The 125,592-nt window shown below is 31.1% G+C and overlaps 13 protein-coding genes and 4 non-coding genes across 18 annotated transcripts; 9 read left to right on the forward strand and 8 right to left on the reverse strand.

The window, feature by feature from the left end:
• Positions 1-7,789: 7,789 nt before the first annotated feature.
• On the reverse strand, positions 7,790-17,668 carry LOC130823930 (uncharacterized). The gene is made up of 7 exons (XM_057688760.1): positions 17,537-17,668; positions 13,741-13,904; positions 12,226-12,365; positions 11,106-11,208; positions 9,954-10,469; positions 9,301-9,638; positions 7,790-8,555 (listed from the first exon to the last, which is right to left on the reverse strand). Exons 2-7 carry the CDS (start codon positions 13,856-13,858, stop codon positions 8,397-8,399), a joined length of 1,374 nt encoding a protein of 457 aa, XP_057544743.1. The 5' UTR covers positions 13,859-13,904; positions 17,537-17,668; the 3' UTR covers positions 7,790-8,396.
• A 3,254-nt stretch (positions 17,669-20,922) lies between these two features.
• LOC130823874 (U11/U12 small nuclear ribonucleoprotein 65 kDa protein) lies at positions 20,923-31,503 on the reverse strand. The gene is made up of 11 exons (XM_057688689.1): positions 30,876-31,503; positions 29,470-29,541; positions 29,143-29,367; positions 26,917-26,998; positions 26,648-26,821; positions 25,835-25,996; positions 25,580-25,744; positions 23,494-23,581; positions 23,254-23,312; positions 22,385-22,450; positions 20,923-21,336 (listed from the first exon to the last, which is right to left on the reverse strand). The coding sequence occupies exons 1-11, from the start codon at positions 31,055-31,057 to the stop codon at positions 21,253-21,255; spliced, it is 1,359 nt and encodes a 452-aa protein (XP_057544672.1). The 5' UTR covers positions 31,058-31,503; the 3' UTR covers positions 20,923-21,252.
• Positions 31,504-34,692: 3,189 nt separating this feature from the next.
• On the forward strand, positions 34,693-34,781 carry LOC130824662 (small nucleolar RNA U31b). Its single transcript, XR_009046755.1, has one exon. It is a non-coding gene; the product is annotated as a small nucleolar RNA U31b (small nucleolar RNA).
• A 90-nt stretch (positions 34,782-34,871) lies between these two features.
• LOC130824702 (small nucleolar RNA Z195/SNORD33/SNORD32 family) lies at positions 34,872-34,948 on the forward strand. The gene has a single exon (XR_009046793.1). It is a non-coding gene; the product is annotated as a small nucleolar RNA Z195/SNORD33/SNORD32 family (small nucleolar RNA).
• A 49-nt stretch (positions 34,949-34,997) lies between these two features.
• On the forward strand, positions 34,998-35,082 carry LOC130824704 (small nucleolar RNA Z196/R39/R59 family). The gene has a single exon (XR_009046795.1). It is a non-coding gene; the product is annotated as a small nucleolar RNA Z196/R39/R59 family (small nucleolar RNA).
• Positions 35,083-35,139: 57 nt separating this feature from the next.
• Positions 35,140-35,287, forward strand: LOC130824709 (small nucleolar RNA F1/F2/snoR5a). The gene has a single exon (XR_009046801.1). It is a non-coding gene; the product is annotated as a small nucleolar RNA F1/F2/snoR5a (small nucleolar RNA).
• Positions 35,288-38,920: 3,633 nt separating this feature from the next.
• On the forward strand, positions 38,921-43,964 carry LOC130824202 (membrane protein PM19L-like). The gene is made up of 5 exons (XM_057689104.1): positions 38,921-39,022; positions 40,148-40,304; positions 41,607-41,790; positions 43,294-43,339; positions 43,637-43,964. The coding sequence occupies exons 2-5, from the start codon at positions 40,184-40,186 to the stop codon at positions 43,724-43,726; spliced, it is 441 nt and encodes a 146-aa protein (XP_057545087.1). The 5' UTR covers positions 38,921-39,022; positions 40,148-40,183; the 3' UTR covers positions 43,727-43,964.
• A 1,411-nt stretch (positions 43,965-45,375) lies between these two features.
• On the forward strand, positions 45,376-46,530 carry LOC130824078 (membrane protein PM19L-like). Its single transcript, XM_057688961.1, has 3 exons — positions 45,376-45,633; positions 45,732-45,951; positions 46,202-46,530. Exons 1-3 carry the CDS (start codon positions 45,507-45,509, stop codon positions 46,326-46,328), a joined length of 474 nt encoding a protein of 157 aa, XP_057544944.1. The 5' UTR covers positions 45,376-45,506; the 3' UTR covers positions 46,329-46,530.
• A 780-nt stretch (positions 46,531-47,310) lies between these two features.
• On the reverse strand, positions 47,311-50,694 carry LOC130824077 (uncharacterized). The gene is made up of 4 exons (XM_057688960.1): positions 50,356-50,694; positions 49,241-50,007; positions 49,049-49,150; positions 47,311-47,836 (listed from the first exon to the last, which is right to left on the reverse strand). The coding sequence occupies exons 1-3, from the start codon at positions 50,447-50,449 to the stop codon at positions 49,055-49,057; spliced, it is 957 nt and encodes a 318-aa protein (XP_057544943.1). The 5' UTR covers positions 50,450-50,694; the 3' UTR covers positions 47,311-47,836; positions 49,049-49,054.
• Positions 50,695-55,227: 4,533 nt separating this feature from the next.
• Positions 55,228-64,643, forward strand: LOC130823114 (SH3 domain-containing protein 3-like). Its single transcript, XM_057687730.1, has 10 exons — positions 55,228-55,412; positions 56,259-56,381; positions 58,995-59,064; positions 60,216-60,361; positions 62,186-62,287; positions 62,738-62,935; positions 63,037-63,099; positions 63,182-63,271; positions 64,146-64,220; positions 64,310-64,643. The coding sequence occupies exons 1-10, from the start codon at positions 55,353-55,355 to the stop codon at positions 64,427-64,429; spliced, it is 1,047 nt and encodes a 348-aa protein (XP_057543713.1). The 5' UTR covers positions 55,228-55,352; the 3' UTR covers positions 64,430-64,643.
• A 483-nt stretch (positions 64,644-65,126) lies between these two features.
• On the reverse strand, positions 65,127-70,058 carry LOC130823112 (protein SRG1-like). The gene is made up of 4 exons (XM_057687727.1): positions 69,708-70,058; positions 67,996-68,243; positions 66,878-67,205; positions 65,127-65,698 (listed from the first exon to the last, which is right to left on the reverse strand). Exons 1-4 carry the CDS (start codon positions 69,984-69,986, stop codon positions 65,438-65,440), a joined length of 1,116 nt encoding a protein of 371 aa, XP_057543710.1. The 5' UTR covers positions 69,987-70,058; the 3' UTR covers positions 65,127-65,437.
• Positions 70,059-71,500: 1,442 nt separating this feature from the next.
• LOC130823113 (protein SRG1-like) lies at positions 71,501-76,931 on the reverse strand. Of its 2 annotated transcripts, none has more exons than XM_057687729.1 (4): positions 76,583-76,931; positions 74,780-75,027; positions 73,291-73,615; positions 71,501-71,662 (listed from the first exon to the last, which is right to left on the reverse strand). In XM_057687729.1, exons 1-4 carry the CDS (start codon positions 76,832-76,834, stop codon positions 71,516-71,518), a joined length of 972 nt encoding a protein of 323 aa, XP_057543712.1. In that variant the 5' UTR covers positions 76,835-76,931; the 3' UTR covers positions 71,501-71,515. The 2 variants fall into 2 exon arrangements, with proteins under 2 accessions (XP_057543712.1, XP_057543711.1); XM_057687728.1 differs by lacking the exon at positions 71,501-71,662 and adding an exon at positions 71,748-72,357.
• A 9,593-nt stretch (positions 76,932-86,524) lies between these two features.
• On the forward strand, positions 86,525-90,166 carry LOC130824123 (eukaryotic translation initiation factor 4E-1-like). Its single transcript, XM_057689012.1, has 5 exons — positions 86,525-86,935; positions 88,759-88,924; positions 89,012-89,137; positions 89,717-89,782; positions 89,880-90,166. Exons 1-5 carry the CDS (start codon positions 86,667-86,669, stop codon positions 89,928-89,930), a joined length of 678 nt encoding a protein of 225 aa, XP_057544995.1. The 5' UTR covers positions 86,525-86,666; the 3' UTR covers positions 89,931-90,166.
• A 1,046-nt stretch (positions 90,167-91,212) lies between these two features.
• On the forward strand, positions 91,213-103,701 carry LOC130824252 (exonuclease 1). The gene is made up of 15 exons (XM_057689179.1): positions 91,213-91,527; positions 94,549-94,668; positions 95,469-95,592; positions 95,730-95,867; positions 97,491-97,700; positions 98,198-98,375; positions 98,457-98,539; positions 99,592-99,715; positions 100,347-100,540; positions 100,645-100,699; positions 100,816-101,291; positions 101,370-101,421; positions 102,558-102,774; positions 102,870-103,060; positions 103,353-103,701. Exons 1-14 carry the CDS (start codon positions 91,367-91,369, stop codon positions 102,967-102,969), a joined length of 2,232 nt encoding a protein of 743 aa, XP_057545162.1. The 5' UTR covers positions 91,213-91,366; the 3' UTR covers positions 102,970-103,060; positions 103,353-103,701.
• Positions 103,702-110,038: 6,337 nt separating this feature from the next.
• Positions 110,039-110,422, reverse strand: LOC130823435 (protein S40-3-like). Its single transcript, XM_057688055.1, has one exon. The coding sequence runs from the start codon at positions 110,420-110,422 to the stop codon at positions 110,039-110,041; it is 384 nt and encodes a 127-aa protein (XP_057544038.1).
• A 3,402-nt stretch (positions 110,423-113,824) lies between these two features.
• LOC130823436 (uncharacterized) lies at positions 113,825-115,678 on the reverse strand. Its single transcript, XM_057688056.1, has 3 exons — positions 115,576-115,678; positions 114,803-115,479; positions 113,825-114,718 (listed from the first exon to the last, which is right to left on the reverse strand). The coding sequence occupies exons 1-3, from the start codon at positions 115,676-115,678 to the stop codon at positions 113,825-113,827; spliced, it is 1,674 nt and encodes a 557-aa protein (XP_057544039.1).
• A 4,660-nt stretch (positions 115,679-120,338) lies between these two features.
• On the reverse strand, positions 120,339-120,746 carry LOC130823437 (protein S40-1-like). Its single transcript, XM_057688057.1, has one exon. The coding sequence runs from the start codon at positions 120,744-120,746 to the stop codon at positions 120,339-120,341; it is 408 nt and encodes a 135-aa protein (XP_057544040.1).
• Between the last annotated feature and the right edge of the window lie 4,846 nt (positions 120,747-125,592).

A 125,592-nucleotide genomic window follows, 5' to 3' on the forward strand; every position in this document is an offset into this window, starting at 1 on the left:
TCACAGTTAGTAACTGCGAATATCATGCTCCACAAAAGCAGGTCAAAATAGCTGTTCGCAGTTACTAACTACGAACAACTATTTTGTCTTATTTGACCTGTTCGCAGTTACTAACTGCGAACAGCCCCAAACCTCATATTTTGGATTTTCACGCTTACTTTTGAAATAAATTTGAAAGTTAGATTATTTGGTTCATTTTTTTGATTTTTTGACTTATAGATTTCAAATCTTCTATTTATGACGCTACTTTATTTTATCTCCTTCTCTTTGTCCTATTTTCATTTTTAAGTTCTTAACTAAGTTTTCTCTCAAAAATCATCATCATTTTTCCAGCTCTAAGCCTCTAACCTGACTTGAATGGGTCTACATCAAGACATAAACCGAAAGATTAAATAAAATAAGCTTTATTTCCATATCTCAAAATATGAATATCAGGGTTTGTTCCGGCAATGCCACCTCCTAGAAGTAGAGTTGTTTCACATGTGTGGTCGTATTTTACAAAAGAACCAACCGACAATCCAGATGTTTTCTTATGCACTTGTCAAATTTGTGAAAGTCAATGAGTAAATTCCTTAGTTTCATACAATTTCACCAGAGGTAAATACTTTTTAAGTTTTTATACATACATGATATTCATATTTTATAAATCAAGAATGTATTAAAAATTCATTTATTGTGTTTTGTGAATACGTGTTAGGTGGTGGTATGGGATCTTTTAACAAACATTTGGCAAAGTAGCATGGAATCACAAAAGAAACTCATGCAGCGAGACCACAAGTGGAAGCTGACAGTGGGACATTCCCAGCAAAGGTATGCCTTTTAAATATAATCGTAATGATATGATTGATGAATTTTCTAAATATGTAATTTGTGATGAATTTCCATTTAACCATGGTGAAAGTAGGACATACGAGTATTACACTATAAAAACTTTGCAACCACAATATAGAGCAATCCCTAGGACACTCTTAAACGACGCACAATTAAATTATATGAATCGATGCGCTATGAATTAGTATAAATGTTTAAATCTTTTAATGGTAGGGTTAGCATAACAACTGATATTTGGTCTGTTCCCCCACATTTAGAAGCTTATATGTGTGTAACAGTACATTGGATTGATCAAAATTGGATTTTTCAAAAAAGAATAATTACTTTTGAGGTAATGCTCGAAAGACATACGGGTGAAAACATAAAATACAGATTCATAGAGATATGTAAAGAATGAAACTTGTTAGATAAGATATTTTGTTGTTTTACCGATAATGCAACCTCCAACATTAAATGCATCGAACTTTTGTATAACGAACCTACTTTTAGTATTATCCTTAGGGGTAAATTATTACACGTACGTTGTTGTACTCATATAGTAAACTTATCTTGCCAAGCAGGTATTATACAATTAAGTGATTTATTAGATCCCATTAGAGACATAGTGAATTGGCTTAGAGTTGGACAGGTAAAGAGAAGATATAAGCAATTATATGACCATTATCAACTAAAAAAGTGTATTGGTCATTAGATACTCCTACACGTTGGGGCTCAACCCACGATTTATTAAAAAAAGTGATTGCTTATCGTCCAGTTATAACACAACTTTATAGTGAGTGTACAAATAACTATATAAGTGATGACACATGGGAACTAGCTATAGGTGTACAGAAAATATTAGAAGCGTATGACCACGCATTTAAGATTTTTTCATATGTTTACGAACCAAACGTCCACTTAGTAATAAGTGAATGTATTACTATTTTTTATCATCTTCTTAAACATTCGCATGATGATACTAACACATATTTAAAGCCGATTCTTGCAGATATGATGGACGAGTGGAAGACATATTTTACTGATTTTCCTTTTATTTATGGAATTGCGACAATTTTAGACCCATGTTTTAAGACAGAAGTCCTTACTAAAGTAATTAGATTTTACTACCAATCATTAGATCGCCCGCCTAGTGATGTACATAATTATGTTAGAACTTGTACAAAACTTTTAGCAGAACTTTATGATTACTATACTAATGTATATAACCCAAGTCGCGATACGTCTAGGTGTGCTAGCGTCTCGGCACGTCCCACTTATTATAATTCCGTAATAGCTAACATAATAGGCCAAGATGATAGTTTTGTAGGATCATCTTCTTCTTCACCCTCCACCTCATATTTAGAATTAGATAATTCTCTTAAATATCACTTTGAAATTGACCAAGGTAACTATAATATTTTAGAATGGTGGAAAGAAAAATCTATAAAATTTCCCATATTATCGAGAATTGCAAAGGATATCCTTGTAATTCCTGCTTTTATGATTGTGTCGGAGTCTGCTTTTAGTGCAGGTAGAAGAGTTTTAGACGAAAAGAGATCTCGTCTTGCTCCACATAGTATTCAAATATGTGTTTGCAAGAAAGATTGGGATCAAGCGGAGCTTCGAACACAAGGACTAAAGAATGATGATGATCAAGGCGATGATGATCCATGGATGATGATGGATACATCTGCATCATCGTCAGGAGGAGAGTCAGCGGAAGCATCTAACCAACCAGATGATGATGACGAAGACGAATAGGATCAATCGGACAACGATCAATCAACATTCAACAACTACAAATAAAAGGTATAACAAAAAACTACGTGGGCTTTGATTCCTTGTAGGCAGCTTAGTATTCCTTCGGGTACTAGGTTCAAGTCCATTTTCTCCCTCCTTTTTTATTAATCATCTTTATCGTTTCTTATTAATTTATTTTTTTCATTCTTTTTAGTAAATATTTTAATAACGATGACAAGCAATGAATTTCGCTAATAATCAAGTAATAATCAAAGGTACGTCCGCATTATTATAGTATTTTTATATTATATTTAAAGGAAAAATAAAAATGGAACCGATGGTTCGACCCGCGAGCCGGAACCGCCTCATGAACCGCCAAGGAACCGTTTGGAACCGCCCGGAACCGGAACGTTCGAATCAGGTTCCAAATGGAACCGGAATGGAACGGGCCCAACCCGGACCGTGGCCATCACTAGTTATTACTAGCAGCGAATAAAAGAAAAAAAATTACTTTGTTCGCTGTTAGTAATAACGAATTAACAAAGAGGGACAATGTGTAACGTTTGAAGGGACAAAAAAATGAATAACATTCTTGTTCGCTAACAGGGAACAAACTATTTTTTTATGTCCCTTTAAACATTATGACATTGTCCCTCTTTGTTCCCAGTTAGAATAAATTTTTTTCTTTTGTTCGCAGTTAGTAACAGCGAACAAACCCTGACCGTAGGCTCGGACACAAAGACCCTTATTTTAAAAAAAATTTCAAAGCTTATTTTGAAGATTTTTTTGTTTAAAAAGCTTATTTTATAGTTTGTTTCGACATCAACCTACATTCGAGAAAAGAAAACCCATTGTGGCCAGTGAGTTGGCTTAAGAAAGCCTACTTTAGGCTTTCGGCCCGAGAATTATTAAAATAGATAAGATAAATTATTAAAAAAAAGTACGGAATAAGACGAAAATCAACTTATTTTTGAAAATAAGCGTCTAATTTCCAAACCTGAGGCTTGGTTCTATTCGCAGTTAGTAATTGCAAACAGGTGCTTAATTTTTTAAAAAGGGAAAGAAGTTGTTCGCAGTTAATAACAACAAACAGGGTTGTTGACTTTTTTGACCCTGTTTGCAGTTACTAACTGGCAACTGCGAACACCATCGAGTATAATGTGCCTGTTAGTGACTGCGAACAGGGTCATAAAAGTCAACATAGAACAACTTCTTTGCCTTTTTAAAAAATTAAGCACTAACTGCGAACAGAATAGGGCTGCACACGGTCCGGTCTGGTCTGGTTTGACAGAAAAATCAGACCAGACCAGAAATTCCGGTCTGGAAATTTTTCAGACCAGACCAGACCAGTCAAGAGACCAGACCGGACCAGACCAGACCGTTCTAGAACGGTCTGGTCTGGTCTGGTCTACGGTTTTTTTTTTTTTTTTTTTTTTTTTTTTTTTTTTTTTTAATTGAGTGAGAATTTAAGATAAACGATAATCTCTAAACAAAAATACAAAGGATATTCTATTGAAAGATGTCTTGTATACCATGCTTTAAGTATACTCTGATTTCAATTAACAAACTAATCAAAGACATATATTGTGAAGTTGTCTTCACTACTGATAAGTATGTTCTGCAGGGCAATTTGAAGAAGATTCCTTTGCTTCTTGGTAATCATCAAAACGATATCCAGTAAACAAAAGAATAGAAGATATCCAGTAATTCATAAACCACTTCAAAGCAATGCAAACTTTATCAGTTGTGGTCATCAAAAAATTACACTTACCCAATATATAAAGACTCAAGATTCAACCAGATAATCATCAAAATTATAATTAACAATAAAAAATTAGTTATGTCGAAGAAGAAATGGAGGATGAAACAAAAACCCTAAAAATCAAAAACTGATAAAAAAACCCTAAAAATCAAAAAAATCAACCAATATACTTACATTACGAGATTCTACACTTGATTCCGTGGTGAATGGTGAGATTGGAGAATGAAGATTGGAGGAGGAGCGTCGAAGCCTCGAACTAGAACCACAGAAGCAGAGGCGTCTTTAAAGGAGGTCGTTTGTCGATGGTTTGAAGCTTGAAGAGTTGAAGGAAGCGCGGCGAGGCGACAGGAAGGAAATGTTTGCCCTAATCAATGGCGTCTCAGACCTGGGCTGCTGGGGCCTGGGCAGGATGCGAGGAAGAAGAGAGGAGAATGGGAGAAGGAAGCAGCTTTGCCTTTTGCGTTTTCTAATTTACGGCAGTAGGAAGGAAATGTTTGCCCTAAATCCTAATCCCTAATATTAGAGTTTATTACGGTTTATTGGTCTGGTTTGGTCTACAAATTTAAAAACCGGGACCGGACCGTAAACCGTTTAAAAGAAAAAAAAAAAAACCGGACCAGACCATTCAGACCGTAGACCAGACCAAATACTTAAATTACGATTTGGTCCGGTTTGGTTTACGGTTTAGACCAAACCCTGTTCAGCCCTAGAACAGAACCAAACCTCAGGTTTGGAAATTAGACGCTTATTTTTAGAAATAAGTTGATTTTCTTCTTATTTCGTGCTTTTTTTAATAATTTATCTTATCTATTTCATTTTTTCTCGGCTGAACTTGTAAGCAGGAATGAAAAATCATATGAATCAAACCTCTCTTAACTCGATCAGGAGGAAGGTCGATGTTAGAATTTATGAATCATAATCATAATCATAACATATACTAAAAAAAATGTAAAATGTCAAATATTTTCATTCTAAGATACTTGCCAATTGGATTTTTTTGATTGGATATTAATGTTTGATATCGGCTTACGTGACAAATAAAGTTGATTTACATGTCATTTTTAGCTTTTAAAAATTAATTAAACTAAGTAACTTACCATTTTTAGAAAGTGAATAAACATAATAATTATGGCTTAAGTTATGCTATATTAGATAAATTATTAATTTAAATTTATTATATATTGTAAATTTACTTTCTTTAAACTAAATAATTATTTATAATAAATTTATCATCTTTATAAACTAAATAATTTGAGTACATTTTTATAAAAATAATGAGCTAGAAATTTTTGTTGCGAAAAAATAAAATAGATAAATAAAATTGAAAGATAACATGGGTTACACTTATATTAAAATTTAGCTAACATAAAAAAATAAGTGGTTTAGTTAATTTGAATATTAAAATTGGACTTTTTAAGGGTTCTTTTTGGAAAGATTGAAACAATTAAACAATTTTAACAAAAAAAAAATGAGCTTCGGTAAATTTAATTTCAAAAATAAGCATTTTTGTGTGCGAGCCTAAGGTTAGGTATGTTCGCATTTATTAAATGCGAACAAAAAAATTGGTCAAAAAAGTCAAAATTATTCGTTCGCAGTTAGTAACTGCGAACAAAATGGAGACAATGTCATAACGTTAGAAGAGAAGGGAAAAGTGGAACTCATGTTTGTTCGCAATTAGTAACTGCGAACAACAATGTTTTTGTTTTTTACCATCCCTTCTAACGTTATGACATTGTCTCCCCTTTATTCGCAGTTATTAGGTGCGAACAAACAATTTTAACTTTTTTGGCCAAATTTTTTTATTCGGGGTTAATAACTGCGAACATACCTAACCTTAAGCTCAGACATAAAAACGCTTATTTTTGAAATTAAGTTTAATAGAACCTTTTTAATTTTTTTTTTGTTAAAATTGCTTAATTGTTTCAATTTTTATTTTTTTTGGAGTAAAATTTTTAAATGACCCATTAATTAAAGAGCATTTAAAATCTCCTTGCTTAAGGGAAAGTAGATGAATTTGTGAGTAAGCAATTGTCAACTTTTCAAATGACATAATTGATATTTCTAAACAGGAATTGTAGCCTTTTATTGGAACTTTATAGTAGTAATAATAAAAAAATAAAAGTATAAAAGAAAAAAATGAGAAGTTAACAAAGATAACCCTTTTAGAATAATTACTTAGTTAAATGACAAAATTGACAAAAATATTTTTTCAAAAATATTGGCTTTATTTTTATTTATTTTTATATCTTATAATATATATTCCCTCTATTCTTTGAAGGAGAATCCATTTTCCATTTTGGGTGTTTCATTTATTGTTTTTCATAAAAAAAAAATTATTTATATCACAAATCTTTGGACAAAAATAATCTTATTCATCCTTATTTTAATGTTATACTTTCCACAAACTTCATTTTAATATTTTTATATTTCTTGTGGTCCTCACATGTTTTCCACTAACTTTATAAAAATATTCTTTTATTAATGGTCCCCATATTTTTTCTACTAAATTTCTTTTAATATTTTTTAATGTTTATGGTTCTTTCTTTTCCTCTATCAAATAAATTATTCAATAGAATAATATATCTACTATTTAAAAGATTTTATTTCTCTTAATTTTCATGAACATTACTTGTGGAAACTTCATTAAGAAATAGATAGTATTTAATTATAAATTAGAAAAATATTAGCCATAATTATTTTCATTAGCATTATCATCATTGTCACATAGTTGCAATTTTTTCCAAAATACTTAACTATAAGTATCTTGATTATTAATATTATTTTTGAAGATTAATTAATTTATACAATTAACAAAATTATTGGTTTCATTGTTTTAGTTTTATATATAATATCAAATAATTTTGAAAGGTTTATTTTTGTCATTGTTTAGATCAAATCTATATTAATAGTAATATCAAAAGTAAATTTGAATGCGTGATTAAAATTCACCTAAGTGTCGCAGAAAAAGACCATTTAAATAAAAGAACACTTATCAACTTAGGCCAAATATGATTAATGGTTAAACTATAAGTGTTAAATTAGTTTTGTAGAGTAAGATTTAAGTTTAGCACCATTGTTTAAGTATTTTTTGCATTTTATGAAGAATACAATTATACTGTAGAGCTAAATTAGAAAATGACAAAAGAGAACAAGATTAATCCAAAAAGATTTTATATGTAATCGACGAATCAATAGATCAATTATATTTACTTATTACATGACAATTTCATCATTCATGTTTAAGGTTATCTACAAATTATTTAAGTTTATTACACAAATAAACAATATTGTATCAACATATCTTAACATTTATTACTTTATCTTTAGTATATGCTATATAGTATGTTTATTATTATTATAAATCGTGAAAATTATATTTTTATATTTATCTTCATACTAAAAACTCCGTGCAATTACACAGGGTTTTATACTAATAATGTCTTAAAGTTTTAACTTTGATTTTGAATGGGAGAGTGTTGAGTAACCAATACTGAAAAACTTTTGTTTATGTTTTGATTTTTGAGTAATTATTAATCCGAACATAAGTGAAATCAAAGATACAACATTGCGTTAAGTTCTAAAATTGCCAATTTTATATCCAACGAAGGCTGGTAGTCTTCATTGTTTGTTGCAATTCTTGTTTGTATATACTTTAGTGTAGGCATGACAATTCAGATTGAATTAAACCCTAATTCGACTTGATTTAAGAAAAATAATCCGATTGAAGAAAAATATAACAGCAACACATCAGTATAACTATGCCTGAAATAATTATATTCAAGCATGAGAATAAGGAGAATAGCCGAATCATTTACAGTTTCAAGCAAAATAAGTATCTTATAACTGTACAAAGATAATCCTGGAACGATACGAATCACAATATACCCAGGAAAAGAAAATATTCCAGACAGTAAACCTACCTTAAGCAGAAAAGCTAATTTATTTTACGAAAATTATAAAAAAAATCAAATAAAAAATAGAAGGATAAATGAGAATGGGGCATTTGAATGGTTTCTTGCTTTTGCAAAAATGGGGTGATGAATGGGCTAATGAGAGGTTTAACTCTAGATGAAACAAGGGACTCTTATTCCTTGTTACCGAATCTTCTAGCAATATGAGGGCGTACATCATCGACATCAGTCAAGGTCTCCAAGAATGGGATCAAAGACATTAGCTCATTGTCTGAAGGGTCATTATACCAGCTCTTTATTGGAATTCCGTTATTGATTTGTAATCTGAAAACCTGATAGAAGAACACAAAGGGTGTTAATATACACACATACACTAATTGGCATTAATGAAGGAACTTCTACAAGCTCTCTTGTTTTCTCATATTTATGCAAAGAATAGCCAATTGTGATTTTGTTGCATAGCATCTTTCTATATAGAAATGAGTGATTTTGATGCCTGAGCTTATCAATAGGAGAGAAACTACTTTAAGCTTATGCGTCTGCATGGCAAATGACTATTGGTTGAAACTGTTGGCTGATTTGAAGAACTAAATATATCGATTGATTTGTTAGTTGTTAACGCGTTGTAATAGATGGTAGTTATGGAGATTGGTAGAAGTTAGTTGTTGGTTGTTGGCAGTTTATTAGAAAAAAAATAAGATAAAAAACCAAAAGTCAATAGAAAAACTAATCATAGTAGTTTTTTAGCTTTGGCTTAAAAGTCCGTTGGTTTAAAAGTCATTTGTCAAACACTTTTTGGGCTCCTTAATCAACCAATAAGCCAAGAGACAAAAGTCTAGTCAAAAAGCCATTTGCCAAGCACACGAATATCTGCCTTCTAAAGAAGGATCCCCCACGACTCTTCCAACTAAGTGTTCACCATTTAGATTCCATTAAACTGGTTTATGATTGAGATAACAAATACAGAGAAATATGAAGCAGAACCAAGGAAATAAAATGCACAAAGAAGCGGCAAAACAGCAAGATTGCATCAGTCAACAGAACTGGTGGGCAAGGGTGAGCAAAAAGTAAAAGTACCTGAGGAGTGTTATCTACAATCAGAACTTTGGCAAGATCAAAACCCAAAACTGTCAAGTCTTTAGTACAGGTGCCATCAGCGAAAATGCATGCTTCACGATAAGCTCGGTGAGAGATAAGCTTCCCATCAGGATCTAGTATGTCCAAAAGTTGCTCTGCATAAACGCTTTGACTAGCAGTGAAAATAACAATTTTGAACATTTCTGCTACTTTCTTCAAAAAAGTTCGAAGGTGAGGCCTTTCTTTTACATATACAGTATGTTCTTTCATGTTCAACCAATATGTAAAGCTAAAATTGGCATTTTCACAATGCTTCAAAGAACTGTGGACAAGGGTTTCTGCAGCAAAGAAAGTCATAGTTAACAATGTACAGAAGTCTGATGTCAGATGTAAAAACATTTATTCTGGACCGAAATTGATCTCAAGTAAGAGAGACATGGTAACTGACATGCTTGTCAAGTAAAAACCACCACCCATAATCAATCCCACTGATTGAGGCGGCGTCCAGGGTGATTTATTAGTATATAATCAATCTTACTGTTCATCCCATCAATTAGTCACCATATAACTAATCCAACATTTCAAAATGCAGAAAATTGAAGACATGAAGAGCTATAAAGCAAACCTTTGACAAATTGTTAAGTACAACTTACCATCTAAATCTAGTACCAAAGTTATCGACTTGGATTCTCGTGATTTCTTAGGCAACATAGTCGGCCGGGTACTAGGCACAATTTCTGACAAGTCAGGCAAGTTTATAAAAAAGTACGGATCAAAATATTGTCCCTCATCAGGGTCAAAACTAGCACAATCTGCTTCTTGTTTGCTGAGGAGAAACTCATGAATAGATAAAGGGTACAAAAAGTCTGAATTATTAGAGTCTTCAGATGGTTGTAAGAGCATATCGCTCAAATAATCCACTGAATCATTCAAGAAGGGCAACGCCATGTGTCTATCAGTACTATCAAAGAAGTTATTTGATTCTGCAGTACCATGTCCAGGGAGAACACGTTTCTCAGCAATATCATCAAATTCTGAACCTAAAGGAATCCAGTCCAAACTGATAAGATCTGATAGGTCCGAACCTTGGTTGTCAAATAAACTTCCACTGTTACCATTACTTTCATCAGCCATATTGGAAGTGAATGATTCTGGATGAATATTGACTCCTGTGGAAAACACCAGCAGATTTGAACACTTAGAAATTACATACTGTAGACATTCACAGATCACCTATACATTGTAATGAACTGCCCACTTTCTTAATGACTTAACACATAAACAACATTTCATCCCCCAAGGCCATTAAGTGGCTCCTATCTAGGTACGCAACCTTAACATTGTTATACACTAGTTAGCGATAATAAAAAGGTTTCCAATTGGCCCTTGGTAGTAAATATCATTTGCAACTTCACACAAATAAGAAGTGCACATGATTTGATGAGCCATTTTACTATAGTACATAAATATATTTACAAACATAAATGAGTTTGTATAGACTATAGTCTATAGTATCACTTTCTTAGTCATTAAGCTTGCTATAAGGCTTAGTTTTCTATCCTATATCCAGGTAATTGTTCACAATATCATCTCCACAATACTCAAATGTTCAGAAGAAACTATTCAACTTAACAATACAAACTGAGAAAGATTGTTTCCCTAACAGTAGTTCATGTAACAATTGAAAAAAGAGAAGAATACAAATGACAATTGAAAAAAGAGAAGAATACAAATGACAATTGAAAGCATGTGTTCACATATTGCATCATAATGAAAACAAATGAAAGTAGCAAAGAAACATGTACCTGAATTTTCATTAGTGTTTGGTACATCTCGAACATCAATTTGACATAAAGTGGGCGAGAAAATAGTCCCGAAGTTTGTCGAGCATGAGACCGAGGATGATTCCTGCATAGACAAATTTTCATGAGAACACATAATGACCATACTATTTCAAGAAAATTGCTTTGAAAGATGAAATTCTTTTGACATTAAGTATACAAAAACAATTCATCACAAGTCACAACAGTCTGAATACAAGCAAAGCATATAAAGCAGAAACATAGGTGATCAAACCACAAAGGAAAACAGATCATTGTTCCTTGTTTTTCAAAAGAAAGATTTTGGGGCCAACAAAAACAAAAAAAGGAACATAAGATGGGAAAAAGAGGTGAGCTTTAATATTTACAAGTCCAATATATATCTTGTTTCCACACTGAGGTCAAGTGGTATTGCTTAGACAATTGACATTGATATATGTTCCACTGGACAGTAAGAATGTAAAACACATCGAGAGTGCAGGGTACATAAGAGAAAATAACTAAAAATAACCAAAACACCCTGAACTTTTCTATCTAGCCCTCCTTTAAAAATATGGGTGAAATCCCTTTTTACTCATAATGTAACTCCAGTCTTTTTTCAAGCTACTGTACGTACAAAACCTATATGCAAAAATCAAGCAAATAAACTTCGTGGCTCAATCAAAGTCCAGGTGAACAACTTTAAATTATAGGGAAGGAGCGTAAAGGGCAGTTAGAACTTATAATGTAGGATATATTTTATAACATATGACAATGCTTACACCGTTACACATACACACAGCACAATTTCATTACCCCATGCAATTAAGTGGCTTCCACTTAGGTAGAGTTTGTGGATCAGATATACACGACCTTATCGTGATAACAAATAGGACTGTGGAATTAACCCTTAATGGCAAACATCAACTTCAACTTCACATAAACAAGTACATATGATGTAATGAGCCATTTTAATATAATCTTATTATAATCCAAAACCAAAGAACTATAAATCTTTCGTAGTTGGCACCATTGAGAATGCGCATTTTACACTGTTACACATAATTGCACTAATTTAAGCAGGAATGGTTCAGAATAAAACATGGGTTCCAGGAATACAAATTACCATTCCCTCGATCATAGCAGAACCAATGGAAAACTTGACTAAATGATGCTTGAAGAAGCCTTCATCACTTTGCCCCTCATCAAAGTTGGCGGTTCTTACAATTCCAGTGTTTTGGTTATTTAATCCACAGCTAGAGAACACTGCACAAAATAAAAAGTGAAGAAAAATTAAGATCAATTTGCAAACCAAGCACAAAGAAACATTGGTCACTCTTAGTTGTGAGATTAGGTTTGAGGGTGATTGTGGTTAGATGGCCGAGATGGTGGGGAAGGGAGATGGTTTTTTTCTTTCCATTTGTTCTGTTTTTTAAGATAATTTATTTTTCCATGTTTTCAAGACTTTTTTTTCTTTTTCATATATTTTTTATTTTTCCATTTTTTTAAACAGAATTACTTGTAACCAAAATGGGGTTTATGTTGTGGGCAAACATTTGGCAATGGTTGGACTATTAAATATGATATTATTCACAATGGCTAGGTAAATGTTGTATGCAACTCTACTAGAGACTTGTAATTCAAAAAAACACTACAAGAGACATTTTTCACTTGCTTCTCCCATGTACCTCAAATTTTGTATTAATGTCAACACAACACATTCCTTATCCTTCTGTTCGAAATTCCGTACATATTACAAAACGGAAAACTAATCCCAACTTAATACTAAGGGAGAAACATTTTCTTTGGAAACATCCACATCGGAAGGTATCCGGAAATCCGGAAATCTTGTTTTATTGCAATATGAAAGGTTAACTTCTAAAGACCCAACCAACCCAGCTCGACTTAGCGCGTGTGTTTATGGATTAATTAGTGTTTTCTGCCACCCTCCCAAAAGTGGGTAACTCCATGGGCTGCACCCAAGTATATTGAATTTCATATGCTTAAGTCCACACTTCCATATCCCAACAATGTGGGACACATAATTGCTTTAGTGCAAAAGACTTTCTCTTAAAGAACACTTTTTTAGCTTCTACCTGAAAATTACCAATGTGGGACATTCATCTGATTCCACTGAGAAATCAACTACTGTCTATTGCCTTCAACCAAATTATGAGCTTAACAACAAAACATACCATTCTCTTGCTAACACACAAAGCAGCCAGATCTCTGCCGAAATGGTTTAAAGTTTAAACCTTGCTCCAGATTTGAAAAACTCACTAATGTGATTTTTGTAATAAAAAATAATAATTTGACATGAAATGTACATTTTGCCAAAAGAAAATATACAAGGTACTTTCCTACAAAACTTTTGTCATAAAAGGTACAATATGACTGAACATAAACCGATGCTTGTCTGCCTAAAGCCTAAACAGGTAGTTTAGATCTTTTAACAAAAAAAATGTATGGTTAAAAATTTAAATACCCCAAAAAAGGAAAAAAAATAATGAAACTGCAAATAGTATGAAACTTTGTGAAAAGGTTAACAGTTACAAGTTAGACTCTTGATTGTTTTCCAAAAAAAACTGTTACTTCCCAGGTTGAAAAGTTCCTAAACAATCAGAGACGGTGGGTGGCTTACCTTCCGGGCAGCTCTGACAAGTTTTGACGTTCGAACTTTTAGATATTGTCCTTGATTTGTGACACAAACGCAAACAAGTTTTCTCTTTCACACAATTCTTCATACTTAGTGATGGCATTTGCTCTATGCTTGATATTTTGACAGTAGATTCAATCAACAGAACACTGCAAAGAGACCATTTACGGAAGTATAAGCAACTATGGACAAAAGTCGGCCACATATAGTCCAAGAGGATAGGAGTGAAATGAGGTGAAGAATTAAAATTAATGACAAAGGCGGCTTCATTTTCTTCGGCTCAGTGACAGGTAAAATATTTTCTTCAGACCAATTTCAGATACGAGCTAACGATAACTGAGAACAACCTTTCGATTATCAAAGAGCAACAGCCATCAATTTGGGAGTTGGTCCAATAGAAAAAAACAAGACGACACAGATGAATATCACAGATCATCCACATTAGAGTCTAGGCATGCATAGAGAGTACAATGTGAGAGAAAATGCAATTTATTAAAACATTAATAGATGAGACCACAATTGTCGTATTCATGGAACGATAATAACTTATATATGCATATCAGCAAGCAGTAATCTACATATAAGAAGACACTCATTTTTTCCTGCATTAAAAGGGTTTGTCTCCCTTCCCCATCAGTAGGTAAGCAAATGCTACTAAATTCGTTAAAGAAAAAGATTTTAATCCCAAGAAAGAAATGTTACCAACTTTGAACTACATACAACCATTACATTATCCCAATGGCCAATGCCATAAAAGGGGTTCGATGTATGTAACATAACCTTAGTATAACCAAAGAGATTGTTTTCGATTAACCCTTAATTACAGATAACCAAATGCAACTTTACTTATATAAGTACATGTTATTTAATGTCATTTTACTCCGAGCCATCATAATCCAAGACCAATGAACTATAAATGTTGGTTGGAGCATAAATATGTCATAAACTTTGAACTACATAAAAAAACAAAAAGTTGTTATAAATTGTATATATGAAATATAAATAAGGCATACGAACGCTCATAAGCTCATACACGTCTAACGTCACTACTACGTCAAATATTAAATTAATCATCAAAAACTAAATTTATTCTCAACTGGAAAAGGAAAGATGAACGCAGTCCTGGCTTGAGTTATATAGTAGCCAACAAGAGTAAGAACTGACAACAAAGTACGTAAAGCAAATCGAGAACTAATAAGCATCAATCTCATCCATACAACATTCAGTAGTGAAAGAAACAACATTAGAATTTTATAAATATTAGTATATTAACTTGTCTTTATGTAATTATTTTGCTATTCCATTAGATACTAGACTATAATCATTTCACAAATTCTAATTTGAGTAAATTTCACATAGGTGGCTTGAGGTTTAGCTAAATATCACTTAGGTGGCCTAGAGTTTTCATAATTACAAAGAGGTGGTCTATAACTCTAAACTTAAGTAAAAATTTGTTTTTTGAAAAAAATATTTTAAATTGAATTTTTTTAAAAAATGGGTTTCCTTCTCAAATGTTCTTGTTTAATTTTCCATAAATTCTATTAACCTTTTTTTCTTGTAAAATTAAAACCATTACTTGTTATTTTTTCATTTTATTTTCATTTGAAATATATATTATATTTTTGGCATATTATAATTTGTTTTAATTTTATTTATTTAAAAAAAAAAAAAGAATACATAACAAATTTAATTATTTAATTGTTTTGGAAATATAAACTTTTTTTTGTAAATCTACAATTTTATTTTAAAAAATTATTGTAATTTATTAATGATAATTTTGATATACAATTAAGGTATAATAAAAACCTTATTATTTTATGCATTTTAGTTGATATTGCAAATGATGTTCAATGTACTCTTAGCAATATAAAATAATCAAACCTATTTTAAAAGACTTAGGTCTAGCCAAAATTCATAAAGATTCCCAAATATTTATTGCAAATACTTGTTCATATTTCACTTGTTAACAACATTTAAATATACAACATTTTAAAAAGAAAAAAAATTGACATCCACTTTTCTTAGATTTTTTCTATAAATAAATAAAATTAAAAACAAAGTATTATATGTCAAATATGTAACTAATAAATCAAATTAACATAAAATAAAAAATAACAAGTAATTGATTTTAATTTTACAAGATAAAAGATTTTTAAAAAAAATGAGTATAAAACCCATATTTAACAAAAATAGAAAAACAAAAATATTAATTCTCATATATTTTTTGTTAAAAGAAAATTTTTCACAAAGCTTAAAGTCAGAGTTCACTTCTTTGTAATTATGAAAACCTTAGAACACCTATATGAAATTAAGCTAAAGTTCAGGCCACCTATGTGAAATTTACTCTTCTTATTTAAGACCGTCTTATGGTAAAAAAACTGGGCTAGATAGTCCAATTAAATTAATTAAAACATCCACTTTTATACTTAAAATACTCTCTTTTACTCGTTTACTGTTTAACACGTCATTTTAATGGTAAAATTAACTCTTTAGGGAATGAAACACTTTAGTTGTTTAAAAGAGCTTTAGACATATCTCAACGTGAGATGTCTCACAAAAGAGTTGCCCTAATTATTTTGTTAATGTATCGGCTATTCAGTCCATAGTTTAAACTCTTGATTAGAAGTGTTCAGCGAGGCGGGTTGACCCAACTGGTCAAAGCTCGGGTCACATTTTAACGAAACATTAGTGGCTCGGGTCAATAACGGGGCAGGTCATTAACGGGCCTTGGTGTAAAGGGACGGGCCAGGCCAGGCCGGATAATTATAAGAATTAATTGCAAAAAAAATTATCATTTTTTTATATTTTTAAATGATATTACTATATACATAAGTGGGTCGATCCAACAGGCCATTAAGTATAATAAAAAAAAACTATTTTATGAACTTTTTAAAAATCGGGTCGGATTTAAACGGGCTTTGACCTGCCCCAACCCGTTTAACATTTGACATGACCTGACCCAGCACGGTCTGTTTAATTTTTGACCAGACCCGGCCTGGCCCGGCCCATTGAACACCTCTACTCCTGGTCAAAACTTATTCAAATATAATTACTGGAGTTAAAATTTGGCTATAATTATTCATCCCTAATTATCGGAGTTAAAGATATAATAATTCAGATCAGAACTTAGAAGACAGGATTAGGGCTAAAACAGAAAATCGGCGCAATCCACCACAAACCAAACATCAGAAAAGGAATGATCTTAAGCAAAATCTAACTAAATTTACTTCCATAAAACCTAATAAAATTATAATTTTGATCAATTCAATTAAGCAAAACAAAAGGCAAACAAATTTAATTCCATAACATATAACTAACAATCCAAACCACAATTTACATGATTTAATACATACCGAATTCAATAAACCCTTAACATTAAAAAAAAGGACTAATTTTAAGCAAAGTAAAACTAAATTTACTTTCTTAGACCTAATCAAATTATATTGTTGACTAATTCAAATAAGCAATAACAGATACACAAAATTCCAAACCACAATCTACATGAATTAATACGGAGCAAATTAATCAAGCACGAACATAAAAAAAAAAACCTAGAGAACAGAAAATAATTAAAAAGCTTGAATTTATCAAGGATTGTTCACTAAAACCACCGAAACAATCATTCAAAATCGAAAACAGTAATTGAAGCTTAGTAATCAAGTAGTCAGCAATATAGAATTAATACAAACAAAATTAAACAACAATAAGTGAATAGATGCAAACAGAGTAAATAAATGAAGATATTGATAAAAGTTTAGCAGGAGTGAAGAAGCAAACATACCTCGAGTGCAGCAAGTATGGCGGTTTCTCTCTCTACTTTCTCTTTCTAGTCTCTCTACGGGAGAAAAAAAAGGAGTTTTGGAGAGAGAAGATTGGTTAACTTCCAAAGTTGGAATAGTCAGGTGATGATGAGCTGAGTTTATAGAGAGAGAGAGAATGTGATGGATGGTCAGGATTAAATGCTGATTATTCTCATTTTGTTGCCAATTATAATTTTGTTATTGATTATATTTTTTAGAAATATACAATTTTATTACTTTATATATTTTAGAAATATTTCAATTTTAGAAATATTTGTTATTATTGATTATTTTAAAATAATTTAATTTTTATATGTTATGAGATAAAAATATATAAAGGTTAAATTATAAAGAAATAATTAATAGTAGTGATTATTCACGATAGAATGCAATAAGTGTGACTATTCATGGTATCAAAAACAAAGTTTTTGTTTTAGAATAAGAAATTATATAAATAATAAAATAAACAATAGCAAAGTGATTTGAAAATTTATTTTTGGCGGGTTGAGAAAACTATTTTAAATATTTTTGCTCTATATTTAAACAATGAGAGATATTAGTATTGCATTATGATTGATTTGTTTTGTCTAAGCTATTGATCATTTTAATCTAAATGGGCTTGAACGGAGTATATATCATAAAGGTATACTAAAAATTACCTATTTGTCATATGCACAATAAAAACTATACAATATGTATAAAATGTGGATCAAAAAATGTAAATAAAAGTGATTCACATTAATTTTAAATACTCGCTATGTATAACTAATTAGAATAAGACCGTATTAATTTTAATATCATAGTATTGTTATATTGAAAAAATTAATAAGAATTTAACTTAAGTTTGTCTTGAATATAAGTAAATCTTAAACTCAAACACTTGCTATATCGATAAGGTTAACAAACAACATCTAATTCAAGAATAATTGATCCAATTTCAATTACTTATCTACATTTTATAGATAACTTAGAACGATTTCAGTCCGTTATAGAATTTAAATCATTCCCTCTATCCTAGAAGCAAATCTATTCACTAATCATGACAATAAATATATGAACTTTTAAATAAAACCTTAAACATATTTCTAGGTATTTATAGAAGAAATGAAAAATAAAAGACAACTAATGATAAACTTGATATGAAGAACAACGGTTAAACATGAAATTTGCAATTTAATTGAATTTAATCTAATAACAATATACCGTTAAAAAGCTCTTAAAATTTAGTTTCTAATACCACTAGTCTTGTCATAATACGATATGGTCAAAAGAGTATATATATATATATATATATATATATATATATATATATATATATATATATATATATATATATATAATATTTCAGCTTAAAACTTTTACATTATGAACATTTGTCAACTCTTTTCTTTCTCTTATATGTCAAACTTATTCAACTGAGCCAAAATCACGTTAATAAGCTTAATCATTATTAAAACCATTAGATTATCCTTAAAACAATCAAAATCAACATAAATAGACAAAATAAGTAAAATAGTATAAATCTACCAAAATAACCACGAAATCACTAGCAATAATCATTATAAAAGAGTATAAAATAATATGAATAAGTGCAGATAATTACAATTTTCAAGCCTAAAAAACAGGTATTGAAATCGAAAAAATATCAAAATCAACTTTGAAATAAAAAAAAAATCATTTTCCTTTATGAGAAACTAATATTCTCCTCACCCATACTATTTCATGATCTTCTCATTCAAATTTATTCTTTATTACCGGTGATGTCTTATAAAGGATTAACTTGTTACATTAATATTGAGGAACAAGAGGAATACATTGAAGATGCAAAGAACAAGAAGGCATCATCTGAGGAAATATGCGGTGTGAATCAACTAAAGAAGAAACGCAAGAAGGTTATTTATTCTATTGTGAAGTTTGACACGATTAAAGGTCGATAAATTAACCCAAATTTTTATATTTTTCTTATTAACTTTTTGAGTATTATGTTGTAAAATATGTGATTTTTTGTTGTTTAAAGATGTATGTTGTTGAATGCTGATAATGATAATATTTATGGTTTATACATTGATATGATGTGGGTATTAATTGATCTTTATAAAATTGTAATGATCAATAAAAGGTGATAAATGATCACTTTTAAGTGATCATTGTATGGTTATTGATATTATAATACTATAATAATGTAAGTGGTAACTTACAATTATAAAATTACAAATTTTAATCTTAAAACGTATTTAATCAGTATTATATTATAAATGATCAATTTAAGATTGTAAGTAGTTATTTTTAGTTTGTAAGTGGTTATCTATAAGTTATCACTTATAACCTTAAAGTGATCACTTATATACTTAAGGTGATCAATAGGTTTAATGTGGTCACTTAAACCTCATAGTGAGCACATACATATTTAAGATTGTAAGTGGTCATTTTAAGATCGTAAGTAATCACTTTTTAAGATCGTAATTCGTCATTTTTAAATTGTAAGTTATCACTTTAAGTTTGTAAGTGATCACTTATAACCTTAACGACCCATTTAATAGATAGTAATAAACGGTGGTAATTAAAAATGAAAACTAATGTAATTTTGTTGAAAAATCTCTTGCCTACCTTGATGGTCATGCTTGTCCAATTTCAACTATCTCATTTTCTTCATAAAATTCATTCTAATATATTACTATTGGGAGTGGTGGTATCAGGTGGTAATGAAAATTTGAAAAAAAAAAAACTTTTTTGTGATCAAAGATTCATCACCATAGGAATGATATGAAACTTTGATGCTTAAAGTCATCGTAACAATTTTATTGTGATCACACACAAACTTAATTTGATTACTTATAACCTTATAATGAGGTCACTACCTTGTAAATAATCACTTAAAATTTTAAAGTTATCTTTTACAAGCTTATATTGATCATTTATAATCTTATAATGAGCATATACAGTTTTATAATGAACAATTACAATCATAAAACTATAATTGTTTATTATAAAATTATAAGTGATCACTTTAAATATGTTTAACAAAAGATTAAGTTTTCCTTAATTTAATTGTTTAAGTCATGTTTTTATAGAGATGTTTGGTGGTTTTGATTGACAAATGTTTATTAGAAAAAAAAAATATTAACATTTCAAATACGTACTCACTTTTATTAACTTTATTTATCGTTTAGTTACAAAATTCTTTAATATCCACCTTTCCTTAATTCTTTTGAAATATTCTATATGGGAAAATCATTGCAAAATGAATACAATAAAAAAATATATGTTTGATTTCACTACTTTGTCACCCTTTAAATTTTAGTATTTTGTTGGATTAAATTGCTATAATCATTTAATGACAACGACAAGAACGTAATGGTCTAATGGAGACTCAATTAGAACTACTCTCTTTATTCCTTTGAGTTTGCTCTTACATACTAAAAGCTCGTATTGAAGAGACCAATGAAACATTAAATAATACTCCTATAGAGTTTATTCAAAGTTCATAAGTCAAAATGGGAGTAAAAGATAACATTGGATAAACTCAAAACATTCATTTTCGTGCTTAAAATACTCATTTTTAATTATCAATATTCCACACGTTATTTTGAACGAGCCTCCGATGAAAATGATCGAGTAACATTAAGCGGTCCATAGTCGATGCACAATCAACAACATTCAAATGTGTCAAAAGCTTCCGATTCCAAGGGTATCAAGTTCAACTTGTTTTGCCAGCCGCCGGATTTCTACCAAACTGAATTATCATTGGCTTGCCTTTGAAAACATAGCCATTCACTATATTCTGCATAGAGTATGATCGGAGTTCGTTAGTAGGGTGGCACAATCAACAACTCACAACAATCGGCCCTAGTCGCCTAGTCGGTAACTCAGTATTCAGTATCAAATGAAAATATATCTAAAAATTACAGTTCCAATCAACAGATTGCAAATACAAGGTCGGGATTTCGATCTTATGACTTTTATAACGAATTTTGATCTTACCGTTTCGTTACATAGCGACTATTGCCGCAATAGCAACACATACGCGATTTTTGTCTATGATAGGCATGCATTATTCGAAAGAGATGGAGACGTGGAAATGCATGAAACTCAGGTTTAGATTTTAGAAGAAAAAACTTAGTTATGTAAGACCTCATTGAACAATGAATGATGACGTAAGCATCAGGCTATACATAGAAAATATGGCACATCGACTTTTCAAAATATCTAACAATTTCGGAAGGGGAGGAATATGGATGCATTAACTTCCCCCATTTGTTAATAACCAAATATCTCCAAAAAGGGAAAGTTACGAAGGAAAATGGTATGTTCACCATCCTTTCACTTCCTTCCCCTCCCCTTCCCTTCTGAAAAAAGAAAGGAGACTCCCCATCATTTCCTTTCCCTTTCCTTCCTTGGTTTCCTTTCCGTTCTCTTCATTTTCTTTCCCTCCTAAATCCTTATCCAAACAGTGTAAAGGAAATTTTCATATGAGCATTTTCAAATTGTCAAGCAAAACCAAACTTAAATTTAGCATCTCAATCTAGCTCGTCACCCTTAAAAAAGCCAGTCCCGTGATTGCTTGATGTATTCTACTTTTTTCTCAAGTAAATCAACAACAGCACATCGGTAACAGAGTAATTAAACATACCAGTAGCTTGGCTTCAAATGTTAATGACATGAGATATCTTCATTAGTTTAAAAAACCTTTAACAATGTGAAGGATCACATAAACCATTTCCTTATTGCAACCAGATAAGTAAGGAGTATAAATAAGATGCAGAGGAGCATATTAATCGACTAGTTAAAACAATTAGGCAACATGAAAAACCAAAAAAATGATTACTTACTAGAGCACTGTGTGCTAATTCAATCGATGGAAACGTCACAAATGCTTGGCCTCTCATTCTTCCTTCCTGTACAATCATTATCAGCATTGTACGGATAGGACCGAGCAAACAAATAGGAGTAGCATTTTACATAAAAGGACCAATGAACAAGATATAATGCCAAGCAAGAGAAGTATGCCAATATGCAAATACACGACTAACAATGTACAACAAAAGTGCACCACAAGTTACCTCAACGAAAAACTCATGGAAGGGGGTAAATTCCAAGCCTGACTACAACTGGATCATCTAAAAACAATATGCGCAAAGCTAAAACAAATAAACAACTTGCGATCAAATTTTACCATTGAATTTGAAATTGAAGTCTGCTCATTGGGAGTAATTTAACTAATTAAAGATATTGCGGTGTGGGGAGCTTTCTTCAATTAGAGCAATAAAGAGATCGATAAGTGGATTATTTAAACTGAATGAATAGTCACGGTAAGTGGATTATCTGATTTCTACGGCGTCATATCGATAAGTGGATTATTTCCGGTCAAAATAATTCGGATATCAGAAGCTTTGGATATGTGGATTATCTGATTTCTATGGAGTCATATCACTTAGGAGTTGAGAGATCGATAAGTATCTTCATTAGGTTTGTTTTTATGTATTGCTCTTTAGAGAGATACTTGGCTCTTCTTTTGATACAGTTATGACTTGATTCTTGAAACAGACACAACTACAAAAGCAGAATAACAATCACAAATTCACAACACGTAGACACAAAAAACGTTTTTAAAAAATTAACAAGACAGGGTTCATATTGAATGAGGTGGCGAGAGCGGAGAAGGATACAGGAGCAAGACAACAAATAAGTTAAAACTCACCTGCATTAATTTCACACTGAGACTAGATCTAGCAGCATCAATGCTCCCAAAAAATGACCCTGCATTGATATACATAAAAAAGATCAAAGAAAATTTACTATAACAAATTACAAGAAAGCAATTTTCTTTCGAAGTGTGCTTGTTTCAATGAGAAACAAGAAAGCTCCAGCAAAGGAGAAGAAAATCATATTTGACCAAGGGAAATGCTCCATCTATAGTAACTCTGAAATTCTTACTTACCAAAAATAAAATAAAAATCATCTGGAACCACGTCCTTTGCCAAGTTCTTTATGTACAGCACTGAGGCAGGACTCCCAGCAGTGTAATTCTAGCAAAGCAAAAATAACAGTGCAAATTTTAACAGAATAAAAGGATTAACAGCCACCAAAAATAGAAGTTGATGCTTGAAGACTGAGGTAATATTTATAATTATCATTAAAAAGCTGGATAATTAATATTTCATCTCATCAAACAGGTGGAGTATGTGCATCACTGCCTAATGAAGCTAGAGGCAATGAACATTATAGAGTAGTCAACTAATGCATAAGACCAAAATGTCCATGTATACTCATGTTATCAAACATTTACGGAAACTGCACATCTTAATAGAATAGAGTGCACATTTTCAGTTTTTCAAAGTTCATAAGAGAAGACGAAGCAACTCCGAAATACAATATACCCCTTACATTGGCAACTGGCAAGGGGCTTCACTTGAAGAGTACATCAAATCATCAAACTAATTAAGAGATTAAGGATTTGGCCATGCTTAGCAGTCATTTATGAAGACCACTGAAGCACCAAGCCACCAATCATGTAAATTATTTATAGTTGGCCAATTAAAGTGAGTTCTATGATCAGCTCAGATTGAATCTACTTTGTCATTGTATCATTAGAATCAATCATATTAAAAACCTAGACCTTGTGTCCTCTTTCCTTATGTTTCATATTTGGACTGTATGCTCCAATAGCATCTCTTTGAAGAGTTAAGAGGTTAGCATTTGGATGTTTGGGCAAGCTTCTAAAAGATTACTACTACTCTGTTCCACAAGTATTGTGTATGCATTGCACCGTTATTCGTACTTACTTGAAAACTTAAGGATGTATCGAAAAGGCTACTATGAGTCTAAGATTTCTCAATTTCTTCCCATACCTATTAGAGCTGATAGAGACTAGTGAATACACCTTGAAATTATTTGGAGGTAATATCCGACTCTTTCTTCATCCAAGAAGACATCTCCGGGAGGGCTTGACTAGCTTCAATTTACTAGCCAATGAACTGAACAAAAATCATTCTTGCCCTTTCCGCAAGGACTACTTGACAGTTGACACTCCTACTAAGAACCAAAATATTCTTAATTAAAATAATCAGTTAGCTAGCATGTTGTTTTGTCATCCCATTGTTTAGTAATGCACTAAGTTTATTATGTTTTGAAAATTGGCCATGTCCATACACCAGACACCAGTATAAGTCAAACCAGGCTATGGTTCTTTACATTATCAGTAATAATTCAGCTAAAGAGAGTACAATATTTGAACCAAACCAGGCTACGGTACTTCACTACTCCTATATCAGTAATCTTATGAATTCCTAATGAGGCTACAGGGGCAGAATACGATAAAAGTGGGGTATGGAAACAAGAATGTGGAACGCTACCTATAAAACATCTTATACGAGTGAGACAGGTTTTTATATAAAATACATGAATAATACTAAACAAAATTCCTTGACGTAGTTTCCCTCAAGCCTCAAACTCGGGAAGAAGTTATGGAACATGAATTGCTCCTGGATTCGGGACAAAGCTCCACGAAAACAGGACATACATCCTGGTTCCAAGTTTCTATGGGAAGGGATATGAAATATGAATGCAATATTTTTCAGTCGCTAGTATTAATAAATCATCAATATTGATGAAGTACTATATAACTATATTAGCATCAAATGATCACTTTCTTTCCTAAACCAGTGACCAGAGGGTCATTTATTCTTGAGCTGCCTAAGCAAGAGTAGAGGTCAAGAAAAAAGTGCATGGGTTCATCGAAATTCATCCTTGAAAAAGCTCACATAAAATTGGACCAGGATCATTAAGATATTACTGATTCATGTCAAACTGTTTCATATGCATGTCAAAAGCTGTCAACTAGCCCTATAAAAAAAAGTATATCAGAGAAACGATGCAAAGTTATTACGTGCTATACACACCTCCACAGACAGTACTGTAGGAAACAGGTGCCACAAAACTCGATACTAGAGGAGGCTATGACTGTATCAATAATCTTTGCATTGGAAGTGAATACATGTACGAAGTCTGAACACTAAAGCAATTACCTTGAACATTGGGAGTGATAATATCTCTTCAGGAGGCAACTTTTGGCTTTCTATTTGTTCAATAGTTGCATATGATGCAGCATCTGAAGAATCCAGCTTTTCAGGTTCCTTTACCTGTGTATCATCATTAACCTCGTGCTGAACTTTCTTGGGAGCAATTTTGATCTGCAGTCACAGAAAACATGAAGACACTTGCACAAAACCTGGAATAGGATAATTTATCATCTTGGTGTTCAACGAAGCACTGAAATGGACCTGTAATACAGGATTTTTCTTTTTAATAATTGGAATTTCCTTTGGAACCAAAGTGGCAGGTTTAAGTCCAACAGCCTCATGAGACACATCCTTATCTATGCCAGGGCCGACAATAACTTCACGTTTGATCCGTTTTTTTGGATGTTCAACTCCATCATGCTCCTGCAGAAAATCAAAACGCAGAATGTATGTACTTGTATTTCTTGAATAAGATGTAATTGACATATTGATCGCCATGAGAGAAACTTCACCCAAAAAAAAAATTTACTTTATTGCCTCAAGATCAAATAAGAGCCAATTAGGTTGCGTTACGGGTAACAGTTTGTATGAGGGTACATAAAGGTGAATGTCTCTCACATATTTAATTTATTTCATGGCCAAAAAGTTCTAATAAAGGCCAATAATTATTGATAATTTACAATAAAGACTAAAGTGTCCAGATAACTATAGGTTATTTCATATGAGCCATATAAACGAAAACTATATCAAGATAAATGCAGATAAGTCAAATTTAGGTAAAGACAATGCACCCCAGAGGGCAAAAAGTGTTATTGCTAAGCTAATTCTATATTTTCAAATAAAATATATCTTCACATCGACTTAGTGATGGAATAGGACATGCACAAACCCTCCTTCTAAACCATAAGTCCATAAACCATATGACAGGACAATTGAAGCAACAATGATTTTCTGAGCACAAATTAGACATTCCACAAACAGAGATTAAATTCTTAAATATGAAGCAGCTAGCAATGTGAACCGATATTATCAATGATACAACTAGCATAACATAGTATTAATTCAGCACGTCACCTCATCCGAAGTTTCCATTTCTGACTCATCACTGGACAGATTTCCAGGATGAGGTTTTTCAGTTACCAAGGGCAACGGAGGAAGAGGTGGGGCTGGTGCAGATGGTAAAGGAGGAGTGGGAAGCGCCATCCGAAATGGAGCTGGAATGTTCATTTTGTTCATCAAGTGCAAAGCCTGCAGGAAAGGTATGAAGTTGAAAAACTATTATCGGCAGTTTATTTGAACTTTTAACTTTTGAAAAAGAGACAAAGAAGAACAAGAACCGAAACCTGAGTATAAAATCGAGGAACAGCTATAAGAGCATTAACAATATTTGTAAGTATATTCCCGTCCGGTGGAGGATAAGCATACCTACAACAGAAACCAAGCATACCATCAACAATAAGTATAAAAGTACCTCATACTTCATCATTCTAATAGGGAGAAAAAAGTAAGAGCACAACATATTAGTCAATACAACGTTCAACATAAGTCTCTTCTAAGTTTTCCATAGCATCACAGTCATTTCGGACTTCAAGACCCAATTACACAGCAGTACAGAGAGTAGATCTTTAAAACTAGAAATAACATTTGCTTTCAAGGTGATAGAAACAAAGCTTTCACAGAGAAAAGAAAACATCTTTGTGTTTAAAATTGCCTTCTACAGATAGACCACAAAAGCGCAGAGAATTTAGGAGAGAGAGACAAAGGGAGAAAAGGCTTAGCCACCATCACACCATCTCAAATTACAAAGTAGAAGTCCAAAGATTTTCCAGGACCGTGTTGCATTAAGATTCCAATTTCCATGAATCAAGATGATAACAAAACTACATGTACATATGTGTAGAGTGAGGTTTTATCGCATCACACCACTTTCATCAGCTCTAAATCATACAAACCCCATAACTCCACATTTAAATGAAGAATATTATCAAAAAAAAAAAAAAAGCAACAAACAATTTTGAGGTAAAAGAATACAATATATCAAATAAAAATATGTCCAAGGAAAAAAACATGTAAAGCCAAGTAAAAACAACATACTTTATTTTTCTCAATTAATTGTCTTGTTTACCACAAGAAGCTTAAGATAAAATCAATATCATCGATATTCGTATACTACATGGGCATGCATGCTTCAACTTACAACTAAATCCGTTTTTCAATGTTGAAAGAAGATGTAGCTAGGTTTCTTATTTGTTGGGGGGTCGAGGGCATAGCGCCAAAACAAGGCCACAGTGTATCGTATTGGATGAGTTGTAAAGGTTTTTAAATCTTCTGAATGTGTAAATAAAAAATTGCGTTCTAGATGGGTTCAAGGGATATCTCGTGCCCTCGACCAATATTTGGTAATACAAGAATTGTATCACCCCCATTATCACATCACCATCGCCATTACTACTACGACTCGACCGAAGTCGCACATTGGTTGTGGGGGACCCACAAAAATCAAGAAGATCATGTTGCGTTATGGATGTCCTATTATGTTTTATACACTTTCTAGGAATTAAAAAACGAAACAGGCCCAATAGTACCTACACTTCCAAGGAATGCGTTATGGATGTCCCAAAAGGTTCTTCTCAATTCTGTTTTGATATAAAAAACACTAATTGCATCCCCCCCCCCCCCCCCAAACAATATTGTTGGGCATGGGACTAATGCTTTCAACATTGTTATTGTTGTCTCTCTCCCTAAAAATGTCACATGATCCACAGTCAATTTTCAAATATTTGACTATAGTGCAAAAATATAGCGACTGTATCATAATAAGGTTTTTGAGCTTGGGTGGGTCAACCGCAAAACTATTTGTGCAGACAGCAAAATCCTTTTCGTGATCACTAATGCAATCGTGATCCACTATGATTTGAATTGTCACAATAAGGCAAAATCATAGATTATCCTTTAAGATTTGTCTAAAAAGTAAAAACCTATTGTAAAGAATGAAAATAATGAGGAGGCGTAACTCGAAAAGAGTAGTCCTTACCTAAAGCAACTACATTGGTTTTATAAATGTTTTGTCATAAATTCATGGTTAGAAAAACTCCACTTTATGCAATTAACATCAACTCTAACAAATTGCCAAGTTAACATTGAGACTTTAGACAACTCACTGAGCATCCTCAAACCTCAAACCTCAAAACCTTAAAGTGAATCACTTGAATTTCTACTTTTTCTTCTTTTATATTTTTATACAGTCTCTTGCAGTGAGCTCAAATTCAATCTTTTTTTCTTGTAGTCTATTGATCAAGGATCGAGATTTTTCATTTCCCAAGAATATATTAGGTAATGTTACATTTTATATCCTAGATAATTCCACATGCAAAATTTCAGTCACTCTTGTTTCATTTGCCTAGGTTAGTCATAAAGTTCATGCATATAAAAGTTATTTCGGCTTCTACGAGAATAGATAAAAATAATAAAACAAAAGGATTTAGAGGTAAGGGAAGACGAGCAAAACACATAAAGAAAATCGTGATCAATCAAGAAGTTACAGGTCTAATAAGAGACAGAGGACATACTCTAAATGCGGAGGAAATGGATAATTCACTCCAAGCTTTTCTGCAATAGGTTCAGCAGCAACCAGGCTGGCTGACCTGGAACCATCTTTCACTTTTCTACTCTCTGAATTATCCTTACTCAAAAAATTCAGCGCATTCTTTCCAGGTTCACCTCCAACATTCTTGTTTTCCTCTGAAGACTTATATGATTTTTGCACAGACAATACCTTACCAAGAAATCGTAACCTGGTCGCACACCACATTGAAACTCCTCAATGTAAACAATAACTAATGGCATTGTTAAAACATAAGCATAGAAGAAAAAATTATTAAAACCCAAATTCCTACCCATTTAGTTGACGGTGTGCCTGCGAAGCAGCAAGTTCATCCTTGAAGTCTACAAAAGCACAGTTTCTTAACCTGCAAAGAGTATGAAGCTTAACTAAAATGTTTATTGTGAATTTGGGCACTCCATGAAAGATAAAAGAAGATGAAAATAAGAGAAAAACAGAGCAAAAGTAAGCACATTCTCAAACAATGCAAGAAACAAGCAAGAGCACAAGAACTTTAGTGGTACCTTAAGGTACCCTCCCCATAAACAACCGTTTGTATTTCATAATTGCATTTCAAAAATTATAAAGAGCAAATCACTCACAATAGCTCACCAACTATAACTTTCTAAAACTCCAATGGAGCTTCTCACTAAATACAAGAAAGTCACTCTCAAAGGCTCAACAACCCACAAAGCTGTCTTGCACTCAACGCACACTTTATTCTGACCCCTAAAGACCTATTTATGGAGTATAGACTTTAGAAGGTCATACAAGCAAACCTATAAAACCTCAAAAGGAAACACGCGTGACAACAGCATACTCAGTCAGCTGCTTTGCTCGAGCGAGCACACCACTACTCATTCGAGCAAAGGAAGCTTGAAGCCTTCGTATGTTGCTGCCTATAGCTACTCGAACGAGCAGCCTCTGCTCCAAATTTTTGTTCTTCGTAGCTTCCTCGACATGGCAAACTATGCCCCTTGCCACCTCTTCACTTCCTTCATCAGTTAAGCTAAGGTTTGACTCACCAAGTGATTAAACTCATCACCATTTGTGGCTGATTTGGTTCTTGCAAGAACGATGTTGAATTTCCACCCTATGTCATCCTAACTAACAGACAGTAAGACTAAATATTATACCAATATACTCCTTGTCCTCCCAAATTTACTATATTTGCTATTTTGGTCCAGCATAATGAATTTGCTACATTTTCTTTTGGACATGGACACCACAGTCTCAGCTTCTCTTGTCCACACATCTAATCTCTCTCCATTACATGACATATTTAAAAATTATTTGAATTGTTCTCCTCTAAACCCAACCAAAAGCAATAGTTTTGATTTGTAGCAAAATCTGGGTATTGATGAGTATATTAATCTTAAGGCAACAACAATACAATCATGTGAAGAAAGAACAAGCACAAATTATTACTTCTAGAAAAATTCTACCCAATTACCATAATGCACACACCAAAACAGAACAAATCAGCCAAATCCCAGAACAAACAAAATTAGTGTCATCCCACATTTGATTAAACCTAAATAGTTGAGGGCTTTTGAACAACTCTCTCTAATTAAACTGAAGAAACAAAATACAATAAGTAAAAACAAAAAATTGAAACCCTTTTCAAGACACACAGAATTATCAATGGGTCACAAGTCACAACAAAACATCAAAAGAAAAATAATGGAAAAACGAAGATACCTTCCGGAAGAACAAGGGCGAACAGAAAGAGCACCATAATGAGAGAAAAGACGAGAAAGAGTGTCAAAAGGAATAGCTTCTGGAAGATGACGAATTAGAAGGGTAGAAACTGAGTTTTGTTGGGTGGAATTCAATGGAATTGCATCATTTGGGTATGGCTGTGTTGTGAAACCTGAATTCATTTCACAGTTTTCTGCTAGTCAAATATCGGGGACCCTGATCCAACCCTTAATTATAAGGGTTTTAAAAGGGTTGGGGTAAAATTTATGAACCCTAAAAAAATTGCCCCTAATCACACTTTTAATTTTCAATTTATCCTCCTTATTCTCTACAAACGAACAAATCTTCTTGATATTACTGTCAATCTCTCGATGACGCTGCTGCACAGGCCATCAATAGTTACCTTTCCATCCCTCCCTCGCTCATTTGGCCAATTTTTTCTCATCTTTCTAATTTAACCTCTTTGCAAGTTCTTTGTCTTCAAGATAACTTGATTAATGGCTCCATTCCTTCTCAGCTGGGAACCTCGCCAAATTAGAGACCCTTGTGTATGATACTTAGGTTTCGGGCTGTATTCTACATGAGTTTGGGCATTATATGTACTACTAATAACGCAAATTGCAATGTGAGTCCCTCTTTACGGAAAATGCGATATTGATCTAAATAGTCTAATTAATACAAATAAAGAGAAAATAAAAATAAAGGCTTTTTGTTTTGATATCTCTCTGTAAGAGATGATTTTTCACAAGAGTAGCCGGTATGATAATTGACTTATTTGTTTGGATATGAAAATTTGTAAATTGGGTTATCTAGATTATGATTTTTTTATAAAATTCAATTGTATTTTATTGATACTCTCTACGTTCCTTAATGAAGTTCCCACAATAAATATTCACAAGAATTAAGAAATATAAAATTTTTAAATAGTAGAGATATTATTTTATTAAATAATAAATTTGATAGAGGAAAAGTGAAAATCATAAATATTAAAAAATACTACTATTAAAATAAAGTTAGTGGAATAAACATGAGGACCACAACTAATTAAAAAATATTTTTATAATTAGTGGGAAACATGTGGGAATCATAAGGAATATAAAAATGTTAAAATAAAGTTAGTGAAAGATATGTGGGACCACAGGCATTGTTAAAATATTAAAATGAAGATGAGTGAGATTATTTTTGTCATAAATTTGTGATATAAATGAAAAGAATTCTTATGGAATCAACAAAAAAACACCTAAAATGAAAAATTAAAAACTTCTTTAAGGAACATAGTGAATAGTAAATTATGTGATCTGGATCAGAAGTGTTTGTTTCTTATGATTTTTAGTTGTTGCATAAATATTGAATGGAAGATCCATTAGTATACAATAATGTAGGTTTTTTAGAGGAGCTTTCATGTTTGTTTGTCAGATACCGGTTGGGTTGGGTCAGGTTTAATAAATCCGACCCGTTTAAGCCAGTGTTACATTTTGTAAGGCCCGACCTAGACACGAATGTCTGTTTCGTGGGCTTTTGTTGGGGAACAGGTAGCTAGCCCACTTGTCCTAGAGTTATTACACTTATTTGAAAGCTTGTATAAGAGACCAAATCAGCATTAAGAATGCAAGAGGGAGGCTAATACACAAATATAACTAGGGTTGAGTGTCATTAGAGTTTCCTCATTGTGTTATGCTTAAGAGATTGTTCTTGTTTCGGCAATGAAACACCTAAAAACGCTTAAAATACTGAGAAATAAGGTGTAATCGGGACAGATGTCAATATGCTGAAAGTACTTATGATCCTTCCGTTGATGAAACCTCAATCCCGCAATACAACGTTAGCTTTGCCTGGGGGTGGTGTCCTGAAAACCCTTCAACGCTCAAGTAATATCAGGGAATAAAAATCAATGAATGTATGATAATTAAATGAATGCAAGATTAACGAATCGTAAGATGAATTTAGATCAGTTGAATAAATATTTAGTTAATAATAGAATGTAGGCAAGAGGGTTGTATATGATATGAAAGATTCTCCCTAAATGAATCATTGTAGAAAGTATTGTTGATGAAATAAATTGAGTATAAAATAGTAGAATAGTGTATCATTTTTTGTAATTTCATGAAATATTTATAGTAATTTTTGTAAGGATTTTAGAGGTGATTGCTTGATCATGGGATGATCATGGAGATAATATTTATAGATATGGGAATATTGGTGAATAGTGGGTAGTTATTTTAGAAAGTTAGTGGACCAAAATGGATGGTTTAAGATTTGACTAAATAAGTTATGGGTTTATTTGACCCCGTAACAGTTCTTAAGGTGTGAGGGGGTTAAATCATAGATGTAATGTTGATGGATTAATAATATGAACATATTTAAGATACCTCATTAATCTTGTACGTGTTTTATTGCTTTCATTGACTTGTTGTTATGTTTTTCTTTGGGTTTTCATATAGATTTTATGAATTGAATCCATTAATCCATATATTAACGGGTAAAAAGGGAAATCCCACAAATCATAACATGTTATTTGTATGCTTATATTGACATTTTACAAAGCACAATTACGACAAAAATAATTCAATAAAAAATATTAAGAAATCATAAATATATATGTTAAAAATTAACGTATTTAATTCAACCCTAAAAAATAATATAATTTTCATATTTTTCCATAAATGACACTCTTAAGTTTGATCTTTACATATTAAATAATTAAAATATCACCAATTCAATAAATATTAAATTGCAATTGATTAAAAAAAATCACACATTATTTTCATGATTTGATCATCATCTAAATAACAAAGTAAAAAAAAAATAAAATCAAGAACATACTTAAAATCTTCATAAAAAATAGAGAATTTTTTAAAATTACCTAAACAATGAGTAAATATTATTGCAATTTATACTTAAAATTACCTAAAAATAGTATTGTTTTATCCAAGGAGTTTTAAATTAGCCTATACCGAAACAATGTAGATTTATAGTTCCAATTTTTTTTTTAAAAAAAACCTTTGAAATAGCCTAAATTAAAAATAAGCGTCTTCACATTCGAGTATAAGGTCGGATTTGTTCGCTATTAATAACAACGAACAAAAAATCTCAAAAAAAAGTCAAAACTATTTGTTCGCTGTTATTAACGGCGAACAAAGGGGGATAATGTTATAATGTTGGAAGGGACAAAAAAATAACTCATGTTTGTTTGTTGTTACTAACAGCAACAAACATGAGTTACTTTTTTTTGTTTGATTATTTATTACTAATCAGTTAGTCTCTCGAGAGACTGTCTCTTTGAGAAACATATCTCAAGTCCAGTCCATTAAAGGTTGATGCCTACTTATCTTATTTTTAATACTACTCAAATTATCCTTAATGCTTACTTAACGTATCCTTAATGCCTACTTTCAATATCTTAAATATGTACTTAAATTATTTTTAATACATACTTACAATATTTTAAAAAATATTTAATAGACCGGTCTAATTGAAAAGATGGTCTCTCACAATAATTTGTGATTTCTAATTTTCCAATTTGCAACCCAAATCAAGGGTCCAATCCTATTTCGGCCCAACTAATAAATTTGGAGTACTTCGTGCGGCATTATAAAGTAGATCTCATCTAACGGTTGTCTCTTGTATTAAATCTAGGATTTTTTCAAGAAACCCTAATTTCCACACCCTAAATCAGCAGCTGCAGGCAGCATTATAAAGGGTTGCTTTGTTCTACCTTTTCACTATCATCTTTGAAGAGATATGGGTTATCATTTTCGTTTTTCAAATATTTCGTTTCTTAAGTTGAATTTTTTATCTTCAAATTTAGGTTTTATTTGAATGTGATGATTGAAAGATGTCGCCCCCGTCTTACAGCATCTACATCCCTTGATGCAAAAATCATGGTGAATGACACTTATCTGATTCTTTTGATTCTTATTTTGATTTTTTACTTCTAAAATATTTCACAAAATTAATTCTCATGAATCGATCTGATGAGAAATCTAATTCTATTGAAGGAGAAATGAGGATGATTAACCACATTTTCTGCTGTTTGATGATGAATTCTTACATGCACTACCATCTGATCTCTATTAACATCTTCTAAAATTATTTTTCATCTTTCGATTTAATTTGAAATTATGCTATCTATGATGATAGATGTCCATCTTTTCTGATTTATCAGTGAAGATCAATACATAATCACCATCTTTCGGCTGAGATGATAGTATTATTTTCAATCTATTCCAAAATTTATTGATTTTTTCTCTTCTTTTTCTTTAATGGTTGCCTATGGTATCTGATGTCCAGATCTACATCAAGTAACTGGACGTTTCGTTTTTACGGGCACATAACAAGTTGAACAGATCTTGCGACACAGATTGCTCCTTCATTTCAATGAGCATTCTGTTACTATAAAACTGTTTACATTTGTTTCATTCTATTCTTGAATTGTTTGGTTTCGTTGTTCAATATCAAAATATACCAACTCAATCCTTTAATTTTAACCATTGGTTATTTCAATATGAAATTTGAATCATTTATTTTTTTGACTAATAAGAATATGATTTAATCACAAATAATTACTTTTATTAAAACAAATTATTTTTGAGACATTTTATTAAATATTTAAATTCACCACCATTAAATTTAATATTAAGTTTAAGAAACTTTTATTTTAATAATTTGATTATAGTGAATGTCAACTATTGTAAAATTACCTATATTTGGCTAATTAACAATTACGGTAGAAAACATCAGCTAGAAATGGCGAACAATTAAGGCCAGCAGCATCTATTCATGTATGCAGTTGTGTTTGGCCTAAGTGATTGGGCTATCAATAGACAACTAACTTATGAAGATGTAGGCTGTATTTTTTTGTACAGCTTTCATTTTATCATTATCATTTAGTATATTGTTTCAATTGCTATTCTCGTGAGTGAGATACCAACACTCAATTAAACAGACATTAAACAAGAAATCTATATTTTAATAATTTGGATACTTAGTCAATCCAATTTAACTAATGTAAGGGCATATTTCAAAGTGAGACTCATGGTTCTTGGCCCATGGATTCAGATACATGGACCCAAATCCATTGTTTTAGATGCAATGGACCTAGATGCATGGATCCCTGACGCTGGACGCAGATCCATAGAGCAAGATTCCTAGGTCCAGATTGCTGGATTCAGATCCATAAACCCAGATTCTGATCCATAGTCCCAGATACACATAGATCCAGATCCATGGTTTCAGATGCATAGACTCAATTCCTAGATCCAGATTCCTAGATGATCCTTGACCTAGACCCATGGACCAAAATCCATAGTCCTAGAGCCACGGGCCCTGGATTTAGACTTGGATGCTTGGACCAAATCCATAGACACTGTTCCATGGACCCATATCCATGGGATTAAATCCATGGACCCAAATAAAGAGACACAGGTTATTAGACCTAGATCCATATGGGCATAAATGCATAAACCTAAACCCAATCCATAGACTTAGATCCATGGAACCAAATCAATAGATTTAGGTTCACAGAACGTATTTGAAGATCCATATACCGTTATCTAACATGCATATACACGGATCCTTAAATAAAGATCCATTTTCATAGAATTGGATCTGTAAAAACGGATCCTTAATCCCTTATCTATAGATCCATATCCATTGACATAGATCTGTAGATTCGTATCAGTAGATTCATATCTGTAGATCCATATTTTGGGAATTTGGCAATGTCCTTAAAAAATTTGTATAATTAATAGTATTTTACCCAAATATAGTGCTTTATGTACACTGTTATAATATTTGTTCTAAAATAATTGTCTTTTTTAATTTTTGAATGTTTAACATTGATGGTCTTTTAAGTATTACACTATGTTTTGAAGAAACTTTTATATTAAAGAAACTTTAAGGATATTTTTTGTTTATATAATATAATAAAATTATATATTTTATATTTTAATTAATATTTATATATATATTATCATTAATTAAAATCCAAAATTCTATTATTATGGTACTAAGAAGACATAATGTGTAATTCTAACACATAGGTACTAGCCACATAGGTGATAGGATAATTCCTACACAACTAAATCATAGTCTCTTGCTCCTATCATGCTCTAACAAGTCCCGCTAATAAATTGCTATCGTATTTTCTTTCAAAATATGTCAATCAAAATCATCGTCAAATATAAAAGCCATCTCTAGTTATTTATAGTTTTTCTAAAGGTTTCACAAACATAAAATATATTTATTGATCGTGTTTATCACTATAAATTTAGAAGAGTCTATTCATATAACTATGATCATCCACCAACTTTTTACTGAGTTGATTTATTACATAATTATGATTTGGTTATACTTATATTTATTTAAATTTCTTCTTTTTAATTGCACAAGCAATTAAGTTGTTAAGTGATAATCATTTTATAACGTTCTTTTTTAAAAAAATAGCATAAAATTTATGATATATATTATACTTTTATAATATAGATTTATTAAACAACTTGCAATTAACGAATACAAATAAATAATTAATTAAAATTTAATTTAATTTCAGTTGAAGTAAATATTACAATTTTAATTATCGGGACATTTCATTCCAATGGGCCTACAGTAATTTAAAAAAGGAAAGATGGTTAACTAGAGAAGTTAGACACCTCATTTCATGACCATTCACGCTGACAATGCCTATTATTCGCTGGTAAAAAATACTAGTTCTAGAAAATTGAGTTTAACAAATTTAGTAAACTACTACATTTTCTTAATTAAGTTGTCAATGTCCAAATTGCGTCTAGGAGGACATATCCTTTTCATTATAAATTGCATGAGATAATTAATCGTTTTTAAATAGCTTAATTATATCTACCCAGTAATTAACCTACTTACTACAAATAAATTTATAAATATAGTGACATATCCAAATCACCAATATAATAAATATTCTATTTTATTTATCTATTCATATTGAGTAGTGTATCCGTCGAATTAACTTATATTTTTTCGATTTTTAAAGCATCACTTTGATTTTGGATATGGGCTACATTAATTTTTCTTGATTTCAATTTTATACTCCTACATTCTACTAGGTTACTAGTTCTCATGAGATACACAAAAACGATTTTAAAAACACTTATGAAAATAAAAAAAAATATTTAAGCATTGCATAAATCAATGTATTGACTTTCTTTAAAAATTAAATAATTATCTATTATGGATAAAGTGAACTTTTTAAATCATTTATTATTACTATATGATATTTAATCAATATACTAAAAAAGATAAGGATAATATCATTATGATATTTTATAGGGAAAAACCTATATCAGAAAGTGACATAAGCTTTTTTGAAAGATAATGCTACGTCTTTTGTTTTAGTTATTTAATTAATTAATTTATAGATATGCAATTACAAACGAATGTCATATATTGGTCGTAATTTGCGACGTTATGAAAATCATCATGTTAAAATAAAGGGTGAGTTATTTTTATATCACATTGATTTCTGATACTATGTAAAATTATTTTATAAATTAAAATCTTGCATATTATTATATTTTATATACTCCATCATAATCTAGCCCCTTAAAATTACTCACTTGACGTTTTATCTCTCTAAACATCTAAAATGCAATGGAAAAATTACAAATTTCAAATTTTATACTATTTATTTTTTCACATAAGTAGCATATTCAATTTATATTTATAAAATAAAAATGTCAAAAGTCAACCAAAATGACTAAAATAAGCAATTTAAGTAAATTTACAGGAGCAAATCTAGAATAATAGTATAAAATTGTTAGCCGAATACTCATCTTATATCATACTATGTATCCCTACGTACTCAACCGATAAAATGCAATATCTCTATTTTATAAATTATACAATTTAATATAATAGATTTTTAAGTGAAATAATTCATACTATAACCTAGACAGATTCGAGCTTAAGTTCTCCTATACTAAAGATGTTATTATTATAATACCATGTACGTAATACAAAGATTGGCGATTACCTTTATATATATATAGATGTATCGTGCTTATGCCCTCACATTTCATTACGAGCCAAACATACACAATTATAATTAAACGTTCTCATACATAATATGCTTAAGATTCTTACTAGTGTTTGCATATCATAGAGAATTATTTCAGGTATTGTTTTATATATAAGTTTTCATTAAATTAAGTAATTTTACAGTTGTTAGACTTTTAAAGCCTACCAACTTAATCATTTAATTTTAACTATTATTTTAATATATATGATGCATGAGATCTAAATCATTAATTTTTTCGACTAATAAAAATATGATTAAATTACATATAATGACTTTTTTTTAAAAAAAAAAATATTTTGACATATTTTAATAAATATTTTTAAAAGTCTCCACCAATTATCTCAAACTTAATATAAATTTTATATACTTTTATTATATCAATTTTATAATAGTACTGAAAGTCAATTATTGTAGAATTTTTCATTAATCCGTATTACTTCCTTCATTACTTCCTTTATTTACTAAGGTTCTTTCCGTTTATAATATTATATTTTGGAGTAGAAATTTGATTAAGATTTTTAAAACATATTTAGATGATAAAATATATTTATGTGAGATCTATTCAAATTCGTTTGAACGTATACTTTTTTATCATATGTTTTTTGAAAAATTACCTAGAATAATCTAACTTTTTCATGATTTTCCTACAATAATTCTAACTATTGATTAACTATGAATAATCCCAACTTCATGGAGTATTTGACTAGAGTAAACTTAAGTATCCAAATAACCTGTTATAGTAGCCAATATAACAAAAAAATAAACTGAAAATTGATATAAATTTAGAGAAAAATTCTAAAAGAATTTTTAAAAAATTATAACATTTTTTTTAAAATTTATTTTAATTTTTATCTTTTTTTTTAAAAAATAAAACTTGTTGTAGCAAGTCATTCGGTTACCCGAGCTTGCTCTAGGAAAATACCCTATAAAGTTAGGTGGGATTATTGTAGAAAAATCATGAAAAAATTGGATTATTGTAGGAAAATACCCGAGTTTGTTGTAGCAAGATTATTTATGGTTAATCAATAAGTGGGATTATTGTAGAAAAATCATGAAAAGATTGGATTATTTTATGAAATTTTCCCTATATTTTTTATAATTTTTTATAATGATATATTAAGACTCAAAATTTACTTTGAAAATTTAGCAAAAACTAAACGAAAAGATATTTATATTTGGCTAATTAACAATTTTAGTAATCCCCCTATTTGAATTTGTTCAGTGGGATATTTTATATTGGAGAAAAGATCAGGTAGAAATGGTGAACAAACAATTAAGGCCAGCAGCATCCTTGTTATTGTTTCTCAACTTATGCATGTATGCAGTTGTGTTAGGCTTAAGTGGTTGGGCTATCAACAGGATCATCAACTATGGAAGATGTAAGGCTATTTTTTTACTGCTTTTATTCAATATTATCAAATACCGCAATGAGACGATATCAATACAATGAACCTATATTTTAATTACACAAATTTTTGTGAGAGATTATCCATAATTTAGTCAGCTTATAATCATCATTTAGTTTAATTAAGTTTTAATAGATTGGGCTTGAAAGACGTCTTTCATAGAGATGAACTCTCAAAAGACTAGCTGTTTTAATAATTTGTATAGTTAGACTATCTGACCAATGTATGAAGCACAAGGCCGGCCCTAAGAATTAAGGGGCCTGGGGCGAAAATAATTTATGGGCCCTAATTATTCGCTTTTTGGTAACAATTATTATTATTAACACTTTGACTTGGTTAAATGCACAATTTAATTACACTAAGTCTCAAGTTCGATGCACAGGCCCTTTTTGCCCTTACCTATGGCCGGCCCTGATAAATCACGTCTCAGATTGAGACTAACACATGCTTACTAGTATACAAATATTTATGATGCCAAAAGTTTTTTTTTTTTTTCTTTTTTAGTTGCTTAATTTTTTTCAAAGAGTTTTTTTTAGAGAAATGGAGTTAAAGTAATCAAATGAAACATAAAAATAAATATAAAACTACTATATGATGATATGATAGGTGTCATTTTTTTATTAGTATATCTTGGATGAAGTATTGTAATTATTGGTGAGGATTATAAATAGGAAATATTAATGTAAATAATAATACAATTATTTTTTGCTATTTTTTTTATAATAATATCAATTTTAATTAATTATGAATGAAATCGATCTAAGGATACGTGTTTTCATAGAATAGTACCAATTTTTATTTAACTATTAATTTACCTTTATTTTTGCCAAATAAGTAAATAACCTACTATAAACAAATGTTGATATCATTCTAGGCAAGCACCCCTAAATGGTACTTCTACCATTTCAATTTACTTGCAACGTTTGCTTTTTCACACAGTCCAATGCACTAATTCAATTCTTAACATATCTAATTATGAATAATAAAAAATTATAAAAATTTGATATTAGTAAACTTTGCAATGAGACGAATTAAACAAGATCTCACTTGACTATATTTTAACCTATAGGTTAAAAACTAATGACAAATTGAGTGTGATGAATGAATAGTGTCATTTTTGCCACTATTATAACTAATTTGGAACGAAGGAAGTATAATTCATACTTAATAAAAAATTAATATTATTATAAAAAATTCTGTAAAAGTTTATATTCACCGCAATTTTCAATAATAATAATAATAATAAATATATGTTTATGTGTTTGGATTGACTAGTTGGTTTTGGACAAAATGCGGCAAGTCTATACATGATACTATTATCGCTAATAGCCGGAGCAGTTGGGTTAGTATCTTGCTTATTTGGGCTAAACCATATAACCTACTGGCGTCGTACTGATAGCTTGCCTGCCGTTGCTGCTGCCGCCGCCATCGCCTGGGGTCTTACCATGCTTGCTTTTGGGTAAGTATTTATATCATTTGAATTTTGTTTCGGTTGGAGTATGTATTATTATTTTATGTGTCAAAATCCTCTATGGCTCACTTATATACTTTCTTCGTTCTAAAATAATCGCTATATTAGAGTTATTGACACTATTTATCATTTAAGCTTATTTTATAAATTACGGTTAGTGTGTAAGAAAAAATATAGTTTGTTGGGATCTTGTTTGAATCGTCTAATCGCATACTTTCATAATATTAAATTTTTACAATTTTTAAATGTATATATATATATATATATATGTATATATATATATATATGTATATATATATATATATATATGTATATATATATATATATGTATATATATGTATATATATATATATATGTATATATATATATATATATGTATATATATATATATATGTATATATATATATATATATATATATATGTATATATATATATATATATATATATGTATATGTATATATATATATGTATATGTATATATATATATGTATATGTATATATATATATGTATATGTGTATATATATATATATATATATATATATATATATATATATATATATATATATATATATATATATATATATATATGTATATATATATGTATATATATATATATATATATATATATATATATATATATATATATATATATTTATATGTGTATATATATATATATATATATATGTATATATATATATATATATATATATATATATATATATGTTTAAAATAACAAATTGAATTGCTTAAAAAGTCAAAGATAGCGAGTACAGTGGAACAGAAGAAGTATTTTTCGCTTACCCTATGCAAAAAATAAAGGGAAATTATTAATGGTATCCCTGAGTTTTGACACTTTATCAATGGCACCCCTAAGTTTTTTTTTTATTATCAATGGTACCCTCGTACTATTGAGCGTTTTAGAATTGTAACCTTTTTAAATTTTTCCATCAAAAAATCGTCCAAAACTGTTAACTGTTAACTGTTTTTCTTTTTCTTTTATTTTTCAATTCAAAACATAAAAGAAAGTTAGCGATTTTGAACGATATTGGACAGGAACAGTTAAAACAGGTTACGGTTGTAAAACACTTAATAATACAAAGGTACTATTGATAATAAAAAAAAACTTAAATGTACCATTAATAAAGTGTAAAAATTTACCAAAAATAAATTAAGACTTATAATTGTGGAATTATCATCATGAAATTAATGGGAATAAATTAGGATTTATTGACAAAGTATTTAAAGAAGTCACCTTCAAACGTACATATAGAAAACTAATGACTTTATGACCACATCATATATTTATATTCGTATATGATAATGGAGGATTAATTAGGAAAACATGAGAATATAGTTTGTCTGGATTGGAATGCAAATACAACAATAACAAAAAAATTTAGTATTATTTCTTTCTCTTAGTCTATCCTATAACAAACAATATATAAACATAAAATCAATGACTTTGCTAACAATAGTTTTGGCATGTGCAGCTTTGCATGCAAACATATTAAGCTACACACAGACAGTGAACATCTGGTAAATCTTTCGTTCATTTTAAATTTATAAGAGGATCAGATGAAAATAACTTATAAAGTGATGAAAATTGAAAACGAATATACTTATTAAATATGTACGTTCTTTAAGCAAATAAGTACACTTATAAAATGATTTCCAATTTTCACCATTTAAAGCGAGTTTCACTTGATCCAAATCCTATAACATATTATGGTGTTGTAACAATAACTTAAATTTTTGGTTAAGTTTTGTTATACCCTCTTATACTTTTGTGAAATCATGATCAAATGAATATATTTTGTAAACCTGAAAATGCAGAAAACATTGGAGGCATTCATCATAATCCTAAGTGGAACAATGCTTTTGTACATCTTAGTCATTCATGAAATAATGAAGAGAGGAAACTAGAGCAACTTATATGTTATTGTGATTCTTGTACTCTAAAAGTAACTAAACTTGGGTGTAGCTTGAGTTGCTTCACATACATGCATGCAAAGATCAATTGGGTGTATCAATTAAATCTTTTACTCTTAATCAAACCCAATTATGGAGGAATTTACGTTCAAATTTCCTTAACTATGAACCAAATCTTTGAATAAAAGCTCTATTACTATGAGATTGTGTGATATATAAAACAAAAAAAAAATGTTCGAGTGGTTCAGCACACATGCAAAGATTGGTGTTCGGGTTTATTAGTTTATTGAATGCACAGTTGAACCTGATATAGTGGCTATACTTTGTTTTGTTTCAGTGTAAAAATTTACATGTCAAAACCTTTGAGCTACTCTTCTAAGAGACCGTCTTTCGATGAAACTACCTCAAAATAAGGAGCATATATGTTAATAGTTATATTACTTGGGTTATTTAACTCATATTTGAGAAACATCTCACAATGAGAGTTTCTCACACAAAAATATGTAACTTTTTGGTTTTAGTATTATCCCATATTGCACTTATTTAGAACTAGAGAAGTACAAAGTAAATGCTAATCAAAATTCTTATTTTTTTGAATATGTTGATCGTTGAGGCTGAAGTTAGACTCTACTTCATCTCACCTCCATATTTGTTTACAGAAGACTCTTGATTGTTGTATAATTTAGGCCGTTTGTCTCATTTGACCAAGAAATCACTTAAAAAAAAAATTGATCAAAGGCTCTAAGTCTAAGGGACATAGTAGTATATGGTTTGAGTGTGTTTGACAAATGACTTTTGATTACTTAAATAACAAAAGAGGTAATTAATAAATGATATTTAAATCAGTCAAAAAACAAGATTTTAAGCTAAAATTAAAAAAACACTATGAGTAGTTTTTTTTATTGGCTTTTAGCTTACTAATCCACCTTTTCTCTAACAAACAACCAACAATAAATTTTCACTAAACATCTCGATTATAGCTGGACAACTAGAAAACAACCAATACTGATATTCGGTCAAACCAACCAAAAACGCAAGCTAACAACTATTTGCCAAACAGACCCATGAGATGCTCATTCTATTCCCAAACAAGGATTAATGAACAATACATAACCCCTCTTGGCATGAATAAGCAAGTATTAGAGGCAAACCAAAAACCAACCCGAAAGTGCTAATTAATTCATTTGGTATCCTTCAGGTAGACATTGCCAATATCCCTAACAATCCTAATCCATTTTCTATAAACCAGGAGTGATTCTAGGCATGTGCAAAGTATCCAATCGTATAAAACTCTAAATTAAGAGGCCTCAAATATTAGCCGTTGTTAGTTTACACCACCTTTCACTTCGTCAAATTACTGATTTTTAGGCCTCAAAATTATGACAAAACATAAAATAAACGGAATCTCTAAAAGTATAGTGTATTTTTACCCTGCCTTTGCTTGAAACACCAATATACCCTTTTGATTGAAGAAGAATATTTACTTTCCCTCATCTAAAGAACAATCTTAACAAAATTCATAGAATATGCAACCCAAAAATCTTATTTTACAGTCTCATCTTTTGGCAGATTAACAAAACTAAGAATCTTATCTTCAGCTTTGCCTATAGTTTAAGGCAAAACCTTACAACCCCACAAACAAGCCTCCTTGCAAGAAAAGAACCAAACTTTCCTACTCTAAACCCATATATATTATGATCACAATTCTGCCAAACAGTCTGCAACACTTCACAGCTTTTTTTGTCGAGCAATCCGAATCATAGTTAGCTCAAGAATGGCCAACGATTCGATGAAACCCGCTGCTACATTGCTTCTATTTCTTAACTTCTGCATGTATGTCGTGCTCTTAGGCATAAGCGGATGGGCTATGAACCGCGCTATTGAGCATGGTTTTATCATTGGTAAAGACCTGCTAGCAATACTAGTTTTCTGTTTCTGTTTCTGATTCTGTGTGTGCAAATAGCCAATAGGATTTAGTACTTCTCTGTGTGTTTACCAGGTCCAGGATTGGAGCTGCCTGCACATTTTTCGCCCATTTACTTCCCAATGGGAAATGCCGCGACAGGATTCTTCGTGATGTTTTCTTTGATAGCAGGAGTAGTTGGTGGCGCTTCGTCCATCTCAGGCTTCATCTACCTCCGATCATGGGACGGTGTGAGCAAGCCGGCTGCTGTTGCAGTTGCTACTATTGCTTGGACACTAACTCTCTTGGCCATGGGGTGAGTATAAACAACCATTGATTGAATTTTTTCTTAATACGTAAGAATATCAAAACGAACATTCTTTCTCGAGTTGAGGGTTTCACTATCCGCAACATCCTTATCTCTTTTACTAAGTGTATAGTCTGCCATCATCAAACCTTCCCAGACACTGATCATAGCTTTTATGAGCCGAATATACTGGGCATGTTAGATGATGATCAAATTCAAAGTGAACGTTTTAAAAAAGATTCATTTGAAAATTTTGCAGCTTCGGGTGCAAGGAGATCGAGCTCCAGTATAGGAACGCGAAATTAGTGGCAATGGAAGCATTCAGCATAATCCTCTCTGTGACACAGTTCTTATACATTATTGTAATTCAAGGACCTTTAATGTAGAGGTTCTTGTTACTATTTGATTTTTGCTTGAACTATTGTTCTTGTTTGTATTTGGAGAATCTGAAATTGGTTGGTTTTGTTGCTGCTTGTAAAGCTTGATTGACATTTCATGGTTTGTAAGATGTTCCAACTGAGTTTAAAAATTGAATAAAAGACACCCTTTTGTATCGACAATGGTAATTTAAACACGAGCAAGAACTAATTCGACGGAGTAAGAGGAGATTTCGTAGGCTTAAGAGTAACTGTTGGTACAATACGTGTGAGAAGACTCACAAATATGATTAGAAGGTTTAAGTCTTCAAGACGTACCTTCTAGATTTTGGTTGTACTTGTTAGGCCGTGGCAATTCGTCACATAATCATCCTATGGGCTCACTCATGTGGAAAACCACGGGGCATCTGTGGGCTCATACCAACAAACCCATGGGTATTAAGCGTTGACTTGCATACATACTTGATGAGGTTTAATCTTTTCAAAATTCACATGGTATTAAGAGTATTACCCATCAAACATCATATACAAGTCCACAGACCAATATTTTAGAGACGTGAGATCTTCACACATGGAGTATTCCCTGTAATGCTCTCTTTTAAGCTACCTTTCTAAAGGGTGGATTCATGAGAAGGTTCTTTTGATGATTGTCGCAAACTCTTAGTAGAAAAGGATCACAAAAAGGGCGATGATAACTTCTACGTTCTAAGTTGTCGTAACATCAAATCAAAGCTTTATAAATGCACAACAACCAAGTTTACACAAAAGGAACCCATAAATACGTAAACTGAGGGAATTATGAGTTGACCTAGTGGTTAAAGGAGTTTCCTTCCATTTCTGTGATAAGGGTTTGATTTTCACGACCTACAAGACGGATCAATTCCCTTCCCCCCCTCTTGCTTGTAGGGGATTCTCATTACCTTGAAATTAAAAAAAAATAAAAAATAAAAATAAAAAAAAAAACATACACCACTAAAATTCAACATCATGCTCAAAGAAACATGTAAGCCAATCTAGGGCAAAATCCTTGCATACTATAGGCAGACTCTTTACTTTAAACCATACAGTATCAGTATGTACTTGAATGAAATATTGAACAACATACAAAGGCACTTTGTAAGTGCAGGACCATAAACACAGTGCTAGGAAAACTCGAAGAAATAAAGCGACTATCAACAAAAGCAATATAATAGTACGAGAAAAAAGGTTTATGTAGTACATCCAATCATAATGCAAAATATCGGCCCCATCACCTCTTTAAGACCGCACAATGCATTATAGGCCATAATAACCGCGACACCGTCTGTATTGACCATGAAACGTTGTTTTGTGACCTTTACTGCAACTACGACTGCATTCGAGATTTTGCACTATGAAAGTAATTCTATGAGGAAAGCTCGGTGATCCTTAAAATGTCTATGTATCAATAGTTTCCTATAAACCCATGTTTCTCTATTTCTCGTAACCACACTTTTACCCTTACATTGCTTGAAAGTTGAAAGTTGAAATTGTTGCTTCTGCATCAAAAGAAAACAGAACCATTTGTCATTCATCGTCATATCACAACAAAAGTATCCGTAAAAACCACAGAATCAAGCGCCTCATCACACGATAAGATGATGACTCTCGGGCAAAGGCCTGTTAGAGCAATACAAAGCAAAGTCATGTTCAAATGAAGCGATGATAAAGGGAGTGAATGGAGTGATATAAATAGACCAAACAAGGTATCACTATCTACATTCTTGACTCATTTAATGGGTTTAAGTGGCAAAAGCTCTATAAGGGCCCTTACGGCAATCAACTCCGAATTTGCAAGCACACTTACCTCCAAAGAAACAAAGCCCGCAAAAAAGGCATCTGTAACACTTGGCTTAGAGGAAGGTCACTTTTAGGATCCTTAAGAACTAAGCACTATACCATGAGCCATGAGGCACTTTTGACCACAATCGTTGCTTTGCCCAAGCCCATACTTCTCTCACCAATCTATATTCTAGACCATATGAAGAGTTACGTGTTTACAAGATCAATTTAGTTTTGATCTTGCCTTGCAGAATGTTATTACGAGTACTACCATCTATCGTTATCATGGTAACATTGCACTAAAAGTCTAAAACTAAGTACTCAAATTTGACGCCAAAAATCAGCTCTCATAGTAGTGCAACCAATATTCCCGAGTATAACTAAGTATTTTTTTCTGCAAAGTTTCAGCATAATGAATGGCAAAGTTTGAGGCATTGAAAGTTGCGCATGCTTGTTGGTTGGTCATGTTTAGATTTTAACTAAGTATTTTTTCTGCTCTAATCTAATCTTTGCCCGGCAGAATTCAGAAGATTTATAATAATTGAGAAATGGACACCCCACGGCCACACCCATCCAGTCCCCTCCGGGTTTCTCCTAATGCACTAATGGTACATTAACCTATGGGAATTAGGATTGCAAGTTTGATGAGCAAAACATCAAAACAAAATTTAATCCAAGCCAATCCACCATAAGGATTCACTTGAAATATAAACAAGGAGCTAGCAACATCCCGAGAGTCATCTAATCAGCCATAGTTATATCGATAAGATACAAGTACAATAAATAATAATTACAATCTCAATGGGATAAAGAGGTGAAATGACAATATTTTGCATCAATAATTCATAAATGAAGATTTATGTGTAATCATGAATTAATCGAACAAGAATTTAGAAAAATTTTCAGCAAAGCAAAACATGGGTCCTCACCAATTATTATCTACCAGCTCCACCCGAGAGAACCTCAAAAAGCCCACAGCAATTCATCCAGGAAGTTTGTCGTACTGGCAATGGAGCAGAAGATACGAAAGGCTGCCAATTCAAGGTTTAATTAGTTTATATCAGATAAGATGTTCAAAACCAATTATTTTCCAAAAAATCAAAGAAAAGAACTAAATATACCTGCTCCTCGACATATTTCTGCGTCTTTGATTCCTTCACATGGTTATCATCACAACAAGCATCCACAGAAGTTACAATAGAAGACTGCGGAAAACTTTCACCTTCCCTAGGTGCAATGTCTACTGATCCCGAGAGTTCCCCAGAACTCTCGTCCACAACTTGAATCACCTTCGTCTCAATCTTCTCTTGCAAATGATCATTTAGCCCAGAAGACACGTTTTCTTTCTCTTCAGATGATTGTAAAACCTCATCAAAGTTTTGCTTTGATTCCGACTCAATAACATTAGAGCTCAAAGAATTCTCAACACTCGCACTCTCATTCTCGGCATTTACCTCTTCTGAAACCGACACCACTTGCTTGACCGACTCTTCAACAGGAATACTCTCCTCAACCGAACTATACACCACCTCGGAAATCACAGGATTCTCCATAGATGTCTCAGGAAGCGAGCTTTGGACCTGCTCCGTCTCAACCACAACCTCCTCGTCATCTGAACCGCTACTACTAGAACTCGAACTCGAATTCGAACCCTTATGCTCTCCATTCTTAGTCTCCCAAATATCATCCTCAACATTAACCTCAACATCATTAGAACCCTCCTCAGATTTCACTTCCTTAGAAAATTCAGCAACATTTTGTTCACCCAAGCTTTCTTCCATTAAACCCTCTTCATGACTATTCATAACATGTTCCTGAGAAGACTCTCTTTCACCTTCACCTCCATCACTCTCTCTCTCATCTTGGGATTTATTGTCATTTTCAGTCCCTAACATAGTTTCATCCATTGCAAAAACCCTAAATCAGATGAAAATCAAACAATCCCAGAAAAACCCACCAACCCAATTGCAATAACAAGAGCATAAATCAATCAATCAACCAAATCAAAATCAATCCAACAAACAATTCACAAAAAAGCAACTTTATAAGTTACAACCATCATCCCATTAAACCCCATAATAAATAGAAAACAAATCAACAAACAAACACATACCCAGATACGCAAATACCCATAAAATTAACAATTAAATAGCAAAAAAGGAGGAAAATTGATGATTGATTAAAGACAGATAAGCCATGTGAAGAAAAATAAAAAGGTGATGAACCAAAAGAATACCTAAAGAATGAGGCCCATGGTAGTTGGTAGTGTTATGCGCTTCTTTTTGCAACTTTTTCTTGGCAGCTTTTCTCTTCTTAGCACCAGAAGGCATGATTGGTTGATGTGGGTTACAACCTTACAACAACAACAACCAAGGTTTTACAGCCAAAAATGGGGGCTACCCAGATGGAGAATTGCCCCTCAGATGATTTATTTGTACAATTAAGAGTACTACTAAGGAAAGTACTGATATTTTATTCACTTTTACACTGAATCTACACTTCCTGTGAAAAAAAAACAATCTTTTTTTCTGTTTCTGAATTAATTGGGTTCACACTTCACAATGGTAACTCACAAATCACAATGGTACAAGTCATAAGAGTATTTATGTTGTAAACTCCCCTATCCTTTGATATATTGCTAGTAATAATGACTTACTGTGAGACTGTTACGAAAAAGTGTCGTTATTAAAGGTGTTCATTCAGATAATCAGATTGATTTCGGGTTAGGTGTGTTTTGAGTCGGTTTGAAATCGGATTTGTGTCCATATTATTTTTTGCATAATTGTAAATCAGTTTTGAAACCAAGTCAAATCGTGTTGGGTAAATTTTAGATTATCGGTACTATTTTGAACACCTCTAGTTATTATCAATAACAATCTTGAAGACGGAGTAATGCTTTCAAACTGACACTAATAGTGACAGTGTGAGATTGCTACGAAAAATTATTACGGAAAATTATCATTATTAATAGCAATTTTTAAATGACAGACAAAGTACATGCTTCCAAACTTAATACACCTCACTTACAGTTACAGCTTGATCTCTCTATAGAATTGCTGAAATTTTTGGTGATTTTTTGGCTGTTAGGCATTTATTTGGATTGGTAGCTTTGCAATTTGTGTTCTAGAAAATTTCAAGGAGATAGTGTATGCTTGTATGCTTATTATTGGTATTTGGTAGAATCTGACCCTTTTGAAATTTAGCTTCAAAACTTTTTACTTTTATGTCTACTTAAAATTGCTATATGTATGTTTATTAATGATGTAAATTTACTAAGTTATTTAATTGGAAGGGTAATAAGGTAAAAAATTTAATTACTCATATATTAAAATAGAACAAATATACGAATAAGAAGATTCTCATAAAAAAAATGTAGCAAAATCAATAAAACATTTGATTGAAAAATATAGAGTAATAGTTTTGGTGAGCATAGTAAATGTTTTTTAAATACAACGTTTTTTAATACTTCCTTCGTTCTGAAGTACTCGCTACATAACGATTTCTGACACCATTTATTATTCAAGCTTATATATTGCGGCTAATGTGTAAGGAAAAATATAGTCGAGTGGGATTTTGTTTGAATTGTTTAATCGCATACTTTCATAATATTAAGTTTTTATAATTTTTAGATATATATTGTTCAATATATAAATGATCAAAATAATACATTGAATTGCGTAAGAAGTCCAATGTAACAAGTATAGTGGAATGGATCAATTACTTGACTTGATATCACTTGCAAACTTTGTTATTTTATATTTTTCAATAACTTTGTCCCATATGATTTTTTTGACATTATTTACAATTCACTCTTAATTTATATTTTATTCTTAATTTATAAGTTAAAACATTATCAAGCAAGATCTTGTTTGATTTGTCTCAACGCAAGGATTATTAATATTATTTTTTTTTTTGTAATTTTTAGTTATGTACCGTTAGAGAATATTAAGATTTCAATATATGTCTTGACAAACGTGCCCAAATGAAATAAGTTAAAGTCATTGAAATGGAGAGAGTATATTTTTAGTACTTTACAATACAAAATACTCCATAATTAAGTAAAATTTTGTTTAATTTATCTCGATAATTTTTATATACTCATCAACTTTAATAAAAAAATAGTGGTACTATTTTTTTACCTGCAATCAAACCACGTGTTGCATTGTTCTTCATTCTATGATATTTTATATAATGCGATTATTATACGAGAAAAAACATAGTCATGTGAGATCTTATTTTATTTGTCTCGTGATATATTTTTATAATATTAATTTTTTATAATTTTTAATTTTGTATAACTCTAGTTATAAATAATTCTACAAATACATTGAATTGCGTAAAAAAAATATTTTGGTGCAAGTTAAAAATCGGGTAAGTATTAAATTGCATGAAAAAGATTAGTAAATAATAGAACAAATATAAAATTGAAATTTTTTTTCTCGTGTTAATGATAGATCAAGTGAAAAAATGGATGATTTGATTTTTGATTTGGATTGGGCGGGATGATTTGAGAAAGTTTAAGAAGAACATGAATGAATGACCAGGATTTATTTAATTATTAACACTGCTGGGGTTGTGTGGAATTCAGTGAGTGGTTGTTGCATGCTTGTGTTCTCTAATTTTATTTTCCCTTTATCATATCATGATTTATTTTGGAAATTAATATACTTTTCTGTTTTATTATACATATTTTTTTATTTAATTATTTTAAATTACTTGTTATATTATTATTTCTAATAAAAAAATTACAATGTAAATATCTATTTTGCTCTATTATTTTCTTCAACCTCATATCTTATTAACTTTTATACATACTCTCCTAATTTAGTCGAATGTCCTATTCAGTTTTATGAAGTACTATAGTATTTACCAATTGTTATTTGTTTGTATTTTATTCTTATTCAAAGCTAAAACGTAATTGAGTGAGATAATTAATACCTATTGTATGAGATCGTATAAAAGGTCTATTATATTAAAGTTTTTATTATTGATCTATTTAACACAAGTATGAGATACGTCTCGCGGTAATACTGTCTCATACAAAAATTTATGATAATTAATATCAATATTTTATAATTTTAAACAAAATATAAAACATAATTTAAGATATTTATATTTAAAATTAAAATAGTGTATTACAAGTATAGTCGACATTTGATTAGAATAGGATGGAGTAGAAATACAGAGAATTGGTACATGTGTCCTTAATGTTGTGCAAAACAAATAGGAGTATTTTGTACCTTTCAAATTGATGTAATGTTTATCTATGAATTTGATTAACGTATAATTTTGAAGGTAATCATGAATTTGCATGTTCACATTGAAATTGTATCAACTTCAACTATTCAATTTGATTACGGATGGAATATGATTTACAAAAATTTAGATCCAAGCTCAATTGATTTTTTAATCTAAGCTCCTTATCCTGATACATTAGGTTTCAAAAATACAGTTCAATCCCTGATAACAACGAACAAACTTTATTTTATTTTTTTATCCTTTTCAACGTTATGACATCGTCTTCCTTTTGATTGCTGTTAGTAACAACGAATAAAGAATTTTGACTTTTTTCTAACCAGTTTCTTTGTTCGCCGACTAAAAGCAAACATATCTAACCTCAGGCTCGAACAAGCAGATGCTTATTTTGAGAATTAAAATTTTCCAAGCTTATTTTAGGTAATTTTTTTATAATAAGCTTATTTTGTGATAAATTCATCCTTTTAAGTAACTTGAGTATTATTGGAGTTGTTTGATAGTTATCTATTGGTTTGTTTGACTAAATGGTACTCCCTGCTATTCTTGCTACTTATCTTATTTACTTTTTTGTTATTATTCACTAATCGCTCTTAATTTGTATTTTATTTTTAATTTATGAGTTAAAATATAGTCAGATGAGATCTTGTTTCATTCGTCTCAACGCAAAGATTATTAATATCAACTTTTCATAATTTTTAATTATGTATAGTTAAATATATTAAAGGTTAAAATGTTGCCTCGACAAGTGTGATGAGACAAGTAGACTGAATAGGGTGAAGTAGTATTTATTTTTTATTAGTTGTTAAATATGCTGTATAGAATTATACATCAACTACTAATGGAAAATATTATTTTTAATTAATTATTTTGTGTTGGTTATGCAACATAAGGTATAGTGACGAGCCAAAAGTCACGTATAATATTTAGCTAGAAAAACTTATTTTCAATTTAGATTAGAAGTCAAATTTTTAGTTCACAATAAAATTATTTATATGTAATTTATTTTAATACTTAATATATAAATGAATAAACCAGCCAGTTTGAAGACATTCACAACGATAACATCTCTTTTTAAATAAAAGTTGTATTGCAGTGAAAAGTGATACTTAAATATCTCACTAGTCATCTCCATGTTTTAACGGTGACATTTTCTTTATACTTTCTCTATTTCAATATAATTGTATTTAATTGTGACATATTAAATATTACTGTCAGTAGTAAATATAATGAAACGGAGGAAATAATAGCTACTTTCTTCGTCCTATTAAATTTGCAGCATTTGTTATTTTAGTCTTTTTCACTTAATTTGTATCATTTTTATTTTTGACAATGACCAACTACTTCCTTCTAATCTCATCCATACATTTTAGCTCTCTTCTAATTTCATCAACACAATTTATTCTCTCTCTTCATTTATTATCATTATCCACCTTTATTTTAATAAACATTATTTTTTTTCTTTGATTCAAAGTATATAGAACAAATTAGTATTTGTCATTATTTAAGTGGAATATATAAAAAAAACTTATAAATAATCACAAACATATCATAATATAAAAAATAAAGGTACTGACCGAATTATAAAAATACTAATCGAATTATAACATTCGATGAGTGACTTAACTGATAGTGAACTAAGAGAACCATAAAATTTTATCTGGTATGTGTTGGGACTAGAGGTGTATACAACAGTCTCAACGATTTGATATTTACACGACTTTTTAACTTAATCCGACTTCAAAATAAATGTATAAATATGTAAAAACTAATGTGTACACAAATTTTGATCCAAAATACCTAATCCGATAACCCGAATAAACACCTCCACCCTAAACACGATTCCTCCGGGCCCCACTAAAATGTTTGTTCCAAGCAAAAGCAGTACTGATAGTATTTCTCAAGCTTATCTCTCAGAATTCAGATTGAGATTTCAGTCAATTATCTGTTGAATTCACCCGCAAACAAGGAGCAAAAACAATGGATTCTTTGAGAAGGCAAGCCAGTAAATTTCGAGATCAAGTCGCTAAACAGCAACAGGTAATACCCCAGTCCCCAATAGTGTTACCCATTTCTAATCTTCGATTTCAATCACTTAAAACATGAAATTCTAGTGTATTTGTCTTGGTATTTTGTTGTTGATACTTTTTTATCTTGTTAAAATATGTCAGGAATTTTATGCGAGTAATTTATTTTCAATGTCTTTCATTTGGGTTCATGATCTGTGCTGTACCATATATTGATTGATTTTGTTTCTGAGCTTGGTATTTTGTTGTTGGTAATTGTTCATTTGTAAAATTATGTAAGCAATTTTTGGTGGTAATTTGATTTTAAATTCCTTTCATTAGGGTTCTTGTCTTCTTCTTGATCTGTATCACATATTGATTGATTTTGTTTATGACCTATGTGTAAGTTTTAGAATGTAATCTGCTCAACCCTTGATTTGTCAATTCCTATTTATTAACGATACTAAATTAAGATGATGAAGTTTAAGGAATTATGGCATTTTGGAGCCAAAGTTGATATGGGTTTGATAGTATGGGAAAATTAGAAACCCCAGAACATGATTTCAGTTTTGAGGAAATGTTTATCTTGTCAGCCTCTACTGCTTCTTGATTGTGGCACTCAAATTTTAATTATGCATTTGATCGAACAATAAAATCTTAACCTTGCAATATTTAGTTTATGATGAACATGTTGAGTACAAGTTCTTATTGGCAAATGGTTTGTATTTGTTGTTTAGTGTTTACTGCATGTAATTTTGTTCTTAATGATGTTATAATCATGATGCATTACAAAGGTCAATAAGGTAACCGACATTTTTTTGTGTGTATCTTCTCAAGTATTTAAACTACAAAGGTAACTCCTGTCAGTCTAATTTTCCAGGCTGTAATAAAGCACATAGGTGGAACTGGCTATGAGAGCTCAGATGTAATGGTCATTGACGAAGTTGAGATGCAAAGACATCAACAACTTGATAAGTTGTACAAAGTAACTCGGTCAGGAAGGGTAAAGTAGCTTTTGATAATTTTATGTCTCTATTTTCGATTTATTTTATGTTCTTTAGTTACTATATTTAGTGTTAAGTTGCTGTTGCACACTTCATGATTCTTTACTTACTATACTTCTGAATTTTGTGAGGGGCCAAAGCTTAAGAGTAGTGTCTTGCCCAATCTAATGACACTTTGATTTTGTTGTGGTTTAATGAAAAGTCAATGTAGCATCCTAGTTTTGGTTCTTCTTTTCTATAGATTAGATTGTTTCCAGGTTGTTAGAATCGGGATCCTACCAAGGATGGATAAGGGAATAGCATAGCGTAAAAATGTGGTAACGGGTGCGATAGCGTTAACGGAACGGTATTGCAGTAACGAGAGTGATGCGGTTATCGAAACGCATAAATATTGGTCGAATCCATAAGATATCCCTTGATGTTTTGAACAAGTTCACTTAGGCATACCCACTGGCTTTCAACTTCAGTTTCAAATTGAGAGGTCCCAAATATTTGAGGGAAGGAGAGAGAGGCTCCTTGTATTTTAAATGGTTCCAATGTACCAAGTCTTGGGTTAGATTCTCATACTGTAAGGCTGGGAAATTATCAACAGATGTTTCTGAATAAAATTGCTTATATGGTATACTAAAATTTTTAATAGTTGCAGGTCAACTATGGGACATTATGAGACAATTATGCAAGTTTTTGTGGTTTCAATATCACATTTTTTGTTTTTAAAGGTAGGAAACATATAAAGTGAGAAAGAAAAAGAAGAAAAGTGAGTAAACATTTTCAAAAACAATTATGGTTTTATGACATAGTGATCTACCATGGAAGATATTCATTTGATGTGGTAACAAATAGAGTATTACAAGATGAAGAAAAATGATTTGCTCATGATTTTCAAATTACCGAGGAAAGTATTTGATGGGCTATTGTAAACCAAGGCACGTCTGGTACGTATATTTGTATAGTTCAAGATGTGTATGAAGAATTGCAAACTAAGGTTGACTAAAGATATCCCATTCAAAATTGGTGTAAACTATTTTACCTATTTGTTTGAGTGGCCCTATATGAGATAACAAGATGAGAGAAGTTCTATGGTGCATGATGTTCCTTAATGAGTAATGACTTCACATTATAGGATGAAACTAGAGATGAAGTAAGTTAGAGATGTGGAGACATATGTTAGATTGAAAAGGTTAAAATACAAAATAAAATGTATGGCACGAAGGATCATGGTAATGTTAGATACGAAAGAACGTCTTTCATGTGAGTATTTTAAGTATTTGACTCAAATTATCACAAGAACGAATATAATGATCAATATGCTAAGCATAAGATCAGTGGGTTGACCGTGACACAAATGAAGGCCCGAAATGTTATGTGACTGAGGTGTGTCACTAACGTTAAGAGAATGTTCTACCTTCGAAAAAAAATCATTTTAGATAGATAAGGGTTGTGAAGATGCTAGATGAATGGACATTTCTTGAAGCTTATGAGGGAAATGAAGTTAAATATTGATTTGAAAATGAGAGAAAACCATTTATGCTAGGTTGCTCATGTACAAAGAAGATTGAAAAATTGGTAAAGTGGAAGGTTAGGACTTTAAGAAGTTAGAAGAGGAAGAGGTGGGCCAAATATAGCTTGGATAACAAGAGTGAAGAATAAAATGAAGAATTGGAATTTGAAAGAGCTTATTTGAATTAATTGGAATAAATCAATGAGGAGAATATATGTGGATTATCATTGGAGCTGATTTTCATAGTTGTACATCAGTATTCTGTAAATCGTAAAGCTGTTAAAATTGTAATCTTCATTAGCGATGATCTCTCATGTTGATTGTTTTGGTTTATGTAACCAACCTCTTATTGTTGGGTTGCAATCAAGGCGTTGTAATTATTGTGTTGTTGCGTTGTTGTTTCAAGTATTAGTTTATTTATTCACTAATGGTTCTACATCTTACTTTGTACTTTGTACTTTGTGAATCTATGGTCATCATTTTGTCATATGCTTTATGTAATGGATCTCCCCAATTTCTCTTTCTATGTCCTTTCATGTTGGCGTGTTTCATACATTATGTTGTCTTTTGATCTTGAATTGTTGAATGACCATTGAGGTTGATAGGTTTCTCCATTTTTACTAATTTACAATAGGAATTATAAGAAACTATTGTACTTTTATCTTGTTTTCTTTAGAGAAAATGTTGAACCACTTTATGAGGATAAAAAGTTAACAATACAAGTCAACAAATATCCTCTATGCTATTAATTACTCCATGTGTCCCTATGAAATTGCACCCCCTTTTTTAGAGTTGTAATTTTGATTTGCAGTTGGAGAATAAGATAAAAATACAAGTGAATGGAAAAAATGAATGGATTAGATGAAGGGAGAGAATATGTTTGTGGGTGAAATTAAAAGTATTGAGTAAGGCCATTACTAAAAAAGGAAAGAGCGCAAAGTAAATGGTGCAATTTAATAGGGACGAAGTGAGCACCATCTATCTTATGTTTATGCGAGGAATAAAATGTGCGGGCAGTGCGGAGGTCTTTTTGTATAGCAGGCTTAATTTTAATGTATTTTATATGTTTGAGACGATCTTTTAACTTTTTGTAGTATGTTAAACATTACAGGATTTCCAAAAAGAGATTGTCAAAGCTGCAGAAACATTTGCCACAATTGGCTATAGAAAGATTGAAGCAGGTATAATATTTCTTATGTGTTTCAAGATCAGATATCTCTGTTGCATTTCTCACTTTTGGCAATTTTCATGGCTTATTTTGTAACCTATATCATGTTGTCTTATTGGTTTCTTGCTCACGTTATCTTAACATTTTATTCTTCATTGTGGAGCCTTGTTTACCTTCTTTTAAAAGGCAAAATTCTTGTGAATATTAGATAAGGACATCAAAATTGAAGTCTGAGATTTCAAGCTTGAAAATTAAAGAAATCTACAGAAAGATGCATATGAAAATTCATGAATTGTTGATTTATTGTCTTTTTCTAAAGGAGTTATGGTTTCCAATTTGTTACCCTTTATTGCAGAATCTAATTTACCTTCCTAGCAAAGCAAAATTTAAGTTAAACTTTTAGTGATAGGGGACCATGATTGAAGAGTGAGTTTCCGAGCTTACAACTTTAACAACTCAATAACTAGTACCTAAGATTTAAGGCAACATTAAATTGAGAATCCAAGATATTTCTTTATGAGTTCAATGGTCGATACTTGTACAATCAATCATCTTTCTATATTTACTTTAGAATTTCTCAATCTTGCATCTACTTTGCCAACCAATTGTTTTGGAGATTTAAGGCTCAAAATAATGTGGAAACCTTTGTTTGGGTAGTTTCTTAATTGGATCTAAGACTTGTGTAAGGCTGGTAATAGTCTCACTCTTCATGTACTTTTTTTCTACATCTCTGAAGTTTCTTTAATGTTTCTACTTTCTTTTTATCATTTATGAAGTATATTTTTTTTGAGGGTAGGGAAATGTAGGCATAGTTTTCTCTTAAACTTCGCCTAACCCTTATGTAAATTTGGTGAGCTTTTTACTTGCTATCTTTGAAAAGTTCCTGAAGGCATTCTGATATAAAGGAATATATTTGGCTAATTCTTCCCGTATTTTTTTCTTCTCAATCTTTATTGTTTATCATGACAAGTAACCCTTATCCTCTTTCATTTCCAAATGAGAGAATTTTGGTTAACAAGTATTGTCTCAAGGCAAAAGTGTCATATTACTAACTGTACAGGCATCTTAACACTTAGATTGTGTAATTTGATGATAGTTCACCCATAGTTTAAGGGCAGAGACACCCTTCAAGCATTTGTATGATTAAATCTATTTCATTGCCAGGTACTAAGCTGTCTGAGGAATGTTGCAAATATGGTGCTGAGAATACGGAAGACAACATCTTGGCTAAGGCTGCGTCAATTTATGGTGATGCTCGTAAACATGCTGAGAAGGAGCAAGAAGATCTGAATAGACTGCTATTGTCTCAGGTCGCCTTAGTTCTTCTCTTCCTTATGCTTGAACTGCTGGATTCCAGTTTCACTCTTTTAATTTTGTAGTTGCAGCTCTTTTTGATGACAAACAGTTGAATGGCTTTGCGAATAGCAGGTTTTAGGTGTTTGTGTATTTTTCTGTTTGAACTTCAATTATCCGGTATTTTTCGAATTGTTTGGGACTTTTGAAATCACATTTATCCAAACATTTATGGATGCTAGAGCTGTGCAACGGGCCGGGTGCCCGTTGGAGGCCCTTATCTAACCCTTAATTTCAAGGGTTTAAAAAGGATCCGGTTGAAAATGGAGCAGGTTATAAATGGGCCTTACTGATGCGGGTTGGATAAGGGTTGTAATGAAAGTTGACGAAGGGCTATAATGAGCCAATTGCGAGTGAAGAAGACATGAGGAATGCAAAAATATTTTATTGTATCTCCTTATTACAGTGCCACGTAGCCAGTAGCTGCTACTGATGACAAGAATACTTGATTCTTGTGACTTATATCTGTGATAATAAAAATTTTCAAAAACTAATTTTTTTTTGTTTCAATTTGTGATAATAAAAAAGAATATAGAATACGGTCCTGGTCGGGTTGGGCTTTATGTGTCTAATCCGTTTTAAACCCATGTTCCTTTGAACAAGCCCCCCTGCTTTTCATTAAAGCCCGACTCGGCCCTTATCCGGCCCTTTGCACAAGTGTAATGGACGCTAAAGAGACAAAATGATGCTTCCATATTATTTGATTTTCCTAAAAACAATATGGAGGTTTAAGGGACCTGTATTTGGAATTTTGGAACTACTGACGCCTAGAAAGTTTAAATCTGTGTAGATTCTCCCAACTGTTTTGGCTGTTCTGTTTCATGCAATCTTTCTTTGCAATAATGCATATGCCTGGTCTCAAACATTTCCCCCAAGATGAACCCTCGCCCCAAGACAGAGTCTGAATTGTGTTAATATTAAGGAGTATTTCTTGCATGGAGCGTCAGTCTAGTGCTGATTACGCGTAAATGTTGAATAATACCGTTGAATGTCTCTGCCAACCATCAAGTTTGGAGAGATTCAGGTCCAGATTCTACCGAGCCTGAGCTACTTCCCGAGAATGGTGAAGGCTTGAATTGGACTGGACCTGGTCCATATTTTGTCTATATCCAGTGTAGGGGTTGGAAAATTTAGCTTTCAAATTGCGTTGGTCCTTGTTCATGGTCCCAGCCAGCTCATGCAAATGTTGACCCTCTATACTTGAAACGTCAATTTCCCAGTTGGACTCGCTTCGTTTCCTTTTGGATTTGTTCTGAGTGATTGAATTTTGACACCTCTTGGAGGCTTTTTTGTATATCTGATACTTGCTAATTTTTCGATAAAAACCAGTAGCTGATTCCGATGAACATGGTTTTGAAAATTTTTGACGGGCATATGTTGTGACTAAAATGAAGATTCTCTAGCACTATTGTGAATTATAAGGACGATGGCAATATCATTAAACAATTCATGATGATTAGAACTCAAAGAAATCAAGCGTTTTTCTTTGGTTACGGCATTAGCTAGCGTATTGTAAGAAGCTCAACGTCTGCATTTATCTTTTATGTCTTTTACTTGACTTTCAAATTGTTTACACTTTTTTTAAGAACATCATATTCACGTACTTATTTCTACGTCTCATTTTGTACCTTTTTGCTTTTTCAAATTGTCGATATTGTTGCTCGCAAGCTTAATATCTACGTGAAGCAATCTTTGATACGAACACTTGTTGGAATACATAGTTTATGATGTAGCTTTCCTTTTTTCTCGTAGTAGAGGCTTCATGTTGTTTTTCTTTTCAGGTATTGGATCCCTTAAGGCAAATGAGTACTGGTGCTCCTCTAGAGGATGCTCGTCATCTGGCACAACGTTACAGTCGTATGAGACAGGAAGCAGAAACACAGGTATGTGACTATGCTTCCAAATGTTTTTGTTTCAGCTAATGTCTGGTTGAGTGATCTTTTTGTGGGTGCACATTTCAACTTACAACCATAAGATGACTTCAAAGTTCAAACTGTTGGAAATACTTTACATGTGAGGAAGATCCCACATTGCTAAAAGAGTGGGTTGTAGACTTGTATATAATACTTGAGTGGTGAATCTCCTAATACAATATGGTTTTGGAAAAGAGTAAACCTCATCAAGTGTGTATGCAAGTCAACGCTCATTACGCGTGGGTTTGTGAGCCCGAGTCTACGGGTGCCCCGTGGGGTGTATCCACACGAGTGGGCCCATGACGTGTGATCATGTGATGAATTGTCACGGCCTAACACAAACTGTGGTAATTTTTGTTATACACATTAATTTTATATTATTATCTCATATATAAAGTAATTATCATTAAAGCAAAACAGGCAGCTGAGGTTAATCGAAGACGGGCACGTGTTAGGGAGGCTCCGACTCATGAAAATTCAGCGAAATTACAAGCAGCAGAAGCTAAAATGCAGGAGTTGAAATCTAACATGGCAGTTTTAGGCAAAGAAGCAGCTGGTGCTTTATCTGCTGTTGAATCACAGCAGCAAAGACTAACATTTCAGAGGCTTGTAGCTCTGGTATACAAAAATAGTTCATATATTAATAAAAAAACTCGATTATTTGTAAAGAATTGGTTTATGTAGCTCGTTGAATTTCCACATCATTTTTCCTCTTGAAGGTTGAAGCGGAAAAAAATTACCATTTGAGAGTTGCGACCATTCTTAACGAGGTTGAAGCTGAGGTAAATCTCTTTCGAAAACGTCAACAATTCGAAAATATGTGCTCTGAGAAGTATTTATCTGTTGGTGTGACCTCTATTTTAGATGGTGTCCGAGAAGCAACAAAAAGAAGCAGCTCCTCCTATCCTCTCAATCGAGAACAATTCAGAGAAGAAAATGTATTGCTTAGCCGAAGTACGTGAAATTGTTATCCGTTAAGATGTTACCTTTGTCATCTTTCTCATCTGTGTATGTGTGTGTGTTTCTTTCTAGGTTTGGATTGCCATCTTAATTCTTCATAGTGAAGTTTAAGTCTCTATACCTGATCCCCCACCCCAACCCCAACCCGGTGGGCCATGCCCTACGCCGGGGGATTGACTATCTCCATCATCATCTTCATCATATCTCACTCATAGGTTTTGATTCTTAGCTTTTTGGTTGGCTTTTGGCTTGTTGGTTGGTCAAACAGCCAAAAAAAGTGTTTGGTAAATGACTTTTAAAGCAGCTGAAAACCTGGCTTTTAAGCCAAAATGAAAAGCTGCTCTTGCTAGTTTTTTTGGTTGACTTTTGGCTTGTTGGTCCACTTTTTCTCAATCAATACTTAAATTTACCAAACATCTCCACAAATAGCTAGCCTTTTCATCTTAAAAGCCAACAAAAACGGCCAACATTTTTAGCTGGTCAAACAAGCCAACTTAAAAAGCCAACAGCCAATTGCCAAACACCCCAAACTATGATTAGGGTTTGGGGAGGGAAGGACGGCAGAAACTCATACCCATAAAGGAGAGTGCGGCCAAAGAGTCCCTCAGCTCGAGAAAGAATCACAGATGAATCCTCAGCGAAAAAAAACACCATAAAATACAAAACTAAATTAGGTGTTTGTTTTGTTGGAACTGTAAAATGCTGTTAGAGAACATGCTTGAAGGTAGATAAGCGATGGTAAATGCACGAACTCATTAGCATCTTGTTTCATGCTTCGTATGACTAGGCGTTCGCATTTCTTGAGGGTTTGTTACATAATAGTGCCACTTTTTCTATTTGTATCATGGATTCTTATCTTGTATTTCAGGCGATCCATCCGTTTAATGCTGAATCAGAGAAAGAGCTGTGTCTTGCAGTTGGCGACTATGTTGTTGTTCGCAAGGTTTTTTTTCTTTTCGTTTAACTGTTTTCCTGTCTTTGGTTAATGGTCTTGGTAATCAAGTTCATTCCATTACAATATTCGCTGTTCAGGTAAGCCCGTCTGGCTGGTCGGAAGGAGAATGCAAGGGCAAGGCAGGTTGGTTTCCAAGTGCTTATGTTGAGAATCGTCAGAGGATTCCGGCAAGGAATGCTGTTGCCGAGGCTTACTAGACATGAACGATCAGCTTCCCTCCTGCATTTCGGTTTACTCTGAACTATGCCCAGACATCGTCGAATACAAGAAAAAGCGAATTTACTCACGTCTACAAAAGGCACAAGCTATAAGTTATTTTGCTTCATGTACATGAACTATGTTTGTCGTTTGAGTGTATCTTTTTGATGTGTTCTTAAAAAGTTATTTGCAATTCTAAAATCTTTTCTTATATTTTGCAAATGAATAATAGTTTAGAAAATTAACAGAGTATTATAATTAAATGTTAAAATGAATTAGCGGAGAATTAACAATTATAGTAGCCACGTTGATACTAATCAAAGTTATTATTGTGCTAATCATTTAATTAAGGAGTCTTGAAATCAATCCACAATTTTAATTATTAATCTTAGATTAATTAAGGAGTCTTGAAATACAATCCTCAATTTTAATGGAAAAAGAGAGAATAGGATCCTATATAAGAGGTTATAATTTTTTAGTAAACTTCTAAACTTTGACATAGAGACTAAGAAGTTAGTAATAGACTCTTTAAAAATAAAATAGAATATATAGAAAGTAAAAGTAGTGAAATTATATATAACAAAAATAGAAATAAAGCAAATTTAAGGAAACATACTAATTTCAAATTTTTAAAATTAGGCTTTGACATTATTTGAAGTAATATTATATTTTCATAATATCCTCACTAAAATATTAAGTAATTTTACAATATAATTATACATAATATAAAGATAAAATACGTTTATATATCTATCAAATGTAAATACCTTAAAAATATCTTGATTACATTATTATTGAACATAATTTTCTATATAGTTACAAGCCCATAATATAGAATTGGTTTTCTAAGGTTTAGTTTAGATAAACTTGTTGAAATATGATTTGTTATATTCTCTAAAATTGATAACTGTAATAAAATTTTTAAAGAATATATCAATTAAATTTCAACAAATTTATCTATTTTGTAAACTAAACATATAAAAATCGAAATAAGATTAAACAGTATGTTAATTATTATGGTTTGGATTAATTCTCATGACATCAATGTAGGACTTCCCATCGAGAGCACGATTAAATAATCCTTTGAAATAATCAGCGGCGCTGATGTGTTGAAATCTTACTGGTACACCTGGCTTAATAAGGTCAGGAATCGGGCCTATATCCCCTTTCATTGATGGGTTGTGAAATGCAGCCACTGATATCCTTGCTTTTGTTGCGTTCACTACTGACCGATGTAATATGCTTCGATATATTCCATTTGTCACAATCTTCTTGCACAATAAAACATTAATTTAAAAATATATTTTTAATCATATTCATTATTATAAAATATTTACGATCTACTTATTTTTTGTTTGTCCAGTTTACTTTTCATAAGCATTTTAAACTATATTTTGAGCTATAACATTTCTAAATATTAAAAAACTATGTATTAAGACGAATTTAACAAAATCACATACAATTATGGATGAATCGTGAGAAAAATATATCCATCAACTTTTATGATTATCTTCAACGTATTCTCAACAGAGCTGTCTTAAAAAATTTAAGGGCCTTGTGCAAAACTTTTATTCATATTTATAGTTAATATACTTATTCTATTAATAAACTTAACATATTTCTTTTTTTGATTAACTTATTCATATGTGGGAGAAAGAGAAGACCCTATTGATCACTTCGCACCCCATTAGAGACCCCACTAATTCTCAATATATCCATCAAAAGCATGATTTAAAATTTTGTCTCGGGAAAAAAAAATCTTATGTGGAAAAATAAAAGAAAATCGAGAGGGTATTAGAAATGGTTAAGGATCAATTACGAGATGTACTATAGTACTGAATAATGTTTATCCCTTTTAAAATATAGAAAGAAGCCAAAGAGAGTAATAATAAGAGTTAAAATTACATTAAAAGTATGTATTATTTTAAATAAATAATAATTATTATTGCTTCAAATTATGAAAATGATTAAAGTAGTTTAGTAAAAAGAGGGCGATGTTATAAGAAAGGGAGACGTATCATTAATATAAAAAATCAAATAAATTTTTTTTGGTTAAAATGTTAATATATGATGTGGTTTTTACTAAATTGTATTAGACAAATAAAGTTACTTTTGTCTAAAAAGATATCATTCAAAATAAAAAGATTCGTAATGAATGTTTGAAATTTCCATTTAGCGAAAAAGAAAAAAACAAAAATAGTATATTTTATTAAACTCGAATTCAAGTCCTAAAAATTTTTTTACTTTAAAATTGAACTCAAACTGATAATATTTTATTAAATTCATAATGTTTAATTTTTACATAAAAATATTTAGTAGTAATTAAGAATACAGATATGAATAAATTAATTATATAACATACATTCAAAATTTATAAATTATTGTTTTGAAATTAAATAATTTTAAAATTATAAATGAATTAATTATGAGAAGTAAATAGTACATACCTCTAAGATATCCCCTATATTAACCACAAAGGTATTAGGGAGGGGGTTGATAGTAACCCATTTATGATTTTTCCTAATTTGTAGGCCTTCAATATCATCAAATTGAAGAAGAATAGTGAGACCAGCAGCATCTGAATGAGGTGTTAATCCAATGACTTTGTCTGGTTGTGGGCATGGTGGATAATAATTCATTCTAAATGATTGTAGTCCATCATTTCCAAATATTCTTCTCATCACTTCAATATTTATTTTTAAAGCTTTTGAAATGCAATCAATAATATTCATAGCCAAATTTTGTATTTTCTCTGAGTATAATTCCAATGTATTCCTGCATTTGTATTTGTTAGTAAGTAGTCATTTGTAAACTTCGATAATAACATTGTTGGAGCTTTGATCTTAACAAATTCGGGTGATTTTTTGTTCATGATGCAGTATTATTGATCTGGTTTTCACTAATCTATTGCTCGCCTTTCTCGATTATCGATGATTAGAATCAACAGTAAGCGACAAATATTCATAGCGGAGTTTAAGTTATCAGTAAAGATTAATATAATTTAATTGTGTTCTTATATAACGGTTACAAGGTATGACTATTATTATTATTATTATTATTATTATTATGAATTGTGTTCGTATATAATTAGCTCATAGCTAGTATCAGGTTAAATTTAGGTTTTCTCAATAATAGTGGATGGAACCTTTTTATAGCATGTTATTCTAAAGAATAAATACAAACAAACTTTAGATTAGGATGAACACAGAAATGATAATGTTAAGTCACTAAAACCCCTAAAATTTGACTTTATGAGTATAGAAAAAATTTGAAAAAATATATTGGAAAGTACTTTTTATATAGATTGATAAATTGATTAATAATACAATAAATATATTGCTTTATCTGTTTCTCTGACTTTTACGTATTTACCTAAAAAGACTAGCACAATTTCTAAACTTTAAATCATATTAAATTAAAGGGATAGTGAAATTAAATACTTTCTTCGTTTCATTATACTTGCAACTGATAGTAATATGTTCTCATATAAAATATCAAAATCAATTGTAAATATTTCAAAACGGAAGTATTTGAAATATTAGTGAAGGATAAGAGAAATAAGAACCTGTAAGGAAGAGGCAACATGGGAATCAAGTTGGGTTTTCTCATATATTTAGGCAGAACACTCACAAAAAACATATCTGCCCAATCAAGCTTTTGATCTTCAGAAACAACAAAGGCTTGCCCAAATCCCTCCACTTCATTTGATGTTTGCCAATACTTTTTCTTTTCTTCTATAGGAAGATCAAACAATTCTTTGGTTTCCAATTTGAATTTTTCCACCAATGTCTTGTCAATTCCATGATTTACAATCTGCAATTCATTGTAATTTATTTATGTTAATTACACTTTTGTGCTAATTATCTTCAATTCATATAGGAGATACCATAAAAACAATAATCACTATTGATTATAGTATCCCCTCACACAAGATCATTTGGGTTAGAAATATAGGTGTTTTTTCGGTTAATCGGGTTGAAGTCGCGTTTCGGGTCGGCTTGAAATCATGTTTTGCGTTCATATTTTTTTGCATAATTATAAATTATTTTTGAAATCGGGTCAAATCGAGTTCGGTCATAAGCTCGGGTAAATTTTGAATCATCGGGTCTATCTTGAACGTTTCTTGTTAGTCCTCCTCATATCTACTACCGAGTGTTGAATATTTCACTTTAAATGAGGGATGGTTGAAATTCAAACCAGTGACCTTTTGTCACACTGACTTCTGATATCATATTTAAGAATCAACTCAACTAAAAATTTAAACTGATTATTAGCGCCTGATTATGGTTTAGGTAACTCTAGACCTGGATTTTTCAATTGTAGTTTATGGTGTTTGGTTGGAGTTGGTTTTGAACCTCATTTATTTTGTCTTTTCATAATCGTGACATTTTTACGAAAAAGAAGTATGAAATCATGAGTTGGATCAAAACTTAATCAAGTAACAAGCTTGTCTTTTATAAGATGTATGAATGAATTAAAAAGCGAACTAAGTCATGTACAAGAAAAGATCAGCACCATCACATAATACTATATGCAGAACTTAAGGTAAAGGTAGACCAAAACACAGACCATAATATTATAATTATTATGGCAAAAGCAAAAATTTAAATTTGGAGGAGGGTTATGGCCAACTTTAGCACCCCAGTCTGCCTATACTTACAACATGTAAAAATATTCAATAGCTTCAGGGAACAATCATTTACCAAATAAATACACTATTATATATTATCATCATCATACCCAGTGTATCTCGTTCATAGGGACTATAAACAGGGTCTGGGGAAGAAAGGAAGATGGCATCCCATACTATAAGGAAGGATGCGACCAAAGAGTCCCTAGCTCAAAATAGATCCACCAAAAATTTCATCCTACAACTACTCACAACTTGCATCTTACACTAGAGGTTTGACTTGATTGATGATTAGCATAATATCGTTTGTAAGTGCATAATCTTGCTGAGATTTTAATTATGCAATCAAATTTATATCACGTTGACTAATAATATTATATCAAAAAATCAATTCAACAAAAAGCTCAAGCTCATGGTTAATATTTTAACCCCTTCACCAAATGATCATTGGAGAAAGTTAATTAAATAACTATTATTACTCCGACCACTAACATAAACTTTATTATGAGTAGAAAATCTTGTGCAAATAAAAAAAATAGATAGATGAAAATATGAATTAAAGAAATACGAGGGTCATTGATCAAATACAAAAATATAATTATATCTATAAAATAAATATGTAGCAAAATCCGTAAAACTGACACTACCTGAAAAAAGCCCCAGTCTTGACAAGCAGAATGCAACTTGTCAAGCTCCAAGCCATCACCAGCAATCAAAGCTTCCATATCAATGATTGGTACTTTAATATCTTCATTAACATTAATATCACTATCATTAAGACCGTAATCTTCTTGATTAGCATCAGTATTAATTTGAATATATCGATCTGCGACTTTTTCTAAACATTCTTTTGCAATTTCTTTAACACTTGGAACTAGAATTGATTTTCCCAGTGTAGTCATCCTTTCCTCTACGTGAACTTCCATTTTTTTTTTCACTATTATATTATAAACTTGACTTTTATTTGAGCTTTCTGAGCGAGTGTAACTATATAAAAAATGAAGAATATATAAGAGAGTAGTTAGAATTCAAGTTTGATTTTTTTTTGTACGTGTTGAAAATTTGTACCCTTGCACTAAATTCAATGTTTGTTCTTCATATTTCAAATTAAGGGTCCACCATTTAAATTTTAAATCTTTTTTATTTGTTAAAATAATTGACAAACACAAAAAAGATAAACATAAATCAAATAAATATAACAATGTGTTAGCTACGTAGAAATTTTTTATTTTATTAATACATAAACAGATAATCGAATACAGAATACAGTAGATATATAATCTTTTAAATTATAACATTTGCCAAGAGAAAAGTCAAAGGATTAGTTGAATGTATCTTTCATATGGCCAAATATGTAGATGTTGAGATTTTGAATGCATAGAGAAGAGAGAAGAGAAAGTATCTACATTGTTAAAAATATGTTTCCATGTTAAATAAAACAAACAATGAGACAACTAAGCATTAAAATAAGGAAAATGCTTTAATATGTTAAATAAAGAAAATGCTTTTTCACTATAAAATTATCAATGATCCCAAATTCTTAATATTCTATATTAACTCAATAAAAACATTAACTAATTCAATGAAAAATATAAAAATATTACTAATTTATATTATAATAAATCACTAAACTTTAAATTAATTATCAAACACTAGAGGTATAATAACGATGAATTTACATATATTGATTCATATTTATATAACATTAATTAATAATTCATGTTTGGACTAACTTTTTAAAAATAAATTATGTTTCTTAAAAGTAATTATGATAAAAGAGATTTTTTATAAATAAATATGTTTGGCCGGCCTTATAACTCTAAGGAGCTAATATTGTGAGAGACTGTCTTTTGATGAGACGACTTCAAACAAAAAGTCTATATTTTCATAATATATCTTAGTAAACTATTTTATCTACATATAAAGCGCGTATTTCACTCAAAAAGTTTAAGAAACAAAAAAAATTTGAGTGTTGGGCCTTTTTCTTTTTCTACTTTGTAACTACATTATGCGTTGAGTTTGACTTCAACATGATTTCTAAAATTTATAAATGATCGAAGAGAAAATTTTGAATGGAAAATGATTTGCTGGGAACATTTTGAAAAATTGAAATTAAAAAGGCTTGTAGAAATTGAAATCCCCCTCACACGAGAGCCCATTGGGCTAGAAGTGTGAATGCACATATGCGCTGAATATTCCACTTTAAATGAGGGGTGATTGAGATTCGAACCCGTGACCTCTTGTCACGTTAGCTTCTGATACCATGACAAGGAATCAACTCAACCAAAAGTTTAAGCGGATGGTTAAGGCACCTGGATATATTATATACTCTAACACAAAGAAACTCATATTATTATAAACATATTTTCTCTATCTTTTTAAATTTGTTAAATCTCAAAAATTAAAATGTGTATTTATTTATATACTTATTGTTAGTAGTTTTTCTCAAACAAATTTAACATATAATCATCATCATCATACCCAGTGTATCCCGGCCATAAAATATGCAGGGCCTGAGGAAGGAAGAACGGCGACAATTCATACCCGTAAAAGAAAGCGCGACCAATGATTCCCTCAACTCAAGAAAGATCATGAGTATTTCCTGCAAAGAATAAGACTAAGTGAAGCTGACGCTAACTCCACAAGCCTGTATCTTATCACCCAAACATGATAGTTAAAAATTAAATAAAGATAAATAAAAATGCATAAATTTAACATATAAGAATTGTATAATAAAAGTTATTTGATTAATAATAGTACATTAAAACTTCTAATTTAATTTTATAAAAATAGTACCACAAACACAAAGGGGTTTCTATATTGCAACAATCGTTAAGTTGTTGTTGACATATTATACAACGAATTTTAGGACTTCAATCGTCAGCATTAATTTTTAATTGAGTTGGTTTTCTGACTCTCTTCTTTATGAGATTGAGTTGTCGCCTATTTCTTCTTCAGGCTCTAATCATAGTTTCTATAAGTGGAATACACTGAATATGATGATGAAGAGTTGGTTTCTTGACAGTGTTAAGATCCCTTAGCTTGTACTCCATTATGTAATCTCATAGCTTCCAAGTATGATTTTCCATCAAGTTTTCTAGCAAAGAATCCTTTGAAGTATTGCTCCACTGGTTCAGTTCTAAATTTTGGAGGGTTAAGGGGACCAAGAATGCTCTTTGCTGGTCCTAATTCAGAATCAAGATTACAGCTGTAAAATGTTGCAACTGATAGTCTTTCTTTTGTTGAGTTCACTGTTGCTCTATGCTCAATGCTGCGATATATGCCATTGCTCACTATCTGCCCGTCCAACCAATTAATAACTCTAATTAATCGTCATATTGTTAAAGTGTCTATTATTACTCATATTGAAAAAAGAGAAAAAAATATGTCACTTTATATATTTAAGGAGTACCTCATACTACTATGTCTACTAGTAAACCTCATTTGTGTTTTTATGTGGCTACCTTTTCTCTGCTTTGTTTGGGTTTCTCACGCTATTTTCTAAATTCTAACAAGTCCACTCCTATATTGTTTGGGTGGCCTGTTGTAGTTTGGAGTTTTATTTCAATGGCTTTTTCCCCTCTAGGGCTTTTTATGCCGATAGTCTTGGTCCTTTCTATATCAATGTTTTAGCTTTTCCTTTTTAGAAAAAAAAAACATGGTATTAGAGCTTGATTTATTATTAGGCCTTTATGACCGGGTATTTCTAATGAACTTAGTAACCCTTCTAGTGGATTAAAATTCTAAGGACACTCACATGTGAGGGGTGTTAAAATGACTATTATTACCCGAATGTGAGTTTGGTCTGTATGTAGCTTACCTCTTTTCCTCGTTGTTTGGGTTGTCCTGACGCATTTTTAAAATTCTAACACATGTATCTGTATGTTAATTCAAATCTAATGCTAATGATAGGTGAATTATCTGGTTAAAACAACATCTTGTTATTAGTTAATACTACCTCCGATTTCAAATAATTACCATAGCTACCGTAACAACTACTATTTATTAATTGATCTTATTTGACATATATTTCTCTAATGTAAAATATAGTCAAGTGATAATATTGTTATTTGATTCATCTTAATGCATATTTTCATAATATTAAAATTTTAAAATATTTTATCATTTGAAATTAAAGATATTAAAGATTAAAATTGTCCATTAATAGCATGAAAAATAAAAAAATAGCAACTATTAAAATTAAAATTAAAATTAAAGATATTATCGTACCTCCATAATATCGCCAATGTTGACGATAAGAGCATCCGGAAGGGGGCAAATGGGTACCCAATTTCCATGTTTCCGAACCTGAAGCCCAGGAGTGTCATTTAACTGATAAAGAATGGTAAGAGCATCTGCATCTGAGTGTGGTGTGAAGCCTATAGCCTTGTGAGGCTCTGGACATGGAGGATAATAATTCATTCTTACTGATTGAACTCCTTCACTGAATAACTCTACCATTTCACTTTCTTTTATTCCCAATGCTTTGCCCATCCCATTTAGAAGTGTTTGAGCTACTTTCTTCATTGCTCCTATGTACACTTCCAATGTTTCCCTATCATACATAGTCATGGTCATAGTCATCAATACAGTATTTCGCATAAGTCATGGTCCAAAAACTAAAGGTAGTGGACATATCATACATACTCGTGCCCCTCCTAGGAGAGGACAAGGAGAAATACGCGCAATAATATTGAAACTAAACCATTTATGAATATTTTGATATTATCTTTCAATTATTTATAAAAAGTATTACATGCAATCTTCACTATTGTTCACAGATACAATTTGTTTTGAATCAAGAACCTTCCTAGTTCCTTATATTGTTCTTGGGTATTATTGGGATATCCTAATATAGTTGCTATTTTAAGGACAAACTATTCAAAACTACCCATCTCATTATAATTGGATACAAGACTTCAATTTTTTCTCCCACCAACATAGAGTAATCATCTCAACTAGGGATGTTCAATGGGTCGGATAAGGAAAGGAAAGGGAAGGGCTTAAGTAAATATGGGTCGGGTTGGATAAGGCTCCTTTAAACATAATATGGCTTTAAATGGACCGGACTTTTAAAGCCCAGTCCGGCGCAATCCGCCCCATTTTTATTACTAAAAATTAGTCCCCATTTATCAATTTATAATAATTAAATTGGAAAAAATATTAATAATCTCCGTTGACACTGTCACTTATAATATTAAAATTATACGTAAATTATGTTATTTACAAAGACCCGTTTTTACCCTTATTGAGCCCTTTTATAGCCCGCTTCATTTTAATTATAGTAGAGCCTTTTTTTAACCCGACCCATTTTCAACCTAGCCCTTACAAAACCCTTCTAAATTCAGACCGGAAAAGGGCTCAGAATGGGAGCCCGATCCAATGAGCACCCCTAATCTCAACTAAAAGTTTAATTTATAAATGATTGAGCAACCAAACATACTAAATAGTCTTTATATCCTCACACACACAAGTATATAACATATTTAGGGACCTAATTTTCATTGTTTTTTATGGAAGACCAATATTTTTGTCTTCAGTACAGAAATCATCGGCTCGATATCATATTAAGGAGTCAACTCAACTAAAAATTAGACTGGTGTTTAAGATCCCAAGATACTCTTAACAATTAATGCCATTAAGATAGCCTCCAAATGAGGAAGATGACTAAATGAGTGATTAATATATAAACAGAAAAGGAAATAAAAAACAAAGGAACCTGATTTTCTGAGGCAAATTGTTGAAAAGATGAAGCCTTCTCAAATGAAGAGGAAGAGTGGTTATGTAGAACATATCAGACCAATCAAGTTTCTGAGTTTCTGATACCACAAACAGCTGCCCAAACCCTTCATGATTATATGGTTGTTGCCAAAGTTTCTTCTTTTCTTCAATTGGTAGCTCAAAAAATTTGATGACTTCTTCCTTGAACGTTTCTAGCAATGAATTGCTAACCCCATGATTTATTATCTATTCACATTGTTTCAACAAATGAAACGGTCAAGCCATTAATATTTTGGAAAAAATATCTTGAATAATACCAATTATTGATTAACTATGAGTAATACCAACTTAAACGGGTGTTTTTCTAAAAAATCTCTAACATGTTAAAAATCAAACTATAGGTGATTATAAGACAAAAAATTGGTAAATTAGCTAATAAACTAAAGTTGGTATTATTCTAAGAAAACACATGTGAAGTTGGTATTATTCATGATCCATTAATAGTTGGTATTATTGTAGGAAAATTAACAAAAATCTGTATTATTTACTGTTTTTCCTAATAATTTTATCGTAAGAACAAGTCTTTTATTTCAAATTACACATTTTAATTACAAAATAAATGGTCTAAGAATGATAAATTTTGAATAGTCATTTTTAAATTTTTAATTTTAGCAATTTTTAAAAGTAAGAGTGAAGTTGATTTAAATTTATATTAAAATTTTTATAATTTGTTATTTGTAAAAGAATGATTTGCGAATTACAGCCTTAAAGTCTAGCACTTTTGCGAATTACATAATGTTTATTTTTACGAATTACAATCACCAAAGTATTAAAGTTTACAAGTTAAGGTAAAAAACACAAATTTCTGACCACTTAACCTAAAATTCCGACCACCAAAATGGTCGAAATTCTAGATTTTGGTTTGAACCTGCAAATTTTAATATTTTGATTGTTGTAATTTAAAAAAAATAAATATTAAAATTGTATTTCGCAAAAGTGCTAAACACTAATAGCTTGGTTTATTATCATATTCAACTTAGTAATGAATGAAATACGAGTTTCAATATAGACATGTTACTCTACTTTACAACTAAGGTACAATGAAAAATACAAACATACATTTAATTTTTGATTTAAAATAATTTTTATGTCTGCAACAAGAGTAATTTATTTTTAATAAATAGAAGTGTAATATTAATAATATATCTTAACGTTGTTTGTTTGGTAGTCTGGATAAATAATAATAAAATTTAGTTGTAATTTTAATGGGAAAATCGCATAACATGTTTAATACCGGTCATGTGCACTATTATTTGTAAATATGCTATTAGGTGGCAATGTATATAAAATCGCGTATAAAAAAGTTTATTATAAATAAAATTTTACTACCATAATAATAACATGTGTTAATTAAGTCAATTAAAAATTTAAGGTTATAGTTGAGGTCCTATAATATGTTATATACTCTCACACGCTCCGTTACATAAGAGTTTATTGGGCTAGAAGTATGGGTGTAGTATAGTCCCTCCTAATACTTGGTGCGAGATATTCCACTTGAATTTAGGGTGGTTAGATTCGAATTCGTAACTTCTTATCACGTTGGCTTCTAATAGCATGTTAAGGAATTAACTCAACCATAAACTTAAACTTGTAGTTGAGACCCCATTACATGTTATATACTTATATAATACGCTAACAACATAATATATTATTAGAAAATTTAAAATATAAATCATTCTCATTATTATCATTAACTATTATCAACCAAACCATCAATAAAAGAAAATAAAGCAAAAAATACCTGGAAAAAACCCCATTCCTTACAAGCAATGTGAAGTTTTTGAAGTTCAGAGTGAGTAGAATCATGATGATAGAGAAGCTTGTGAAGATCAATGATGGGTATGGAAGATAGAGATGATTGATGAAGCTGATCATCATTTTCTGATCTGATTACATACCTTGATGGGATTTGGGTAATGGGTTCTTTAGCTAATTCTTGTACGCTTGGAACTATAACAGATCTCCCAAACTTCACTTCTTCTTCTTTCTCCATTATCAATTATAAGTATTACCTTTCTTCTACTCCTTTCAACCACTCACCCGATAATACCGATGACATGTAATCTAACTAATCCAGATAGAGTTTCACTAGGTTGATAACCGTGATTATGTGTCACTGCCATAGCTCCGTCATTATATAACACAAATTCTAGTGAGAGACCATCATATATTTTTTAAAATATTATAATTAGGTATTAAGAACAGTGTAAGTAGATATTTAAGATATTAAAAGTAGGTATTAAGAATACGATAAGTGAGCATTAAGGATAAATGGATAATGTTAGTAGACATTAAGAACACGATAAGTAGGTATTAATTTTTAATGGGTTGGGCCTGAAATATGTGTCTCAAAGAAACGTTTTCTCAAGAGACTAGCAGTTTATATAATTGTGTTTTTGTTTTTTTTGAATATTTTATTAGTTTTATTTTTGTCTTTTTATGGTTATTTATAAATAATCTTTATTGACTAAGATTTTCAAAATCTAGAAATACTCGAGTTGTTGGACATATGTTTGTTAACTTTTTAGTTAGCTTATTTGACTAGTTTTAAGTATTGGTGGTTTATTATATTTTTTTTAAGTTTTAAGGAGATTCCTTTCTTAATTATATACACCTTTGGATAATGGAACAAAAATTAAAAAAAATCACTTTTAATATATTTTTATCTATTTTATCTATTTGGATTCTAGGTGAAAAATAATGATGTGATGAATGAGAATAAAATAGGGTTGAAAATAAAGAAGTATTCAGTTGTGGCAATGATGAAAATAGTGCAAGTATTGTGAAAAATCAAAAAAAAATAATAAGTGCAAGTATTATAAAACGAAAAAAAGTACTCCCTCCTATTCAGCTGAACTGTCCCATTTCCTTTTATGGTCAAGTCACCTTAAATGTCCCATTTCTATTTTTGACATGGATTTTTGACTATTATACCCTTAGTACTTTATCCTATTTTCAATTATACCCTTTATTACCCTTACTAATTTTCCCTCCCTTATAATTAATCAACATAATTAAATCTTAATTAATCCTAATTAATCCCACCCATTTACACTCCCTCCCTTTATAAACCTAAAACCCTACCCATTCCCCATTTGATATTCTGCCGTTTTCTCTTAATCTTCCATTGAAAGCTTCACCTTCTTCCTTATCGTGTTTCTTGTTCTTCTCTGAAAACCCTAAATCTGGGTTGAAGGTTCACCATCTTCCTTTATTTCTTCTGTGTAGTTGTCATGGCAAACTCCAGTTTGCCTTTAAAATCCCCCCTGAAGAGTCGTAACTCGACAATCGATTCACCCATGAAAAACCCTAACTCGCGTACTTCTTTACTTCTGAGAATCCCCAAATCTCCTTACAAATCGCCTTCTAAGATAGACTTAAAGGGGTTCGATGATGGAAACCCTAAATCTGGACTGAAATCGTTTGAGGAAGAGTCTTATGATTACAATGATGACTCCACTTCTGTTGAGACTGATCCTAAGTGGGGAAGAGAACTTGACTCTGAAGGTGAACCCATTTACACACCTGAGCCTGATATGTATCCTGATCGTGAATATTCTTCCATTAATGCTGTTTTTTCGAATACTGATTGTGAAGAAGAAGATTGGCTTGATAAGGTTGGTCCTTTCTCAAGTGAGTTTCTGTTTGTGTTGGTGTATGTTCATTTTGACTGATGATGATTTTTAAGTTAAACGGTTTTTTATGCATTTAATTTCATTACTCTGTGATCTCAAAGTGAGAGCAGTTTTAGCCACCAAAAAATCAAACAAAGGGGGTTTGGATTGTTTAACAACGTTTAATGCACAAAGATGTTCAATTTTAAACTCAATGATTTCAAAAAAAAAAAGAAATTTACCTGAGAGTTCTAAAACAACCAATTTTTTTCATTAATGTATATTTGAATAAAAATGTTTCATTGAAAACAACATAAAATGTTTGTTGTTTGCTTCTGAAACATCCCATGTTAAAGATCCCAAAAATATGTCCAAATTGAAAAGGAATTTACATTTCGTTAATGAAGCTGTGCTGGTTATGCTTGTGTTGGCTGATCTTCTGTGCTGTTGTTGTTTTCCTCTGTGTCCCAAAAAATGTTGTTGGTTGCTGTTCTTTTGCTTAAACGATGATTGTTGTTGCAACTGTTGAGATTTGTTGAGTTTGGTTGTTGGTTACTGTGGTGTTGTTTGTCATCTGCTTCTTGACATCATTCCACAATCGTGTAATTGTTTTCCTACAAACCTCAAACTCAATCGCAAGTGCGTTGATTGTGCCTTGCGCTGGTTTGCCCTTCTTATTTAATGCAGACAGTAGCTTCTGCATTATGGATTCTCTTTGTTGTGTAGTTAAGTTTTTTGTAGGAGCCATTGTTTTAGATGATTGTGTAATAAATGACCATTGTCATTGTCTATTTATGCTTTCTGTTTTGTAATGTTATGATTGATTTTTTCTTCTTGTTGCACATTTCATTTTTGGCGCCACACTTTCTGTTTCTCAAATTTTGGCTGTGTGCTTTGGGAATTTTCTTGAATTGTTGGCGGCAGTTTCTGATTATGTAATCAATTCCTTCTTTTTGGACATTTTAATTTTGGGTTTCAAAATAATGTGGGTACTGTGATGATATTTTCCATTTTGAAAAATTGGTTGTTTATAAATTGGAGGCTATTTAACAAATTATTAATGCATTTTTTGGGTAATTTGAAAAATTTGAAGTCAATGATCGGAAAAAAATTCGCACTCACATGATCAGTAACGACTGCAACTACACCGAAGCTGTTGAAGAATTGAGAAGGCTCTCGGAGATACCGTAATTGATGTATTTAATTTTTAGTACTCTTGAGAAATTTATGTAATTTCCAAACATTATTGTAAACGTAGGACTTAATTATGTAATTTAGGACTTAATTAAATTATCGATGTAATTGTGGCGAAAAAAATTTTAAACTTTTGGTGCCAAAAAAAATCAGCTTTTAAGTTGGTGGGAATTTGGTGGGAATCATTAATTCCTTAATCTTTACAATTAAAAACCCATAATACTACTCTCTTTCTTCCGTTAGGATCCCATTTTGACTTTTCTTAAAATCCGTGAAAAATCAAATGGGACAGTTCACCTGAATAGGAGGGAGTATTATCTATTGGTTATTTATTAAAGGTAAAATGAATCAATTAACTAGCTAAAAGTCATTTCAAAATATTAATAAAATTACATTTTCATTTTGACTTAAAAATCATCTAATTTACCAAATATTTTTTAATGTATAGATAAATTAAAACAGAAAAAATAAATTCAAAAACTACGTATTTTTTAAGCTATCCAACTATCTTTATCTTATTATTTCTCGTTCTTCTATAAATTGTATATACTATTCAAGTAAAACTCCAACTTGTATTTAAAATCTTCAAATTGGATTTAAATGTTTTTAAATAAAGAATTAAATAATAGAAGTAACTTAATTGAATTATTTTAAGAAAATGTTTCTATTAGTTGAAATTTAAGTACGCTCGTACGAGCTAAATTTATACTTCTTTCGCGCAACTTTATATATTTTGTCAATATTGTATTTCTTTAAAGTAGTTTATCCATTTTGAATTACTTGTTATATTGTGGTTATAAGCACTATTCTTCGTTTAAGTTTATTTTATATATTGTGGCTAATATGTAAGAAAAATATAATCAAATGAAATCTTGTTTGAATCGTCTAATTGCATACTTCTATAATATTACACATTTTGTAAATTTTAGATCTGTATAGTTCACTATATAAATGATTAAAATAACATATTGAATTGTATAAAAATTCAAATTTAACAAGTACAGTATAACGAAGAAAGTATGTGTTTAATAAAAGGGTTTTATAGGTTGGTATTATTTAAGATAATCTTCAATCCCATTTTAATTGAGGTTGTTATGTATTTTTTCAATATTTGGAAATTGGAAATGCATATCTTTTTAAAATTTGCTAGTAACAATAATATTTTAAGGATATAATTTTGATTTGCACAAAGATTAATCTAAATCGCAAGCTTCACTGAACCAAACTACATATTACTATTTAATTTGATTTGCAATCTACAAATGTTGTTTGTTTTATTTTTAAAATTGTGGTTAAGGGTTTGATTTGGTTTTTGATAATTTAGTTACACCAAATAGTAAAACTTATTTTTATAAAATTTAGTATAAAATGCAAATTCTATATTTATAGTATTAATTTTTATTAATTTAGTCTAATTATTAAAGTTTGGGTTCACTAGAAGGAAGTTTGGATTAGGGCTATAATATTGGTTACTCGGTTGAGTTTTGGTTCGAATTTTGTTGGATTCACGTTTTCGGGTAATATCAATGATTTAACTCAGTTGATTTATGAATGGCTAAATCAATGCAATAATTACGAATCAATATATATCAATTCTAAAAATTCTACACATCATTTTAGTTAGACTAATATAATGTCGAAATTACAATATCAATAGATTTGTGTATCCCTAAATCAAATGATTTGTGCGTCCACTTGATATAAACTCAAGTAAATTATAAGTCTCATATCATTTTTAGTCGGATTATGTCATATACACTTTTTAGGTTAATCTTGATTGTACATTGTCCATGGTTAAATCTTAGATGTCTATCGATTATGATAGCAAAATAATCGATTATATGTCAAATCATGAAGTCGAGACAGTTCAAGTTTTAGTCGATTACACATTAAAATTTCCGATTCTTAAATATCGCCATCCTTTTTATTTTATCGCCACCCCCAAATAAAATTACAAATTTACCCCTGAATTTTCAAAAAATTTCGATTTTGCCATTGAACTTAAAATTTCATACATATACCACAATCTTACTAAAATTTTTCTTACCACACTTAAAAACCAACTTACAAAAGCAAATTGTTGGAGCAAAAACTAAGTTCAATCTGCAAACAATTAATCGAGGTAATTTTTTTTCGAATCTAATTAATTTAAATTTACAAACGAAAAAAAAAAATTTAAACATGAACCGCCCAGATCTGGGCGATTCAATTTAATTTTTTTTTCGTTTGTTTTTGAATAATTCTTATAATTTTAAATTATATTATTATTGTCATTATTATTATTTTTATTACTGTTATTATTATTAATTTTATTATTATTGTTATTATTGTTGTGATTGTTATTATTTTAATTATTAAATATATATTTATGTTTTGATTTTTAATTTATTAATGTAAATATGTTTGTTATAATTATTATTATTATTTTTATTTTTAATAACTTTTTTATATTATTTTTACTATTATTGTTGGTGATGTTGTTTTTTTTTTCGAATGTAAATTATTTAAATATTTAAAAATAAAAAAAAGTAAAAAGTGAATCGCCTAGATCAGGGCGATTGGACCCCGGTTCAATCGCCAAAAAAGTGGCGATTGAATCGGGGTCCAATCGCCCTGATCTGGGCGATTCATTTTAATTTTTTTTTTCGTTTCTTTTTGAATAATTATTATTACTGTTATTATTATTAATTTTTTTATTATTTTTGTGATTGTTATTATTTTTATTATTAAATTATTATTTTTCTTTTAATTATTAATTTATTATTTTAAATATGTTTATTATAATTAATATTATTATTATTAATAAACTTTGTATGTTGTGTTGAAAATTATTTTTATTATTGGTGTTGTTTGGGTTTTTTTTTCATTTTTTTGTTTTTTAGAATAATAATAATTATTTTTATTTATATTATTATTGTTATTATTATTATTATTATTATTATTATTATTATTATTATTATTATTATTATTATTATTTTTAATATTATATTATTATTGTAGTGATTGTTATTATTATTATTATTGTTATTATATTATCCTTTAATTTTATTTTTATTTTTTTTGTTATTAGTGTTATGATTATTGTTATTATTTGTGTTATTATTGTTATGATTATTATTAATGTTATTATTTTTGTTAATATTGTTATTATTTTTATGATTATTGTTAATTCAAAAAATTAATATTGTTTTTTTTCATGTGGTTAATGTAACGTAATGTTTGATTATGTTCATTTAATATTTAATGAAATTGTCAAAAATTGTAGTATTGCCCATTGGACTAGGCAGGGTTTTTTAAGACAATTGTTGAGAGGTAATAATTCTAGGCGTACCTTACTCAGAGGGGACCCGCATGAGAGGGGGGTAACGAGTTCTACTAGGAGGGCTAGGCAGGAAGAGGCTGCCAGACACAGTATTGCCCAAAGGTCGAGTGCGCTAGACCTAGTGCGAACCCCTCTTGATGACCAGTCTAGCAGCATCCAGAGTAGTTGGAGGGTTTCTAGTGATGATGATAATGATGCTGATGATGTTCAATACGAAGCTTCTGATTCTCGCCCATTGGACTGGACTGTTGTTCGGGGGCCCGACGGGAGATTCGCACGTGACGGCCTTAGTTCTTCTGCCGCATCTGAGCGCGCAGAACGTAGTGTCGTCAATAATGAGCCGCCACAGAAGAGTAGGCCCTCACAGTCCGCTAACTGATCCCTAGCTATGGCGAGCACATAGCTAAACTTATTTTCGACGGCTCCGAGCATACGCCTCCGATTCTGGATTGCCGTATTAGGAAGAGGCCGGTGGAGTCCATCATCCGACTGAGGGATATGTCCGATGCGTTGTACAATGTTCTACCTGCCACTTCCCTCGGCCGACTACCGGACATTATGCACCAGCACATCGACTGTGCTTTGATATCGGCGTTCGTGGAGAGGTGGCAGCCGGATACGAACACCTTCCACATGCCATGGGGGGAAATGACGATTATGTTGCACGACGTGCAACGCATACTGGGCATTTCTATTGAAGGTTCTCTGCCGGCTGAGCCTTCTGAGGCGGAGTGGCAGGTCGGTATTACCAATCTGTTCGGGGAGCCTATGTCTGAGCTTCGGCGTAGAGGTGCATTCACCTGCGGCTGCGTGAATGTTGTTGAACTGATGCAGCTGTGTCATAGGTCCCAGGCCATGGATACCCAGACGACATCATACTACATGGCTATCGTCAGCTCTACCTTGCTGGCGGATAAGACCAGAATTAGCATGCGACCTCACTCGATACTTACCGTGAACGTCGATCAGCAGGAGGTGGCCTGGGGTGCGGTAACCTTGGCCTACTTGTATAGGCAGCTCGGAATGGCATCTAGGGCTGGTTGCAAGACCATTGCGAGCTGCCTTACATTGCTCCAGACATGGATCTATGAGTACTTTCTCGCTTTTCGCCCTCATCCTCGCCGAGAAAATGTGCCAAACTTGACTAGGGCGGAGATGTGGTCATCGAAGAAACCATGTCGTGAGGTGGACAGGCTGAGGGACTGCCGCAGGGTTCTTGACTCAATGACGGAGACTCAGGTATTGTACATTACATGACATTTTGTTATGCATGTGTTTTTAATTTTACATTATTCTTATTTGTTAACTTGACCTGCATGCAGGTGGAATGGACTCCGTACAATTCTGCTCTTTGTTGAATTTTTTTCCCGCCACACAACTTGTCCACCATGTTCTCTACGTCGTTTGCAATATGCCAAATGCATAACAAATGTCGCACATCTACATTAAACACAACATTCAACGTAATTAATACATAGTCAATAGATAGAACGACAATAATTAATCAGCAAAACCTTTTTACCTGGGAAGACGTCACGAATAGCTGTAGATAAACCTTCGTCTATTTCAGTTACAATGACGCTAGGAGTCTGAGCTGTGCCGAAAATATCTCTCAATCCCTGCAACACCCAAGAATACGACACAACCGCCTCATCTCGCATCAAACAAAACGCAACCAAGAAGTTTTGATTGGTTGGCGTCATTCCGATCACTTCGCACAGTGGTCACTTTTGTTTATTCGTTTTATACGTTGTATCTATCAACACAACATAGGGCCACGTACGTATCATTTGAATAGAGATGAGATTTGCAACTAATAATCTGCACAATTGCCCTTCGCTATCCAAGTCTGTCCAGACCACATAATTAAGTTCTGTGGCCATATAAAGACAGTGTTGAAGGGGAGTCCTACCCTCCATTTCTTCTCTCCTAATTGATTGTCTAATATTATATATCTGATTTATACTAGTATAAAAACCAGGAAAATTTTCTCTAATAGAATTCATAATAAAAGCCGATTGCATGCCGGTTGTACTAAGTTGTCGTAAGTGCTCCCGAATATCTACATTGATCCTATTTGCCCTTACATGACCGTCTCTGTACACTAAGAATGGGTGGTTATGTCTTCCTTTTTCACCAGGAGACACACTTACCGTCCAAGGTCTTTGTCCTGATTTACGACTACTTGCTATAATCAAAAATTTACACCCGCAACTTCTACTTTTGGAACCAGGTCGGGCAGCGTTATCTAAATTATGTAAATCACCCCTAATAATACCATAGCGGTGACATCTTAAATAAACACTAACTCTAGAACGTCCTTCTTTTTTTTTTTTTTATAAGAAGCACGTATAAATTGAAAACCAATTGTTGTTGCTATCGCATCGGCCCAACTATGTAATTCATCTAAGGAACCAAATTCTCTATTCGTAACAAAGCTACCGGAGTAATTTACGTTGTCTCCGAAGTTTTCAAACTTCTGCAAATTTCAAATAAAATAAATATAAATTAATTACATTAATAATGAAAATATAAATAATAATAACAACAAAAATTAATAAAAATACTAATACTAAAAAGAAAAATTCTAATAATAATAATAATAATAATAACAATAATAATAATAATAATAATAATAATAATAATAATAATATTATTATTAATAATAATAATAATTACATTAATAATAATAATAATAATAATAATAATAATAATAATAATAATAATAATAATAACATTAATGATAATAATAATAATAATAATAATAATAACATTAATGATAATAATAATAATAATAATAATAATAATAATAATAATAATAATAATAATAATAATAATAATAATAATAATAATAATAATAACAATAACAATAATAATAAAATAATAATAATAATAATAATAATAATAATAATAATAATAATAATAATAATAATAATAAGAAGAAGAAGAAGAAGAAGAAGAAGAATAATAATAATAATAATAAAAAAAAAAATACAAAAAACAAAATTAATAATTATAATAACAAATAAAAATATAATAATTAAAAAAAATAAAAAAAAATTAAATTGAATCGCACAAAACTGGGCGACTAGACCATGGTTCAGTACATCAGGTTTGTGCGATTTTTTTTTTCCAAAAAAATTACACCGACACAAATCGAAAAATTTACGTACCGGATCCGATTCGTAGTCGCTTTCGTTAGCCATAGTTAAACGATTACAAGTAATATCTTGTTTAAAACCGAATAACATTTTTAGAGAGTGTTTAGAGAGATAGTACCGTGTTTGAATTCGTATATCATACAATAACGCGCCTGAGAATTCCATGTATATAGAGAAATCTTCGTCATTAAAGTGTTAATAGTATTATTTAGTGTAATTTACATTTGTTAATCAAGTTTTAAGTCCAACAGCAATTTTATAATTTTTAAATTTCAAGGACAAATTAATAATTTTGAAAGAGGATAGCGATTAAATAAAAAAAGATAGCGATGTTTAATAACACCCTCAAAATTAACTTAAGAGTTGGGTATATAATTTTTCACCGCCCTAGTCGAGACCCGAGACGTCAAAATTCAAGACTTCCCTGAAGTATAGGAACCGACTTATTCCTTGGAAATTCGGAGTACAAAAACCAGTCTCGAACGACGACGAGAGAAAAACCAAATTCCATCTTTAGCAGAGTGAGATTCAAAGATGACTATAGAAGAGACTGAGAAATCAATGGCGACATCAGAGATGGTAGAGAGGAAGATAGAAGATGAAGATTTGGAGGAAGGAGAGATTATTGACGAAGGAGGGGATACATCCATTGGAAATCCTTCCAAATCTATTGCTTCTGTTCATCCTCTTGAGAATTCTTGGACTTTCTGGTTTGATAATCCTTCTGCTAAATCTAAGCAAGCCGCTTGGGGTAGCTCCATCCGTTCTATTTACACTTTCTCTACTGTTGAACAGTTTTGGAGGTATTTCTCTTTTGGAATCAATCATTTTGTTCGTTTTGGATTTGTTGATTTGTTTGTTGTTGATTGTTGTTGTGATTTGACTGTTGGATGTTTGATTTAGGGTTTTGAGTTGAATTGTTCGATTTTCGTTTCTAGGGTTTTTTTGACGTGAAATATTTGAGGAGGTGCATATGCTATTCACTGGTAAATTGATTGATTCAGTGTTGTCGTTTTCATGTGTACTTTGTTGGTGAAGCTTTGAGTTTCACTAGTCGGTAAATTGACGTGAAAATTTTGAGTGGAAAGATTTGCTATCAATTTTCATCTTCTTTCCTAAAATCATTAAAAAATTCGTCTAGTAACAACTAAAATTTGCGAACTAGGAGCAATATTTGAACAACTCAAAAGTTCTAATCCTTTTTGAGCATTTTGGTTGTGAATTACCCCATTCATCTCTTTTTATGTTGTGAAAAAGCATCTTGCTGTAAACGATGAAATTAAGGATTAGCACCTTCTTCTATACTTTGTGTATCATTAGCGATTAACGTAGAAATTATGACCTCTCTTCCATCCAAAGGTCTTTCTACATCTCCTTGCTGAATTCTCTTTGGGAACAAAGCACAAATAAGTGAAGCAAAATTTCAATGGGGACTACACCATTGTAACTAACTTGAGATTTGAGAATGATTACCATCTAGAATTTTGATGGACTTGCATTTCTCATTGACTGCTCAAATATATGAATTCTCTCCAAAGAGACTCCTCAATGATCTTCTAGATGAAGGAACATTTGCAAACTTTGATCACTTTCCTGGTCTCCTGAAGGTGCTCATTCAGTGGAGCTTATCCAAACTCAAATGCCAACCTAACATATCCCTTGAATTTTTTTTAGAAGGGCCTCTGAACTCATTAGTTAGAATTGTGCCCAGTATTTAGCTACCTTTTTTGATTGAGTAATTATGAGTTTTTACTCCCCTTCGTGTCCTTCAAACGATCATTAAATTTGAGCCACTCCTCTTGTTCTTCATTCCATGCAGTAGTATTTCTTATGTTGACTCCCTTCATTGTAATTGCTCCACTGTAACACCATGTCCAACCTCTTAATTCTGATGAAATTTACTGTGGTTTTCACTCCTTAGCGGAATGAATCAAATCTAAATGAACGTAGCTGTCGTGCCCCAATTATTTCGTCACTACAGAAATTAGAAACTTTTACTATAAAAATTAGGAAGTCCTGGAACTGAGAATTAAGGTCTTGTGTAACTAGATCCATCCTATCTTGTTCCCCATATTAACATTGCAATATTGTGCAGTAAAGTAGTTTTTTGTCAGCAAATGCATTTAAGTACTGAGCAATAACGAATTGATTATTATTATAGTGTCTTTGGACATTGGATGAGTGATTCCCAAATGCTTTAAAATGCTGGAGAATAACAGAGTGGAGTTATTTCAAGTGCTTTTAAATTTTGAGCAGTAAGGCAGTAATAAAATGGAGTATGTTTTTATCAATATGTTTTCTTCTGAATCAAACATGAAGGTACCTTTTTATTGTAATTAAGGGAGTCTCTACTTTTCTCTCTTTCCATGTCAGATTTTTATTTGTGTGACTGTGTCTATGTCATGAATTATGATGTACACTTCGTGCGAAGATGTGCTTGTTTCTGTTTTCGACATTCGAATGCTACTTCAGAAATATTTCCCTTTCTTTTCTCTTTCCAACTGGCAGGTAATTAAAAAACGTTGAAGGATGTCAGACAAGTGTATCAGTTAGTTTTGTTTTTATTCCTTGTCTTATTTATAAATTTCAACAGCTAATGATGATGTCGTTTTGATTTCCATTCCAGCCTTTACAACAACATACATCATCCTAGCAAGTTGGTTGTAGGGGCTGATTTTCACTGTTTCAAGAATAAAATTGAGCCAAAGTGGGAGGATCCAATTTGTGCTAATGGGGGCAAGTGGACTGTTACCTTCCAAAGAGGAAAATCTGATACATGCTGGCTCTACACGGTATGCAGCTATATCATGTTATAGGTTATTATTGTGTTCGTATTTTTACATTGCCTCTGAATTCTTACCTGATTGAGTAATTTCTAGCTGTTGGCAATGATTGGAGAGCAATTTGATCATGGGGATGAGATATGTGGAGCCGTTGTCAATGTGAGGAGCAAGCAAGAGAAAATATCCATTTGGACCAAAAATGCTGCAAATGAAGCTGCTCAGGTATGTTCGTGTTTGGCTGCAATAGTAGGGTTATCATGAATCCTGATGCTACTACTATCATTTGTCATCACTCATCACCTGTCAAGGAAAATGCCCATTCACCATGACATAATCCTGTGGTTAATTTTCTGTGATGGATCATAGCTCTTTGAATTATTACGTTTTGCTAATTAACAACTCGTATTGATCATGTTTTTGCTTATCCAATTTCTCATACAATAATTTCAACATCTCATTGTTGATTTTGGGATCACTAAAAATGTCAAAGCGTTAGCCTTCTCTTCAACCTAAATGAATGTTCCCTCGTTAAAAGTGAGATGAATATTTCCGCTTTCCTTATTCAGGAATCAAGCCCATGATATGAGGACAAAGATGAAACTATTTTTCTTTTAACTCTTTGTTGCTTTCATCTTCTGAACTTGCAAAAGCATATCTAGGTCCTACCATGTCTGCATATAACCTGTCAGTAGGAATGGAGCCTAATTCTCAGTAATGATTATGTGCTATTTATCGTGTCCATTATACATATTTCGACCTCCTCTTTTTATATCCTTGCGTTTTTCTGTTTTAATGCCACAGCTGAGCATCGGAAGACAGTGGAAGAAGTTCCTTGACTACAATGATAATATTGGTTTCATATTTCATGTAAGATAAGCATTGTTAGCTCTATTTTCTGATTCATACCTTTGACGTTGTATTAAAATAAATTACTGATGTTTTGGTGAGGTTGGTATATTTTCAGGATGATGCAAAGAAGCACGACAGGGCTGCCAAGAATCGCTACAATTGTTGAGTTGTATCTTGATGATAATTTGTTAACACTAGTTAAGAGTTGTCGGAGTCGGATTGGAAACTGAATTTACTGTTTTGATATAGTACTATTGTTGAAAGTTCTTATTAGATGCTGTTGGAAATTGCTGCTGCTACTTGGAGCAGTAAAATACATGCTTATCAATGGGTGTTTAGTATTGTACATTGTGGTCAGGAGTCGTTGCTTATCTAGTTATATGATCCCTTCTATTCTTTAAATGGTTTTATGAGTATATTTGCTTGAAGTTATTGAGTTACACATGTGGGTGTGGCGAAATATATATATATATATATATATGTATATATATATATATAACCGTTTCATAGTGAGATGATGTTAATTTTTAATAAAGAAATTTGTCCAAGTTTCATGTATTTCAAGCTCATTTTATTAAAGATTAATATTTACTTATAGTATTCGTAATGCTTACTTACATTATCATTAATGACTACTTATAATATCTTAAATGTTTATTTACGTTATTCTTAATACCTACTTATAATATTTTAAAAATATATAATAGGTCGGCTCAATTAAATATGGCTTCTCACAAGAATTTGTGATTGAATATTTGATACACTTCCTCAACAATTTGGCAAAGGAGAATTTTCATTAGGTAGTATTTGGGACAAATACAATACTAAATCTAAAATTGAACATTGTTAAAAACTATCTCCAACTTCCTTGTTTTTTTTTTTTTTAACTATTACACCTGCAACTTTTATATTATGTGAATTACAGCTATTAAAAATCAAAATTAAGTATTGTTGTCAAATTACTAGATTTTGGGGGCTTTGATCATTGAAATCAATGAATAGGAAATTATTTCAAACGAATTTTCAAACTAATTGCCTTCTCAAAGTTCATATATATATATATATATATATATATATATATATATATATATATATATATTGGCACCAATAAAGACGGTGTTAAGGGTAATCAAAGCTTCGGAAATTCGGCAACTTGGAAACAATATTAACGCGTTTTGATTTTTGATGACAGTAATTTGAAAAAAAATAATTGTATTTATAAATTCGAAAAATAATTAAATTTGAGATGATTTTTGACAATAGAATCTATATATATTTGTAGCTTATGAATTTAGAAGATTTAAAATGAAAAATACAAAAAATTGAAAATAAGACAAAAATTAAATGAAAAGTAGAAGTGAAAAAATATAATCACATGATCAATTTTTAAATAATAATATTAAATAAAATGACGAAATGCATGTTAATCTACGGCTCCACAAATTTCCCGCCAATACTGGAGTGATAGAATGGAGCCGTTCATAGGGGAAGTCCTGAAATCTTTCTTCTTCGAAACCTAAAAAAACCCATCATTCTGTTATTCGCCAAATTCTTCCTCTTCGCGAGTGAACCCTAACTATCCCCGTATTTGAATCGACAAAAATGGGGATACAGGGACTACTGCCGCAATTAAAATCGATAATGTCGCCAATTCACATCAAAGAATTAGAGGGATGTTGCGTTGCCGTCGACACTTATTCTTGGCTTCACAAAGGTGCCTTGTCCTGCAGTACCCAGCTTTGCAAGGGTCTCCCTACTTCTAGGTCATTTTCTTCTTCATTTTATTTCTATTTTATGTTCTTGGCATTTGATTGGAGATAAAATCTTTGATTTTTGAGCCGTAGAAGTACCCATTTAGATAATTCTGTTAAATTTACATTGGATTTAAAAATGATTCTAGTAGATGATTATTGTGGAAATGTTGACCTACTGACTGATTTAGTTATATTTTCTTACTTGGGTTTATAGAGTTAAGTTTCAATTGCTACTGATTTTAGAGGTTTGATATATAAGTATTTTCGAGTTGATGAGATTCTAACGGAAAAATTACTAATTATTTTGTTGCCCTAATTGCTTTGAATTTATTTTTTACTCCAAGTATTGTGCATTTGCTGGAATCTTCTACCTTTAGGGGATGTCTGTTTGGAGGATATTTGCGTGCTGGAATGAGTCTTCTAGAAGTAAATATCAGAACTTAGATGTCCTTTGGTTTGGCGGAGGGATTTGAAAACTAGACTTATAAATCTGAAGTAAATATCACACCATTTCATCATTTCCTTGGTATAAAGGGCAAAAAGCCATAATATCCTTCAATAAAATTTACTTCATCCACTTCTTCCATTCATCCTTTTTAAAGCCCCCAGGGATTTTTTTTAACTATATTTTTAATAACAAAGTCTCAAACAACAATTCCACAGCCCTCTCCCAATAAAGGGACCGTGAAATATTTCATCTAATTCCATCATAATTCTCACCTCTAGTCACTCAAAACTCTTTCTCAATTCCCATTCACACCTATTGATGGCTTTCGACCATTGTGGTCTCAAAGTTAAATCCCCACAAAAGCTGAAATGAAAAAAATTTGATGTTGTTGGAGTCCATATATTGTTATTAAGGTTTTGGCATTGTTATTGTTAAGAATTTGTATTTGGTGGACGCATTTGTTTTTAGTATTTTCATTGGGGACACTATGAGTTCAATAAGATAGAAGTGTAAGATCAAGAGTATCAAATTTTGGGTGATTTGGAGTTGAAAAAGGACTATGCGCATAAAGTTTGCATTGTGGGATTGAGTTTTTTAATTTATTTTATTTAACTCATTCTCTATGTTCTACAACATAGAAATCTAGCACTTACCTCTTGTGCTTTTGGCATGTGGCACAAAGAAGTCTTTGTATATTTCTAGCTACCTGAGGTTTTCTTGCAGACAATCAACGGCCACTTGAAGGTTAATGATATGTTGAGTCCATTTTCATCATAAAGATTAGATCATCTTGTTATGTGCATAGCTTATGAGCGTATGTTGCACAATGTTAGTTAGAGTGAGAGATCAGATTCATCGTCATGGGTCTCAGACATTTATATTTCATTTGTAATGTGAAAAGTGCCAGATTTGAATGAAGAGTTACTTTGATTCATCTATGTTTAAGTGGTACATATAACATTTTTTGGGTTCTCGAGCTGTCTTCATAGAAGTAATAAAAAACGCAGAATTTTTTTGTGAAAATTTCCATACTTTGTATATTTCAATCTTGTGGCAAAAGATTAATTTGTGGATATCTACCATATGATGCATACTAAAATTTGGATTTTATTTTTCAAATGGATGATAATTGATTAATAGGATTTTTCTTCATGAAATGGTTAAGGAGTTGACTACAACATGTGTTACGTTCAATAGCCAAAGACACCATCGTAGTGTATACATGCTGTTATGTTCACGATCGCGGTAACGGAACGATGATGCGGTTATCGTAACGCTTAGATATCAGTTGAATCATAAGATATCCCTTGATACGGCCCAAAACACTATATTTTACACCATTACAATGTGGTAAATATCGGTTCTTTGTTTTGAAAACCTCTACAACGCGGCCGTTACAATGCGATGCTGCCATATTTTTACACTATGGACTCCTTTGTAAGGCAAATTTCTTTGATCATATTTAGATAGTGGTTTGGGTTATGGAATAATTTTAAGATTGTGATTTCTCAATCATAGTTAGATTGATTGAAGGTCAAAGAGATTGGAAAAGTAAAGCTAAGTTTTGAGTGATAAAGAATAAAAGATTAGGCTAGTGGCAAAGTTGATACAATGTATAGGTTACATTGCAATTTATTATTTTAATTACTTCTGCCAGTTCATATTCTAAAATTGGTTTTATGATCATTCTGTTTAGTATGCCAGCTATTTATTTGTCTTTCCCGTTAGGTGTACAAAATACAAATCTTTACAATGAGATTGGAGGGTTGGGAGAACATAGCTTGAGCGGATTGTAGTTAATTTAGATAGATGAATTGAATGGATTATCATGTTTCTTTTCCCATGTTGATAGCTGATCAAATTTCACCTGTGTTTTAATTTGTTGGAAAATGCTTCAAAAAGTCTAAGATATTCTCTTGGCCAATATGCAAGGAGAAATAAGATTTTATTTGTGTTTAAATACTTCTAAAATTTTGTGGAATTAAGCAGCCATGACTAGAGTTCCACTGTTTTAGAGTTTGTCACCTAGTGAAAAAATCCTTAAGTCAAGAAATACGTTGAAAAAATATTTCAAATTTTGGGTTGAAAATTGAGACTGATTCAAGAGACAGGATGGAATTTAACTGTCAACGTAACGTTAGGAATTAGAGTAGTTATTTAAGAGGAAAGAACTTTCCTGTGTGAACAATGACAAAATTGAATGGCAAAAGAACTTAACACAAGACTATTTTTTAGAGTTGAATGACAAATATTTCAATTTTTGAAAACAATGACAAAATTGAATGGCAAAAGAACTTAACACAGGACTAGTTTTTAGAGTTGAATGACAAATATTTCAATTTTTGAAATGAAACTGAGAAAGATTCAAGGGACAAGATGAATTTAAATGTCAACATAAGGTTAGGAGTTAGAGCGGTTATTAAAAGAGAAAAAAATTTTCCGATATGAACAATGAAGCTCTAGTTTCCGTTCCTTAGCTTGCTGTTATATCTTTACTTATGGTTTGCTATATGAACAATGAAGCTCTAGTTTCCGTTCCTTAGCTTGGCTATTATATCTTTACTTATAGTTTGCTATCACAGGCACATCGACTATTGCATGCACAGAGTAAATATGTTGCGTCATTATGGTGTAAAACCAATTCTTGTCTTTGATGGTGGTGATCTGCCAATGAAGAGTGAGCAGGAGAATAAACGTGCACGGTACACATTGCTTTGTTGAAAGGAATCCATTCTCTTTCTGTTTTTAATCTATATCATCCTATGCGTCCTGTTTCCCTTTATCTCTTGTAGTTGATGCTTATAATGTCAATTTATGTCATTTTCAGAGGAGCTTAAACTTTAGTATGTCGTTGATGTTGTTCTATCTTCTATTTTGGATAAAAGTGTTTAAGGTACACTAGATGTTGCCCTGGAGCTATAAATGTGAATAGTAAGTGTAACCTAAAAATTAATCTTGGGCTTCTCTTTATTAGAATGTCAGGTGATAAAAACCAAAAATCAAATAAAAATCCGTAAAATCGATTTACTTGGTGGTATGTAATATTTATATTTATGATATTTGTAACATGTAGTTGGCTAATAGAAACCTTCAAATACTTGAGTGCAAAGACTGTAATTTGAAAATTTGAGGCTCATATATATTGGTTGGTTCTACACATTGCAGACTATTTCCAATAGGGTTGATCCCAAAATGGGAGACTTTTGTTTATGCCATTGAGAAAACTGCAAATGTGTTCCCATGGAGAAAGAACACCATAATTTATGATTAAAAAAATAGAGAATGGGGTCGTGTCTCAGTTGGAGTATGTACCACCTTCCCCAAGAGTTCAATTCTAGCCCCTTCCCTTCCCTGAACCTACCCTGTAACCCATCCCCCCCCCCCCCCCCCCCCCCTCCTTCTCAAAAATAAAAAAAGAATTTGTGATAAAAAACAAATATTCTTGGTGTCTTGTCTATTGAACATTCATTTTCTTGCTGAAAGTTCTCTGTTTAATTTGCAGCTCTAGGAAGGATAGTCTTTCACGTGCTATTGAGCACGAGTCAAGTGGAAATACTGCTGGTGCATATGAATGCTATCAAAAGGCTATTGATATATCTCCAGCAATTGCTTATGAATTAATTCAGGTGCAATTCTCGTTAGTGAACCTGGATGCAATTCTTGGTTGGTGAAATTTATATATTTCACTTGCTTTTATAGAATATTTTTTTATGTTTTGTCTGGAAACTTGAATGGAAGCTCACATTGATTTTTGGCTTACAAGGTCTTAAAGCAGGAAGGTGTTTACTATATAGTGGCTCCTTATGAAGCAGATGCACAAATGACGTTTTTGGCGATCACCAAGCAGGTAGACGCAGTAATTACTGAGGACTCTGACCTCATAGCATTTGGTTGTCCAAGAGTAAGTAATAAGATTTCATTCTAAGTTTATTTTTAGAAATTGTTGGCAATTTAAATTTGTTGTCATACCCAATGTCTGAAAATATGCAAGGTACACTTTAGGCCCTTATAGGAACTTGTCTTTCATTATTAGCTCGAACTTATTGTGACTGTGAATTAAACGCAGGAAACTGTTTTTAAAAGAACATGTGTGCATTGTGGGAACTGGGAAGAGTAAAGGGAGGGGAGGGGGGTAGAGGAAAGTTTTGACTTGCTTTTATACACGATTGTCAATGGAAAATATTTATGATTCAAAGCAAGCAGAGTGATTTACAATTATAAGTCATCTAAAATAACTAAAAAAGGTTCCCAATTGACGCGGTGTCTTCAATTTTTCATCACCGAGTAAGGTTTGAATGCCTCAGCCACTTTAGCCACAAAGAAGTAAGACTTGTTAGAAGTTAGAACAGTTGAATACATGTGTGCACTCTGCCTTCCTTATATGCTATAGAATTGTCATAAGGATTTTTGCAACTCAATCTTCTGCTTAGCTCACAAACAAAACTGCTGCATTTCATAACAGAATAACTGTATAAGGGTAGATTGCAGAATTCTCTGCTGGATGTAGTGGCTTTTGTTTTTTGTGGTATGGTATTATTAAAAGAATATTCAATCAATGTTTTCTAGAAATGGAAAGATTCACTCAGTTAATTATTTAGTTGACTTGTTAAAGCTCTATACTTGGGTGAATTATTATAGTGTTTGGGTTCTCATCAAGGAACAAGAGCTTGGTGTGGTTGCTTGGCAGCAAGTGTTGAATCATTCTTAATCAAATCTTGAAAGAGCTATATGAAGAATGTGCCCGACTGCCAGTTGATCCACTTTCAAAATGTTTTCTGTAATTGAGGGAATTTCCTCCATTTTTTCCCTTGGATGACCATTTATCTTTAGCTCAAAGACAGAGAGGTTAAAAACTAGGGTGATAGAAGATTCACACATGTAGAAATAGGGACCCCATTGCAGAATAGGTTCTTATTATGTCCATCAAGGTCTGCTGTTATGTCGATGTACAATCACCTTAATTAATATGCTTATAGAACTATTAAAAGTTGATCATGGTACATACAAACTAATGTTAGTTCGAGGCTTGTAGTGCTAAATTGCAGTATCGATTGCGATTGGGGTAATAGTCAAAGTGATGCAGTGACAGGGTTGCTGCATTTTTTTTACTGCCAAATATTGTCCGAGATCATGGGATTTCCCTTGAAGCAGTTTTAAATGCGGTTTATTGTGTTACCCAAAAGATTTTTGAGCGTAGCCTGAATGAAACTCTTAGAAGAGGAACTGTCAGAAAATAGTTATTTTCAGTTCACAATGACCTATGCAAGTGTGTGCTTTGCTGTCACTTCTCTTTAGATTTTTTAATTTTGGACGAGACATAATTTGTGTCAAGATAAACTATTACAACTGTCGAGAAGCAAATGTCTTAACTTTGTAGTTTGTGCTTCCAATGATAGGTTATGTGAATTAGGTTTCATTGCAAAGAAAGTATAGAAGAACTATGTAGCGACTTCGAGACTTTTTAATTCTGTTCAACAAATTAGCTTTCCAATTTGGTGCTCTTACCTGTGTTATTTCACTCCAGATTATCTACAAAATGGATAAATATGGACAAGGGGTTGAATATCAGTTCCATAAGCTACAATACAACAAAGATCTTAATTTCACGGGATTTACTATTGATATGATACAAGAAATGTGCATTCTTAGTGGCTGTGACTATTTGTCATCACTTCCTGGTATGGGCTTAAAGAGAGCTCATTCTCTGATTAGCAAGTTCAAAACATTTGAAAAGGTGTGATTTCTAATTTTTTGTTAAATGTACATTATCCATTTGCTAAGCATGTATTACTCTTGTGAAGTAATTAATTGGCATATTTCCTCCTTTCTTTTTTAGTTGCTACAGGTCTCTCAAACCTCTCACATAAAAATGAGAAGTGTAGCAATTAAAAACAACGGTGTGTATATTAAAAAGAACGGTTTATGTATATTGAATGAGGACCACTTGCTTTATAGGCGGTCTTGGGTTCGAGACCTTTCCATAGGACCAGTAGGCAGTGGGTTTTACTCCTACTAAATATCCCATAATCACCTATCGTGTAGGGTTGCAGGCTCTCCACGATCCATAAGTGGGTGGCTCATCGACATTAAAAAAAGGAATCCTGTTGAGTCTTCATTTTTCTATTCAGTACTTGTTACTGATGCTAAAGTGAAGGCCAAAGGTCTGAAATATATTTTCTAAATTCTATTTCTGTGATTTGGAGTTGAATCAGTTTTTAACTTTTTTTCTAGGTAATCAAACACTTGAGATACTGCTGTGTGGCAGTTCCTTCACTGTATGAAGAGTCATTCAAGAAAGCAAAGTTGACTTTCCGCCATCAAAGAGTTTATGATCCCATTAAAGAGGATATCGTGAATCTAACAGATGTATCAGACAATAATGATGGCGACTTAGATTTCTTAGGCCCATATCCTTTATATATTCTTCATAATGCAAATTTACACTATCTTAAATTTTAAATTGAAGAGATCTACAATTAATATTCTTAACCAGTTCTTAAATTGCTACCTCAACAAGTAGTTAGAGCCATAGCGAAAGGGGAGCTTGATCCGATCTCTAAACTACCATTTCAGGTACTCCATTTTTTTTGTAAACGTTATCCAGTTGTAAATGTCTTTTCTTCTCTTGTTGTGCACTCTAAGTGGATACCTTTATTGGCTTGTGAACACTTCTATTTCTGAGACATTATGGCTTTCTTATATGGAAAATTCTACTAAAAGTCAACTACTACAATCACACAATCTAAAGTGTTGCTTATTCTAATATAAGCTATGAGCCATTGATTTTTTTCATACCGATCAAAAAAATGATAAAAGTGTAAATAAATTTAAATAGCAAATGACTTCTAAAAGCATATATGCTTACACAAATAAATGGTTGCTAAGTAACCACCAATAATTTCAAACTTAATATTAATTTGATGAGTTTGTATTTCATTTTATTTGTTATAGTGATGGCTTTGAAAGCCTACCCACTTTATAGTTTTCCTTAGATAAGACTTCCAAATTTAGATTGAGCCAGATTGCAGAGTTGTGGTGTTAGAGGTTTTATGAATTGTGATGTTTTTTCGTCTTGTAAACTGAGATCAACTTGACTTCAAGTCCTAGAGGCATTCAATATGTAGAAACTTTGTGGTAATGTAATCTTGAAAGGTCGCACGCATGGAATAAAAACTCGCGCGTTATGTTATGCTACACCCATTATGTAACTTGTTTGAGAGTTGCCACATGGGATGCAGAAGGATGCTTAGTTGTACTTTTAAATATGACGCCCTGTCAGATTTAGAAAAGTGTTGGACAGCTATGTAAACAGCTCAATTGCATGATTCAAATTTGAGGCATTAGAGTAATATGAGAGCCGACCCCAATCTTTTTGGATTAAGGATTGGGCATTGTTATTGTTGTTGTAATCTGAGATATTTAATGTGCATACTAACAGCTGGAAACCAGTAAACTTAACACACATTTTAGTATTTGCTCAGGATAGGGGTAGCTTATACCCATCATGAGATAACAATACAGGCATATTATATATGTGCTATGCATGATTGATCCTGAAATGTTATCCTCATCCAATTGCTGAATATTGTCTTAATCCCTTTTTTTTATGTTTGTTTACTTCACAGGGTGAGAATGCTCATGAGAGTCCACCGTGTTGTAAGTCTTATCCAATCAAGGATTTTAAAGGTGAAAGCACCAAGGTAAAGCTAGATTTGCCAGCACAGAAGAATGTTCTCACCAACTATTTCTGTATCCTTCCATTATCTTCACTATTCTTTTTTTAATATAATTTTTTTGTATCTTTTTAAAATCTTGTTACTTTTTTCATATAATAGGGAAAGTCAAACTTCAGTGTCTATCACTTCAGTTCTTGTTGGCTTCTTCTAGCCTCTAGTCGATTTTATACACTCTGTGTTCATTTTTATCATATAAATATGTTCATAAAGTATGGAAGATGCCATTAATGTTGTAATCCAATTGTCGGAGTAATTAGCATCCATTTATTAGTCTTGAAAATTTATCTTGATGGGAAACAATCTTGACAAGTTATTTTATTAGGTCAGCAGTTTATTTAAAAAGTAAGAAATTGGTTGAAGCACTTGATTCTGTGAAATATTGTCAGTGAAGATATTCTTTGAGTATCGTAAGTTCTCTACTGTACAATTCCTTCATTCTTGGTCAGCATTCAAATTGGAACTCTACCTTCAATTGGTGGCCAGTAAATCATGAACTGATTCAGATGCTATAATTAAATTAGCTCCCCTTCCTGGGGACTTTTAATGAATCTAGATCCTATGTAAATTAAGCTTAAGTGTTATTTTTTATTTCATTTGTGTCTTTACTGCATCATGTTGGAGAAAGCTATCCTTGACTTAAGTAGGTTTTGCATCACTAGAAGCAAAGAGAAACTTTAGGGCTCCTCGAATTTCACCGAAATATACGGATTCAGGAAACAACTCTTCTCCTTTGACGAATCAACTTTCTGACACTGATGCTGGTATAGAAAATGATCCATCACCTGATTCTTTGCTTGGTCAAGTGGTACAGGATGAGGATATGTCTCTTCATAATTCTGTAAGTTCATATGAATACTATTTTTCCTTGTTCCCTGATAAGCAATGATGTTAATCAGTTGGAATATCCTGGCACTGACTTTTGTGTAAATGGAATTCTTGCAGATGGCAGTTGAGTTATCTCGAAATGAGAATGCTGATAAAGACGCTTCAGTTGATGGTAAGAAAATCCATTTGAATTGAGTTCTCTGAGTGGAGAGAAGTTTGTACTTAAAAGTTATTTCTGCAATCGTAGGCATGCAAATGGATGTCATTGACGATGTATAGTTTTTGCAGGAAGTCTAGAACGAAATCCTTTGGGACAATCCCATCATTCAATTCATAAACCTTGCATAATTTTGCGTAGGGGCCATAATGATGATCGTTGTTCATGGCCAGTTCCGGAAAAGGAAAATCAGCTGGACCAGCACTTAAATGTCAAGAGCCCTCAATTACAGAATAATTCAATTACTGAGAGTGATACAAGAAAGGGAAGTAACAAAGTCAATTTAAGAAGCTCTTATTTTATAGATAAGCAAGAAGACAATCATCCACTAAAGACAAGTAAAAAGGCAGTCATTAAAAGTTCTTACTTCAAGCGTGAGCCCAAAACTGCTGGTAGCGATATAGATAGCAGTTGCTTAGTCAAAGAAATGTCGTGTATTAACAATGAAATTTGTGATAAAATCTTGCCGGCATTGGCTTCTGTTGGCAATAAGTATGACAAAGACTTGTCTATGAAAAGGAAGGGTTCTTCTCATCTTAACCCCATTGTAAGTATTTAGTCAATGCTTGTATTTGCTCTTAGCTTTTATCTTGTGCACAATTAACATCAAAATGCGTTCTTATAGGAGCGCGTGAATAATAAGCATCCTCGGACAAAGACAATTGTGGAAGAAAAAAGTATGTGTTCGTTGGCCTTTAATAGTAGCTTTTCATGACACACTATTTACTGTTGCATTATAATTACGCATTTGGATTAATTTGTTTGTAATTGATTATTGACCTGTATAGATTCGGTTAGGATAATAACCATATTATATTACTACCGAGTACAACTAGAAGCTGTGCAATTAAAAAAAATCTGTAATTTGGTTAGAGAAATTTTCTTAACTGTGTTGTAGTTTTCATGGATATTGCAAGTATGGGCGATCATTCTAACTGGCGGCGTGCGTGTCAAACACCACAAAACCTTGTTGATGGGGTGAGGATGGGAAGTAAATCAAAGTTTGTTGTTTGCTCATAAAGTTGATAAATCCGTGCTCTAGTCAGAGGAGATGCTGTCACGTATGTGTGTTCTGTCAATATTTGAATATTTTGTGTTGTGGAGGTGTGCCAATTGACCGCTGATTGCTAAAGACATTCTAAATTGGTTTGCCTATTTTCCCATTGGAGACAAAGATTCATAGTTTGCTTTTTTGAATATGGTTTATCAAGTCATGTGCACTTATATATGTGATCTTGCAGATGATGCTTGCAACTAAAGGTCAACTAGAAACTATCTCTTAGCTATTACAAGAGTAAGGTTGCGTACATTTGACCCCCACTCACCCCATCTTGTTGGAAAACACTTGGTGGCGTTTAACGCAATGCCATTGGCTTTTGTTAGAAAAAAAAAGGGTTTTTTCTACACATTATATTCAACAAACTTCTCTTTCTGTCCCCAGATAAAGTTCATGCTATTTTTTGCTTGGTTTTGTGAATATTTTTTTTTTATGTTAAATAATTGAAAATGTGGACTGGAGAGGGAAAAAATTAAGAGATAGTCTTATTATAGAGAGAGAAGGGTTGATGTGACTATGTGAAGAATAGTGAACCTGAGACGCTTTACAGTTTTTATGTGTCTTCCTAGTGTTTGCTCATACATGATCTGATGTCCATTCATTCTGATTAGAGCTGCAATAATTACATTATGTATCTGCTACTCGGGTCTCGGGGCATCCTTATTTTGTTCTAGAATTTCCTTTTTTTTTTAAAAGAGAAGGCATGTGTCATTGCATCCTGATTCCTTGTTTCTGTTTCTTTTCTTCTTTTTCCAGGTGCTGAGCCTTCCCCTTCATATTCCCCTTGTGATCAACCAACAGAACCAGAAAAATTTGGGTGCAAGATATCCCATTTGGAACATTACTCTGATATATCAGGGAAGTCGATGGAAAAATTTGTTTCGGTAGTATCGTCATTTAGATTCACCTCGTCAGGTTCTCGTGCTAGTGGACTCCGTGCCCCATTGAAGGATGTCAAGAACATATCCTCTAGGTAATGTGACCTGGATCTCAAAACCCAAATCATCCATGTATAGTATATTTTGCATATCATTCTTTGTTATTTTTTTTTAATTTTCAATTTTACAGGTCAACAACTGCCACTGACTTGGGAAAATTTTCATATACACCAAATAGTGCAAAGGCTAAGGTTAAGGTTAAGGTTAAGGTTAAGGCTAAGGGAGCTTAATCTCTACAGAGAACGAAATTTCGAAGTTCGTCAGATAAACATCTCCCTGGTTTCTGTACATGAATCATGCATTCTTACGGAGTTAAGACAGGTAACCAAATATGTAAATTTTTTGGTAGTCAATTCGATATCGGTTCCTTGGAATCTCATTTAGCTTGATCAGTGTTACATGATTCGTTAAATCTTCTCGCGAATCGCGAATCACAAAAACGAATTATGGTCGGTTTTGGGATATTTTGGCCATTTTGAGCGAATCGTGAAGTCAAAAGGTGAATTAACTGGCGAATTATGTAACACTGAGCTTGACCCTTGTATGTTTTGTTCATATACCTACAGAAATTTGTCTAATGAGAAATGTGCTCGATTTGTATCAATGGTTGCAGTTGGTACGGGGAATCCTATTGAAGTCTGCATCAATGTGCCTATCGGCTGGCAGCTGCTGCCTAGCATTATCTATTCTTCAAACTTAAGGACTCTGGCAGCATTTATACTGTTTTGTGCTATGAGGTACCTCATTTTGACAGTGCATTTTATTTCTGGCCTTCCGAATGTAATTTTTGTGTTTATTGGTATATCTGGAATCTCGATTCTTGATGCAGCTCCATTGTAGCTCTATTCCATTGTTTTAAATGAAACCGGAATGTACTTGTACCTTCAAATGGTAGTTAAATGAGCCGTAACTATTCAATTTGAACTTTGACATTGTCTCGTTCCAACTCAAGGTTTTTATTTAACAGGATTTAATCAAATACAGTCTACTAATTATGGGTTGACCCAGTGGCTGAAAGCTTTTTCTTTCATTCTTATGACAGAATTTCAATTCTCACCACTCTAAAGGTTTAAAGGCTTAACCCCCCTTTACCTGTAAAGAATTCTTCAACCTTGCCCTCGAATTAAGAAAAAAGATTGACTTGTGTTTCTACATATTGTTAAGGAATGTGGAGAAGCTTATTATTTAAGTTAATGATTGAATTGCTTGTGTACATCATGTCCTTAATGATTAAGTTAATGTCTCCCTTACTCCACTCATCAATAGAGTTATTGAACTTCCACAAGCCTTAGAAGACTCGAGTTTTCTGTCAATTGTTGCATGACAGCATCATAGAAACACCTTTTTCCTCTAGAAACTTGAAAGAGTTATGAAATAACTCTGGCATTGTTGATAAAACATAGAAGTATACCATATCCAAATTCTTTCTTTGGGCCTCAACTAAAAGTCTAAATCATGAGCTGATAGTGATAGTTGAAGTTTTGAGATAAACTATGTCTAGTCTTTAACCTTAATTTCTTCTTGGTTCATGTTTCATGCGTATTTTATGAGGAATTTAGGTATTAAGATTTCCTCTTTACCATCGTTATCATACCTAGTGGCTAGTATGTCCCGGTTAATATTTTTATGATCAGAAACCAAAGAGTTGTTAGATGATATATCATAATCTTATCTTAGGTGATATGGAGGTTACGACCATTGAAACCCTCAACTTGAAAATGAAAGTGAAACAAAAGACAAGACACGTACTTTTATGTGTACTTGATTATATATTGTGGTGTAAGTGGTGCGTTGTGGTGTCCACTTGAATGAATTGTTGCTTAAATTGTTATAGGAGATGATTTTACTATTAGACATTCATATGAATCAATTATTCAAAACAGTTAAAAAATTATAAATCCAACTAATAAAATCTTTAAAAATGACAAAATAAATTATAACTTAGATGTTGCTTGTAATTGCTTAATTCAATAAATGGTCATTTTATAATGTTTGACACGTTAATTAATAAGAATATAATCCAATGAAATGACTTGCATATCCAAAATTGGTGCATCTTTTAACAGATTATGAAAGTTAACTGTTCAAATGTAATCTCCCAGCTGGACGTGCATGCTTAGTACCCGTTTCTTCTTTAAGTTTTCAATTGATAGCAATATTTCCTATTATAATATATGCTGTTAAATTTTAATTTTAGTAGCGAATTTAATAGGACATAAAAATATAAATCAGTCTTACTTGAAATGATTATTAAACAAAAATTGGAGTTAAAGACTACACTTAGGCAATTTGATGATGTATTAGTATTAGCATATCTATCAGTTATTTTGCTTGTTTGATTAATCAAAAAGTTAAAAGTCAAAAAAGTTCATTGTCAAACACGCCTATTGAAAGAGATAAGAAAACTATGTAAATGTGAGTTAAAATGATATTTTCATCTATAATCTATATAATAATAAATATAACTAAAGCACAATATTGCTTACTTCGTGTTTTTTTAAAATTGTATATGCATTTTTATCGTATTGTATTTTTCCCTACAAAATGTAGTAAAGATATTATTATTATTATTATTATTATTATTATTATTATAACCACTTTCAGCAAGTCTTGTATAAGACCATCTCACCGTAAGACGAGCTCATACAAGCAGCCCATTAGAAAAAACAATCAAATTTAAATTGTAAAAAGCAATAGGTTTTTTTTTAAGTTTGGGCTGACTCAATAAAAATTTAGTATTTTCCCAAATATTTTAAAAATATACTATTATCTCAATGTATTACCCAAGTGATGAAGTACTCCATAATCGTAAAATGATTGAAATTCAAAAATTAGAAAACGTAGCAATGAAAGGGATATATAAAAAAAAAAGACAAAAATTTTAGTAAAAACTATAAAAAGTAATATATGGGATGGAGAAAATATACGTAACCAGTTTTGTCTTATCTGGAATTGGCTAATAGCCTAATACTACTATATCTATATGTAATGTAATGTAATGTAAGTAATGTAACTTGTAAGCTTAGTACTTCCAATCTGTCCGAATTAAAATTCCGTCATTATTGTTGTCGTTATATTTGTACTAATAATATAACATGTCAGCTTAGTATTATCTAATCTTTTAAAATTAAAATTATGTTATTAACATCTTTATAAATAACACTTCAAGATCTATATTCTATCGTTTTATAAGTATTAGAGTTTATCTTAATTTTTATTTACTATCAAATAAAAAAAATAAAGTAAATTTAACTTAGCTTTTGTCCTTATTTTTCTCAAGTTGAGGGATTCTTAACCGCTCTTTTTTATAGGTTTGAATTATCGTCTTTCTTTTCTCTACAAATCCTGCTCAAATTTTTTTTATGAGCGTAATACACTAATTATGATGATGATAACAACATTTACTAGAATTTGATTCAACAATCTTATTCAAAGCAAAGCAAAGTATTAGAGTTTCATTTAAGGAGTATGATAGTGTTTTTGATTTTGGTAACTTCTTGGAGAATCGAATTTTATCTCACTATCTCAGTTAAAAAATATATAACACTTTTCAAGAAAGATTTAGGGTTCAATTTTCATCTTATCATTTCTTTTGCTTAACCTAACTTTAAGTCGTCACAAAAAAATAGCAAAAACTTATGTCCTCGTTTAATAAAATATATACCTCTAGAAACAATAAAAGTGTGGGAAATTATTAATGGTACCCCTAGGTTTTTGTACTTTATCAATGGTACCTCCAAGTTTTTTTGATTATCAGTGGTACCTTCGTGTTATTGAACGTATTACAACCGTAACCTTTTCTAATTTTTTCCGTTCAAAATCGTCTAAAATCGTTAAATTTTTTTCTTTTTCTTTTACTTTTTTAATGTTTTAAATTGAAAAATAAAAGAAAAAGAAAAAAAGTTAACAATTTTGGACGGAAAATATTAGAAAAGGTTACGGTTGTAATACGCTCAATAACACGAAGGAACCACTGATAATCGAAAAAACTTGAAAGTACCATTCCATTGATAAAGTATAATTTCCCTGAAAGTATTAAGTTATATAGTTATACTTCCTCTATTCTGATTTTGTTGCTACATTTCTATTAAGAAGAAAAAACCTACCTTTTGAAAGTCTATTTTACCCTTTATTTTAGTTCTGATTTTAAGAGGAAAAGAAAATGAAAATACTAACGAATAAGAACCCATTTACACCATCATTATACATCAACAAAACAGTAACTTCAACCATTTATCATAAATCAAAACCAAGTGTAAATCTGAACAATCAACCATCAACCAAGTGAACAATAACTGTACACTCTAAATATACCAGATTTAGAACAAAATATTTTCTTTAAAAATTCTAAATAACTCTAAATCAAAAAAATCAGATTTCAAATTGGTTCCAAAATGAGTTTCATAGCAATAAAAAAACCCATATCTCATTTGGGTTTTTAAACCCATAAGATAATGGAGGTTTCCAAGCAAAGATGAGAGCAATAGTAAGTGAGAGAGATATGGTGAGGGTGGGTTTTTAAACAGATAATGAATGAAGGTGGATGTTTGAACAGGGTGTGATTTTAAAAGATGATGAATGAGGGTGGGTTTTTAAAGGGGGTGTGATTTTAGCAAAGGATGGTGCAGATTCATCATAAAAGTATGAACAATACACATTGCCTTATTTTGGTTGTAATTGAAATCAGAATAAGTGGAGAAATAAATATGGAGGGATTATTAATTTTAGTTAGCAATATGTAAAAATTAAAAAATAGTTGATATAAAAATTAATGAAGCATTGAGTAGGATAAAAATAGGGGCAAAGTAGATATTTATATGGTTATTTTATTGCTAAAAATAAAAATATAGCAAGTAATATAAAATTGCCAAAAATAAAAAATATAGCAAATAATATAAAACGAATGAACTAGTATGTAAAATTTAATATCAATATTTTAACCATGGTAAGTGAAGACCATTTTATACGAATTATTTGTTGCGATGTTTGACATAAAGAACATATGACGTAGTACGACTATGACTATTTCTTTATAATTTCAAATCAATGAATCATCCCTTCTAAACTCCATCCATAATCTAATGAAATATAAATGAATATATTAAGACGAGCATAATCTATTCAATTATTAAGGAATAAAATTTTTTCTAGTGACATAATAATATATGAAAATGAAACTCAATATTTGCTGAAGGATTAGTTCTAACTGATTGACTAAGACATCTTCATTTTTTTTTATTCATTTCATAAATATTAAAGTCCTTATCTATAACCTCACTCGAGTTAAGATATTTTCCATTACTTAAAAAAAAAAAAAAGATCAATTACTCATTCGTACATTTAAAACTGCTTAGATCTTTACATAATCTCATAATCTCCTTATTAGAGAGTCGTTACATGCATTTGAGGTTGTCGAATAAATGCAATCATGTGAATATACCGCTATTAGTGATAACAAAAAGGTTATTTTTTAATTGATCTTTGGTAGTAAACATTATTGCAACTTCACATTATAAATTGCACATAATTTGATGATTAAATTATTATTTTAATATAGTTTATGATTATAATCTAAAAACAAAAATTAGAAGTCTTTCTTTTATCCAAATTAGACAAACATACCTTAACGTAGGGGTGTTTGGTTCTTAGCTTGTCGGTTGGCTTTTTGATTAGCTTTTGGTTTTTGGCTTGCTGATTGGTCAAACAGTCAAAAAAAGTGTTTGGTAAATGGCTTTTAGGCCAAAATGAAAAGGCTGCTTCAGATAGCTTTTTTAGTTAACTTTTGGCTTGTTGGCCCCCTTTTTCTTTAATAAACAGCCAACAGCTAATACTCAAATTTACCAAACATCTTCACAAACAGGTAGCTTTTTCAGCTAACTTAAAAGCCGACATAAATAACTAACATTTTCAGCTGATCAAATAAACCAACTAAAAAAGTCAACAGCCAACAACCAATTCATTAAAAGATAAAAAAGCTACTACAATATGTTTGTGCAATTAGTAGAATAATAAATAACACATTAAGTATGAACAATTTCAATATGAAGTATTTAATAAAATATAATATTCTACTCTATCGGTCTATTCTTTAGATTTTTGCCCCATTTAACTAAAAATATTCTTATAAAAATGGATTTAAAAAGGCAAACTCAAACTAATTAAATAGCAAATGGCCAAATGGGAGACCAAGTTGATTAGTTGAATAATTAATTTATGTTTTAAATGGTGATTTAGGAGAATAAAAATTGAAGTCAGTTGATGTTGACTTTCTGTTTTGGTAGGTCGATGATGATAGTTCTCAATTTAAAAGCTTTTTTTTTAAAAAAAAAAAAAAACCATTTAGATATATGGCCTATGGTCATTATTTTATCACTATATTCACTTATTTTTATGTTTAAATTTCAAGCATTAAGTTTTGTTTCAACTATTATTAACATTTTATAAAATACATGTATTATATTTTTTTTATACTTGCAATTTAACGAACTTTAATTTGGGGTTGAAAAAATAAAACATGAAGTATTGGGTATGATGAATAAATGAAATGTGAAATAGAAGAAGAAATATAAGAGAAAATTTAATGCTCAACATCAACAATTGTATTTTTTTTTTTTTTTGAATAAATAATTTTAGCTAGTTAAGGTCATTTGTTCTTCTTTGGAATGTCACTATAGAAGTTTTTTATATGTTACCATTTTTTTTAAAATTAAAAAATATTCTACTAACAACTCCATTAATAAATTCACAAAATGTATAATTCACAAGACAACACAAAATTTACACAAAAGTATTAATAGTTGACAAAAAACATGGTAATTATTATTAAACTAATATTAGTACATAACAATATACCTACTACATTATTACAATTACAATACTGAATATTTTTTTTTGTTACATCTTAATTAAAAAGTAACTTATTCATGGGCAAAACCCCAATAGAGAAAATTAAAATACAATTAGATACAAACTTTTGTTTCCCTCAAAATTAAAACCCAAACCAAAGGAAACAATCTACCTACATTTTGAAGAAACTAATTTAAAAAATTATTTATTACTCTTTCCCGTATGCATGTTTCTCATTGTCCTTTTTTTAGAGGGACACAAATATAACCTATCCATTATCCTTTTATTCTGCACTCTGATTTGTACAGATCTCCAGGATACCGAATTGATATGACTTTGACTAGCTCTATAAATAACTCTTTTATTTTTGATTTTTTAAATCCCCATTAATTTTAAAATTTAATCTATCTAAACCCATCAAAAAAAATTAATTAGACTTAACATAATAAATAATTATCTCTCAAGAAAACCAGTCATCCTAAGAATAGAGTTCCTAACCTTACACAAATTCTTGCCCTTCATAGGACTAAATGACCTTACCACTTCTTCATTATCTCTTTTTTCAATAATCACATGTGGAGGCATTTTCATCATCTCATCATCCATATTTATGATATCATGATGATCAAACGAAGAATTAATACTAACCATCTGTTCATCATCACGAAATGAAGAGCTGATCACAGGAATATTGATTGCTATAGAAGATTTCTTTTTTAAACTACAATGTTTCCATCTCATCACATCGTCGCTTTGGATACCGTTGCTTTCGACGCTTTGATCCGTCGAGTAATCTGAAAACATAATTTCTGATTCTTCAAATTCATCAAAATCCATTTTTTCTTTATTTAGGATTTAAAGGGTGTAAGTAAATAAATATAACAAAATGAAGCTAAGGGTTTATTCACAGAAGGCTAAAAAATTAAAAGGAAAAACTTTCAACCACTTGAATAATTGAAAATTATCGATAAATGAAGATTGGTACAAAAAATGAAAGAAAATTTTGGGTTGGATAATTTAGTTTTGTGGGTGTTTAGAAAAATGAAGAAATGGGTGTATATATAGATATGTCATATGTGGGAGTTGGATAATTTGAAGAAAGAATATGAGAAAATGAAAGAATATTATTTGGAAATTGGAATCTTGAAGGTTTACTTGGCGCTTTTTGTTGTGTTATTTTATTTATGAATGGATTGAATTTGTCTTGGGAAGGAAAGAAACCTGGGTTGCTTTAGGGGTACCTATTTCTTGAGCCACACGGCTTTGTTTGTTTGATGCTTGTACAATTATTATTGGAATTAATAATAATAATAATAATAATAATAATAATAATAATAATAATAATAATAATAATAATAATAATAATGGGATAATTCCATATTCATTTCCATATAATTTCAAGGAGAATTATGCTTTTTTCACTTAAAGAATAATTTCATAACATTGTAAGAAATAAATAACATGTTGGCATCTAACTTACAAGGTAAGATTATTCGAGGATTCAATATTTATCTGTAGTTAAACTTGATTTAATCTAATTTAAATAATAAATTTATATTTATGTATAAGTTAACATGAAGATAAGATTTAATTTTAAATTGATTTCAAACACTTGACCTGCATTTGTTTAGAGGATACAATGCTAAGATTGTAAATATATTGGATACTTGGATTACACCCTATTCTATATACTTTCTACGTTTCATATTAGTTGCAACATTGGTAAAAATGACACTATTTATTCATTAATCTTAATTTGTGATTTGTTTTTTATCCATATGTTAAAATATAGTCAAGTGAGATCTTGTTTGATTCATCTCATTACAAAGATTATTAATATCAAATTTTTATAATTTTTTATTATACATAATTAGATATATTAAGAATTTAATTAATGCATTGAACTGCATAAAAAAACAAATATTTCAAGAAAATGGGAATGGAGGAAGTATGATGGAGATTAGGTTATTATTTTGTAGCATTATATCATTGTAAGTTTGTAACGTTAGCTTTCTCATGAGTCACTAGGATCAAACAAGAAATCCATATAATTTATAATTTTTTGAAATTAAGATTCTGACATATTAAAATACAAATAGCAACTGGCAGAGATCTTAATTGTAGTAATACCAATTGAGCCCTTTTACAAAGCATATGTTGGGCATGGAGATCGTATATATGAACCAATTTGAATATGAAGATGAATAGCGTAAGATCATGTAAAATAAGTAAGAGATCAACAATTTTTGTATGAAATCTTTTGACATATGAGACGAGCCTATATGATTAGCACATATTTCTAATTAATCACTCATTTTATTATTGTAAGTAATCACTTTAATGTTATAAGTGATTAATCTATGACTATAAAAAGTGATCAATTTATGATCTTAACGACCCGTTTGGTTGGTGGTATTAAACGGTTGTAATGAGAATGAAAAACTAGTGTAATTTTGGTTGAAAATCTCTTCGCTGCCTAGATGACCATACTTGTCTAACTTCAATCATCTCATTTTCTTCATAAAATTTATTCCAATGCATTATCATTGGGATAGGTGATATTAGGTGGTAATGAAAATTTATAAATAAAAAAACTTTTTATGATTAAAGTTTCACCACGATGGGAATAACCTAAAACTTTTGATATAATTTTACATTATATATTATTCTCATTACTTTTATTTATTATCTCTATTTGGACCGGCCTATTATATATTTTTTAAAATATTGTAAGTAGGCATTAAGAATAATATAAGTAAGCATTAAGAATAACGTAAGTAAGCATTAAGAATACGGTAAATAGACATTATTCTTTAATAGGTTGGGTCTGAGAGACATCTCTTAAAAAAGCGATCTCTCAAGAGATTAGCTGTTAAAAAATATATGTTTTTATTAGAGAACATTTTTAGTGTATGAAGTGAGTCTACAAATAAAGCAAAAAATACAAAGAGTATTAAATAAGTCTAAATAATAAAAACTGGATAAATTTTAGTGGAAATCTAATATAGCAGAATATGATGATTAAGATTTGAGTATGTTAATATATACTCTTAATTTTAATTTTATTTTGTTTGAAAAATCATGGTCTTATGCTTATCTACTTGGATCTTCATGAAGACTTTAAAAAATTGACTTGTTAGAGCGAATCATTTGATCATTTGGAAATAATACCAAAACCAATTAGAGGTGTCCATTTAATTTGTACACTTGTCAGCTTAAGGATTTAAAATTTTTTTTTTGCTCTATATTTATTTAATTAATCCTTAGATCCTTATCTTTCATTAAATAAACCCTATATATAATTAATGTTTTAAATCAAGGTTTCAACTCTTTGGGTTACATTTGTCTAATGCATAACCGTAGACTTTCTATAAAACAAAAACACAATTAGTCTTGATTGTAATATAATAAGTTGAGTGCTGACAGTAATTGAGCTTAGCTATATCTATTTACCGGATAGTTTATTCGCGTAAAATGTTAATTGATGATTAGTTTAATAAATAATTAAATATGCATTTGATAACTTTTTAGGTGGATAATTTATATGACGGATAAACAAAGTTTTTTGCACAGGAACAATTTAGATCATAATATGGATCATTTAATAAAAAAATATAATATTAAATTGTGTAATACATAGTAAGCAATATGACTTAAGTTTGTTCAATTAATATGTTGAGATAAGTGTTCTACTAGTTCTAACTAGATAGATACCCGTGCCATGCACTGAGATTAAAAAAAATTTGAGTTAAGTTATACTTGTATTATAATTTTTGTAAAGGTTATTAGTTAGTATTTTAAATATTATATATATATATATATATATATATATATATATATATATATATTATTGAATATTTAAAATTTTTGTTCAATAAAATTAGGAAAATAATAAATGGTAATACAAAATATATTATTAATAACTTAAGTTCGTTACAATAATTAAATAATTACAACTAATCAAAATTTTTATCATAAAAATGACTTTATAACTTCAATATAGATCACCTTGTGACTAACTTGTATGAAACACCCTGCAATATATATATATATATATATATATATATATATATATATATATATATATATATATATATATATATATATATATATATATATATATATATATATATATATATATATATATATTGATTAGTTATATTAATAGTAAAACTATCAAAAGGAAATTACTTAAAGAATATGAACGCGTAATTTTTTACCTCATAAGTTTTGAAATACTTATTTATATACCACATTGTCAGTAGACGACGACGACGACGTAGTTGTTTGATTATCTTTGTCAACAATAAGAATTTTAAGTCCTTTCTTACTTCTCACTCTTGATACGGCAACATAAAGTTGTCCATGACTGAATACAGGTTTAGGCAAAAACAATTCAACATGACTCAATGATTGTCCTTGACTTTTATTAATAGTCATCGCAAAACAAAGCATCAACGGAAATTGTCTTCTTTGAAGTCTAATTGGGAGCTGTGTGGTATCTGTTGGAGTCAATGTTATTCTTGGTATGAAAACCTTTTCTCCTTTATTGCATCCCGTAAGAATAGTTGCCTCGACAATATGATCTCCAAGTTGGTTGACTACCAATCGTGTGCCATTACACAATCCAGCTGATTGATCAATGTTTCTAAGCATCATAACAGGAGCACCAACCTTCAATTTCAGCTCATGATTCGGAAGGCCAGAGCACTTAATACTGTTTAAGTACTCTACAGAAAAAGCATCGGCATTAGACTCAAAACATCCATCTGATTTACTTATAGAATCAGAACTTAAGTAAACCTTTTCGTCCCCAGGTAATAATGAAAGAACATATTCATTCACTTTCCCAACAATATCATTTGTAGGACAAAGTATGGCCCTTTCTTGAAAAAAGTTTGTGTCACTTAAGTTCTCCTGTATGGATGGATATGTACTTTCAACTATGGCACCAATAGGATCTACAACATCCTTAATGAGAAATTGATCAGGAATATCAATAATGGCTTCTCCATCATTAGGTTCTCCTAGTATGCCATCACCAATCTTTAAAATCCAATCAGCGAAATCCTTTAAATCATTATCATCAACAGACTGAGTTTGCAACCTCATATTCTTTGTAAGCCTTAAAACCTTACACGAATGCCAAATGTAAGAAGAGTTTAATGATGCAAAAACTATATCTTGTCATGTTCGTTTTGGAATAACTGGTAATACCTGCCTAAAATCACCTCTAAAAACAACTACCTTACCAGCAAATGGAGAGTCCGAAGCAATACCATTTGAATCTCGTAAAGCGTCTCGCATACTCCTGTCCAAAGCTTCAAAACAATATTTGTTCGTCATAGGGGCTTCGTCCCAAATGATGAGCTTAGTCTTATTCAGCAAAGAGGTTAAATCGCTACCCGGAGTAATACCTCTACACATAGAATCAGGAGTGGCAATCAAAGGAATTCCAAATCTTGAATGTGCAGTTCTTCCTCCTAGCAGTAATAGAGAAGCAATACCACTTGAAGCAACAGGAAGGACAATATCCCCTTTTGATCGAATAGCTGCACACAAAGTTCTCCACATAAATGTTTTACCGGTTCCGCCATGCCCATAAAGGAAAAAAACACCACCTTTATTATCATTCATAGCCTGCATAATATCATCATATATGATCCGTTGTTCAGCAGTCAAACATTGAAATAACTGCTCATGCTCTATGCGTAGTGCTTCTTTATCATAACTTAACTCATCAGCTATGAGTCTATTAAAACTATCCTGAATTATTAATTCATCTGGAAGTAGCTCATTGCTATAATTGCGTAGTGAACAACCATTATTCTGCAGAATCTTCTCAATATCAACTAATGCATAGCATTTCAATTGTTCATCACTAAGCTTCAAACCTGTAATTATCAATTAGAAATTATTATAATATTTAATGGTTAAACATGATTAATAAAGCTATTTGTTAATTAAATTAAATAATTAAAAAAAATTACCGGGAAATCGAAGTATCATGCGTTGCCTATATAGTACATCTTCTGAAAGCACATGCCATGTACTGTTCCATACAAATTCAGGTCTGGATATACTATTAGACATAAGAAAAATGGCAAATAATTTTCTTAAGTAGTGTGCAGATCCCCAAAAACTTGTCTCTAATATACCATCAATATATTCTTTATCATAATCTAACAAACCCATTGCATAGCAAGCATCTTTAATGTAGGGTAGAGAACACCATTTATGGTACGAATATCTTCAAAACTTGTTGGGCCCTTAACATAGTTCAGAAGAGTGCGTAAGTAATATCGTTCACCACATCCTGTAGATACATGATAAAGTCTACCGATAGAAAAACCTCTCTTACGAATGGTCCACTCACGCTCTTTTCTCTTCCAAATAAATTTTCCCGGAAATTCAAAATACCGAAGTTCTCTAGCTTCTTCAAATCTAGAATTACATTCCATCCAAGCCAAAAACATTGACTTATCAACCAAAGGTTTATTCACGACATTTTCAATTGTTTCATTTTCATTGAACACAACAGTTTGTTCTCCTGGTAGGTGAAAATTCAGTCTCTCAACAGAAGGAAGCCTATAGTGAATCTCGAAGGCAAAAATTCTCCAAATAGCCTCACAAGCCGAAACATAACGACAATCATAATATTCTTTGATCTGACTCTTTTTGAACAGCATCAAAGCATTTGTAACATAATGAATAAGACCATTCGTGCTCACAATCAATAGATGTGATTGTGCCATATGTGACATAGTAACCTTCCTGTAGTTTACAATTCGCATACAATTCAGTGGTTTTGTTTTGTATTTAAGATTCTTATAAATTAAAGTTGTAAATATAACCTTTTGCAGCAGCACTATATCCTTCAATTGCACAGCCTTATGATTATGAAGAAATATTAATTCTGATGATTTTAAACTGTGATTAGACTCATCAAGCAATGACCGTTGAATTATTGAACCGCGTTGAGTTTCCTTCTGTTGAATGAAATAAAACAGTAATTGATGGTGCATTTTGTTAGGTATTTTAATTTGGTACATGTTTCATTTGGGGCTTGGTATTAATTTCTAGATTTTTCAGATGCACACATTTACTAAGCCGCCATGCATAACTAAGGCAATGATGTAAGATCTGAGCCAATAAAAAAGTTTAAAATGATATTTATACCTGTTTTTAAATTCATGCACTTCATAAATATCAGGTTCAATGGTGAGTTGCATTATGAACATTGAATTGGTCAATGATGTCGTGCCTAATACTTATGGATAAAGAGTTATTAAATAAGATAAGTATTTTCTTAATCATGCAACATTCAAACAGGTTATTTTAAAATGATTATTACCTATCCATAATTTGACTTTTGCATATTGAATAATAATCACAAAAGATTTATTATTCTCTGGTTTGGATACGTAACTATAAATTTCCTCTGCATATTGTTCCCAAAAACCTTCCTGAAATTTAGTTGTTCCTACATCAAACACAAGGTCTAAATAATTATTTATACTCAATTTTTCTGTAATTTCATTTTAATAAAATATGATATTAAAATGACTTACTCCTCATCAATCAATTCAAGGTTGATTGATAATTTGAAACCATCATTTACATTACTATATGCAGTTACTTCTGCAATTATGTCTGTGTAGAAGAAGTAAAAGGTTAATATTTATGCTATTTAATGTTTTGCAATCAGTTCAATGTATTAGAATTGTTGGTAAACCTGTCAATACTGTCGTGTCATATTTCAAAGCAAGTATGTCATTGAAATTGGCAAAATTAAATCGGTCTGCTGGAATTGTTATGTCATTGCAGTTTCTTATGACAGAGTTCTTGAGAAAAATTATCTTGTGATTGTGTTTAGTTGGTTTATGGTCTCCAATATTTTCGGTCACTTTAAACCTTGTGATATAGTAATGTTCTCCCTCCTTGATTTTATCTTGATGAGCAGATAATACATACTTTGAGATAATAGCTTGAATTCTAGTACCCTGTAAATTAACATTTTATCATCAGTTAAATAAATAGTAAACAAAACCAAAACATGTAAGATAGACTATTATGTAAAATTGTATTTGCTAAACCTCTTCATCAATAAGAATTGTATGGATGTCGTTCACTTCACCATTATGTTCATATGTTTTCCATTGATAAATTGCTTTGATTTTTATTCTCCATGTTCCGGTTTCTCCCACAATATTTCTAATCATGTGTTAGCTTCGAGCCATAGGGATAATTTGTGCTAAAAAACTTAAATGAATGACAAAGGGATAAAATTATCGAAGTGTTTGATAGGTGAATGACAAAGGGCTAAAATTTTTGAAGTATTTGATAGGTGAATGACAAAAGGTTAAAATTTTTCATGCATTTATAGCATGAAAGCCGGGTTCAATAATCCTAAAATTCAAATATATGTTTCCATACCTAATGCCATAAAAAGTTTTGTACAAATTTTATAGTATTCTAAATTAATTAAATTATAAAATATATATTGCATCATATTATGTTATTTTTGTATTATTCTCAAAGTTAATTTTGTTCTATTCCCAAATTAAAATCCCTAAAAATAAAATCCTCTCAATTTTCCCCAAATAGAACCCTAAAAATCAAATTTGGACTTCACTGATATTTTATTGGTTCTCTTATGACTTGTCTGATTTAATATCTAAAATCAGTATAATTAATTTTAAAGTGTGGGTTAGAATTTTACAAATTGTGTTCTAAATAAATTGCTTTATTCATGTTTTAGAGAAGTATTCGTTCTGTTTTAATCCTTAAGTGTCTCAATTACAGATTGGTTGTTAATAATTTCTGTATTTTAGGAAATGATATTGTAATTATACAAAATTTATTGACAATATTATAGAAAATTTGTAATTATATATTTTATATTGACAATATTACAAAAAATTCTGTATTTTAGGAAATGATATTGTAATTATACAGAATTTATTGACAATATTACAGAAAATTTATAATTATATATTTTATATTGACAATATTACGGAAAATTACAAATTGGTTGTTAATAATTTCTGTATTTTAGAAAATGATATTGTAATTATACAGAATTTATTGACAATATTACAGAAAATTTGTAATTATATATTTTATATTGACAATATTACAGAAAATTACAAATTGGTTGTTAATAATTTCTGTATTTTAGGAAATGATATTGTAACTATACAGAATTTATTGACAATATTACATAAAATTTGTAATTATATATTTTATATTGACAATATTACAGAAAATTTGTAATTATATATTTTATACAAATTTCACAATATTCTAAATATGTTTCCAAAGTCAATGCCATAAAAAGTTTTTATTGTATGCTTTCTCACAATAAAAAACTGATTGCACAGCTCTAAACAATTTTAGAAGATAAAATTTCTGTATTCTGGGCATTCATGTGGGCGGGAAACTGTTGAAGGAGAGGTTGACATGTGTCAGTCTGTTTCTTCATTAGTATAATTAATGATATCCTAAATTCATCCAAGTGTTGAAAAAGGGATTTTTGAGATGTAAACCAATTTGATTTTTCAAGTTTAATTAAGATGACATACTCACACTAAAATCTACTTGAAAAGGGACAGGAGGATTTTATTTTAAGCAAATGAAAAAAGTCATCATACAAATTAGAATTTGTAATCAGGAATATACTTTAAAATTTTGATTGAAATTAAATCATGGAAATCTTTGAATTGATTAGAAATGTCGGTTTTTTGTTTTAGTCACTTTGTCCTATTTATTGTAGACATATTTGCCAAGATAATTATTAAATTCTTAATATTTCTAATTGTACATAACTAAAATTATAAAAACTTAATATTACTAATAATTTTTGCGTTGAGACGAGTTAAACAAGATCCACTTGACTATATTTTAACTTATAGATTAATATAAAATACAAATTAAGAGTAAACTGTAAATAACGTTAGAGAATCAAATAGGATAAAATCATTAAAATGAAGAGAGCATTGAATATGGTCAAATACAAGTAAAAAGGACTCGATGTAGTTTTTTTGAAATGAAGTTAAACTTTAATGAAGTTAAATTTGCAAGGATTTTAGATAAGACAAAATTTTCTAACCGTTTATTTTCGGAAGTAGGACAAAAAAAATTGAGTATTTAAAATCAATTGTTTTTTTCTAAACTTAAATTATAAACTTACTTTTGAAAGCAATTATTGACAAAGGTTGGGGTCTACCATTTCATAAAGTTTTGTTACATGTTATTCCGTCTGTCACCATAAAGTTGTCCATTGTAGAGAGCTTTCTAGACTGATAAAGTCATAATAGAGTAACGTAAAATCATTGGCCCAATTTAATTTTACCAATTTTTAATAAAACTTTACTATAATAATAATTATTATTATTATAGAAAATAAAATTTCATTTGTCTGTATCCTAGGGGGTACGATTATTTGTTGGAAAATACAAATTAAATAGCTAATGGGATGATTAGAACGTACACCAAAATATTAATCATGCAACATAAAGCTAAAAAATGAAATAATGGACACTCAGAATCAAAAAAGTATACTATCTTTCAAGATATCAATCAAAATGATTACATACATGATGAATCATGATACATCACTGATTAATTTTCTCAACTCCATGGGTTAAAAAACAGTACTCACAGAGGAAACTCCATGAAATTATACAAACTCAAAACTACCAAAAATATTTGTAAATTTTCCTCCTGTATTTAAAATCTCTACTTTAAACTATCAAGATTCAAGAAATCCAGTCAATTTCAGAATAGAATTCCGAACATAGATCAATTTCTTGCCACGATTTCCACTCGATTTCCTCTCGTAAGTATTCAAATCCCTAGATCTTCGATCAACAATCACATGAGGAGGAACAATCTCATTATTATCAGAAAATTGCGCACCGAAATCGATTTCATCATCGTAACGAAAAGAAGAAGAAGGAGATGAAGAGTTAGAATTAGATGCAGGAATATTGACAGGAACAGAGCATGATTCTTTCTTCCAGTTGAAGATCTTGTTGCGACGAATGAGTGATCTTGAGTTTGAATCGGACTCATGGAAAGTACTCTGATCATCATCCGAGGAGGAGAAATCGTCGGAGAAAACGATTTCTGATTCATCAAACTCGAAGAATTCAGCCATTTTCAGAGTGGTTTTGCTGAATTTAAGTTTGTGTAGTTAGAGTAGGAAATGTAAAGGGATAAGATTGGTAGGACAATTTAAAATGGTGTAGGAATTGTTAGGTATTTATAGAAGTGGTTGTAGAGTAGATGAGAGTAATAATTTAGAGGAATATTATTGAGGATAAAAACAAAGTAGTAATGAGGTGTGGGGCATTGAGAAGAGGAAAGGGAAAATGATTGAAAGTTTTATTTATTTATTTACGTATAATAAATTTTTAATGAATATCGCCAAAATTGATTGGGGGTCCTATTTATGAGAAGTAAAACTAAAAATAATAATAATAATAATAATAATAATAATAATAATATTTGATCATTATTTAATTTTGGTTATCCTATAAATATCATGATATGTCTAAATAATTAGCCTTAATTATTATTTAATTTGTGATATTTATTACAATCAAACTTGTCATATACTCACTTTAGTATACTTATTATTTTATCAACTTTATCTCCAATTCATACTCTTACAATCACTTTAAAAAATTAATTTTTTTCACTATTTTATCCATATTTGTTTTAATGCAAATTCAAATATAGTTTCTTGTGTGGATATATAGGGGACAAATAAGTATGAGACTCATGAATATGAGATAAGCGTAAATAGACTCATGACTATGAGTATGAGACTCGTGGATATGAAGCACGTAGCAAATAGATATATTCGTTACCTACTCATGTACATGGAGAGTAAGACTTTTTTTCTATGAATGTTGCCAGAATTTAAGGGTTAATTGATTTTTTTTTCTTCTTAATTAGTACCTACTCACCATTCACGAGAAAAAGAAATATTAATAATAACCATTCTCGATCATTATTTAAATTAGGGTATCTATGTAGATATTACAATAAGTATTAATAATCATCCTTGATCATTATTTTATATGTGATATCCATTACGATCAGATTTGTCTTATTTCCACTTTATATACACATATTGCATCAATTTTGTCTCCAATTCACGGTCAATCACTTTAAAGTTGTGATCTTTTCTAATATTTTTGTCAACATGTTTAAATATTAATTCGAATATAAAATATCTTATATTGTAGGTAAGGGGCATATGAGTATTAGACCAATACAATGAGATATAGACTAGTCAAATGAGTGGATATGAAGCATGTTAATACCTGTATTTCTTGGCTACTCATTACACATAGATAGTAAACCTCTTTATTTTTGATTTAGCTTACAATTCAAAAAATTTACGATGAATTTTATTGTTGGAACTCGTTGAAATTAAATATAATGAGAATGATAATGAAAATTCAATATAGCTTTAAAAATTTTGAGTATTGTTGTCCCACTTTGATTTTTTATTTTCCATAAAATCTATTCTCATCAACTATCTTTTGAATTAGTTGTATACTTGAATGGGCCTAGTGTTCTAAATTAATCTTAATTCAATAATTTATATTTAATATTTTAATATTTTAAAAATTTTATTAGTACTACAGTGTGTTTATAGGTTATATATAAATCTAAATTAGTACATAAGTTACATAATCAATACAATTCTATTTTAAGTGTTGATGTACACAAGAATGGTGAACCACTCAATCCTTCTGTTTTAGTTGTTTATGCTTTGTTATTGCTCTAAGCATTCACTTGCATATTTGTTTAGTTTATTGATTGCAAAATTATATAAACTAACCCATCTCGTTTTCAACTTTCCTACTCGTAACTTTTTTGCATCGGTATTGCCCCCGAATCATTTCATTTTATACTGCAAAGGGCCCAATATGAAACAATTAAATATAGTAGAACAAGTGTTTATAAAACAAATTAGACCTTAGACTCATCACCTTTTCACTATTGATAATCATTATTTTTTCGTTTCAAAATACTTATAATATTTTATTTTTCAATGCGTTTCAGTGTACTAATTCAGTACTTAATATTTTTAATTATACATAATAAAAAATTATAAAAATTTAATGTTAATAATTTTTACATCAAAACGAATCAAACAAAATCTCACTTAACAATATTTTAACTTATAAATTAAAAATTAATCATAATTAAAAAAAATAAATAGTATAAGTATTTGAAATGTTTCGAATTGGAAAGAAGGTATTATATTTTTGTTGCCTATCAATTGTCAAATCCTACCTTGAAGGCTTAAACCTTGTACTCTAGTAGCAACTTTTATAGGTTATCCAAATTCGTAAAAAATCCAACTAGGAAATATGATTTTCAAAATTAGATAAATCCTCGTTGGCACTTGAAATGGATATTAAAAATAGTAATAATAATAATAATAATAATAATAATAATAATAATAATATTAATTAATTGAGCAACAACCAAATGGGTGCAATAGCAATATGCAATAACTACGAAAATGACACGAATAGCAATGGCTACCAACCAAATGGAATTGCATCAAACAAGTTTAGGATCTAATCAACACGTCTCTCTTATCTTCTTTGTTTTGCTTGTTAGTACATCCACTAAGTTGCTTTTTTAATACAGTATTAAAAGCCGAGACTTGTATTGTATTTATATTTATAGTTTGAAAGGCTATAAAAAAACTCTGTTATCTTCTCTCTGTTACTAATGTAAGATTTTTACAACTATTTTATAATGAAAAACGTTAGAGTAATACTCATACGTGGAAGTGAATAAGTACAAGTAGTTTCATGTATGAGTTCTACTCGCTAAATCAAACATGGTAACATTGTTCTACTCTAATATTCTTTCGGTTAAGATTTTGCTACAATTTACTTTTTGATAGGTAATGATTTAATTATTTATATTTTTAATTATATAGGAGTATAATTATTGTTAGGATGATTTGTCCCCTATTGACAAATTAGAGATGATGTGTACTCTTTATAGGTCAATTAAACCCTTACTTGCATAACCATATGGTTTTAAGATGATATCTAATTGGCTTCAACTCAATTTAACAATAATAAATAGATTATACAAAGTTCATATTAATAATTATGTTGCAAAATGTCTGTTAACTTTCTTATGTAAGTTATGATTAGGGATGGGCATGAGTCGAGTCTAAGGATTAGGATTAAAATCTTAGCTTTGATACCATATTAGAATATTTGGCTTAAATGTTAATTCTCATTAATAAAGATACAAGGTTTAACCAAAACCCAAGGCTAGTAAAGCAAATTTACAAATAAGATAAAATATTTACATATTTATATCACAAAAACTTGGACGAGACGGTCTCATTATGGGACCGTCAATTTAGGCCAGCCTGATTCGTGCGTGTAACAACATTTTAAAAGTGATACCTTTAAGATCAAAATTGAAAATGCCTAGAAAATGAAAAAATGCCCAGGATGTTACACGGGCGAATTGAGCCAGCCAAAATTGACGGTCTCATTATGAGGTCGTCTCGTCTAAGACCAACTGTATTTATATCTACTATCAGAGTTTGAATCAAATTCAATAACAGTTGGACCCAAACCCTACTGTTTTAATGATTTTAGACCAAACTCAAACCCTTCGAGTCTGATGGAACTAAAATTGTAAATGATTAATAATAGATCCTTAATAGATTTTGATATAATTGTTCATACTTATATATTTTTTTCACTTATTTTTATCTTATCTATCAATTAAAATTTTTAAAAATAATCAATTTATTGCATAGAAAAAGTATTTTCAATCCAAATCCATTACATCTACAATTCTACACAAATGGACTCTTTTCCCTAAATATTGTTAATATTAAAAGTATTTCCCAGTTTCCATGAAAGGGAAAATTATTTCCCGATCTACCGTCTAGCTGGCATCGCCCTTTTTTTTAAAAAAAAAAATCTGCAAAACCAAACCACCACATGAAGTAGCGGTTTTGTCTGGGTAAACCGCCATCTGATGTGGCGGTTTGCTATGTGCCCTTGCAACTTCTTATTTTATTCTTTCAATTCCCATAAATAGTTAGCACAACCTGTATTAAACTAGTGTAATACCATCTATTCCATGATAGTTAACTATGAACCAGTTTGATTTGTAAACATTAATTATGAAAATAATGCGGACATATATTACAATCATCGAAAGTGATACAAGAAGTTCAAGCCATATAAAGTGATACAAAGTCTATTAAACTACAATCCCCGGCCTCTCTTGTTGTGCGCACCGGTGGATGAGGATGGTGTAGACTCGTCAGCCTCTGCAATGACATTAAGAGCAGGAGCTCGTCTTTGACTAGCACGCTGATATGTAATGATCGTATGCGGAGGCGATGGATGTGGAGGAGTGGTCATGAAGTTGGAGGAACAAATGGCGACATAGCACCAGATGTTGATGGAGATCTGGAAGACCGACCTCGAGTAGATGAACACTTGAGACCTCTTATGGACCGAATACTTGATCCTCCAGAAGAGCTACCTCGGTGGCTCGAACGCCGAGGAGAAGGAGTGTGAACGTCTGATCAACCTCATCAATGATGGGTGGAGTCGGAATGAGGTAATCATATCCCGCCTGACTCAATACATCGGTCAATGACATGTTAATGGAGCCAAGGGTCTGAGAACATAGCCGATACCCCACATCAACGGACAATGTAGCGGCCCCGTGCTTTGTGTCATTGCATTGTATAAGGACCGATCTGATGCGCTCAGCCTGTATGTAAACATTAAAATGTTGAAAGAATCACATCAAAGTATTACTATTTATTGTGATTGTTAAAAGAAGACGTACCAGTAACGTAGATGTAGGATGGTAATGTGATCCTGGCTGTGCAAATATGGTGTTCGTTAGGCGTAGTATGGAGATACGCCTGTACCAATACATGTACGCACCAGAGCTCTGACCGGTGTAGTTCTCTCCCT

The sequence above is a fragment of the Amaranthus tricolor genome, chromosome 9 (assembly GCF_026212465.1).
Source record: "Amaranthus tricolor cultivar Red isolate AtriRed21 chromosome 9, ASM2621246v1, whole genome shotgun sequence".
Lineage (NCBI taxonomy): Eukaryota > Viridiplantae > Streptophyta > Magnoliopsida > Caryophyllales > Amaranthaceae > Amaranthus > Amaranthus tricolor.

What these genes read in the sequence shown, in the direction of transcription:
- LOC130823874 (XM_057688689.1), bottom strand. Translation starts at nt 31,057, where the DNA reads ATGAATTCAGGTTTCACAACACAGCCATACCCAAATGATGCAATTCCA. An exon ending in CGCCCTTGTTCTTCCGGAAG is followed by an intron (nt 29,542 to 30,875) that starts GTATCTTCGTTT and finishes TACTCTTTGCAG; the next exon opens with GTTAAGAAACTGTGCTTTTG. An exon ending in TGATTTTTATTTTATTTTTG is followed by an intron (nt 23,313 to 23,493) that starts GTAAGTAAGAAT and finishes ATATCAATGCAG; the next exon opens with GGTCATTTTTTGGGAGCATT.
- LOC130824252 (XM_057689179.1), top strand. Translation starts at nt 91,367, where the DNA reads ATGGGGATACAGGGACTACTGCCGCAATTAAAATCGATAATGTCGCCA. An exon ending in AAGGGTCTCCCTACTTCTAG is followed by an intron (nt 91,528 to 94,548) that starts GTCATTTTCTTC and finishes TTGCTATCACAG; the next exon opens with GCACATCGACTATTGCATGC. An exon ending in AGTTCAAAACATTTGAAAAG is followed by an intron (nt 97,701 to 98,197) that starts GTGTGATTTCTA and finishes CTTTTTTTCTAG; the next exon opens with GTAATCAAACACTTGAGATA.
- LOC130823436 (XM_057688056.1), bottom strand. Translation starts at nt 115,678, where the DNA reads ATGTCTAATAGTATATCCAGACCTGAATTTGTATGGAACAGTACATGG. An exon ending in CATGATACTTCGATTTCCCG is followed by an intron (nt 115,480 to 115,575) that starts GTAATTTTTTTT and finishes TGATAATTACAG; the next exon opens with GTTTGAAGCTTAGTGATGAA. An exon ending in TTAGAGGTGATTTTAGGCAG is followed by an intron (nt 114,719 to 114,802) that starts GTATTACCAGTT and finishes CATTCGTGTAAG; the next exon opens with GTTTTAAGGCTTACAAAGAA.
- LOC130823113 (XM_057687728.1), bottom strand. Translation starts at nt 76,834, where the DNA reads ATGGAGAAAGAAGAAGAAGTGAAGTTTGGGAGATCTGTTATAGTTCCA. An exon ending in AGGAATGGGGTTTTTTCCAG is followed by an intron (nt 75,028 to 76,582) that starts GTATTTTTTGCT and finishes CAATGTGAATAG; the next exon opens with ATAATAAATCATGGGGTTAG. An exon ending in AATTTGCCTCAGAAAATCAG is followed by an intron (nt 73,616 to 74,779) that starts GTTCCTTTGTTT and finishes TATGTATGATAG; the next exon opens with GGAAACATTGGAAGTGTACA.
- LOC130824077 (XM_057688960.1), bottom strand. Translation starts at nt 50,449, where the DNA reads ATGCCTTCTGGTGCTAAGAAGAGAAAAGCTGCCAAGAAAAAGTTGCAA. An exon ending in CCATGGGCCTCATTCTTTAG is followed by an intron (nt 50,008 to 50,355) that starts GTATTCTTTTGG and finishes AAACTATGTTAG; the next exon opens with GGACTGAAAATGACAATAAA. An exon ending in AGAAATATGTCGAGGAGCAG is followed by an intron (nt 49,151 to 49,240) that starts GTATATTTAGTT and finishes TTGAATTGGCAG; the next exon opens with CCTTTCGTATCTTCTGCTCC.
- LOC130824202 (XM_057689104.1), top strand. Translation starts at nt 40,184, where the DNA reads ATGGTGAACAAACAATTAAGGCCAGCAGCATCCTTGTTATTGTTTCTC. An exon ending in GATCATCAACTATGGAAGAT is followed by an intron (nt 40,305 to 41,606) that starts GTAAGGCTATTT and finishes TGGATTGACTAG; the next exon opens with TTGGTTTTGGACAAAATGCG. An exon ending in ACACAGACAGTGAACATCTG is followed by an intron (nt 43,340 to 43,636) that starts GTAAATCTTTCG and finishes CTGAAAATGCAG; the next exon opens with AAAACATTGGAGGCATTCAT.
- LOC130823435 (XM_057688055.1), bottom strand. Translation starts at nt 110,422, where the DNA reads ATGGATTTTGATGAATTTGAAGAATCAGAAATTATGTTTTCAGATTAC.
- LOC130823114 (XM_057687730.1), top strand. Translation starts at nt 55,353, where the DNA reads ATGGATTCTTTGAGAAGGCAAGCCAGTAAATTTCGAGATCAAGTCGCT. An exon ending in CTATAGAAAGATTGAAGCAG is followed by an intron (nt 59,065 to 60,215) that starts GTATAATATTTC and finishes TTTCATTGCCAG; the next exon opens with GTACTAAGCTGTCTGAGGAA. An exon ending in AAATGTATTGCTTAGCCGAA is followed by an intron (nt 63,272 to 64,145) that starts GTACGTGAAATT and finishes CTTGTATTTCAG; the next exon opens with GCGATCCATCCGTTTAATGC.
- LOC130823112 (XM_057687727.1), bottom strand. Translation starts at nt 69,986, where the DNA reads ATGGAAGTTCACGTAGAGGAAAGGATGACTACACTGGGAAAATCAATT. An exon ending in AAGACTGGGGCTTTTTTCAG is followed by an intron (nt 68,244 to 69,707) that starts GTAGTGTCAGTT and finishes AATGAATTGCAG; the next exon opens with ATTGTAAATCATGGAATTGA. An exon ending in ATGTTGCCTCTTCCTTACAG is followed by an intron (nt 67,206 to 67,995) that starts GTTCTTATTTCT and finishes ATACAAATGCAG; the next exon opens with GAATACATTGGAATTATACT.
- LOC130823437 (XM_057688057.1), bottom strand. Translation starts at nt 120,746, where the DNA reads ATGGCTGAATTCTTCGAGTTTGATGAATCAGAAATCGTTTTCTCCGAC.
- LOC130824123 (XM_057689012.1), top strand. Translation starts at nt 86,667, where the DNA reads ATGACTATAGAAGAGACTGAGAAATCAATGGCGACATCAGAGATGGTA. An exon ending in CTGCAAATGAAGCTGCTCAG is followed by an intron (nt 89,138 to 89,716) that starts GTATGTTCGTGT and finishes TTAATGCCACAG; the next exon opens with CTGAGCATCGGAAGACAGTG. An exon ending in ATATTGGTTTCATATTTCAT is followed by an intron (nt 89,783 to 89,879) that starts GTAAGATAAGCA and finishes GTATATTTTCAG; the next exon opens with GATGATGCAAAGAAGCACGA.
- LOC130823930 (XM_057688760.1), bottom strand. Translation starts at nt 13,858, where the DNA reads ATGCCATCACTAAGTATGAAGAATTGTGTGAAAGAGAAAACTTGTTTG. An exon ending in TTGTCAGAGCTGCCCGGAAG is followed by an intron (nt 12,366 to 13,740) that starts GTAAGCCACCCA and finishes TATTTTGTGCAG; the next exon opens with TGTTCTCTAGCTGTGGATTA. An exon ending in TTTGGTACTAGATTTAGATG is followed by an intron (nt 9,639 to 9,953) that starts GTAAGTTGTACT and finishes TCTTTGCTGCAG; the next exon opens with AAACCCTTGTCCACAGTTCT.
- LOC130824078 (XM_057688961.1), top strand. Translation starts at nt 45,507, where the DNA reads ATGGCCAACGATTCGATGAAACCCGCTGCTACATTGCTTCTATTTCTT. An exon ending in TGAGCATGGTTTTATCATTG is followed by an intron (nt 45,634 to 45,731) that starts GTAAAGACCTGC and finishes TGTGTTTACCAG; the next exon opens with GTCCAGGATTGGAGCTGCCT. An exon ending in CTAACTCTCTTGGCCATGGG is followed by an intron (nt 45,952 to 46,201) that starts GTGAGTATAAAC and finishes AAAATTTTGCAG; the next exon opens with CTTCGGGTGCAAGGAGATCG.